This window comes from Sarcophilus harrisii, chromosome 2 (assembly GCF_902635505.1).
Source record: "Sarcophilus harrisii chromosome 2, mSarHar1.11, whole genome shotgun sequence".
In the NCBI taxonomy this organism is placed as follows: domain Eukaryota; kingdom Metazoa; phylum Chordata; class Mammalia; order Dasyuromorphia; family Dasyuridae; genus Sarcophilus; species Sarcophilus harrisii.
In genome coordinates, this window is record NC_045427.1 from 243,328,889 (window position 1) to 243,473,067 (window position 144,179).

The following is a 144,179-nucleotide window of genomic DNA, read 5'->3' on the forward strand; positions in this document are numbered from 1 at the left end:
GCTATATTTCAAAAAAGCTAGAAAAATTTAAAAATGAGAAAATTATACTTCAGTTTGCAGTTCATCAGTTCTTTCTCTAAATATGGATAGCATCCTTTCATCATGAATCCTTTGGAATTATCTTGGATCACTGCAATGATCAGAATAGCTTACTTTTTGCACAATTGATCATTATTACAGTATTGCTGTTATTGTGAACAATCATCTCCCAGTTATTTTCATTTCAGTTTATTTCAGTTCAGATAAGTCTTACTGTATTTTCTGAAAAATCCCCCAATCATTTCTTATAGCACAATAATACTCCATTACAATCATATGCCATATCTTGTTCATCCATTACCCAACTGATTAGCATCCCCTTGATCTCCAATTCTTTGCCACCACAAAAAGAGCATCTATAAATATTTTTATGTGTAAGTCTTTTTCCTTTTTCTTTGATCTCTTTGGGATACTGACCTAGTAGTAGTATTGTTGGGTGAAAGGATATGTACCTTTGGATCTAGTTCCAAATTGATCTTCAGAATAGTTGGATCAGTTCACAACTCCACCAATAATTCATTGGTGTAGTTGTTTTTCCTCATCCCATATAGCATTTGTTATTTGTGAGAGGTTTGAGATGGTACCTCAGAGCTGTTTTAATTTGCCTTTCTCTAATTAACAGTAATTTTTAGAGCATTAAAAAAATATGGCTATAGATAGCTTTGTTTTCTTCTTTTAAAAATTGCCTGTTCTTATCCTTTGACCATTTATCATTTGAGAAATGGCCCTTATTTTTATAATTTTGACTTGGTTCTCTATATATTTGAAAAAATTAGACTTTTATCAGAGAAAAATTACTATAAATTTTTAATATTATTTCACTATCTGTGATACCTTTTTAGCAAAATGTAATTTCCTCAATCACCTCTTTTAATTAGGTTTATTTTTGCTTTTGCTCTAAGTTCATGATTATTACCACTGCCTTTAAATTTTTTTTTTCTTCAGTTGATGCCTAAGAGATTCTGCTCTGCCCTTATGTGTCTTTCTGTTTCAAGGGTGTCTCTTGTAAATAACATATTGTTGAATTATGGTTTCTAATCCATTCTGCAATCTATTTGCAATATGTTTTATGAGTGAGCCCCTCCCATTCCCATTCCCAGTTAAGATTAACTATATATTTCCTTCTATCCCATTGTTTCCATCTCTCTCTCTCTCTCTCTCTCTCTCTCTCTCTCTCTCTCTCTCTCTCGTTCTTCCTCAAAGACTATTTTGTTTCACACCATTGCCTCTCTTATATCATCTCCCCTTTCTCTTTTCCCTTGACCCTCCTATTTCCCTATTGATTTTTTAAATTAATTTCAATGACATTGTGGTTCATGCATTGCCTCTCATCCCCCTATTTTCTCCTCTACTTAAAGGTTTTCCTGCATGCCTCTTTTATGTGAAAAAATTTCTCCATTTTACTTCTCATTTCCCCTTTCTCCCAGTACATCCCTTTTTCTCACATTCACATTCAGTGTGTGTGTGTTGGAGGGGTATCATTTCAATATAATCGACTCACACTCATGTCTTCTATTTAAATAAACTCCTTTTAACTTCCCTGACAACGATAAAGTTCTTAGTTCTTAGGCGTTACATGTGTCATCTTCTCATATAAAAATATAAACAGTTTAACTTTATTGAGTCCTTTATGATTATTCTTTAATGTTTTCCTTTTTATGCTTCTCTTAAGTCTTCTGTTTGAATATCAAATTTTCTATCCAGCTCTGGTCTTTTTATCAGGAATGCTTAAAATCATCTACTTCATTAAATATCCATTTCCACCCAAAGGATTATAATTAGGTAGATTATTCTTGGTTGTAATCCCAATTTGTTTGCTTTCCAGAATGTCATATTCCAAGCCCTTCACGTCCTTTAATATGGAGGCATCTAAGTCTTTTGTGATCCTTACTGTGGCTCCATGACATTTGAATTACTTCTTTCCCATAGCTTGCAGTGTTTTCTCCTTGACCTAGGAGCTCTGGAATTTGGCTATAATATTCCTGGGAGTTTTATTTCTGGATCTTGGTGATTGGTAGATTCTTTCAATTTCTATTTTATGCCCCGGTTCTAAAATATCAGGATAGTTGGATAATTTCTTGAAAGATGATGTCTAAGCTGTTTTTTAAAAAATCATGACTCTCTGGTATTCCAATAGTTCTTAAATTATCTTTCTTCCATATATTTTCTAGGTCACTTGTTTTTCTGATATTTCCCAAATATCTTCTTTTTTCTTTTTCTTCTTTTTAAATTTTTTTGAGTTTGTTTCTTTATATTTCATGGAGTCATTAGCTTTCAATTGACCAATCTAATTTTTAAGGAATCATTTTCTGCCTTGAGCTTTTGTTTTTCCATTGGGCTGATTATGCTTTTTAGAGGAGTTTTTTTCTTTAATGAATTTTTGTACCTCTTTCATCATTAAATTAATTTTATTTTTTAAGGTGTAATTTTCCTCAGTAACTTTTTGTGGCTTTATTAGCAAATTATTAATTCTCTTTCATAATTTTCTTGCATCCATGCTCCAAATAACATTTTTCTTTGAGGCTTTGTTGTAATTGTTTTTACACTATTGTCTTCTTCTGAGTTTATACTTGGTATTCCCTGTCTCCATAGTAGTTTTTTAATGGTCCACTCCTTTTTTGTTGTGGTGGTGGTTTTCTCATTTTCCAGCCTATTTCTTATCTTTCAACCTTACGTTAAAGTTGGATTTTGCTTACCTGGGGGTGGGGAGGTACTGTCCCAAGCTTCAGATTTTTTGGGTTGTGCTAGTTATGGGAATCTACAAGTTTTCAATGCTTCCAATCTAATATGACCCAGGAAGAAATACGGTCATTGCTCTCCTGATTTGCTTTCAGGTCTTTATCCAGAAAGGACCCCTTCTCCCTGTAGGCACAATCACTAATTCTTCTTCTGGCCCTTAAACTGTGACTAGGTCCCCTGCTCTCTTGTATCCACAAACACTCATGCTCCTTGTTCTTTGCACTAGAGTTCTTGCTCCTTTGTGACAAACTACAAGTGTTCCTTTCCTCCCTGGAAATGGGACTCTGATCAAGCTGTCAATCAGCACCAGCCATACCAGTCCCCACAAAGGATTTCCTATAATTTCCTTCTTATCATTTGTTTAAACTCCCTTACTGTCTCTGGCCTGAGAGCTCCTGAAGCTGCTGATGCTGCTGGTATTGCCTGTATGCACTTCAGACAGGCTTCCATCTGGTGTTAAAGACCCTTCTTGCTGACCTTTTAAGCTTTCTTATGCTGGAAAATTGTCTCATACTGATCTTTTCTGGACTCTATCACTCCAAAATTTGATTCAATGTATTATTTTGAAGTTGTTATGAGGGGAATATTGAGAGAGTTCAGGTAGGTTGCTGCCTCTAATATTCCATTTTGCCTCTGTCCAAGTAGCCTTTGTTAAAATATAAAACAACACATAACATTTTAAATATAACAATCATGTCTTCCTCAACCCCCGCCCCCCATTAAATCCTCCTCTGATGAAATGGAGAGATATTCTTGGGTTTTTGAAACTGTTCTAAGGTCTAACACGTATTACCAATCCAAAATATTTGATCATTGCATCTGAAGACAAGCTTAATTAAATTTTAATAACCTAATTATTGTCAGCTGTGGTGTGATGAAATTTTTAGCTAGAATGAGTCTCCAAAACTGGGTTGCAATCCATCCTATCTCCAAGGTCCTTAGATTCAGAGTCTTAGACCATCTGAAAGTCTGAAGAGAGATGAGTGGTTTGACATACCATGTTATTTCCTCTCTCCCCTTGATGTTTCAACCAGGCAACTATTTCAACTATTTTCCTATAGGTATCATGATCTCCATTGGAGAGACAGTACTCACACTGAAGGAATTTCAGATTGGAGGGTCTCTTATCTCTCTTCCCAACCACCACTGTATCACCAATATAACAGTTCTCCCTACAATACTTTCGCCATATTGTTAAGTTCTACATCATTGAAAACATATTTTTTTTTTTGGTGGGAAAAACTAAGCATAGGGAGTGTCTAAAAGATCCCCAAAGGACCTTTCTGGCTTATTTTAATGAACCTCAATAACAAAACACTGAAAGTTTTTCTAAGAAAACAATAATTTTACACGAATGAAAAGTATCATATAATAACCATCTAACAATCACACCAATAATTATGTTTCTCTTTCTTTGCAAAAGGATCTAAGGACATAGGTTCTCATTTTCTTTTTATCCTCCATATTTCCTGATGTATCCAGGTGAATTTTCTCCCCTCCAACTCTGACTCTTTTGATAATTACCACTTTGTAGTATACTTTGAAATATGGTATTGCTTAGGTCTCCTTCCTTTACATTTCCCCCCACCCTGTGCCATTGATTCTCTTGACATTTTTGATTTTTTGTTCCTCTGAATGAATGTTGTTATATTTCTTTCTAGTTCCATAAAGTAATTTTTGATAGTTTGAGTGTTAAGGTGCTGAATAAACAAAATAATTTAGGTAGTATTTGAGATTTGGCAAAATTTACTTATAAATCCATCTAGTCCTAGTTCTGACTCTTTCTACCTTGTGAATGGCCCAAAGGCAGAGAGGAACAAAGATATATATGGTTAATGAATTGAAGGATAATTCTAATATCATTTATTTCTGTGGCATCTGATATGTGCCAATCAGTTCACTGTTAAATGAGTAGAGAATTTCCTAACTAGTACTCATAAATAGATTTGATTGGCCAAATGGATCACTATTCAGATTGGTAACATACATTCTTTTTATTCTGGTGTTGAACTGTTTTTTTTTTTCTTTTGCCATCATTCACAATTCTTGCTAGATCAGAAGATAAGAGGCAGTATCAGAAGTTTTGACTCTTACCAAATAGTGAGCATTGCTTACACGAAATCCATAAAGCAATGCACTTTTAAAACTATATATGGAAATTCTTTTGAAATTCCTCTGTATTCTTGAAGGAAATTAGAGGAAGGGAAGATTGTTTACCTCACCACTGTAGAAACAGCCCAAGAATCTCAGATGAAATTGAATGAATGAAGCATTTCTAAAGCTCTTGGGTGCAAAGAACTGTGCTAAGTTTTGGGGATACAAATGGAAAATAAGCTAATTCTTGCTCTTAAGGAGCTCACATTTCAATGAAGAAAAGAACACATATGGAAGGTTTCAGCTGCAAGACAGATGGAAAGATCCAATGGTCCTTAGGGTGCAATGGCAAAGCAGATGTTAGTGCCTCTTCTTTCTTGTCATTTCTACTGGTTAAATCATACCAAAATTAGAGTCAATAAACATTTATAAAGCATCTTTTATGTGTTAAGTAATGGGGATGAAAAAAAGGGATGATAGTCCCTGTCCTAAAGGAGCAGGAGATGACATTTTTTTTAAGAAGGTGAAAAAGGAGATTATCCAAAGTGGGACAACAATTCCTGTAGTTTAAGAAGGAGAATTATTTGAAGAGAAGAGAGTTTCAGAGTTAATTTCATCTTACAGATTCATGGATGATGAAGTCTAGGAAAGGAATCATATGGGAAATGATGGGAATCTTGTAAGTGCAAAATAGATTTGCAGAGAACTGCAAGAGTTCTAAAAGAAAATTTGCCAAGATGCACCTGCACAAGGAGACATCTTGAGGGTACTGGGTTCCACTCATTGATATCCCCAAACAGCTATCTTCAAAAAGGTCTGAGGGGAGATGGATGGTCTGACTTACCTAGAACATGTTATCTCCTCTTTCTACCTCAAGGTATCTTGCTTCTTCAGGTAGACTAGGTTTCCTGTCCTGTGTGTGATAGTTGGTTGGCATTTGGAATAGTCTCTTCTCCATAGGAGCCATTTGTCTGAATGATAACCATAATCTAGTATGCACAGAGGACCAGTGATGTAGGGCTGCTGCTGCTCCCAGTGTTTCCATAACCATTATCTATTGGTTGGAGGCAGCTTGTCAACAATTGGTGATGGTGGTGATAATAAAGGTGGGTCCTTTCTCTGTAATATATGTTACCTGAGCAATGGCTGTGGGGGCTGGTGGAGGCAGATGTTGCTGGGGGAATTGCTATTCCCAAAGCTCTTGAGTTCAGGATTTTAGGCTATCTCCAACTGAGGGAACATTGTGGTCATGCTGAATCCATGGGAATGGATTCACAAATGAAGGTAATGACTTTCATTCTCTAATGCTGACAACATATAACATGCATTTCATTCTATTTAATCTGAAATTTTTTGTTACACAGGATTGTTCTGGCAGATTGAGATTAGAAGATAGGAATTGGCAAGTGATAAAGTAAATTCTTTTTTTAAAAGAAAGCATCAATAAAACGTTGTTAAAAATTAAAGTACTAATTGATAACATAAAATGAATTGACTAGATTCAGAACATGGTCACATCTTTACCAATCATAGGATTTCCAGCATTAAGTAATGAATAGGATTTTTTGTGCATAGTTGTGATAATCACACATCATTTCTATACCAATAATATGTAGGGCCATAGACTTAAAGTCAGAAAGAAACTTAGCAGATAATTTAGCCAACAACTTCATTTTCCAGGTGATGAAACTGGAGCCCAGAGAAATGAAGCAGAATACCTAAAGTCACACAGGTGTTAAGTGACAGTCTGAATTTGAACTCATGCCCTTCAATAGCAAGTCCAGAACTTTTTCTTGCTTTAAACTTATCACTTTTAAATGTGTAAGATGATTTTCTCATAACAATGTGAAGGAAGCAACATTGTTGTTCCCATTTTACAGAGGAGGAAACTGAGACTCAAAAAATTAAACAACTTGCTCAGTCACACATATTAAGTCAGGTCCAGGATTTATTTATCCAAATATATTACCCTTTCTATTTTAAAATGTTGCCTACGTGATACAAATTTTGCCCATTTATGGAGGCATTGGATATTAGAACTGGAGGAGACTTAGTGACCACCTACTCCATTTGTCTCATTTTACAGAGCAGAAACTAAGTCCATGGAAGGCATATGACACTCAAGGTTGCCCAGTGTTATAAGTTTAGGATCTGAACTCATATCTTCTGACTCCTAATCTTATATTCTTGACTTTTAATCTTTGTCTTCTAGATATCTCAAACTGGATGTCCAGTTGACATCTTAAACTCAGTATATCCAAAACAGAACTTGTTATCTTTCCCTCTAAACATTCCCCACTCCTATTTTATTACAATTAAGGATATCACCATCCTCCCAGTTCCTCAAGCATGCAAATATAGGACTCATTCCGAATTCCTCAGTCTTTTTATCCCCATGCTCTTCTCCATATTCAATGTTGCTAAGACCTGACAATTTCATCTTTGCAATCTCTCTCATTTATGTCCCCTTCTCTCCTCTAACACTATCCCTACTCTAGTGCAGGCCCTTGTGACTTGATTATTGTAATAACAGACTAGTAGATCTGCTTTCCTCTATTCTCTTCCCATTCTAATCAATTCTACATTCAGCCATTAATGTAATTTTTAAAAAAAATTCCAGTCTGATTAAGTCATTCCCCTACTCAAATGCTAGTGGCTTTTTAGTGCCCTCAGGAGTAAATACAAAATGCTCTATTTGGCAATCAAAGCCCTTCATAAACAACTCCCTCCTACCTTTATAGTTTTCTTATGAAGGACTCCCTGAAATATATAATTTAATCCAGTGATACTGCCTTCTTGCCAATTCCACAAACAAGACACTCTATCTGATGCTTCTGGGTATTCTCTCTGGCTATTTTCTATTCCCCCACTGCTGCAACTACTTACCTCCCTGGATTTCTATAAGACCCAACTAAAATTTTACTTTCTATAGAAAGTCTTCTTCAACCCCTCTTAATTCCAATGCCTACCCTTTGTTGATTATTTCTTATATATCCTATATGTAATTTGCTGTGTATGTATTTGTTTACAAATAGTCTCTCCCATTGGATTTTAAGCTCCTTAGGAACATAGGCTGTCCTTTGTTTCTTTTCATATCCTCAGCACAATGCTTGGCACATAGTAGGTGCTTAATAAATGTTGATGGATGGATAGCTTTGCAGTGCTTCCAGGCAGTTTTAAAACTGTAAGCTATAAACAGGTGTTAGTCTGCTTTGGTGGAAGGAATTTTTGCACCAAGAGTTCACTACTTACCAAGAGTGAAATCACACAGCTAAATCCTCCTTAACATAAAGGGGAAACAATAACTGCTTTGGCAATCAAATAAAACGAGTAGGTCCTGTTCATCTGGCTTGTAGAAGTAGACATTGTGACCTTCTTTTCTGTTTAAGGTCACAGTGAATTTTTGCTGAATAGGAGTTGTAATTATTAAGGAGCTATACTAGGCATTTTGTTCAAAACAATTACATGATTATTTGTGCCCCTTATAATCTAAAGTGTTACCATGGGATTGAACGACACAAATTGCCCACTAACCTTTGAGAACTCCAAATAATCATATAATCTGCATAGCACAAATATCCATGTGATCACTGCACATATACAATAATGACCATTTAATTCCATGGTTGATTGTGCCTTGTAACAGTGACTTCGGTGTGGGGATGCCCACAAGGTGGGATCATAAGGTCTTGGAAACTGGGCATGATCTTGGTAGAGTGCTTTATAGCAGTGACAAACATTAATGAAAGGAAGGTCTTGAAAATTGGCTTTTCTGTAAAGGCAGAGAGGAGTATACTAGGCCTCCTATTTCTTTGGGGTGAATGGTAAAAATATCCTTTCTTTCCATAGTAAGTACTTATTGGCCAGGCTATCCATTTTGAAGGAAGGGTTCCTGTTCTGCTGGTGAACCACATTTGGGGAAGGAAGTTAAGCCATGCAAAAGAAACTTATTGGGACAAATAGTGACCCAATTCTTTTTCAAATAAATAGTTCACATGTGAGTGAGGAAGGTGGGGAATGGAGTAACGAGAGGAGCTGGAACAGATGCACCAGAAATTGTATAGGGAACCAGCATAAGACTTTAATCAGTCATTCAATCAAAAAGCATTTATTAGACATCAAGATCTTTACCAGGTGATGGGGATAAAAAGACAAAAAGGAACCATTCCTGGCCCAAGTGGTATTAGAGAAACAAATACAAAACCAATCACTCAATTAACACACATTTCTTAAGTGACTACTATGTGCTAGATGCTGGTTTAAGTCTTAGGGTACAAAGAAAAAGAGAAGTAACCTTTTCCTTGTAAAAGCTTACATTATTATTTTTTTATTATAATAACTTTTTATTGACAGAACCCATGCCAGGGTAATTTTTTACAACATTATCCCTTGCACTCACTTCTGTTCCGATTTTCCCCCCTCTCTCTCCAACCCCTCTTCTAGATGGCAAGCAGTCCTGTATATGTTGAATATGTTTTAGATATAATATATGTGTGCAGAACCAAACAGTTCTCTTGTTGCACAGGGAGAATTGGATTCAGAAGGTAAAAATAACCTGGGAAGAAAAACAAAAATGCAAACAGTTTACATTCATTTCTCAGTGTTCTTTCTTTGGGTGTAGCTGCTTCTGTCTAATATTGATCAATTGAAACCGAATTAGGTCTCTTTGTCAAAGAAATGCACTTCCATCAGAATACATCTTCATACAGTATCGTTGAAGTATATAATGATCTCCTGGTTCTGCTCATTTCACTTAGCATCAGTTCATGTAAGTCTCACCAAGCCTTTCTGTATTCATCCTGCTGGTCATTTCTTACAGAACAATAATATTCCATAACATTCATATACCACAATTTACCCAACCATTCTCTAATTGATGGGCATCCATTCATTTTCCAGTTTCTAGCCACTACAAAAAGGGCTGCCACAAACATTTTGGCACATACAGGGCCCTTTCCTTTCTTTAGTATCTCTTTGGGGTACAAGCCCAGTAGGTTTACATTCTTTTGTGTGACAGAATCAAGGCACCTGAGTTTGAGTCTTGGTCCTATCATAGCTGAGTACTGAGGCTAATTCTTTTCTCTCTTAGTTTTTCATCTTCAAATGAAAGGGTTGCATTAGATGATCCTTAAATTTATTTCTGGTTTTAAAATTCTTCAGTTCTGTGATTCATTCAAGCAACAAACAAAAAACTAAAACAAAATAACATCAAAAAAAGAAAAAAAAACATCAAGGAGTCAAATTTCCTTTCTGTCTCCACGTCTGTCATGTGAGGGAGAGACAGATCTCAATTGATCAGGATGTCTTCAGCTGAAACCAACCCTGCTGGAGAGATGTGTGTAAAATGCCACCACCTTCACTCCATACTTTCAAAGGTACCCATCATGTGCCAATATTCTGACATCTCTCTATTTAGGACAAGAAGCACAGAAAATCTTGAGAGAACCTATGTTAGCCCCTAACCTTCTGGCTATTTATTTTCCTGCTCCTACAAGCCAGATGCCTCCAATTCTGCTGGAAAATTGTCTGCCCCCACTGTTCTGTTTTATTGGAGAGGCAAAGATTTTGAGGAGAGAGAGAGACTTGTGACCCTACCTCATGGTCAGGTAATGGAGGGTTACTCTTTGTCTCCTGATGGGAGTGACCAGTATGTAATTGATAGCTGAGACTTCAGTCAGCACAGGTCCTTCAAAATCAAACTTAAGCAGCATCAGACTTTTCCATCTGATTTGCCACTGAAAACTCCTGTATGTGTTTTTGCTATTCTTGATTCTCAGAATCATAGAAGAATACTGAAAATGAACTTAAGTCTGAGGAATGCTTGGAAGTCTTGCTTTCAGAAGCAAGTTTCAGAAATTCTGATCTGGAACAAGGATAAATAAATGCATGAAAGAGCAATCTTGACTTTCTTGTAGTCCTCCACCTTGTTAGTCTCAAATATTTGACATGGAGGTTAAATGTGCCTATTTTTCACTGAGATAGTTTTCATTAGGAGGTTAGAAAAAACTGCTACTAGGTCTATACCCAAAGGACATCAATCAAAGAGACTCATATGCTTATCAGTTGGCCAGTGGCTGAACAAATTATGGTATATAAATATGACTAAATACTATTGTGGTATAAGAAATGATAAAAGGAATGGCTTCAGAAAAATCTGGGAATATAGTATGAACTGATGCAAAGGAAATTGAATAGAACCAGGAGAATAATGTGCACAGTAACTAGAATAATAACAGTGCCTACAATCAACTATGAAAGACTTACCAACTCTGATCAATAAAATTATCCACCAAAATTTTAAGACTCATAATGAAAAATTCTATCCACCTACAGAGAATTGTTAGATTCAGACTGCATATTGAAACATATTTTTTCTTTGTTTTTTCCTCTCCTCCCCCAAAACATGGCTAATGAAGAAATATGTTTTATATAATTTCATATATATATAATGGGTATCATGTTTCTTGCTCTCTGAATGAGTTGGGGAAGAAGTATTGGGAGAGAGAGAATTTAGAACTGAAAATAATTAAATGTTTTTAAAAAAGAAAATAAAAAAACAGGAAGTTACAGAAGCATATTATCTTCTTGAGAACAAAGTCTGTTTTTTATTTTATTTTGGTTTTTGTATCCTCAGCACCTAGGGTAGCCAGTGCTACCCATTAGTAGCATTGTAAGTTAAGAGCTGTTAGGAATCCTAATACCTATCATCTAGCTTAATCTTATTTTATAGATCTGAAAAGTAAGGCTCAGAAAGGGAGGTATGACTTTCCCAAAGTTATATTGGTGGTAAGTAGCTGAACTGGGACTGAGTTCACATCTGATTCTAAATCTAGCTCTCTATTATGCCATGTGTCTTCCAATAGAGTAGGTGGTGAATAAATGCTTATTGAATTAAATATTCTTTGGATTCTCAGTGATTAATGAATGCTTACCCATTGATTAAGTATGGATGAATCTCTGATAGCCTGTAAATCTTCTTACTTCGAAAATATTTGCAAGATGAGGAAGAGGGGAGGAGAAGAGGAAACTGGAAAGTCCCTAACATATAGTAGTTGTTCATGTTTCTTTGGGGGATATAATTTAATAAATATTAAAGTGCTATGGTAAAATGAACCAAGTCTTATAACCAAACAACAATACCATGTTTAATGGAAGAAGGACTCCACTCTGTGCCTGAGTCAGTCAGGAAATCAATTTTCTAAATCAAAACTGAATGTGCTCCACCTCCAGACAATACCAAAGCACAGGGTTTCCTAGTGAGAAACTGGCAGCTGCTAAGGCCACAATCCTCCCATTTACCCAGATTTTCTAAGCTGAAAGTTTTCTTAGTAGAAAAGAAAGGAAAAGAGGAAAAATGTTAATTATGTGAGTCTCTGTAAGTGTTCTGGAGGATGATTATTAAAAATGGTGGCCTTAAAGTGGTAGGCTTGGATTTGGATGCCATGGAGGGACAGAGGTATATAGTTCCTGAATCTCGATTAGAGAAAGGCTTAAATGGCAGAAGTCAGGGCTAGATTTAGGGAAAGGAAGAAATATTAATTATAATTATAACAATAGCTATAATAATAACACCATTAAAGTAATAATTAATAATTCATGCTAACCTTTCTTCCCTCATTTTGGCAAAATTAACCAGGGTAAGGTGCTTGGGAAAACTTTATGTACTCTGATACCATCACAGTAGGTTAGCACAATGCTTAGTAAGTACTTAATAAATGTTTTCTTGATTTTGTTTGTCAACTACAGTCAACACCTTACATTAGAGTTGGAAATGTTGCCAAACTGGATCCAAGGTAGTGCTGATTCTGTTAGTACATGCTTCGTGTGATGCAATAAATAGTCTGAAGGTTAAGGACTCATAAGGGTAAAAGAAATAAATAGGATATCATAAGTTTGCAAACTAATACTACTTGAAATCTCTGTAATTATTAACTTACTGAGTGAATGCTATTCTCTCATGTTCTAGTTCCACAAGAAAGCAGTATGGACTGGAATGAATTAAAAGAATTATAACATGTCCAGCTATGAATTCTTCTGCCAAAATGGCTCTGATCACCAAAGTGGAAATCTGTGAGTGCGAATGAAATGGACTGGATAAATGAAAATTTTCATTATATATTAGTACAATATCATAATAAAATCAGAAACAACTTTAGCAATAGTACCCTCAACTTCTCACTCAACAACATTTTTTTAGTTTATTTTTAATACACATTGTTTTATGAATTATGTTGGGAGAAAAATCAGAGCAAAAGGAATAAACCATGGGAGAGATAACAAAGCAGAAAAAAGAAGTTAACATAGCATGTGTTGGTTTACATTCAGTCTCCTTAGTTGTTTTTTTATTTGGATGCAGATGGCATTTTCTGTCCAAAATCTATTGGGATTGCTTTGGATCACTGAACTACTGAGAAAAACTAAGCCTTTAATAGTTGATCATTGCACATTCTTGCTATTATTGTGTACAATGTATACTTGGTTCCGCTTGCTTCACTCATCATCAGTTCACATAAATCTTTCCAAACCTTTCTATAATCAGCTTGTTCATAATTTTTTATAGAACAGTAATATTCCATTATCTTCATGTACCACAACTTGTTCAGCCATTCCTTAATTGATCCATTCTTTTTCCAATTCTTTGCTATCATAATTTTTAACAAGAGCTGGCTAATCATAAATAAAAATAAGAGATGAGATTAAGAAATTACTAAAATATGAAGAGGAAACAATTGAAAAATGTGAGGGAATTAAAAACAACTATTTCGTAAAAACTCCAGAAATACTGTTTTAAAACAAAAACAACATCTATATCTTATATGATCTTAAAAAGGAGATGGTTCTACTTAGACTGAGATTTTATAAAGCTCTTTTTAAATTTGACAGCATGAATTCAACTAATAAAGTAATATATAGTCATTCAACTAACATGTTAAAACAGTAATTTTAAAAAGAAAGAATGCTATCACTTTATATTTATATAGATAGATGTTAGATAGAAGAAAATAGGACTTGGATATAATATATGTGGTGGCCATTGACCTCTTGGTAAGACAACTTCTCTGACTTCCTTCAAGTCTCATCTAAAATATTACTTTCTACAAGAAGCCTTTTCTAGTCCCTTTTAATTCTAGTTCCTTCCCTCTGAGATTATTTTCACTTTATCTTGCACATGTGTTTATACATAACTGCTTATATGTTACCTCCTCCACTTGATTGTAAATTCCTTGAAGTCAGGGACTGTTTTTACTTAGATTCTTAATTCGGATATATTGCAAAATTTATAGTAGGCATTTAATAAATGTTGATTTGACTTATTGATAAGAATTATAGGATGAAAGATGGAGCCAAGAATACCCAGAAGGATAAGTGCTAAATAGCATTTTGGCAGAAAGGATTTGAGAGAGCTATTAAAAACCCACAGAATGAAAAGAATAACCTCATACACACACACACACACAGTGCATAATACAATATGGTAAAAACAAGCATGGCTGAAAAGGAAAGATATAATGCTTCACTCTAATCCCTTTGCAGAACTAACAGGTCCACAAATGTTGTGTAAAAAGCTTACCTTCTAAAAACACAAGATGACACATATCTCAGGGCTGGTGCTCTATCCACTGCATCACCTAGCTGCCCCGATGGATCCTTTCTAATAGCAATTATAATTTTTATCTGATTAAGGTTCTAGATCTGTAATGTAACGTTATGGAGAAATGGTAAGAGAGAAAATAGCTTAAATATAAAATGAAGCCTGGATGCTAGCTTTTAGCAAGCTGTAGGAAGCACTCACCATTCAGGACACTGTAGGTCTCTGGGGGTGAGTTTCATAGATTAAAGTTTTAAGTCTCTCAGGACATGGTCTCTGTTTCTGTCTGAGTGGCAGAATGGAAGTGAAGAAGCAAAGAAAATGTTACATATCTACTACCAAAAGGTAGCAAACCCTCCAAATATCAGACAATCCTGTCTTTATATGCTTTACCTAAAGTCTCAAAATTTGAAAAAAATCATAAACACTTTAGAATAAGCAAAAGAGGAGCAAAAAGAGTGTGACACAAAATTCTGGGATTGTCAACAACATTTAAACAAGCTGCCTGAGACCACTTTAAAATTACCCCTATTTATTATTATACCACCTTTGATTCTGTTTTATCCTTGTGTTTTTTTCTTGTACTATAAATATACAAATTAGACCCAAGAGGAGTGAGAATGCTAACGCATTTTATATCAACATGAAAAATTGTTCTTTACTTTAAAACATGGAAATATTTGATAGAGTGGATTGGGAACTAGCTTCAGAGCCAAGAAAACAGAGTTCAGATTGTACTTCTGAAACATATTGACCATGTGATCCTTACTAAGTCACTTAAATGATCTTGGCAACTTTCTAAGATTATAGATAAGCAGAGAAAGCACCAACTTGCGTTTGTAAGTTATCAGTCAATCAAAAAGCATTTATTAAGTGTCTACTATGTGTCAGGTACAGTGCAAAGTATGCAGGATACAAAAAGAGTCAAGATAGTTCCCATCTTCAAGGAACGCACAACCTAATAAGGGAAAAGACAAACAAACAAATATATACAAACAGTTCATATATAGGATAAATAAAAATAATTAATAGAAAAAAGGCATTAGATTAAAAGGGATTGAGAAAGTTCCTGGGAGGAAACTAGGGAAGGTAGGAGGCAGATATAAGGAGGAAGAGCATTTATGAGGCATGAGGGAGAAAAAATCCCAGGAGCCGAAAGATAGAGTGTTTTGCTCATGGAACAGTAAAGAGATCAGTCTCACTCAATTGAAGTATATATGTTAGGAAGTAAGGTATAAGAAGACCGAAAACACTTTGAATGTCAAGTAGAGGATTTTATATTGGATCCTGAAGGTAATAGGGAGCCATTGGGGTTTAAGGAGTTGGGGGATAATATGGTCAGAGCTGTGTTTTAAGAAAATCACATTAGGGGCTAAATTAAGGATAGATTGAAATAAGGAGAGGTTTGGAGTAGGAAAACTCACCACTATGGCAAAAATAAAGGTGTGAGGTGTTGAGGGTCTCTATTAGAGTGGTGGAAGTGTCAGAGGAGAGAAGGGGACCTATTTGAGAGCAGACAAACCTTGGCAATAGCTTAGATATGGGTGGGGGGAGAAAAGGAAGGCAGGAGAGATACTGAGGAGGAGAGGATGTTCTTAAACCTAAGGGATTGAGAGGGATGTTATGCTCTTTCCAATAATAGGGAAGGTACAGTGGCAAAAGGGTTTAAGAGGAAAGATTAGTTCACTTTTGCACATGCTGCGTTTATGACATCAACTAGACATTCAGTTCAGATATGTCTGAAAGAGAATTGAAGATGCAAGATTAGAAGTCAACAGAGAGTTTGGGACAGGAGAGGCGGATCTAAGAATCATCAGCATACAGATGATAAATAATTCCGTGGAAGCTGATAAGATCACCAATGAAATAATATATAGGGATAAGAGAAGAAGAGAATCCTGAGGGACCCCTACAGCTAGAAGATGTGATCTGGAGGAAAATCCAGCAAAAGAGTTAGAGAGGGAGCCATCAGATAGATAGGAGGAAAACCAAGAGACTGTGGTGTCCTGACGAGAATGTCAAGGTGGATGGTATGTTCAACAATGTCAGAGACTACAGAGAGGTGAAGAAGAATGAAGAAAGAGAAATGACATTGGAAATAACAACTAAGATGATTAGTAATTTTGGAAAAAATGCCATTTTGGTGAAATGATAAGATTGAAAGCCAGATTGTAAGGAATTAAGAAAAAAATAAGAGGAGAGAAAGTAGAAGCACATAATATAGAGGGCTTTTTCAGAGAGTTTAGTTACAAATGGCAAAAGAAATATAGGAAGATAGTCAACAGATGAAAGGATCAAATAAGGGTATTTTCAGAATGAAGGTGACTTAGACATGTTTGTAGGTAGTAGGGAAAGAATCAAAGTAATTGATAAAGTGGTGATAACAGAAGGGTCAGTCAGTTAAAGGAGATGGGATGAAATGAAATCATTTGAATAGGTAAAGGGGTTAGTCTTGGTAAGGAGTAAGGATACTTCATCACATGAGAGAGGGGTGAAGAAGGAGAGAGTGGCATAAGGAATCTAAGTGATTTAAGAAGAAGAGGAGAGAAGAGGTAACTTTTGGTAAATGGCCCAAATTTTTTTTCTGTAAAATTATTTCTGTGACAAGGTTCTCAGCTAAGAGAATGTGAACCATGAGAGGTTTGAGGAGGGATTAGAAGGTTTAGAAGAGCCTTTTTGGAGAGTTGGGGGAGTGAGTTGAAAGATTGTTTAGCAAGTGAGGGTTCAGTGGAAGTTGTGTAGCAAATTTGTAGTGGGCTCACTCAGAATGGTCGAGTGATTTTCTCTACTTTCATTTAGCAGTATATGTCTAAGAGTAAAAGTAGAGAATGGTAAGAGGCAGCTAAACCTGCTATATGAGTATAGAGTTGAATTGGTTCAACAAGTAGTCAAGGTAGGAAAAGAGATGAGAATGACTTATGGAGGAGAGAAGAAAAAGAAGAGAGGGTGATGGCTTGGGCAAATTAGAGGGTGATGCCCTGGGAGAATCGAGGAGTGAAAAAATTGGAGATCACTGAGTAGTTATAATTAAAGCAAGTTTTCTTATCCTGGAGTTATCTATATTATTAAAATCACAGATTCAGTACTTATTATTTAAAACATGATGTATTTGATAAAATAATGTCAAAAACAATTTACATTAAACATGATATTTTTTCAGAGACTGTTTAAGCCCATTATGATTATTCCTAACCTTAAAACCACTGTCATCTCTCCTAAAAGACAATATATATTTGTCATATTGTTTTCAAATTAAAAAAGGAATAGAACCAAAAACATCTTATTAATTACTTGATCTACATGAATGATAACAAGCTCTATGCCATGGTTCTATTGAAAAATAAATTAAACATCTTCATCATGTGAAATCTTTTTCCTTTGCTATCAAAATAACGTTCCACAAATGTAAAAGCTTTTAATATATGCCAAGGAAAGTTAGAGGCTTCAAGCTTGAATAGAAGAATAAAAATTAATTAATAGATAAAGGTCAATATAAACCTAGATGATAAATACTTATTTTATAAACACTCAAAATATTTTTCTATCTTTTTCATTCTCTTAATATCACATAAATATAACATTTCTTCTAGCATCTCTGTCCTATATAACTCCTTCTATCCCCATTGAAAATATTAAGCTTTTGAGAGAATGTTTTTCTTCACCCTCTCTCCTTACCCCCAATTAGATTGTAGACAATTCATAATCAGTCTATTCCAAATGACCACATATATTAAGTTTTAAAATTTCTCTTCAATTTTGTTTTTGCCTTTCAAAATACCCATTAATTGCTGTTTTTCCCCATCAGAAATGCTTAAAAGTTTATTATTTCTTTAATAAAAATATACCTAATTTTTCCCAAGTAAATTATTTTTTATTGTTAACCTTTATGTTTTGCCTTTTCTGGAATATAATTTTTCTAATATACACTCTTCTTTAATGTAGTAGCTTCCAAATTTTGTATGATCCTGACTGTGGCTCCATAGTGTTTGAATTCTTTTTTTTTCTTGTCAGTTTACAGGTTTGAGTTTTGTTTTGTTTTTAAATGTAGACTTTTTGAATTTTGTCATGACTTTCTTGGAAGTTTTTATTTTGGAATTTTTTTCAGGAGCTTACTGGAAGATTCCTTTTATTATAACTGTTCCTTTGGTCCAAATGGGTCTGAACAACTTTTATTAATATTTTAAAATGTTATATCAGGTTCCTTATGCATATAGTTTTGGGGCATACTTATTATGCATATATTCTTTTGCCTATGCTCTAGATCAGTTATTTATGATAGGAGATAACTTGGATTTTTTTTCTACTTTTTTGTTGCTTTTGATCTTGTTCTACTATTTCTTGAAGTCATCACTTTTTCTTTGGTACATTTTAAGTTTTAGGTGGTCTGTTATTTACATAAGGTTTTTGTACTAAGCTGTTTATTCTTCTTTAATTTTTTCATTTAGTCCTTACTCTTTTTATATTATTGATTCTCTTGGAGCCTGGAGAAGCCTAGGGATCCTTTCTTAGAATAACATTTTAAAATTCATAAATAAAAAAAGTACAAAGGATATAATCATACTGAAATTCATTTATCAAAATATCTTTTTAAACAATAAGTTACCATTTCCCAGATTAAGAACTCTGATTTAGAGCTCTTATTCCCAGAGCTCTCCTTTTAAATATTTCATCTAGTGTTTTCATTTATTTAAAAAATTAAAACTTACTTTATTTCTTCTAGGAAGTATAGTAAATCTTGAGTCAAAGCTAAGATTCTGTTTGAGTTTTTGCTTGAAATATAGAATGAGACAATATCTGTAAATATCTTGTAAACCTTAAAACTGTATTTAAATGCTAGTGATTATTATTATGTTAGCAATTACAGCTATTTGAAATTTTTCCTTCTGCATTTATGTCTTTGGCATCCTTGGATCCATGATGTTCCTTTATTGTTACTTTTTCTTTTGTTTGTTCATTTTCCAGCCTTAATTCTTCCATTGAAATTTTTGTTGTCAGAGTCAGACTCTTCTGGAAGGAATTGTGACTTTGCTCCCCTCTCCAATAATAGACTCATTTTAAAATCCAGAACCAAAGGGATCAATGTGGCTGCAAATATTGGGATGCCATAAAGTCAGCAACAAACTCTTGCTAGAAAGACAATATCAAGAGTTCATCACACTTTCATCTTAATCTTATTGAGCAATGACATGGAGACACTAGAATTCAGGGCAGATGACATTATTCTCCCAGCTGGGAAGGTGACAGTGGGGCTTGTAATTGTCAACAGGGGAACTAGATAACATTTTTACTTGGCAAGGTGTAAATAGCCATTAACCATTCTGTAAATACATGGCAAACTCTGTGGATATAATTGATTAGTAACTATCATGTAATTGCAGAGTGATCACATGGTTGCTTTTGCTTTGCAAATTAAAGTGCTACTATGAGATTGAACAATTATGCTGGGTAATTATATGCTGATTCACATGCTAACTTTGAGTAAAATCATAAGGTAATCCATAGGATATGTAGTTACTGTACAAATATGGAGTTGTTATTACCATGTAATTATACATTAATGAGAGAGTAGTTGATCTTGTAAATTCATATGTACCAAATGAGAATCTATTCTACCCGTTCCTAACTTACATCTATATACTGCAAGGTTTCTTTCTAACCACTGCAAACCTTCATGAAAATCATACAGGTTTCTAGTATCTTCTTTACTTGTATGATGAAAGTTAATGACTCAAAGGATAAGTAGGGGACCAGAAAATACATTTCCATGAAAATGAAAATATTAGCTGATAATCATGACATCTTAGGTGATACATTAGATAGAGATCTAGATTTAGAGTTAGGAAGACCTAATTTCAAAATTGGACATAGATACTTAGTTACTTAGATAGATAGTTACTTAGCCTCTGCCTCAGTTTCTTCATCTGTAAAAGGATAATAATAGCATCTACCTCTCAGGATTGTTGTGAAGGTAAAATGAAATATTTTAAAAGTGTTTTGCAAATTCTAAAGTGATAATAAATGCTGCTTCGACTGCTGCTACTACTACTATTACCTTCTCTTCTTTTTCCTTTTCCTCTTCTTCCTCCTGTTCCTTCTCTTCCTGTTGCTCCTATTCCTGCTCCTCCTCCTCCTGCTCTTCTTCTTCTTCTTCTTCTTCTTCTTCTTCTTTCTTCTTTCTTCTTCTTCTTCTTCCTCTTCTTCCTCTTCTTCTTCTTCTTCTTCTTCTTCTTCTTCTTCTTCTTCTTTCTTCTTCTTCTTCCTCTTTTCTTCTTCCTTCTTCTTCTTCTTCCTCTTCTTCTTTCTTCTTCTTCTTCTTCTTCTTCTTCTTCTTCTTCTTCTTCCTCTTCCTCTTCCTCCTCCTCCTCCTCCTCCTCCTCCTCCTCCTCCTCCTCCTCCTCCTCCTCCTCCTCTTCCTCCTCCTCTTCTTCTTCTTCTTCTTCTTTTCTTCTTCTTCTTCTTCTTCTTCTTCTTCTTCTTCTTCTTCTTCTTCTTCTTCTTCTTCTTCTTCTTCTTCTTCTCTTCCTCCTCCTTCTTTTCTTTCTGTTCCTCCTCCTATTATTTTTATAGAAATGCTACACTAGTTCTCCAATAACATATGAAACACCATTATATCTATTATTTCATTGACTCTTCATAACAATCTTCTCAAGTAGGTGGAGCAAGTGTGTATTATGATTGAGGCTGTGTGGTACAGTAGAAAAGAGCAGTGGACTGGGAGGCAAGAGAGAGTTGGGTTCTGACTCTGACACTTAGTTGTATGACTTTGGGCAAATCACTTTTTTTCTGAGCGTTAGTCTCCTAAAAATCTATAGTTATTGCAGGGAAGAAAACACTTTGCCACAGGTTATATAGAAATGTAAAGTGTTATTGTGTCAGGTAAACCCTAGAGTTGGGGGTAAGTTGACACCAGGTCAAACTGTAAAGGTTCACTGTGAGCAAGCAATTTTACCTTGGAAATCAGCTTATGCTAAAATTGTTTTGATTATTTTGTTACTTGTCTAGATTTAAGAAAGTGATGGAGAAAATTTGGATAATGCATACATTTTTCCCCCTGGAGAGGTGGTTGTTAAAAAATTATTAGTTCATTGATACCTGGAGTGCATCAAGAGGAGTTTGGTAAGTCCATTCTCTTTCCTACTATCTTCTGATAAGATGGGAATTTCCCATGTTTTGGGTCCTCATTGTCCCACTGATGAAGTTTCCCCCCCAAACACTTATTTAAGTTCTCAGCATCAAATTTGTGGTAGAAATGAGGATTATGTGAGTTGGCACCTCAGGAATCAAAGTTCACAATCTGATATAGACCTTGGGCTTGACCTTTAAAAGAGAAATATTGAGCTCAAGTAGGCTGGAAGTGGAACTTGTGCATTCAGACAACCTGTTTAGAGAACCATATGTACCATCTGGCCACAGATTAATATGTAAAAAAAGACAGTCTTTAAAAATAATATTTTATTTTCCTTCAGTTATATATAAAGACAATTTGTAATGTTCCTTTTAAAAAATTTTTTGAGTTCCAAATTTTCTGTCTCCCTCTCTCCCCTCCCCTTCCTTGAGACAATAAGCAATTAATATAAGGTTATATACATGTTCAATCATGCAAAATGTATTATCATATTAATCCTGTCGTGAAAGAAGACACAAATCCAAAGGGAATAAAACATCAAAAAGTACAGAAAATGAAAAATGCATGTTTAGATCTATATTCAGACTCTATTAGTTCTTTCTCTAGAAGTGGACAACATTTTCATTATGAGTCAGTTGGAATTGTCTTGGATTATTGTATTGCTGAAAACAGCTAAGTTATTCACAATTGAACATCATACAGTGTTGCTGTTATTGTTTACAATGATTTCCTGGTTCTTCTCACTTCACTTGGCAGCATTTCATATAAGTTTTTACAGGGTTTTCTGAAATCTGCCTGGTCATCATTTCTTATAGCACAACAATATTCCATTTCAATAATACACCACAACTTGTTCAGCCATTCTCCAACTGATGGGCATTCCTTCAGTTTATAATTTTTTGTCACTACAAAAAGAGTTACTATAAATACTTTTGTATAAATAGGTTTTTCCCCATTTTTTTATCTCTTTGGGAAATAGACCTAGTAGTGGTATTGCTAGATCAAAGTTACAAATAATTTTGTAACATTTTGATCATAGTTTCAAATTGTTCTCCAGAATGGTTGGATTAGTTCATAGCTCCACCAACAGTTATGTATTAATGAAAAAGGATGGTCTTAAAGGGGGAAATGAGCCTACATATGAGTAAGGAGCAAGGAATTCATCCTCTTTTTTTTTTAAGTTAAAGCTTTTTATTTTTTAAAACATAGATATGGACAAAAGGGACAATAGCCCTTGCAAAACCTTGTATTCCAATTTCTCCCCTTCTCTTATGCCCTCCCCTACATGGCAAGTAGTCCAATATATGTTAAACATGGTAGAAATATATGTTAAATCCAATATATGCATACATATTTATACAATTATCGTGCTGCACAAGAAAAATCAAACAAAACCAGTAAAAAAAGGGAAGCAAAATAAAATGCAAGCAAACAATAACAAAAAGAGTGAAAATTCTATGTTATGAAGCACATTCAGTTCCAACAGTCCTCTCTCTGATGTAGATGGCTCTCTTCATTATTGAACAATTGGAACTGGTTTAAATCATTTCATTGTTAAAGAGAATCATGTCCATCAGAATTAATCATTGTATAATCTTGTTGTTGCTGTGTACAATGATCTCCTGGTTCTACTCATTTAACTTAGTATCAGTTCATGTAAATATCTCCAGGCTTCTTTGAAATCATCCTCCTGAACATTTCTTTTTTTTTTTTTTAATTTAATAGCCTTTTATTTACAGGATATATACATGGGTAACTTTACAGCATTAACAATTGCCAAACCTCTTGTTCCAATTTTTCACCTCTTACCCCCCCCCCCTCCCCTAGATGGCAGGATGACCAGTAGATGTTAAATATATTAAAATATAAATTAGATACACAATAAGTATACATGACCAAAACGTTATTTTGCTGTACAAAAAGAATCAGACTCTGAAATATTGTACAATTAGCTTGTGAAGGAAATCAAAAATGCAAGTGGGCATAAATATAGGGATTGGGAATTCAATGTAATGGTTTTTAGTCATCTCCCAGAGTTCTTTCTCTGGGCATAGCTGGTTTAGTTCATTACTGCTCCATTGGAAATGATTTGGTTGATCTCGTTGCTGAGAATGGCCAGGTCCATCAGAACTGGTCATCATATAATATTGTTGTTGAAGTATATAATGATCTCCTGGTCCTACTCATTTCACTCAGCATCAGTTCGTGTAAGTCTCTCCAGCCTTTCTGAAATCATCCTGTTGGTCATTTCTTACAGAACAGTAATATTCCATAATATTCATATACCACAATTTATTCAGCCATTCTCCAACTGATGGACATCCATTCAGTTTCCAGTTTCTAGCCACTACAAAGAGGGCTGCCACAAACATTCGTGCACATACAGGTCCCTTTCCCTTCTTTGTAATCTCTTTGGGATATAATCCCAGTAGTAACACTGCTGGATCAAGGGTATGCACAGTTTGATAACTTTTGAGCATAGTTCCAAACTACTCTCTCAAAATGGTTGGATTCGTTCACAACTCCACCAACAATGCATCAATGTCCCAGTTTTCCCGCATCCCCTCCAACAATCATCATTATTTTTTCCTGTCATCTTAGCCAATCTGACAGGTGTGTAGTGGTATGTCAGAGTTGTTTTAATTTGCATTTCTCTGATTAATAATGACTTGGAGCATCTTTTCATATGACTAGAAATAGTTTCAATTTCTTCATCTGAGAATTGTCTGTTCATATCCTTTGACCATTTTTCAATTGGAGAATGGCTTGATTTTTTATAAATTAGAGTTAATTCTCTATATATTTTGGAAATGAGGCCTTTATCAGAACCTTTGACTGTAAAAATATTTTCCAGTTTATTGCTTCCCTTCTAATCTTGTCTGCATTAGTTTTGTTTGTACAAAAACTTTTCAGTTTGGTATAATCGAAATTTTCTATTTTGTGATCAGTAATGATCTCTAGTTCTGCTTTGGTCATAAAGACCTTCCCTTCCACAGGTCTGAGAGGTAAACTATCCTGTGTTCCTCTAATTTATTAATAATTTCATTCTTTATGCCTAGGTCATGAACCCATTTTGACCTTATCTTGGTGTGCAGTGTTAAGTATGGATCAATGCCTAGTTTCTGCCATATTAGTTTCCAATTTTCCCAGCAATTTTTATCAAACAGTAAGTTCTTATCCCAAAAGCTGGGATCTTTGGGTTTGTCAAAGACTAGGTTGCTATATTTGTTGACTGTTTTATCCCTTGAACCTAATCTATTCCACTGATCAACTAATCTATTCCTTAGCCAATACCAAATAGTTTTGGTAACTGCTGCTGTATAATATAATTTTAGATCTGGTACAGCTAAGCCACCTTCATTTGATTTTTTTTCATTAATTCCCTTGAAATTCTTGACCTTTTGTTTTTCCATATGAACTTTGTTGTTATTTTTTCTAGGTCATTAAAATAGTTTTTTGGGAGTCTGATTGGTATAGCGCTAAATAAATAGATTAGTTTAGGTAATATTGTCATCTTTAATATATTTGCTCGCCCTATCCAAGAGCATTTAATATTTTTCCAGTTGGTTAGATCAGACTTAATTTGTGTGAAAAGTGGTCTGTAATTTTGCTCATAAAGTTTCTGATTTTCCCTTGGCAGATAGATTCCTAAATATTTTATATTATCAGTAGTTACTTTAAATGGAATTTCTCTTTGTAACTCTGACTGTTGGATTTTGTTAGTGATTATATAAGAATGCTGATGACTTATGTGGGTTTATTTTATAACCAGCAACTTTGCTAAAGTTGTGGATTATTTCTAATAATTTTTTAGCAGAATCTCTGGGGTTCTCTAAGTATACCATCATGTCATCGGCAAAGAGTGATAATTTGGTTTCTTCATTGCCTATTCTTATTCCTTTAATCTCTTTCTCAGCTCTTATTGCTATAGCTAGCGTTTCTAATACAATATTAAATAGTAACGGTGATAGTGGGCAACCTTGTTTCACTCCAGATCTTATTGGGAATGGTTGCAGTTTGTCTCCATTACATATGATGCTTACTGATGGTTTTAAATAGATGCTGCTGATTATTTTAAGGAAAAGTCCATTTATTCCTATATTCTCAAGTGTTTTTAATAGGAATGGATGTTGGATTTTATCAAATGCTTTTCTGCATCTATTGAGATGATCATATGGTTTTTGTTAATTTAGTTATTAACATGGCCAATTATATTGATAGTTTTCCTAATATTGAACCAGCCCTGCATTCCTGGTATAAATCCTACTTGATCATAGTGTATTATCTTGGAGATGATTTTCTGTAGTCTTTTTGCTAATATCTTATTTAAGATTTTAGCATCAATATTCATTAGGGAGACTGGTCTATAATTTTCTTTCTCTGTTTTCAGCCTACCTGGTTTAGGTATCAGTACCATGTCTGTGTCATAGAAGGAATTTGGTAGGACTCCTTCATTCCCTATTTTATCAAATAATTTATATAGCATTGGGGCCAATTGTTCTTTAAATGTTTGGTAAAATTCACATGTAAATCCATCTGGTCCTGGGGATTTTTTCTTAGGGAGTTGTTTAATTGCCTGTTCTATTTCTTTTTCTGAAATGGGACTATTCAACAATTACTTCCTCCTCTGTTAGTCTGGGAAGTCTATATTTTTGGAGGTAGTCATCCATTTCACTTGGGTTATCAAATTTATTGGCATAAAGTTGAGCAAAATAACTCCTTATTATTTCTCTAATTTCCTCTTCATTGGTGGAAAGTTCTCCTTTCATTTTAAGACTACTAATTTCATTTTCCTCCCTCCTTTTTCTAATCAGATTTACCAAAGGCTTATCTATTTTATTGGCTTTTCTTAGAACCAACTCTTAGTTTTATTAATTAGTTCAATAGTTTTTTACTTTCAATATTTTTAATTTCTCCTTTTAATTTTAGAATTTCCAATTTAGTATTTGATTGGGGTTTTTAATTTGGTCTTTTTAAGTTTTTTAGTTGCAAGCCCAATTCATTAATCTTTTCTTTCTCTGTTTTATTCAAGTAAGCCTCTAAGGATATAAAATTCCCCTTATTACCGCTTTGGCTGCATCCCACAAATTTTGGTATGATGTCTCATCATTGTCATTATCTTGAGTGAAATTATTAATTGTATCTATAATTTCCTGCTTCACCCAATCTTTCTTTAAGATGAGATTGCTTAGTTTCCAATTACTTTTTGGTCTATTTCCCCCTAATTTTTTGTTGAATGTAGTTTTTATTGCATCATGATCTGAAAAGAAAGCATTTACTATTTCTGCTTTCTTGCATTTAATTTTGAGGTCTTTATGTCCTAATATATGGTCAGTTTTTGAATAGGTTCCATGAACTGCTGAGAAGAAAGTATATTCCTTTCTATCTCCATTCAATTTTCTCCAAAGATCCAACATACCTAATTTTTCTAATATTCTATTTACTTCTTTAATTTCTTTCTTATTTGTTTTGTGGTTTGATTTGTCTAATTCTGAGAGTGCAAGGTTGAGATCTCCTACTATTACAGTTTTGTTGTCTATTTCTTCTTGCAACTCTCTTAACTTCTCCTTTAGGAAGTTGGATGCCATACCACTTGGTGCATATATGTTTAATATTGATATGGCTTCGTTGTTTATGCTACCCTTTAGCAGGATGTAGTTTCCTTCCTTATCTCTTTTAATTAGATCAGTTTTTACTTTTGCTTGATCTGAGATAAGGATAGCTACCCCTGCTTTTTTGACTTCACCTGAAGCATAATAGATTTTGCTCCAGCCTTTTACCTGTACTCTATATGTATCTCCCTGCTTTAAATGTGTTTCTTGTAAACAACATATTGTAGGGTTCTGACTTTTGATCCAGTCTGCTATCTGCCTCCTCTTTATGGGGGAATTCATCCCATTCACATTTACGGTTAGAATTACTAAATCTGTATTTCCTACCATCCTAATAACCCCAGATTGTGCTTTACTTATTCTTGCCTCCCCCAACCCTCTTTCCCCCTTTTAAACTTATGTACCCCTCTTGTAACACAATGCTTACCCTCTTTATAATCCCTCCCTCCCCTTTGAGTTTTTCCCTTCCTTCCCTTATTACTCTTTTCTTTTCCCTTTTTCTCTCCCCCGTTTTTAATGAGGCGAGAGAGAATTTTCTCTAAAACAAATGTCAATTATTTTTTCTTTGAGCCAACTCTGATGAGAGTAAGATTCACACAATGTTCCTCCCCCTCTCTAAATTCCCTCAGATATGATGTTTCCTTTGCCTCTTTGTGGGATGTGGTTTCCCTCTTTTTATCCCTCCTTCCCACCTTATTCTGCCATCATCCCTTTTCCATATCTACTTCCCTTTTTTATGTTATATCAGTACAATCAAATTATACATGTATTCTTTTTGTATATCCACAACAGAAATACAATTCTCAAGAGTTATTTTTACCTTTTCTGCATCTCTTGAGTTCTATGGTTGGAGATCAAATTTTTTGTTTAGTTCTGGTTTTTTTTCCAGAAACAAATGGAATTCATTTGTTTCATTAAATGTCCATCTTCTTCCCTGGAAGAAAATGCTCAGCTTAGCTGGGTAGTTTATTCTTGGCTGCATCCCAAGTTCTTGTGCCTTTCGGAATATCATATTCCAGGCCCTTCTTTCCTTTAATGTAGAGGCAGCCAGATCTTGGGTGATCCTTATTGTGGCACCTCGGTATTTAAATGGTTTTTTTTGCTGCTTGTAAAATTTTTTCCTTAATCTGATAGTTCTGAAATTTGGCCACAATATTCCTTGGGGTTTTTATTTTAGGGTTTCTTTCAGAAGGTGTTCGATGAATTCTTTCAATGCCTATTTTACCTTCTGATTCTATTACATCTGGGCAGTTCTCTTTGATGATTTCTTGTAAAATAGTATCTAGGCTCTTTTTTTCATCATAGTTTTCGGAAAGTCCAATAATCCTCAGATTATCTCTCCTAGATCTATTTTCCAAGTCTGTTGTTTTTGCAAGTAGATAATTCATGGTTTTTTCCAGTTTGTCAATTTTTTTGGTTTGGTTTTGCTTGACTGATTCTTGCTGTCTCAATGAATCATTAGTTTCTATTTGTTCAGTTCTAATTTTAAAGAATTATTTTCTTCATTAGCTTTTTTTACTTCTTTCTGTATATGTCCAATTGAGTTTTTAAATGTTGTGTTTTGCTCTGTGGAATTTTTTTCCATTTCACTAATTTTTTTTAGTGAATTATTTTCTTTTTCCAATTCACAGATCCTACTTTCTTGTGAGTTCTTTGTCTTTTCCAATTCACAAATCCTACTTTCTAATGAATTCTTTATTTTTCAATTCACAATTCTTACTTTCCTGAGATTTTTTACTTTTCCAATTCGTATTTCAGGAAGTTGTTGCTCTCTTGTAAGGCTTCTCTTTCCTTTCCATTTATCTTCTAACTCTCTTTGAGACTTTTAATGGTCTCTTCTGCTGAGAGCATCATGTAAAGGAGAACAATCTGATGCATTTTTGCTGTTTGAGGGTCTCTTCAGGTTTGCTGACCTGCTCTTTTTCTGCATAGAAGCTGTCGATCGTTCTTTTCATCTTTTATTCATGTTTAAAGCCTTTAGGGTATGTCTCCTAGGCTAGGGGAGTTACCAGCTTCCTCTGCAGAGCAGGGAAGATGTAAACCGATTTCCGAGCTCTGAGGTATGGGAGTGCTCTGGTGAGGTTTTCCTTCCCCAACAGGAAGTGGATTCAGCACTGGCTGAGCTATCAAACTGCTTAGTAGGGCTGAGTGGGTTAGCGATTGCCCTAGGCTAGAGACTAAGGGGTGAAAGTGTCACTGCCCCAGGCCGGAGCCTCTTGTGGGACTGTGAGTATTAGCAGCTGACCGTTGACCACAGACCGCAGACCGCAGACCGCAGACCGCGGACCGCAGACCGCTGACGGCAGACCGCCGCAAACTCTGCCCAGTGTCTCTGCCCAATGCAAATCGGCCCTGGAAAAGCTCTATGGGCCCAAGCCGAGCTCCCCACTGCGCAGATTGGAGGCTAACCCGGGCTGCTTCCTCCTGCTGTGCAGGATCACAACTGCCCCAAGGAGAAGTCCCATACTGCGGGTTGGGGCTGCGCGCTTGTGCTGAGATCTGTGCTTTCACTTTCGGTTTGAGGCTCTCCTCGGGAACCTAATTTCTCTCCCCGTCTGCGCTGATCTCCCCCCTGGCCCCGGAACCAACCTTTTTTGGCGAGACTGCAGATTTTCTTGGCCGGTGAGTTATTCTACTTCTTATCTTTACGAATTGTAGCAGTCAAGACTATTTTTGAGGCTCGATATAATATTGATAAAGAGGGTAAGAGAAGAGCTTAGAAAGTCGCGTGTGTCTTCTCCGCCATCTTGGCTCCGCCCCCCCTCCTGAACATTTCTTATAGAACAATAATATTCCATAACTTATTCAGCCATTCTCCAACTGATGGGCATCCATCCAATTTCCAGTTTCTACCCACTATGAAAAGGGCTGTCACAAACAGTTTTGCACATACAGGTCCCTTTCCCTCCTTTAATCTCTCTTTGGGATATAATCTTAGTAGAAACACTACTGGGTGAAAGAGTATGCATAGTTTGATAACTCTTTGGGAATAGTTCCAAACTGTTTTCCAGAATGGTTGGATCCATTCAGCCATTCAGTTCTACCAACAATTTATTAGTGTCCCAGTTTTCCCACATCCCCTCCAACATTTGTCATTATCGTTTCCTGTCATTTTAGCCAATCTGAGAGGTGTGTAGTCATCCCTGTGTGATGATCGATTTTGATGGATGTGGCTCTTTTCAACAATGAGATGATTCAAACCAGTTCCAATTGTTCAGTGATGAAGAGAACCATTTACACCCAGAGAGAGGACTGTGGGAACTGAATGTGGTTCACGACATAGCATTTTCACTCTTTTTGTTGTTTGCTTGCATTTTATTTTGCTTCTCCTTTTCTATTTGTTTGATTTGATTTTTTTTGTGCAGCATAATAATTGTATAAATATATATGCATATATTGGATTTAACATATATTTCTACCACGTTTAACATACGTTGGACTACTTGCCATCTAGGAGAGGGCATGAGGGAAGGGGGGGAAATTGAAACACAAGGTTTTGCAAGGGCTAATATTGAGGAATTATCCATGTATATGTTTTGAAAAATAAAAAGCTTTAATAAAAAAGAAAATTGTGTGTTCATATCCTTTGACCATTTATCAATTGGAGATGGCTTGAAGGCTTGAAGAATTCAGCCTCTTCAGGAGAAAAGGTAAAGCATTTGACAAAGATGTTTAGCCTCGCTTGACTATGGTGTAATCTATTCAGGATGGACCATCTGGCCAGCCCAAAGGAGAAATATCAGTTCAGCAAGAAAACAACATATCAAAGAGCAACCCAATCCTTCTTTTTGTTATTATTGTGTGTTGTATAGATTGTACAGGTTATGAGAGAGAGTGGGAACTTTAAAAAAAGAAGGATTATTTGACATACTCCAGAAAGGAAGGGAAAGTGGTGTTCAAAGAAGTGTGTGTGTGTGTGTGTGTGTGTGTGTGTGTGTATTTTTTGGATAGAGGAAGTTAAATGAAATTCATTCCTTATTTAGGATAGAAAAGAACCTGTAATATCATATCTTTTTTAATCTGAGCTTATTGAATGGATTTAAGGGAGTAGGAGCAGAGTATAAAATGGACCAGATTTCAATCAACATTGTCAAAATTATTCTGGGTAGAGTCACATACCAAAAGCATTTTTATGATAACCTCTTAAGAGTATATATGATTCTCTTGATTAATGACCTAGGGTCCAATTGTGATTTTCTCTCATTTTGCAGATAAATTTCATAGAAGTTAAATGATTTGTCCAAGGGCAAACGTAATGCACTTGAGTTTTCAATTTCTACCTGAATAAATTCCCACCATTCAAAACCCTCCATGATCTGATTCATGCTTACCTTTACGGCCTTGTTTAAAAGGCCAAATATTCTACACTTTAACTAAAGACCATGCCTCTGTATATAGTTGGGGCTTAATAATTTTTTTTCGAATTTTAGTGAATCAGATTTAACTTAGTTTCTTCATTCTCCTTGGACTGTCTTTACTACATAATTCTGTCTCGTATCCAATGTCATTTCTTGAAGAAAATCTTTGTTGATAAGTTTTATAAAAAATGTTTATCTCCCCGAGCTCTTAGAGCATTTTGGGCTCTGATTTTGCTTATACTTTCTCCTTTCTTTAATTTGACCAAAAGGGCCCATATATTAAGGCCTGAATTGAAGCACTCAAGAAACCCATGTTAAAAGAATGGACAAATGAATTTTCTAGTATTTTGTACTTCATTATATTCATTCAGCCAACATTTATTAAGTGTCTTCTCTATGTACTGACTCATGCTATGACAGCTTGGTATTTCCACATTATGGAAGACAAATGGACCTTCTGCCATAGAAAGGTAAAGGGAGCAACATCACCAAAAGTGTCCACAATCATGAGTTTGACAACTTAGGTATTCCTGGGTTCAAGTCCTTTTCTATTTGGTTCTATAACTTCCAGAGGATGAATGAATAGGCCAATCACATGTTTGGACATATTTTCTAAATCAAAGCTTTTTATTTATTTATTTATTATTTTTATTATTATAGCTTTTTATTTACAAGTTATATGCATGGATAATTTTACAGCATTGACAAGTGCCAAACCTTTTGTTCCAATTTTTCACCTCCTTTCCCAACCCCCTCTCCCAGATGGCAGGTTGACCAATACATGTTAAATATATTACAGTATAAGCTAAGTACAATATATGTATACATGTCCAAACAGTTATTTTGCTGTACAAAAAGAGTCAGACTTTGAAATAGTGTACAATTAGCCTGTGAAGGACATCAAAAATGCAAGCGGACAAAAATAGAAGGATTGGGAATTCTATGTAGTGGTTCATAGTCATCTCCCAGAGTTCTTTCGCTGGGTGTAGCTGGTTCAATTATAAATCAAAGCTTCTTAAACTGTGGGTCATGTATAATAATGTGAGGGTTATGAAAAATTTGGCAACAGTAAAAGGTATCAACTATTCTGCCAAGATTTAATTCTTTATGTAAAAATAAACAAGCCCATGGATCTCATTAGCATGCAAATTAACTTTTGTCCTTATTAAATGGCAAAATTATATGTATAAAAAGAATTATTTTAAAATAAATTTCTTTATGATTTATTATCAATAGATGTTTGATTTGCATACCTATTTTTTATATATTTATACTCAGGGTTGTATAAAAATGTCTCCAGCAAAAAAGGTCATCAATGGATAAAAGTTTAAGAAACCCTGGTCTAAATGACACTGACTAAATTTACAGAAGTAACTATTAGGATTAGGGCTGCATTATTTACTTACCATCCAGGTATTTGTGGGTCAGGGAGTGAGATATATGATGCTTCCACTGCAACCTAGGTCCTCTCTCCCTCCACACACACACACTAGAGGTGGTATGTAGCAACTTCACAGCTGAGTCTTTGTCCTACATTAAGTACAATTAATCTTTGTCCAACTGGCACAGGAAGGAAAATATGATCTGATTTGTCAAGTATCAAGAGAGCACATTTTTTTGAAACCTAGAAATAGCCTTTCTTATTGTAGATTTCCCTTCTGAAGGTGAAGGGAAGAATCTAATGACCATAGGAAAAGGCAATGAATTTTAGAGGATAAAGGTCACCTGAACCTGGCTGATACAAATTGCTAAGTAATTATGAGGAAAATAAGAGTCATGGCACTTTCCATCTATTCACTGCTTTCTACCTTTCAAAACCTTTCACAACCATCACCTTATCCAGAATCACAACTCACATTTCAATAGTGTTTTAAAGTTTACCAGGCATTTTCCTGACAATGAATCTATAAAGTAGTTAGTTTATTTATTATTATCCTCACTTTGCAGATGGAAAAAGCTGAATCTCATAGAGATGAGATAAACTTTTCATGGTTACAGATGGGAAATGTCAAAGCCAAGTCTCCTAATTCTTAAGTTCAGTCATTATCCTGTGATGCTTCCTACCTTTTTTTTTTTTTTTTTAGCATTAGTACCATGGTGAATGAATGAATGAATGAATAAGAAGTATTTATTATATACTTTTTATGTGCCAAGTTGGGCAACTGGGTGTTGTGCTGGATAAAGCACAGGAGTCAAAAGAACTGAGTTCAAATCCAACCTCAGACACTTACTAGCTGTGTGACTCTGGGCAAGTCACATAATCCTGTTTGCTTTAGTTTCCTCGTCTATAAAAGAAACTGAAGAAGTAAATGACAAACCACTACAATTTCTTTACCAAATGGGGTCACAAAGAGTCAGACATGACTAAAATGAACAATGCCAATCAATGTGCCAAGCACTGTGCTTGGGATGCAAATACAACAGTGAGATAGTCTCTACCCTCAAAGAGCTAATATTTAGGAGAGAAAAGCAACACATACAGTTCACTGTTAACCCGGGAAGTTAGGCTGGTCCAAGAAATCAAAGGAATGGTGAGTGAAGCCATAGAGCCAACTATCACACCCTTTCCAGAATGAATGGTAACACAGGAGCAGGTAGCTGGCAGAGTAGATAGAACACCAGCTTTAAAGTCAGGAAGACCTGGCTTCAAGTATAGTTTCAGATATTTCTTAGTTGTGCAATTCGGGGCAAGTCACTTTACCCTGTTTACCTCAATTTCTTCATTTGCAAAATGAGTTGGAAAGGGAAATGGTAAATCATTCCAATATCTTTACCAAAAATACTTCAAATGGGGTCAGGGGTCCTGTACAAAGTTGGACAGGACTGAAAATGATTGAACAACATGGCTAAAAGGGAAGGATGTTGGTGAGGAGAACGGGATGGACAGTTGTGGGGAGTGATCTCACATAAAAGGGCTGTCTAGAAATATTGTATCTTCCATACTACAGTAGCTAGCACTGCAGTTGTTTATTTATATCCTTATGGGACTGCTTCTTTGTTAAAGGATTTAGAGTTGTAAGTAACGTCAGAGATCATCTTCAAGTCCCACATTTTTACAGATGGAGAAACTGAGAAGCAGAAACATTAAATGAATTTTCAAAGGCAGAAAGTGGCTTAGCTGGAGTACTTACTTGATCCTCGGATTTGAAAAGTCTAAAGACTTTTTTGTCCTTGTAACTCAAAGAATAGGACTCTTCTTCCCTACATTTTAGGAGGGGTTAGATTTGATAATATTGTGACGCATGAAGGAAAACTCTGCATACAGGAAATCTGTTTCCTGGTTTCAAGCTTTATCATTGTCTCACTGTGTGACCTTAAGCAAAACACTTCTCTGACATTCAGTAAACTGAGGCTGTTAGACTAGATATCCTTTGAGATCTCTTGTACCTCTAAATCTGTGGTTTTCTTTTAGATGCAGAAATCTATAAGGAGGTGTAAAAGATGTGCAGGCTTTCCCCAAAGGTAGTTCTGCAGTAATGGAGGCAATAGACAATGGAGGACCTTGAAAGCCCTCTTAAATCCCTTCTCTCAAAAAAGGACCCTGGCAGGCAGGGATGGATGACCAGAAAAAAAAGGTAATTCAAATACATCGTTTCCTTATGTCCACGAGCAATGAAAAAGCTCATTAATTAAACTTGAAGACAGAAAGGAAAGGTTGGAAACTGTGCTAAAATAGGGTCACTTGGCACAGTACAGATGAAAGGCGCATTTCAAAAATGTACCCTGCAATTTAGTCAAAACGGAAAGGGCAAGAAGAAAAGGTCAATATTGTTTTAAATTAGACTAACAGTTTCCTTTATGTAATGGACAAACTGCAGCGTGTTTCCAGATGATTGGCAATTTAGCAGTTGAAAAAAAGGTTAAACTTATCAGCGCCCTGGTTGGTAATAAAGGAAGCAGCAATTTTAAGAAATCATACTTGCAGGTTGTCATTTCTGGCTCTCTGATACAAATTAACCTACTTTACGGTATTGCAAGTCTCACCAGCAAGCCCAGGTGTTCTGGGAAGTGAGGGCTCACCCCATCCAGGTGTGCCCAGGGAGAATAAGGCAGGGTGGCCTTGAGGGCAGGGAGTAGGGGAGAGATGCCAGCATCTGGCATGTGGAAGATTGGGGATGGGAGTGAAGCAGAGGACGGAAGCCCGAGTCTTCTTCAGCTACTTTACCTAATCAAAACTCCTCTTCTCAAAAACAAAACTTTAGTATCTCCTATATATCATGCTTTAGAGGCTATACTCGGCTCTAGGGGCAGTGATTTGAAGAGGCCTTTCCTGCTTCCTTGATCATTAGGGCCCTACTCTACACCTGTATTTCGTATTTATTTGTCTGTATATTTGTTGTTTCCTCTCCACCCCCAATACAATATAAATTCCTTTAGGGCAATAATTCTTTTAGCTGGTGTATAAGTAACACAAACTGAGTGAATGACCAAATGAATAATAAGAAGCATTTAATAGCTAGCATTTATATAGTTCTTTAAAGATTTGCAAAGCTTTTCACACACATTATCTCATTTTATTCCCACCACAACATTGGGAGATAGGTGTTATTATTCACAGATGAGGAAACTGTAGAAGACAGAGATTAATTGACTTGCCTAGTCTATAGAGTGTCAGAAACCAGATTTTAAACTTTGGTTCATCCTGATTCCAGGTCCAGCCCTCTATTCACTGAATGAATGAATTGATGGGTGAATTGACTTGAATTGAATTTATGTTATATTATTCAGGCCCTTCTGTGTTTGTCTATACCTTGGAGCTGGGAACTTTCCGAGGCACATAAAGCGGGTCATCTTAAACTTTTGTCAGAGATAAAGAATAAGAAAAAACTTAAAATGTCATCTTAAAAACAAGCTTTGAAAATGTTTACTGGAATCATACCACTTCATTCTAATGTTTTTTTCTTTGATTTTGAACATTTTCAGAGTTTTTCTACTGAACTTTCACTATAACTTTTATGTAAGTAATTGATTATCTTTCTTTTGGTGTTTTAAGTTACTTCTATGTGGTTACTGTAACATGGTATGCTCCATATCCTATAAAGAAGGGGCCGTCAATGGGCTCCTGTGGGATAGGCAGGACAGTCTAACAAAAACAGTTAGATACCCCGAGGGAGAGATAAGAGCCAGCAGGTATCAGGAAAGACAAATCAACACTACCTTGACCATCACTTTCCCTCAGACCCCAATAAGATAGCCCAGGACCCTGAACCCAAGAGAAAGGAATAGCAGCATCCCTCAGGCCACTGGCCTAATTCTAGCCCATGTCCCAAACCCATCATTAAGGAAAACAATCACTATGGAGGGAGAATCTTCCTCACAAGTATCAACACCAACAGCCAACCAACTATTACTGAAAGGCATGGGAATAACAGCATCCACTTGCCTTGTTTCCATCTCAATACACATAGCCATCACTATTCTGGGAAGCCCCTGTGGCGATAGAAACTGAAAACTACCCTAAGAACCCAATGTTACTATTATCCCCACAGGTTTCTTGTGGACCAGTTTAACCTGTGCAAGAAGGGTGGATGGAGACAAGAGAGAGAAAAAGAAAAACAATCATCTTATCCTTTATTACATGGACTGGACGTGGCACATGATTATTATTCTTAAGTCTTATGATGTAGAACTGAGAGTTCAATTTTCTTTTAATATATGAAGAAACTGAGGCTTAGAAAGGAAAATTGGCTTGTCCAAGAACATACAATTAGGACACAGAAATGTAAGGATTTTCAAGTAGACTTTTGGACTCCAAATCTTATATATATCATAATTCCATGTTACTTCTGCACAGCATGAAGCATTCAGATAAAATCAATGTAAGATCTGACCATATGGATGTTTCCAAACAACAAGATATTGATATTTTCCAAAAGGCAAAATGTCTGCATTATTTGGTCACTTTAAAAATCTTCATTTAAATTTTGGCATTGCATAGACATAGAGTAATTTTTTCCCAAACAGACTGAGTTTCTTTTTTTCATTCTAACAGCTGGGGAGATGATTCTCTGAGAAGGGAGAAGCTTTGCCAAGAAAAACCAATCTGATTTCTACCTACATCTCACAAAATTCTTTTAAATATTAATTAGAAAAAGGAAGAATGACAAGTAAGCTTCAAGGAAATATAATAATGGTCATTAATAGGATATTTGGTGAAAAGGCAAGACTATCTATGTAGCTTTGACCCACTAAATAGCTTCACCACCCATTCACTCTAAAAGGAGAAATAAGCCTTTTCGTTCATAATGAAAATTGAAACTTAGAATACAGGTACACAATTCCAATAACGAAATTGGAGGAGAAAAGATCAATGACAGTAACTCAATATATAGAGACATCAGAAAGAAGAAGACCAGAATGTGATATACTGCTGAACTAAATGGACAAAGGTTAATAATAGCTTCTTAGAACTTTCTACCCAGAACATCACTATTTTGCATAGTCCAAAAAAGAAGGGGTAAATTTAAAATTATTCTTAATGCAGTATCTCTTAATCCATTTTCTACTTGTGGAAGTAGAGCCTGAGGAGATTTATCTCAGAATTACTGGTGTAATGAGATCTAAGATATAAATGGATTTTGACTATAATTTATATGACAGTTCAACTGAAGATCCAGGGGATATGATAGAGGATGGAGCAGTTCAGTTAAGAAGGAGAACAACAGTTAACAGAAAAGTTCTAAGAAGAATTAACAGGGTAGATTTTATTTCAGACTAAACCTGACTGAGGAGAAAGAACTTCTTAACCATTGGTTGAGATAGCTGACTCAGAAGACCACAGTGAGCTCCGCGACTACTCATCAAGAATAGTGATTGAAGAGATCTATAACCTTGACTGCAAGGGAAAGACATTAATCATAGCGCCTCTATTAGACGGAAGACTGATCAATGGGTGGCCCTGAGGATTCTTAAGTGAGGTAAAGAACAGGCTGGCAGAGGAAGCGGTGCTTTCTATTGAGTCTCTTCTCCACAGAGTAGAAGCACATTAACTATTCCACTCCTGCCCCCAGTGAATGGTGGAAGTAACTAAAAGAGCTGGGAAAGGAGCTGTAATGATCCTATCTATAATTCATGTTGTATGACCCAGAAAATAGAGTTGATGGTTAGCTGGAGTATAGGGCAGCACCTAGAATGAAGAAATCTCTGGAGAACAGTACATGGTGGGGAATAGATTCAGCTGAAGAGTAGCAGCATATATCAGAAGACTTCAGCAGTTTTGCAGTTTGGAAGGTGTGAGTTGTCTTTATGTGTTTCCTAACCACAACTTTGTGAGGAATATCCATATGTGGATGTCCATGTATTCCAAGTGTGTCAATGTTTTATTCACATTCCTAAAAAGGCAAAATTCCCACCTAGTATGCATGTATTTGTCAGAGTAAATTCAAAGTTTATTCTAGAGAAAGATATATATTTAAAATGATGTAAAATATATATAACATAATACTTGTAAAGATATACAGTGTTGCTACTTAACTGAAATAATTTTTTTTATGAACTAAAGGCATCAGGCTAACAAGTAAAAAGGAAAATACATTTGTAGAGGTTCAAGAAAAAGTTTAGAGATGATTTTAATTCGAAGATACTTGGAACTTGGGGAAAATAACCAGGAGTCTAAAAAGTTGAGAGATGATTTTAACTCTCAAAATATCTAGATCCTGGAACAGCTCATCAGGATAGCTATACAAGCATGACACAAACTCTCAGATCTTTAATTTCCTCATAAATAAAATGAGGAAAAGATGAGGATTATAGGGAAGTGTTTCAAATATTTTAAAGAACTATATATAAGTATGAATTTAAATATATATGATATACACACATGTGGATGCGTTAGTCTATGTAATTGTTTAGGAGAAAGGGATATTTGCTTATTTATTTGTACTTACTGATATTTAAGGTACTTAAGTAAAAGTAAGCTTTGATGGGTGAATATAGAATTAAAGGACATTGGATACCTGGAAGCATAGGATGAGGAGTAGTAGCATTCTAAATGAGGGGGAGAGGGAATATGTTAAGAAAGGAGAGATGAGGCAAGATGGGCAATGACCTTGCCTGGGTATTGTGTTAAAGGCAGTGTTATATTGTATGGAAAGCTTTGGACCTGGTGGGTCAACTGCTCACTGGCTTAGCCAAGTTTTGGAATGGTTTATCAGCAGAGGGTAGACCACCAATTTGTGGCCAATTTGTTGTACATACAGGTCATTTTCCTTTTTGTTTTTTATTATCTCTTTTGGAATATGTACCTAACAGAGGTCAAAGGATATGCATGGTTTTATAACTCTGAGCCTAGTTCAATTAAAACATGGGCATGGTGAAGGGAACATCCACACTGGTGAAGGCACAGATACCTGGAGTGATTTGTTTATTCCCCCAAATCTAAATCCCATTTCACATCTAATATTCTTAATTAGTTATTCACTTTCTAGACTTAACTTTTCCTTCTGAAGATCTTTCTGAAAAAAGAAATGAATTGTAGACTAGTCTAGGCATTTTGAGTTTCAATTAAGAAGAAAATGTGAAAGGTCATACAACAAAAATACCACTATCCTAACATACATTCTGGCAAAGACACCAGAAAGATAATGATTAAGAACATCAAAGGGAAATATCAGTAATTTTCCTCTTCCAGTCCTGGACTGAGTAATAAGATAGTCAAAATCCTACGGACCCTGGAAAAGGAATCATATCAGGGGAGGCAGAAATTGATGTGAGTTATGAGACCTGTAATTTGTAGGAACTGATAAGCTGATATGATTTGTAAAAAACCGAGATTAGGAAAGTTTTTGACATCCAACTGGGTTCTGTCATGAAACAGAACTAATTTCTGGCTGAAGATTATCCAAGGAGAAGGAAAGGAGATGGTCTATAGTTAGTGTTTGCATTAGATCATCACCAGAGGAAGTATAAGCTAAAGATTGCAGGATGGAACCTGGACCCAGCCACTTCATCCAGAACTATAACAGCTGATCAGTATCTAAACTAAAGAAGAGATAGGATAAAACAGAGTCTGCTCATCTCATCAAGAGTGTGGGAGATGGTGGCAACTGGCATTAGCACAAAATTCCAAGTAAATGGTGAGGCTGAAAACAGAAACAAAAGAAAGTTGACAATACAAGGAAAAAATACTATGGATTAAGAGAAGCCCAAAAGGTAAATGTTACAAGTACAATAAGAGGTAAATATTAAAACAAATACAAGCAGAGTCTCAGAGAATAAAAAATAAAAAGGAATGAGGGGGTATTGTTATTGACATAGATCTGCACAGCAGAAAAATAATTTTAATGGCTAAATGGAGAACAGAACTCTGAGATAGGCAGATTAACTAGAAAGCTTCTATAACAATCCTGGCACAAGGTGATGAGGGCTTGTACCAGAAAGGAGGTAGTGTCAAAGGAGAGAAGGATACGTATTCAAGAGCTATTACAAAGGTAAAATAAGTAGGCTTTGGCTATAGATTAGATAGGGGGGAGGTTGTGAAAGATAGTGTGGAATGTAGGATGCCTCTTAGGTTGGGAACCTGAGGGACTGGGAGAATGGTATTGCCCTCTACAGTAATAGGAAAGATAGGAGTAGGGGTGGGTGAAGGATTGGGGGGGAAGGATAATGAGTTCAGTTTTGGATATATTAAGTTAAAGTTGTCTACTAGACATGAAGGTTGAGATGTCTTTAAGTTAAATGGAAATGCAAGATTGAAGGTCTGTAGAAAAGTTAGAGTAGGAAAGATATATTTGAGAATCATCAGCATAGAGATGGGTGATAAGTCATTTCAAAACTTGGCTGGGCTAGCCTGCAGGTCACACACCAAGTCCAGTGCTTTTAAGTCATTGCCCATCTTGCCTCACCTCTCCCTTCTTGTTTAAATTTAAAAATTAAAATTAAAACAACTTTGAGATACCACCTTCCATCTATCAAATTGACAGATGATAAAAAGAGTAAATGACAGTTGGAGGCAAATTGAAAGGGCAGGTACTCTAACGTATTAATGCAATGACCAAACATGAATCCATACAGAAAACTGATGATGAAACATACTTCCCACTTCTTGACTATGGGTATAAAATATGTATTTTCAGACAAATAATATGTGAATTTCTTTTGCTTGATTCTATTTATTTGCTACCAGGGATATAATTGCATACAAGGGATATAAGCATTTATTTATTCTCCCTTAAACCTCCTCTTTGTTCCCATTGAGGGAAAAATAAGGAAAATCTTCCTCCTCCTCTTCCTCCTTTTCTTCTTCTTCTTCTTCTTCTTCTTCTTCTTCTTCTTCTTCTTCTTCTTCTTCTTCTTCTTCTTCTTCTTCTTCTTCTTCTTCTTCTTCTTCTTCTTCGTCTTCTTTTTTCTTCTACTCCATCTTCTAACAATGCTTATTGGTATGGAGTAAATTACTCTTCTTAGTTCTGTTCGCTTTAATTTATATCAGGCCATGTAAATGTTTTTAGATTTCTCTTTAAATTTCATCAGTTTTTATAGCACAGTAATATTACATTACATTCATATAGCATAATTTGTATATATATGGAACTGTTTCCTCTTTTATTCAATTTATTTATTCATCTGTTTCCCAATTGATGGACACATCCTCAATTTCTAAGTCTTAGTCCCCAGGAAAGAACTGCTACAAATATTTGTTGTACATACAGGTCATTTTCCTTTTTGTTTTTTATTATCTCTTTTGGAATATGTACCTAACAGAGGTCAAAGGATATGCATGGTTTTATAACTCTGAGCCTAGTTCCAAGTTGCTCTATAGAACAGTTGAATCAGTTCCCAAATCTATCAATAGTGCATACATGTTTCATTTCTCTTTTTTAAAATCTTAAGGTATGTCCCTAATAGTAGTATTACTTTTTCAAAGGGTATGCTCAGTTGATAACTTTTGGGGCATAGTTCCAAATTTCTTTCCAGAATGACTTAACCAGTTGGGGATCCAGAGTTACTCCATTTAGAGAATCACTCCATTGTGTTCTCACATATATGTCTGTACTCTCTGTACTCTGTACTCTGCTTGCAGTGCAAGTAACCCAAAAAGAAATGTGCCATAATATCCTGTTGTGCAACCTGTTCTTAGACACAACTTATCCCACTGCACCTATTATACAGAAATTCCTAATCCCAAAACTGAATAAAGGGTTGTGCCAGATATATTTAATCTCCAAAAGGAGCTTTTTTGCTCTATTCCTTTCTGTTCTTCACGCCCTAAAATTATACTATTTATTTGGGGAGCCCTTTGCCTCTTTGAGTGTGATTCTGTTGCTGGTGAACTAAATAAACCATAGTTGGTTTAAATTCTGTTTCTTGGACAGTCTATTCCTAGCACCTTTCATGATTCATAGCTTTACCAACAATGCATCCATATTTTCCCTATAACTCTTCCAATAATTTTTGTTTTCCACCTTTTTCCACTTTTCCAATCTGATGGGTAAGAAGTAGGATCTGAGTTGCTTTAATTTGAATTACTCTAATTATTAGTAATTTGAAGTATTTCTTTGAGAAACTATTGGGGTTAAGTGACTTACCCAGGGTCACGCAGGTAGTAAATATTAAGTCTCTGAGGTTGGATTTAAACTCAGGTTCTCTTGACTCCAAGGCTGGTATTTTATCCACTGTGTCATTTAGCTACCTCCTTTTTTTCTTTTTTTTACATTTAAAACTCCCAGTCCCTCAATAAGAAAATGTAATAGAAAAAGAAGAGAAGAGGAAAAAAAAGCATTGTCATGTGCACAGCAGAACATATGAGAGAATGCAAACTATGTAACAGTATTTTTTTTTAATACGGCTATAGGTAGGTTGGATTTCTTGAGAGGGCTTATGTTTTGGGGAAGAAATAGGGTAGTAGTGATTTAAATGCAAGAAAAAAGAAGTATCAATGAGACATTTAAAAATATATTCAGAAGAGCTTCCAGAAGAGAGCAAAAGGAAATTCAAAAGATTATAAAATCAAACAGGACTGTGTTGGTGCTATCATGTTCAAGTATATCTATATCTATATCTATATCTATATCTATATCTATATCTATATCTGTATCTATATATATATATATATATATTTGTAACAAGGGCTTTTCCACATGTATCACAGGAGTTTTCTGTGTGGCTCCAGGGGAGGAAGAAGATTAATATTTCAAACCTCATCTTCTCTCCACCCTTCTCTAAGAGAGACTTTAATTCCTGCTAGAAGTAGAGGTAGGAAGTTGAGTCCAGATGTTTGGCCACTCTACTCTCCTAATAGAGAGGAGGTGGGCTGGGATTATATCCATCTGTTTGTTCCCTTAAATATTATTAGTTTAGAGGATGTGATTTTTATATTGAAGCTAAATTTTTGATCTCTGTTCTTTAGTGGGCAAATGAAAGGAGGATCTAAGCTCTATATTCAAGATTAGACTTCTTTCTCACCAAATGAAATGTTTACACTGAATATATAGCAATTAATAAAGTCATCTATTGATAGCAAAACCAAAATCAGAGAAAAGTATAATAGAACATAAGAATGTGGAGGGGAACTCTCCTATTGGAAGTAAGACAACTCATTTTAACCAAGAAATAGAGTCCTAGAACTCATTCAAGAGGAAGTTCCCTGAATTCTTTAGGATAGCAAGTTAAGGTTAGGGATATGATGGAGACAGCAGATCCTCCCATGTTAGTGCCTTCTCAGAGTAGAGTTCTTCTCTCAACAATTCTACCTCATCTCCACCAATGAGGAAAGAGTCTCATATAATGGTACTATTACTATCCTTATTTTACAATTAAGGAAACTGAGGCAGAGTAACATAGCTAGTAAATGTTTGGGTTGAATTCAGTGATTCTTAAGATCATGTCTAGCTCTAAATTTTAGATCATCTTCATTTCTCACCAATAAGAATACATTTCATGACTAGATTTAAGAAGTGAAAATATGATTGCATTTTAGTTTTGAGTTGGGACAGAGAAAGGATGTTTTGTTTTGTTTTTTACATGCTGGAAGCTTAAATGTGAGTTCCCATCCACCCATCCCCAATACTTACTGCATTATAGAGTAAGGGCAGTACATACAAGGAGACATTCACTTCTCTCTCTCTTTTTTTTTTTAATTTAATAGCCTTTTATTTACAGGTTGTATGCATGGGTAACTTTACAACGTTAACAATTGACAAACCTCTTGTTCCAATTTTTCACCTCTTACCCCCACCCCCTCCCCCAGATGGCAGGATGACCAGTAGATGTTAAATACATTAAAATATAAATTAGATACACAATAAGTATACATGACCAAAACATTATTTTGCTGTACAAAAAGAATCAGACTCTGAAATATTGTACAATTAGCTTGTGAAGGAAATCAAAAATGCAGGTGTGCATAAATATAGGGATTGGGAATTCAATGTAATGGTTTTTAGTCATCTCCCAGAGTTCTTTTTCTGGGTATAGCTAGTTCAGTTCATTACTGCTCCATTAGAAATGATTTGGTTGATCTCGTTGCTGAGGATGGCCTGGTCCATCAGAACTGGTCATCATATAGTATTGTTGTTGAAGTATATAATGATCTCCTGGTCCTGCTCATTTCACTCAGCATCAGTTCGTGTAAGTCTCTCCAGGCCTTTCTGAAATCATCCTGTTGGTCATTTCTTACAGAACAGTAATATTCCATAATTTTCATATACCACAATTTATTCAGCCATTCTCCAACTGATGGACATCCATTCAGTTTCCAGTTTCTAGCCACTACAAAAAGGGCTGCCACAAACATTCGTGCACATACAGGTCCCTTTCCCTTCTTTATAATCTCTTTGGGATATAAGCCCAGTAGTAACACTGCTGGATCAAAGGGTATGCACAGTTTGATAACTTTTTGAGCATAATTCCAAACTACTCTCCAAAATGGTTGGATTCATTCACAACTCCACCAACAATGCATCAATGTCCCAGTTTTCCCACATCCCCTCAACAATCATCATTATTTTTTCCTGTTATCTGAGCCAATCTGACAGGTGTGTAGTGGTATCTTAGAGTTGTCTTAATTTGCATTTCTCTGATTAATAATGACTTGGAGCATCTTTTCATATGACTAGAAATAGTTTCAATTTCTTCATCTGAGAATTGTCTGTTCATATCCTTTGACCATTTCTCAATTGGAGAATGGCTTGATTTTTTATAAATTAGAGTTAATTCTCTATATATTTTGGAAATGAGGCCTTTATGAGACATTCACTTCTCACTAAACTCTGTTCTTTTGAAGTCAACAAGCTCACAACATAAATTTAGGGGAAGAATGATGCTCAAGCTGCATCTTAAAGGAAGAGAGAGATTTGATGAAGTGGAGGCAAAAATAGGAGTGAATTCCAGAGCAAGGAAAGTTGAGGAACTGAGAGAAAGTCAATTTGACTAAAACACAAAATATGGAAGGAGTAGTCATGTCCACAAAGACTGGTAATGTAGTTTGGGGTCTAGTGCCTAAGAAGGCACTAGAATTAGTTGGGTAAGGGAAATTAGATGGAAAAGTCACGCACATATGTACTATATGGTTTGGAGAAATATATCATATTCAAAAGGAACAGATCAGTAGTTGTGTATATTCAGAATATATGCATGCAAATAGCCAGCTAGGTGGAACAATGAATAGTGTGAAATCAGGAACACTCATCTCCCTCAGACACTTAATAATAGATGTGTGACCCTGAGCAAGTTATTTAACTCTGGTTGCCTCAATTCCCTCATCTGTAAAATGAGATGGAGAAGTAAATGACAAAGTATCTCAGTATCTTTTAACAAGAAAACATCAAATGGGGTTACAAAGAGTCTGAGACGACTGAAATGACTGAACAATAACAACATGCATATAGAAGAAACTTAAATTGTGGAATGAGGAATGTGAGCAAAATTTGGATGGGGATCAATCAAGGGAGAAATGCAAATATTATTATGGTGGGTGGAAACTAATACCCATCCAGCTAAAAAGAGGAAGTGGATGAATTCTGAAAATGGATAAAAAATTAAAATAGTAGCTTAAGAATCAATGTGTTAACTGATAGAGAGTTGGCCTAGAAGATGGAAGCAAGGGAAAATAAATAAAAGAATAGCATAAAGATAAAATAGTTCTGTAAGAACAGTGTCAAGAGTATTAAGATCAGAATAAATCATGGTTGATGAAGAATGCTAAGGACTACCAAAAGGACTTTTTAAATTATGTTGGTATAAGGAGATGATCAAAGGAAGGATAGGGCTGTTTCTCAGGATGGATGTGTGGATGATAATGAAAGAGAGAAAGAAACCAGAATCAATTGAATCAAATATTTCTTGAATTTTCTCAGCTCAAGAATAATGATTTTTTAAAACAGAATTAACAAAATAGTTAATAGGAAGTTGAAATACAAATTAAAAGAGGAGCAACAGTAAGGTCAATGAGTTCAAATTACTAGGCCTAGGGCACTGAAAGAACTGACTTGTGAGATTGCTGAGCTGCTATCAGTGCTTTGAAAAATCATGAAAAATAGGAGATTCCAGAAGACTAAAGACAGGCAGATATTGTCCCAATTTTCTAAAGAAGGAAGCCCATATTGTTTAAAATATATATTGGTTAATTTGGCAGAGATTCCTTATAAAATTCTAAAACAAAGTACTAAAAGGGATGTTTTGTGGGCAATTGGAAAGGTAAATGATGATTATTAGGCATCAATATGGGCTCATCAACACATCAAACAAATTTAAATTATTTTCCTTTTTCTTACAGATAATACTATTTTGGGACATTAGGAAATTTCTTTAGACAAAGTGTGCCTGGATTTCAGCAAGACTGTTGACAAAAGTTTCTCAAGTTATACTTGTGAACAAGATAGAGAGATATGTACTAGATAATTAGAGGAGTCAGAAATAGCTAAATGATAGAATTTAAAAATTCAATTAAATTTGTTCTCTGTGTTTCTATTCCTTTTTCCTTCCTATAGAATAAAAATCATTTCTATAAGGAGCTAAATGTGTATGGTTTTCCCTCTTGAAGCCAAATCTAATGAGATTAAGATTCAAACAATGCTCATCCCCCTTCCATCATTTGTTTTACTCTAATAGGTCTTTAATGTCTCATGTGATATAATTTACCCCATTTTACTTCCCCTTCCCTCTTCTCCCAGTACAATCCTTTTCCTACCCCATAATTTATTTTTAATATCAGCACATCAAAGTCAATTTATATGCACATCCTCTGTTTGCGTATAGCCCTCCTAACTGTTCTAATAAAGATACAGTTCTCAAGAGTTTATAAGCTTCAGTCTTCCCATGGAGAGATATAAACAGTTTAACCTTTAAGTAACATTTTTTTCTTTCCTGTTTACCTTTTTATGCTTCTCTTGAGTCTTATATTTGAAGATCCAATTTTCTGATTAGTTCTGGTCTTCTCATCAGAAATGATTGAAAGTCCTCTATTTCATTGAATATCCATCTTTTCCCGTGAAAGATTATGCTCAATTTTGGTTATAGTCTAACATCCTTGGTCTTGTGGAATATCATATTCCAGGCCCTCTGATCCTTTAATGTGGACTAAGGTTCCTCAATATTTGAATCATTTCTTTCTGGATGCTTGCAATATTTTTCTCTTTGACCTGATAATTCTAGAATTTAGCTACAATCAGTGGATTCTTTCAGTGACTATTTTACCCTGTGATTTTAGGATATCAGAGAAGTTTTCTTTCTTTCTTTTTTTTTAAATTACATACTTAATGACCACTCTGGTTCCTTAGAGTTAGGCTTATTTTATTTCATTTATTTTTTAATGAGACTGCTGGGATTAAATGACTTGCTCAGGGTCACACAGATAAGAACTGTTAAGTGTCTCAGACTGGATTTGAACTCAGGTTTTCCTGACTTCAGGATCTGTGCTCTATCCACTGAGCTATCTAGCTGCCCCATTTTTTCTTTTTCTTTGATGAAATACACAATAACAAGAAACAGAATAGAAAAAAGACAGAAAAGGAAAATAAAAAAACAAAACATTTTCATGTGCCCAGAATAATAACATCGAGAAGGATTCAAAATATATAACAATGATTTTCCATTTTAAGAATGAATATATAGTAATAGAAGAAATTATATTTATGAGTGTCCATCTCTTTGCTTCCTTATAGACTATTCTTTTGTTTTCTGCTAAGGGCTTTTTACTTTATTCGTTTTTCCCCTTTATCTCCCCACCTTCCCCATGCAGGCTACAGTTAAGCACAGATAATATTTATACAAACACACACACACACATATATATGCATATACATGCATATACATACACATAATCACAGCCACCCATAGACCCACACACACATACATGTCTATATATACACATACATAGACTTATATGCTATATATATATGCCCAAATATACTCAGACACATATATATGTATATGCATTTACCCATATGGAAATGTGCATCTAAAACAATAATAATATGATTAACATACAATACAGATTTCTCTCCTGATTAAATCTTTAAGTTAGACTTTATCTAAGATCAATGATTGAGAGTCCTACTTTTTTTGTAGTAAATTCTATTCCTAATCCTTGTTGTAGTGTTTCTGTACATTTATTTCCTGATAACTTTTTTACTTTAATTCTGCTTGTTAACTTGCCTTGCTATTACTCAACTTCCCCCCAGCTATGAATTTCTCCCTTATCTTTGCCCCCACCATTTTCTTTTCTCATTTTTCCATTTCCACTAATCTATATGCCTTATCTCACACTATTTAAACATCCTTTTCTAATCCCACCTCATCCTGTACCATCCTTCCCTCCCCCACCTCTACTTTATCCCTTTCTCATTAATCTACATACCTTGTCCCACTATCTTTACTCTAATACCTTTCTGTTCTATACCTTATTTTTTATCCCTTGCCTCTTAATCAACCACCTTGTCTCACAGCCATAAATCTACATATCCTTCTATACCCCACCTTATCCTATTTCTTCCCCTTATTTCTTTATAGATTTTGGAGGGTGTAAAATCTTTACAATACATATGTAGTGTTGTCTATTTAACCCATTCCCCATGTGAATAGGTTTTGAGAATTATGAGTTTTTCTCTCCCTCTTTAATGCTTCTATTTCTATTCTTCCTCTGAACCTCATTTGTATAATATAACCTTTTCCTAGACAGTTTTGCTTTCTAGAGTCAGATCATACTCAACTCTGCCCCAGTCTTTCTTTTGTACTACCCAATTACTGATGTCAATCTTAGACATATGGCATATGTTTCCATGTAAAAAGCATAAACAATTTGTTCATGTTAATCTTTGATATTGCTTCTTATATGTTAACTATTCTATTTAGTTTGGTTTCAGTTGAAAATCTGCAAGTTCATTGAATGCCTTTTTTTCTTTCAATATTATGGATAATTGTGCTGGATGAGATATTTTTTTGACTGCAGGTCTAGTTCTTTTGATTGCTGGTATAAATGATTCCAGGACTAGTGGTCTTTTATTGTGACTCCTGTACAATTCTAATTGTAGCTCCAACATATTTGAATTGTTTTTTCTTATTTCTTGCAAAATTTTCTCTTTGATCTGGATATTTCAAAATCTCCAGATCAAATTTGATAATAATATTCCTATGTGTTTTCCACAAAGAATCTCTTTCAAGTGATGATCAGCGAATGTTTTCTATTTCTACTTTTCCCTCCTGTTATTTCACTCCAGGACATTTTTCTTGGATTTCTTGTATTATTGTGTCAAGGTTCTTTTTTTTAGTCACAGTTTTCAGGTAGTTCAATTATTCTTATATCATCTTTTTCTTGATCTGTTCTTCAGATCTGTTGTTTTTCTTATGGTTCACATTCTGTTCCATTTTATTATTCTTTATATTTTGTTTTATTATTTCTTGATCTCATAGCTTCAATGGCTTCCCCTTGACCAATTCTAATTTTCAAAGAATTATTTTCTTCACCAAAACACTACATCTCCTTTTTCAGTTGGTTAACTTCCCCCCCTCCATAATCTTCTTCTTGCTCTTGGATGGTTTTTATTTTTATTTTTAGTTTTTAGTTTTTCCTCAGTTTCTCATTTGATTTTTAAAATCTTCTTTGAGTTCTTCTACAAATTCTCTCTGGGTAGGGAGCCATTTAATGTTACTCTCTAAGCTAGAAGAACCTTTTTTTTTTACTTCACAGTCCTCTGAAAATGAACTTTTCTCCCCTATTTCCATAGTAAGTTTCTATGATTGAGTTCTTCTTCATTGCTGGTTTATTTAACTTTTTTAAAATGAGAAGCATTAGTGTAAACATTTCTAATCATGGGATAGGGGAATGATATTGTCTTTAGTTTCACTTCAGCTCTCCCCTCTGATCTAGAATCCCAAACCGAGAGCTCCACCCTCCTGCAAATATCCACAGCCAGCAGAATCCCTACCTCACTGCTTCTGTATTCGCTGGCTGTGCTGGTCCTTCTCTCCTAGGGCTACATCTCTGCAACACAGTTGAGCTTAGCATTCTTAATAAGAGGAAGTTTCCTCAGTTCTGAGATTCAGACCCCAAACTTCCTTTTTTTACTAAAGCTTTTTATTTTCAAAATATATGGACAAATAATTTTTCAACATTGACCCTTGCATAGCCTTGTGTTCCAAATTTTCCCCTCCTTCCCCTCCTTGCTCCTAAATGGCAAGCAATCCAATATATGTTATACATATTAAAATATATGTTAAATCCAATATATATAAACATATTTATACAATTATCTTGCTACATAAGAAAAATCAGTTCAAAAAGGAAAGAAAACGAGTAAGAAAACAAAATGCAAGCAAACAACAAAAAGAGTGAGGATGTTATGTTGTGATACACACAGTACCCACAGCCCTCTCTCTGAGTGTAGATGACTCTCTTCATCATAAGATCACTGGAATTGGCCTCAATCCTTTCCTTGTTGGAAAGAGTCACGTCCATCAGAACTGATTGTCATATAACCTTGCTGTTGCTATGTACAATGATCTGGTTCTGTTCATTTCACTTAGCATCAGTTCATGTAAGTATCTCTGGACCTCTCCAAAATCATCCTGCTGATCATTTCATATAGAACAATAATATTCTATAATATTCATATATCATAATGTATTCAGCCATTCTCCAAATGATGCACATTCATTCAGTTTCAAAAAGAGCTGCCACAAACATTTTTGCACAAGAGAGACCCCCAGCTTCCTATGCTGTCTAGAAGGTAAACGTTTCCGTGGTTCCTGCTGACGCTCCAGCCAAATCCAGCTCATCCCAGAAGTCTCTCTTTGCGCTTTCTGTAGATTTAGCCTGGAGGAGTTTGCACTTTACACTGGTTAACTTTGGCCTGGGGTGTTCTAGTCTTCTGGATTGTCCCAGGAGATCCCATTCTGCCCCAAGTCTTTTTTTCATTTCACCAGCCTATGTTCACCCTGAGGTGCAAATTTGTTCTGTTTGTGGGGGAAATCTGGAGAGCTTGAAATTTAACTCACTCTGCTATCTTCCCAGAATCCTCTCCTATCCTAAGCAATTTTTCTTACTGATTTCTCAAAAATGTTGTTCAGGCTCTTATTTTGATCATGGTTTTCAGATGGTTCAATAACACTTAAATTATCTATCCTGGATCTATTTTCCAGGTTTGTTGTTTTAACTTCATTTTCTATTTGACCAATTCTACTTTTAAAGGAGTTTAAAAAATGTTTGGTAGATGTTTTTCCATTTTTCCACTTCTATTTTTTTTAGGAAGTTATTTTCTTCAGTCAATAGTTATTCTTCCTTTTCCAAGCTATTGACTTTTTTTTTCTGTATAGATCTCATTCTTCTGCATAGCCCTCATTTCTTTTCCCAATTTTTCTTCTAACTCTTTTGATTTTTAAAATCATTTTGAGCTCTTCCAAGAGAAACTTTTGAGTTTGAGAGCAATTAATATTCCCTTTTTAGACTTCACATGTAGGCAATTTGCCCTTGCTGTTCTCTGCTGAGTGTGTGTTCTGATCTCTCCTGTTGCCATTGTAGCTTTCTATGGCTAGTGTTCTTTTTGCTTTTTGCCTAATTTTTTTTTAGTTAAGCTCTGATCTTATGGCACAGGACCACTTTCCCAAACTTCTTTTGCAAGGGTACAGGGACTTCATCACTGGCTTTCCACACTGGAACCAGAGGTATTAGTAGCTTTCCCACTGCACTGGATTGGCCTAGCCTTTGGTACTGGGGTTTGAAGGCTCCCAATTTGTCTTCTACGCTGAGACTGGAGGTCTCACAGTTGTCTTTCTGAGCCATTGGCCTGCTGAATCAAAACTCAAGTGCTTCCACTGTTGATAGGTGTTGTGGCTAAGAGCCTCTCTCTAAATTCCCTGCACCATTCTTGCACTAGACTAAACTCTTCCTTTATGCAAGTGAGACAGACCTTTCCTGAAATCCTTCCAAGACATCTTATGCTGGAAAATTATTTCACTCCATCTTTTTGTGGATTCTGTACATTTAGAGGCTTGATTTAATATTGTTTCTGAGGGAAACTAGGGAGAGCTCAGGCAAATTCTTGGATTCTCTCTGCCATCTTGGCTTTGCCCCGCAAGCCAAGTATTTCTGTATTTTTATCAGTGATTTGAGTGAAGACATAACTGGCATGTTCTTAAAATTTTCGGATTGTCCAGGACTAAGTTGCATTCTGAATGATGGAAGAAAGATCAAAAAAAATTTTGCAGGCTAAAATTATGGGAAGTATATATAACATAAAATTTAGTGTGAATAAATATGAATTTGTATAAAGGTTCAAAAAATCAACTAAAAACAGAATGGAAGATAGTGGGGAGGAAGACTAGCTTAGACAATAGTTAAAGGGAAAGGGACCTAGGGAGAAACTCAGGATAAATCAACACTGAGACATGACATCCAAAACAAAAACCAATCCACAATTAAAATTAGATTATATTAAAGGTGTAGAAAAGAAAGGTAGTAGGGTGTAGTAAGTAGAGAAATGACCTTGTAGTGGAGAAGATATGAATTGAAAGCCCATCTCTGATACATAATGGCTAGATGACCCTGAGCAAGTCATTCAGACTTTCAGTACCACTGGCAACTCTATATGGCTACAAATTGCATAACAGTTGCTCACATGCCTTGAGAAGTTTTTGCACTAAATTACCTATACCAATGAAGTCAACAGTGTGAAGCAGAAGCATAATATCCAGAATATGGACATAAAATAGTCCTTCTGTGATCTTCCCTGCACAGACAACATTGAGAATATTTAATATTCAGTTCTGGATACCACATTTTTAAAATGGCCTTAACCAAAAACATCAAAAAGAGGGCAACCCAGGATGAAGAGAGAGTGAGAAAACATCACATATAAGCTTTATTAAAGATATTGGAAATGTTTAGCTTGAGAAAAGAGATTTCAGGAGCAGGGGAAATGAAAGAGATCTTTAAATATTTGAAAGGTTGTATTTTGAAGATTGATGAAAATTTTTTTTCTTGATGGCAGAACTATAAGCAATGGTTGGGGATGGGGGATTGCAGAGATTAAGATTTAGAATGGATATAAGGAAAACTTCCTTATAACTTGAGCTATTTTACAATGAAATGAACTGACTTGAAAGTTAGTTGGGTCACCCATTACTCAACATCTTCAATTAGAAGATGCATAACCACAGATTAGAAAAGTCATAATATACCTGTCTAGGTTCAGGTTGTGCTAGATGACTGATGTATTGAATTTCATTCTAGTTCTCAGCTTTTGTGATACTCCATGCTCTGGTTGACTTTGGTTCTTCCTTTTTAGATTATTAGTAACATTGTACCAATTATTTTGGTATTTAGTCAAATAGAGTTTGCCTTGGTTTATGTCTTCTCTCAGTGAATTTGTACCTGAAGAAAGCATGTCTTTTCCTTTCTGTGTCTTCCCACAGCATAACCTCTTACAAGACTGGGCACACAGGGGTCTTATTAAATGATGGTTGAATTGAATGCCCCTGAACAGCAGTAACAGAGCTCTTTCAGAAATGTTTTGTTTGGAGGCTCAGGAATTAAACTGATGCCATTGGCTCAGATGATTTACTCTACTAGCTAACACAGTATGAAGGACTTTTTCTAAGAGCTGAGTGACGGATTGGCCTGTGGCCAGACCAGGAGCAAAGAATGCCTTTAGTTCAGTCCTCTGCTTTAAATAGCATTCAATCTACCAGCGGGTCTGGATTGAACTTCATACTCTAGTAGATGGAGCAGGCTGAAAGCAGGCATGGTAATGTGTTCCTAGTCACAAGATGAGCTGTTCAGGACAGATGGTTTTTATCCTTTTTGTGTCATGGACCACTCTTGCAGTCTGGTGAAGACAAATCACCAATATAATATTTTCAAATCATTGATCTGAATGTTAAATTCTATTTTAAGGTTAGTAAAAATAAGTGCCATTGCCCCCCATCCAAGTTCACAGACCCTCTGAAATCTATTCACAGATTCTTTTGAGAATCCATGGAATCTGTGGGGGAAGATCATTGTCTTTGGGATATGTTTCTGTCCATTTAATCCTCTTTCATTGCTCTTTCTTACTCTACTTTGCATTCTAGTTAGTTAGAAGACATACATATGTCTTCCTACTAGACTGCAAACTCTTCAAGGGCAGGGACTATGCTCTTCACAATGTCTAGCAAATAAAAGCTCAGAATACTCCCTTTATGATACAAACTTCAAAAGAGCTGTGATTTCACTGATATGGGCATTCTTTTTAACAGTACACAGCTATTCCATATATTACTGGATAATTTCACAAGGTGCTAAGGCCCAATATTTCCTCATCTCGTGGTCATTGTCCTGATATTGAGCCTCTCTGAATTTAGCCCATCTGTCCCTTGCATGGCATACAGGCATACAGTCTATGGCTGGACCTATTGCAAAGCCCTTCTAACTTTGTTGGTCCTGTCAGGGCTTATGCTTTGCAAGTATAGTTTTCAAGAGGCCAGGGTCACCTCCATAGTACAAGGAAATACTGAAACATGGCCTTAGTAAAAATTACATTTAATGAATATCATCTACAAAATGCTTGTTGAATGAATAACTTCATGTTGAGCATACTAAAGGACAGTGAAATCTGAATTTATATATAGACTGTCAGCCCATATAATGTTCAAGAAATTCATTGCATTCCATAAAAATTTCATATTGCCTGGGAATTTTGTCATGTGTCTAAAGAATTCAATATTTTAAAAAAGACTTTTCTCCTATGAGAAATGGCAAGCATTTCAGAAAAACTTAGGAAAGTCATATGAACTTATGCAAAATAAAGTGAACAGAACCAGGAAAACATTGTACATAGTAACAGCAATTTTGAAAGAATGATCATTTGTGAAAGACTTAGCTACTCTGATTAAGACAATGATCTGAACACAATACAAAAGACCCATGCTGAAAAATATGATAAAATCTGTATGCAAATTGAAGCATACTTTTTAAAAAATTACTTTCTCTATAGAGCTTTATTTTGTTTGGGCTTTCTTTTACAATATAGATAATATGGAAATGTGTTTTTCATGACATCACATGAATAATCAAAATCAAATTGCTTGCCTTTTTAAGATGGGAGGAGGATAAAAAAATTTAAAACTCAAAATTAAAAAAATCATGGTATCTTAAAATACAATTGGGATATATTTAATGAAATAAAGATAATTTTGAAAAATTTAAGAAAAAAAGTCTTTTTTATTGGCTTCTAGAATGTTAGAACTGACATCTGTTAAGTTAATAGGTATTTATTAAGCACTTAGGTGGCAAATACTATGCTAAGTTGTAAGGATACAAAGAAAAACCAGAAGAACCAAAAGTGAACAAATAATAGATCCTGCTCTCAATAAGCTCACAGTCTAATGAGGGAAACAACATGCATACAATTGTGTACCAGTAAAATATATACAGGACAAACTGGAGATAATCACAGAGAAAATAGGGGGAATTGGGAAAGGTTTCTTGTAGAAAATGGAATTTTAGATGGGACTTAAAGGAAGCCAGACGATTTCAAGAATGGGGGCAGCCCATGGAAATCTTGGATTTGGGGAATGGAGTGTGTTGTTCAAAGAACTACAAACAGTCATTATCATGGATTGCAGAATATAAGGAGAAGAGTGAGGTATAGAAGATTGGAAAGGGGAGAAAGATTCATGTTATAAAAGGTTTTAAAAAGCCATGCAGAAGGACCATGTCTAGTCAGTCCCCACACTCCCCACCAATATTCCCTTGTTTTGGTGCCTGACTCTCACACTTTCCCTAGGGCAAGAGTTTTCTTGAAAATAAGGCTGCTTCTGACACAACTGCCCTTAGGACTTGCTATTTGTTGACTAGTGGTATTTGCCTAACAGGATCAGAATACAAACGCTGGGAGGTCAGATATTTCCTAACATTCTTCCAATTATTTTAAGCTATACAACTGTTTACTCCAACTTTTAATTATTTCTGCTGCTCTATAATTCTGAGGTGTTTAAGTTATTTGTGGAGAGATTTTGGGAAAGCCAGGTAATTTCTAGCCTTATTCTGACACAATTTTCTCTGTTCTAAAAAAAGATTTTAATGGCCAAAAAACAAGAATTGGAACTAAACTGAATATGTGAGAGTGAGAGTGAGAAGTTGAGGATGATGCTTAGGATGTAAGCCTGAGTGATTGGAAAGATGGTGATCCCTTTTATAGTAATAGGGATGTTAAGAAGAAAGGAGAGTTTGGAAAGAAAGATAATATAGTCTTGAAAATATTCAAGTTAAAATGTTTATGGGCAATTCAATTCAATATGTTTAATAGGTATTTGGATATATCAGACTGCAGGAGCGCAAGAATAAAGTTAGATCTGGATATATAGATGTAAGCATTTACATAGAGATAATTGAACTCATGGGAGCTCATAAGATGATCAAGTAAAATTATATATATATATATATATATATAGAGAAGAGAAGAGAGTCCAGAAAATCACTTTGGAGAAAACAAATAATGAGTAAGTATACCCTGGATGATAGATAGTTTAGCAAAGAAGACTGAGAAGAACCAATCAAATAGGTAGAAGGAGAACTAGAGGAGAGCAGTGCCATGAAAACCTAGAGTGAAAAAACTATTCAAGAGAATAGGGTAATCAACAGTGTCAAAAGTTGCATAAAAATCAATTAGGAAAATAACTGAGAAAAGGTTTATATCTAGTGATTAAAAGATCATTAGGAACTTGAAGAAAGTAGTTACAGTTCGCTGAAAAGGACAGAAGACATACTGATAAGTGAAGAAGAATACAAGGCAAGAAAGTGGAGGCACTGATTGATTTTAGAAAATTTTAATTTTTTTTCAAAATTAAATTGATTTCCTAACAAAAATTAGCCTTTTATCTACCTCCTTCTCTCACTTCTCCCTACCTACATAAAGAAATGAGGGGGAAAATATTTTACAAGCATGTATAGTCATGAAAACAAAATTTCTTTACAATACAGTAGATGGTACTGTAAATGAAGTGCTGGAATCAGGAAGACTTATCTTCCTGAATTCAAATCTCAGTCAAATACTAGCTGTGTGACTCTGATCAAGTCACTTACCCCTTTTTGCCTCTGTTTCCTGATCTGAAAAAAATGAACTTGAGAAGGAAATGGCAAACCACTTCAGTATGTTTGTCAAGAAAATCCAAATGGAGTTGGTAAGAATAAGATACAACTGATCAATAAAGAGTCTAAATAAGGAGTTCAAAAAAGAGTCTAAATCTTCACTTTCAGTCCTTATCTCTCTGTCAAGAGGTGTACAACATGTTTCATCATGACTCTTTAGGATGGTGAAAAATTGATGAGAGTTCTCAAAATTTTTTTTATTATGTATGTGTATATGTATACACACACACACACACACACACACACACACATATATATATATCTGGCTTTCCTTTCCCACCTTCCCCTCTTCTCCCTACCCCACCCCAAATGTTCTCTTTTTCTCTCCATTTTTTTCTTAAGTTCATCAAGCTGTAACAGAATCACTCCTAGGCCTTACCTCATTTAACTCCCTCTATAAATACTGATGATGATAGGGATCAAAGGGGATGCATAGATCATCTCTTTATATATGACTGTAATAAGTTCATCCATGTTTAATCTTTTATCATTAGTTGTTCACGTTTATCTTTTTATGTTTTTAGACACTACTGTGTTTGTTGCCTTGACTCATTTCGATCATGTCTCCTTCTCCATGACTCTATTTGGACTTCAATTAGTTAAAATACTGGAGTGGTTTGCTATTGTCTTCTCCAGTTCATTTTACAGTTGAAGGAACTGAGGCAAACAGGGTCAAGTGACTTGATCAGGGTCACGCAGCTAGTAAATATCTGAAGCCAGATTTGAACTCATAAAGATGAGTCTTCCTGACTGCAGACCCCGCATTCTTTTCCACTGTGCTGCCCCAAACACATGTGTAATATGTTTACACTTTTAAATTGCAATAACAGGTTTGGTCTTTTCATCAGGAATTCTTGAAAATTCTCTATTTCATTAAAGATCTATTTCCTGCCTTGTAGCATTATACTTAGTTTTCTGGTAGATTATTCTTGGTTGTAAGCATAAGCTCTCTCTCTGTAATAGAATATTCCAAGTTTTCTTCCCTTTTATAATGGCAACTGTTAAATCATGCATTATTGTATGTATGACTGTACTGCAGCTCTATGGTGTTTGAATTCTTTTTTTTCTGGCTGCTTGTAGTAATTTTTCTTTGACCTGGAAGCTCTGAGTTTTGACTATGATTTCCTAAGAAATTTGAGTGGTGGATGACAAAACTGCCAATTGGCCTCTGTCCCCATCATAGTACTTTAGTGTGAACCTGAGGATGCCTCAGTATGGATCTGAGATTTTCTCTTTCCTTTGTGTACAGTCATTTGCAGTGTGTTCCTGACCTGAATGGTCTCTACAGTGTGAAGACCTACCTTTCTGTCTCCCTATGCCAAACTAGGCATAGATTCAAAGTAACTGGGGGCAGCTAGTTGATGTAGTAGAAAGAGCACCAGCCCTGAAGTCAGGAGGAGCTGAGTTCAAATGTGACCTCAAACACTTAACATTTCCTGGCTCTGTGATCCTGGGCAAGTCACTTAATCCCAACTGCCTCAGCAAAAAAAAAAAAAAAAAAAAAAAAAAAAGCTCTAGATTCAAAGTAACTTTTAGTGGTTTCCCCCAAAGGAATTTAATCTGTTACATTTTATGCATCTGTTAGAGAAATTTTGTGGAGAAGAGTATTTTCCATCACTACAACCTTGGCTTCATGTACCCTGTAGATAAAATTTTCAAGTAGGTTGACCTCCTCCAAGAGGAGATATATCAGATGATAAAACTCTCACTTGATCCATTCATACATTATGTGGATTGGGGAAAAATATGTGCATGTTTGAAGGCAATAAAGAACTAAGTGCTAGATGGAGAGAAATTGAAGTTGTGAAAGTGGTGTTTACAGATTAGACAATTTACTGGAGCAAAATGGGATAACTTGTGCATGTGGAGGCAAGAAGAAGGATCAGCTCTTCACATGAAATAGGTGAAGTAGTACATAATGGTAGAGGACTTCTAAATGATATAAGATGAGGAGAGGAAGTGAGGGAGCAAATAACCTCATTTTTTTCCCCAGTAAAATATGAAGCCAACTGAGAGGCAGGGGGAGGATGAGCCATGAAAGTGTGAAGAAGAATAAAAAGGAAAAGGTTCCACTCCATCAAGTGGAATGATGAAATGAATTGTGATGTGTCTTAATACTAATAACTATTATTTATATGGTACTTACATGTCCGATACTATGCTAAATTTTTTTTATATTGTTTGATCCTGGAGCCACTAACATTACTTGCATTTTCCAGATAAGGAAATAGAGACAAAAAAGAAAAAAGTGAATAATGTGATCAGGGTCAGACAGCTAATTAATATCTGAGATTGGAGTTGAGCTATGGTCTTTCCTGACTTCAGGCTTGGATCTCTATCCTCTGTGCCACCTAGCTGTCTGGGTGACTGCCTAATAGGATTGCCTTGCTGCAGTGAGTGCCCAGGTGAAACTGGATAACATATATTTGTAATGTATGTAGTCAGCATGGTTTTTCAATTTCTCCAGCTTTATTTCATAACAAAGGACCAGGAGTGAATGCAGTGGATAGGGGGAGAAATCCAAAGATAAGATTTCACAGGACAAGATTGATGATAGAAAAAAAAAAGAAAAGGGGACTCGAGAATAGAATGTTGAGTTGAACTGATTCATTCAGAGATTAGCCAGGACACAGGTGAAGTCCTGGGAAAGAATTGAAGAATGAAGGGATTAGATGACAAGGTGAAGACAAACAACACATTTAGAGATGTACAAAGCTGAGGGAGAGTTGGAATGACACAGATTATGATTAGATGAAGGAATTTCTGAGTTCATGAATATGGACATGAAACCTTGTGGGTAAACAGCAAGATTAAGGATATGCTCAGTCTGTATGTAGCTGAGGTTGGATGGAGTAACGGGTCATAGGAAATAAGTTAAGGATCTAGGAGGTTAGATATTTGAGGATGTATCAATATATTTGTTGAAGCCTACTAGTATGGGAACAAGAGGTGGAGAGGACAGAAATCCTCTCCAGGCATTTAATTCATTGAGGGAAAAAAAGTGTCTTGGAGATCAGAGGATAACAGCTACCAGAATGTTAGAGAGTCTCACCTAATTGAGCTCACTGGATCCACTACAAATTTGTTATCTAATGTCAGCTGGGCCTAGGTTCCTGTATGGAAATATTTTTCTTCTTCCCCAGTTGACCTATTCCAACTCCCTATAGCTGCTGTATCAAACTTTCTTTCTCCTCCTTCCACAACACTTCTTCTTTCTCCCTCCAAGTCAAAGAAGGGAATACTAAACCAGGTTCTTATTTTTTTATGTTGGGAAAAATTAAAATAAATTTCTTTAAAAGTTTTTTTATTAATATGAATTAGATGGACATCAACACACATTAATATTCATATACAAAGAATATAAAAAGATTATATATGATGTCATGAATCATTATGATGTGTAATTAGTTTTTAAAAGTATATATTAAATTTAATATAGTAGTTTCAAAATGGCCCCATTTTTCTCTGTTCCCTTCTTAATTTACTTATTCTAAATAGTTTTAAAATGTTTCATTTTGTTTTCTTAGAAGTAGTATACCCACCCATTAAATTTCCCCTTCCAATAAAAGGCCCACCTTTGTAACTAATAAGAACAGTCAAGTACAACAAGTAGAACATTACCTGTGCTGAAAATGGAAAGTACCATTCTGTACCCACACATCATTACCTTTCTTCCAAGAAGTGCAAAGTATGTTTTATCATCAGTCTTCTGAAGTTATGATTGGTTACTTCATCAATCAGAGTTCTTAAGTTTTTTGCTATTTTCCTTTCAGCATTGTTGTCATTGTATAAATTGTTCTCTTGGTTCTGCTCAATTTGTTTTTTCAGTTTATACAAACCACTCTAAATTTTCCTGAATCTTTTTTTAAATAATGATTTCTTATGGGCAATAGAATACTATTATGCATGTAATTAGTCATTCCTAAATTTATGGTCATCTACTTTAAAAAAATTCTTTGCTACAACAAAGAGTCTATACATTTTTTCTATATGGTTCTTTGTTTTGTTTTTTATGTCTTTAGGAGTATAGACACACACACACACACATATATATATATATATTTATATACACACATACACACCCCAAGTAGTGGTATCATTGGGTCAAAGGATATGCACATTTCAATAATATTTTGGGTAAATTGCTTTCCAGAATGGTCAGACTACTTTGAAGCTCTATAATGTATTAATGTGTCACTTATTCCCCTCCTACAATTGTCATTTTCTACTTTTGTCATCTTTGACACCCTTACAGGTAGGAGGTAGGACATTAGACTTGTTTTGTTTGTGTACTAGAGAGCTGTCTTAAGAGAAAGGAAGACATGTTCAAATTGTACATTTGATGTCTAGTGTCTGTGTGATGAGTAAAGTTGCTTAACTCCCTAGTGCACCAAGCAGTATTCTCATAACTGTAAATTGCAGAGAAGGTCCTGACCTGCATTGATGGAGTGAATTTCTTTATCCAGGAGTTACCTACATGAATTAAGTAATAAGTACAGGACTTTCTATTTTTTCATTAATTCCCTTGAGATCTTTGACCTTTCTTAAAGCTTCCAGATGGATGAGTTTTTCCTAATTCTACAAAGTAACCCTTTGCTAGTTTGATTAATGTGGAAAAGAATTGTGAATTTAGGCAGTTTTAACATTTTTATTATATTGGCATGGTCTGGCTATGAGCAATTACTTGTTCTTCAATTATTTACATAAAGAGCACTTCATATAAAGACACAGTCATGCAATTCCTATGTGCATCTTGGTAAGTAGGCTTTTTAGATACTTTACATTACAGACAGACACTTTATACTTTAGAATTCTCTTTTATTCTATAGCTTCCTATTTGATCAAATGATTTAAAAAGTAAGCAGCCATATGATGTCAAGACTTATGTGTGAGTAGCCATATGTACCTTGAGAATTGGCATGAGGCTTTTCAGACAACCCAGTTTCTAAAAGAAAGAGAAAAAAATCATGAAAAGGGGAAAAAAGATTGCTGGTCATTCCTCTGTTCTCCAAATAGGCAGATTTTGTTCACTTGTGTCTGGAACAGAAATGAGACAGGGACAGGGGAAAAAAATCTGGTCCTCTTGTCTGCCAGGTGGAAGGGAAGAAGAAAAGAGAAAAAGGTCAAGAAGGAACAACTTTAGAAAATCTGTGCCTTAAACTTTTTTCCTACTACTTTATGGGAAAGTAGATTTAGCAATGAAAGGTCAAAATATCTTGTCAAATCCCCTTATTTTACATTTGAAGAAACTGGGACTTGGAGTTAGTCAGTCAACAAACAATTTATGAAGCACTTTCTCTACATCAGGCAGTGCTAAGCTTTAATCAGAGAGATGACTTATCCTCTTGATTCTGATTAGGTCACATAATAAGATCTGTACTTATTTATCTTTGAGGTTTCTTGTTTTGTTTTGGAGAATCAAAATAGCTACTTTCTGCCAGTTCTAAAGGCCTGTGGTTATGTCCTTTTTCAAGGGACAAGTTAGGTTTTAATCCAGGGGATCGTTTCTTGTCAATAAAAAGAAAGTTACCTTCTCAGTGCAGCCACATGACTCACATTGAAGTCCATTTTCCTAATATCTATAATTCTGGCTGAAGTCAAATAAGAGGTCTATGAAGTGATTGTACTCCTTATTCCAGTCTATCAGAAGGGCCTCCGATGGTCAACATTATATTGCCCATGGTCACACAACAACCAGATTCCTGATAAGGCCTTCTTTAAACCCCACTCACATAATTAATGGTTTTATCCTAAGATGAAACTAGTTTTCTTCTCACCCTCAGACAGAGCCATTTTGGGGCCTAGTCTGAGTTTAATTATTTTCAATTCCCTTGGAAGTGCTTTTGATTATTCTCCTAGTGCATCTGATTGCATTTTTGCAAGTTGAATCTCATTGTATGTCTTGCCCATATTTCTATCCTTCTCTCAGTTGTTTTGCATAATTTCTTTGTCCTTATTGGTGTTTGCAACAACTCCCAAATTAGTATCAACTGCAAATTTCATTACCATATTGTTTACTCCCTCTTTTAGTTTCTTAATGAAAATGCTGGATGTGATTAGATCCCCAACTAAACTCTTGGACATCTACAAAAAAATCCCATTGGAACCCTTATATCTGGGCATATTCCTCTTTACATAGCATTTCCTTGTCTTTATCATTCATTGACTGGTTTGTAGCTGGATGTGACATTGTTGATTAATAAAGCAAGTAAGCACATATTAAGCTCTTACTGTGCACTAGTTAATAGTGCTGGGTGACAGAAATTCAGAGGCAAAAATTAAATAGCCCCTTCCTTCAAGGAGCTTACATTCTGTTGAAAATCTATTGGAGGGAAACAACACATATTTATTTACATAAAACAAGATAATTTTGAGAGCAAGGGGAGGGCATTAGCAGCTGAGAGGATTAGAAAAGGCATCTTATAGGGGATGGAATTTCAACTATGCTTGGAAAAAAAACTAGAAATTCAAAGAGGAGGAGACACAGTGGAAATGTACTCATTTGCTGGGCCTCAGAACAGTCTGAGAAAATGTGCAAAACTGGTCAATTCATTGTCATCTGGGAGTAATGGTAAACAGGCCAATTTGGCTGGACCATAGAGGATAAGATGGAGGATCATGTTCAAAAGGTCTGACAAAGCAGACTCAGCTGGGGAAGGGTCAGAAATAAACAAAGAAGTTTATCCAATTGAAAATTAAGTAAATAAACATTAAAAAAAGAAAACAAAGAAAGATATGCTTTGTTACAAGAAAGATACAGCCTGCTTATAGGACTTGATTGCCAGATCAAATAATAAAAACTCTCTCATTTCATTAAGATTTTTTTAGGTTGATAAAGATTTATTTTCTCTCATTCCCACCTGATTCTCCCTCCCATTAAGAAAAAAAGAGAAAATTAGGAGCAGAAATTCTTGAGGGTTTCCTTATCCTCTTCCCAAAACAACTTTACTTCCTGCTCTTCTTCCTCATTTCACTCAAGTTTTGCTTAGAGTTTCTTCAATAACTTCCTCCAGGATAATTTATTCACCATGTTTTGCCCACTTTTTTCATTTGTAATTTGTTTCAGTGACATCATATTTTTATGTCACCTCTATTTCTTCTATCTTTCCTCTTACTCACTCTTAGAGAACCATCCCATATAACAAAAGAGATATTTTAAAAGATAAAAAGAAGAAAAATCACAAAACTTATGAATACATTGAAAATGTCTGAAAATATTTGCTATGTTCCATACCTGAGACTGAGTTCTCTATTCTCCTTTCTCTATATAAGTTTCCATATTTAAAAAAGATCCATTCTTGTGCAGCAAGATAACTGTATAGATATGTGTATATATATACATATATATTATATATTGTATTTAACATATACTTAACATATTTAACATGTATGGGACTACCTGCCATCTAGGGGAGGGGGTGGACAGAAGGAGGGGAAAAGTTTAAACAAAAGTTTTTGCAAGGGTCAATGTTGAAAAATTACCCATGCATATGTTTTGTATATAAAAAGCTATAATAAAAGATAAAATAAAGATCCAGAAATGCTTTTTCCTTAGTATTTCCTTGAACAGTTTGAGACCATATTGACATACATGCAGAATGACATGTGTGTATACACACCCATGCACATACACTAATGAATGCTGATCTTTCAGGAAATATCCTTATAATGAAATTAGTATTTTTCCACTCTAAGAATTTTGTAAATTTCTCTTTATAAATTATTCACCTGTTTTACTTTAATCTCTTGTGGAAGAGTTACAGGACTAGAGGTAGTCAGATAAATTTCAATCATCATCCTATTTGACTGCTTATTGATTTGCAATCACCAGGGCATCTATTTACATTTGATTTCATTTTTTCAATTAATAAAAATCTGTTTTTTCTCTTCACCTCTTTCTTTTCCCCACTGAAAAAGAAAAAAAAAGAGCACATACCAAATATGCATAATCATAATAAAAATAAATTCCATATTGGACATATATTTTAAATATATTCAAATCTACACCCTAAGTCAATCACCTCTCTGTCAAATACATGAGTCACATTTTATCATTCATCTCCTGGAATTGTGGTAGGTTATTATGTTGATCAGAATTCTTAAGTCTTTCAAAGTTGCTTGTCTTTATAATGTCACATAAATTGTGTGCTAACTTATCAGTTCATACAAATTTTCCCAAGTTTTTTTTAAAGCTGTCTTCTTCATTTCCTATAGCATGACAGCATTCCAATACATTCATTTACCTAATTTGTTCAGTCATTCCTTAACCGAGAGCACTCCCTTACTTTCCAGTTCTTCGCCATTTCTAACAAAGCTGTTATAAATATTTTTTGCACATATGGATCTTTTCTCCTTTCTTTTATCTTTTTGGGATTTAGATCTTGTCATGTTATCTCTGAGTTAAGGATAGACATAATATAGTAACTTTGATAACATACTTCCAAGTTGCTTTGCAGAATGACTGAATCAGTTCAGAGCTCCAACAATAAGACAGTAGTTTACTTGTTTTTCCACTGCTCCTCCAGCATTACTAAATTCAGTTATTTTTTTATGCATGTCTAATTTTTTGTGACCCCATTTGGGGTTTCCTTGGCAAAAAAATAGCAAAGTGATTTGCTATTTCCTGTTCCAGTTTATTTTATAGATGAGGAACTGAGGCAAACGGGATTAAGGTGACATGTGTGTCTAGGTCACATAGCAAGTGAATGTTTGAAACCAGATTTGAGCTCAGGAAGATAAGCATTTTTGACTCCAGATCCAGCACTTTATCCACTGTACTATCTAGTTGCCCCGCATTTGTAATTTTCTATTTTTTGTCAACTTTGCCAATACGATAGATGTGAGGTAGAACCTTAGAATTACTTTAATTTACATTTATATAGATTTTTTGATTTGGAGCATTTTTTAAAATTATGGCTATTGTTAGTTTGAATTTCTTCTTCTGAAATTTCCTGTTCATATCCTTTGACCATTTATCATTTGGAGAATGCCTCTTATTCTAATAAATTTGAATCAGTTCTCTATATATCTTGGAAATGAATCCTTTATTCAGAGAAACTTTCTGTAAAGAAATCTTTTTTTTTTTCACTGGGTTGTTTAAAAAGGACACATGATATGGTGAAAATAGCTCTGGACTTGAAAATGGATTCTAGTCCTAACATCATTGCTTATTGGTCATGTGGTCTTGGGCAAATTACTTAATTTCTGAGACTCAGTTTCCTCATTTTATATGTGGGAAAAGTAATCTTGTTCCCAGCATCTCACCATCTTGAACAGTTATTGTGGGAACAAATGATATAATATATAATATATATGTATATATGTGATATAACGCCATTATAAAATAATATAAGATTAATATTAGTGTCACTTTTGACATGACTTACCTTCTTCCCTATCCCTTTTCTCAACACCAACCTCTCTTATTCTGTCCTACCCTCTTCCTTCCCTTTCTTCTCCCTTCCTTTGAACTCCATTATTTCATCATTCCTTTCCCCTTTTGTCCTCTTCTCTTTCCCTCCCTCCTTTATTCTCACTAATCCTTCTTCCTTTAATTGTTTCCTTCTTCCTTTTTGTTTTTCTTTCCTTCTGAAGTCCTTATTTTAAAGTAGATTTTCTATTGAGCACTAAATTTAAAATGAATCTGAAGTTCCAGTCTCTGGGACTTTGAGAAATTAGCTCGTGGCCTAGAAAATGCCCAAGACGCTATAGGGTTGTCACATTCCATTTCCTCCAATAGGGCTTGAAAGGGGAGGGTAAGGTTAAGAATAACATTTGGCAAACAAGGGGCAGGCTATAGAGGAGATAATTATGGAATGGCAAACAGAGAATTTTTCCTTAAAAATATATTGATATATAAATTGGTGAGCAAAGCTGACAAGCAGCGCTTGAGAAAGGAGTAATTGCATCTTTAATAATATTAAACCTGACACCTGCCTAGGTCGATAACATGCAGCCCTGACACTACTTAGCTAACAATTAGGACACATGAAAAGGATGGGAAATAAAAAAAAAGTAAATTGAATCTGCATTTTAAAGAACATGAAAAAAATAAAAAGAACTGTTAATTGTCTAACACTTTGTTAATTCAATCAGGCATGCAATTTAAAAATAGCTTTGCCTTTTACTGAAAGAGAAATTAATTACAATTTTTTACTGAATCTAATGCAGGGAGAAAAAAAAATTTAGGACATCCATGACTCTCTGAGAAAGGCTTCTTAGGAACACGCAATAGCAGACCTTGTGTTTAATTGGTGCCATGAGCACAGCTAAAAGGCTTTTGGCTTCTATTGGAAAAAAGAACATAAAGCCGCGTATTTGTGGTTGTTACCATATGATGATAAAGTGCTTCAAGGTACTACTTGGAAGGGGAATTTCTGCTGAATGGAAAAATACATTATGTAAAATGTGTAAATGTCAGGACCCAGCCCCACCAAAGCCCAATATTACAATTTTATAATCTGTCTCTGTCTCTCTGTCTCTTTCTGTTTCTGTCTCTGTCTCTGCCTCCCTTCCTCCCTTCCTCCTTCCCTTCCCCGCCCCTCTCCTTTTTTCTCTTTCTCTCCTCTCTCTGTGTTTCTTTTTTTCTCTCTCTCCTCATATCTCTTTCTCTTTCTCTCTCTCTTTCCTTTTCTCTTTATCTCTCTCTCCTTCCTTGCCATCTTTATCTCTATTCCCTTCATCTTTCTTCCCCTCCCATAGATTTTACCCAGAGAGAGGTCGCACAGACACAGATCATTTGACCATTATCTTTGCACCTTACCCCTCAATCTATTTTTCTTTTCTGAATGGTTGGGAAGAGCTTATTGTTTAAGAAAAAGAAAGGAGCTAAAGATGAGGCTGTAAGTAAGGTCCTTTGGATGTTCTCTCTATGTAGATCAATTTAGCAGAAAGCAGAAGCTTTGCAAGAGTTCTTCAGCATGGGATTCTATAGCACATTTATCCTTCTAGCTATTTCTATGAAATCCTAAGATTCCAGTGTTTGAAACCAGCATAAATCAATGGAAGGTGCACTAGATCAAGAATCAGGAGACCTCAGTTTTATATTTAGCTCTACCATTAACTCAAATCACTGTGTGACTATGAACACGGTGCTGTTTGGGCTTTGGTCATAGATGTCTTTCCTCTCTTAAATGGGATGGGGATGAGAGGGCAGATTAGACAATCACTAGTCTCTTTTAGCTTTTAGTTTTATAAAATTATGAAAGGAGGACTTTTTTTGAGTTGGAGGTCTCAACTTGATTTTATGACAAGATAGCATAAATGAGAGTTATTATCACGACACAGCCTCTCATTCTGGTGAAGACCTTTGGGAAAGTACTAGGCATGTATATGGTAAGAATGTTGTAAGAGATTTAGGGAAAGAACACCTTTATTAACTATTCTGCAGTCCCATCCTGAGTTCTATCTCTGCAATCACACTTGGGTTTCTTTGGGGAAAAAACCTGCTCCTCAGGGTAGCAACAGCAAATTATTTTTTTCTCAGCTTTTTGCTTTCCTTGGAAGACAGCAAAACATTATCTGATCATCTGCTTCTAACAAAGTCATAACACACCTAAAAAGAGCAGAGTGTTAAAAAAATCACATGAGCAGGCCTGTGTTTTCAGGGAAGCTTAGAATTATAGAATATTAGTAAATAGGAGGGAATTTAGAACCTAGAAGTGGAGAGTTGAAATTGGAAAAGACTTTATGGTCAGAAATCTCCTTTATAATATCCCAGATTACCTCTTAAGAAAGCCCATTCCAGTTTTGGACAACACTAAATCATTTGGAAGTTTTTCTTTATATCTAGCTTCAATCTATCTCTCTGCAACTTCCACTTTTTAATTTCTTGTTTTTCCTTTTGTAGTCAAATAGAACAAATCTAATCCTTCTTCTAACTATGACAGGCAGGCCTGCAAATACTTTAAGATGTCCCTCATATTTTCTAGGTCCTTTGTTCCCTAGGCTGCACATGTCTGACTCCTTCCAATGACTTCAGGATCACTTATTTAAAGCTATAAGGAACCTTAGCAGCCAGTTAGTCTACTTATTCATTTTGCAAATGATGAATTTAGACTGAGAAAAATTAAGTGGCTTGCCGAGACTGACAGTGAATTTACGTCTGAGGCTGGGATGTTATATAGTAAGGGCTAGGAAAACACACAGCACATGTCCTGCTGTCAAGGAGCTCACATTTTAAGGTAATTATCATTAGATACCACATAGATGGAAGAACATAATAAATGGTTTCAGAGCTAGAAGGAACCTTGGAAGCCACTAAGTCCACCCTCACAGGTAAGGAAACTTCAATCTCAGACTAAATAACTTGCCTAAGCTCACATAATTAATGTCTGAGGCAAAATTTGAATTCAGGTCCTCCTGACTCTAAGGCTAGTTCTCTATGCACCAGGTCATGCTATTATAGATGGGAGGAGGGAGGAGTGGGTCAGATCACTGAGAATTCTGTATCCAAGAAGGCTTACATACATGTGTGCATACACACATGCATGTACACACATACACATAGATATATTCATTAATTTTTATATAAATATATACATGCATGCATGTATATTATGTCTCTGTATAGCTACATATGCATGTGAATGTATGTCATAAATAAAGATATTATAATATATGCATATGAGAGACAGCTGGTTTTGAAAAAGAAAAAATAAACTGGGTTGGTCTTTTCTGAAAACTGGAAGTATTAACTATGGATTATATATTTGACCTTGTAGCTCAGCACAAACTAGTGAGAAGCTGGGTCAAGGAATAGATTTGCTAATGGAATGTGGAAGATTTTTTTCTTTGATGCAGGGTACCAACTCAGGTCCAGGTTAAGTCATCTGTGGCCAGAAGTTATGATCAATCCTGAAACAGCTGGCTGATGACCTTATTAGAAATAATGATTTGGTTGTCTGCAAGTTGAAAGTCAGCATGGAGTGAGATGTTATTTGTAGCAACCACAGAGGGGTTGATGGATTGCATAGTTCTGCCTCACCTGCTTCAGGAGGTCTTCCTTGGAAGTAGGAGGGTAAGGGGTCCACTTCATATGCTCACCGTGAGCTTTGGGAAAGGAAGGGGAAACTATGAGTGTATTATGAGGCCCAGCTCTAACAGTAGCTGGCTATTAGACTTTCGATAAGTCTCTTCCTTCATTAGGGTCTCAGCTTCCTCATCTATAAAATGAGATAAGATGGATTATAATTAAAAAGTCCCATTTATTTCTAAGGTCTTTGATGTCATGATCCTTTTGGCTGTAATGTTGCCATTCCTCAAAGACAAGATTTTGTAGGAACTTCTTTTCTACATAGTGGATATACAAGTTCTAGTCATTGGGGGAATATGAAGAAGTTCAACAGAATATCTCTTTGGAGTGATCTAAAAGGTCTGCCTTGTAATTTATGCCCCCAAACTTTTGTCAGGTCCCAATACTGAGTGAATGTCCAAAATTACTAAGTTGTACTTTTAGGACTCAATTCAATAAAATATATTTGGGGCTTTTGTTCTGCTGAAATCCACACAAGATTATGGAATTTTTGAAAGATTGATTTGATTTTTTTCATTTCTTTTTAGCCTAGCATACTGGACAGACATATTTTTTAATTGAATCTGTCTCCTTACATTATTTGAGGGTGAGGATATTCATTTCAGAGTTAGCTTTCAAATATGCAATTTGTTTAACATGGTTGGGTGTTTCTATTTTCTTTCTTGAAGTCTAGGTTTCTGGATTAGATTGATGGTATCCTGCTCAGCTTGGGGGCCCTCCCTCCCAACATGTTCATATCACTCACTGATGGGATCATTCAGTGGCTCCTGATTGTGTTGCCCAGGGCAGGTTTTTAACTGTAGTTTGGCAAGACTGAATAGAAAGCATTTCACCCGCCCAACATACACTGGAGGGTGTGAACCAGGGAGGGATAAATATAGATAGTGGGCAGGAGGCTGAGAAAAAACAGGGCAGAAAAAACGTGGGAGAGAGAGAGAGAGGGGAGATTAGATGTGGGAAGAGAAATGTTGAGATCCAAAGAAAATGAGCTATCTAGTCAGTCAAGCAACACTTATTAAGCACATACTATGATGCTAGGCATTAGGCTACGTATTAGGGATAAAAGGAAAGCAAAAATATAATCCCTGTTCCCAAGGAGCTCATAATATACTGGGGGACCTCAGTATAAAACAAGATAAACACAGGATAGATGGAGATGATCAACAGAGGGAAGGCACTAGCATTAAGGGTAAGGTTTTTGGGAAAAGGTAATATTTTAGCTGGGGGCTTAAAGAAAGCAATGAAGTCAGATGAAGATGAGGAAAGAGTGAGCATTCTAGGTATGAGAGACAGCCAGTGAAAATGCCTATGGGCATCAGGTGTCTTATGAGAAAAACATTAAGAGGCTAATGTCACTGGATTATAGAGTATTGAGGAAAGGAGTATAAGGTGTAAGAAGTCTGAAAAAGATCAATGACTCATTCATCCATCCATTATCTATCTATCTTTCTCCTTCCTTTTTTTCTTCCTTCCTTCCTTCCTTCCTTCCTTCCTTCCTTCCTTCCTTCCTTCCTTCCTTCCTTCCTTCCTTTCTTTTCCTTTCTTTTTCTTTCTTTCTTTCTTCCTTCCTTTCTTTTCCTTTCTTTCTTTCTTTCTTTCTCTTTCTTTCTTTCTTTCTCTTTCTTTCTTTCTTTCTCGACTTCAAAACTGTCTTCAAGCACTTACCAGTTGTGTGATGCTGTGCAAGTAATTTAAGCTTTGTTTGCCTCAGTTTCAAAATCTGTAAAATAAAGTAAATAATAGCACCTATCTCCAGGGTTGTTATGAGAATCAAACAAGGTATCTGTAAAGCACTTAGCACAGTATCTGGCACATAGTATATGTCATACAAATGCTTAGTTCCTTCTTTCCCTCCCACTCTCCATCCCCACCCTTATATTTAACCATTTATTTACTTCTGAATTTTGATAGTTTTCCATTTTAAAAAATTTAATGTAATTTTGGTTACATTTCAGTTCTGAACTATCTCCTTCTCTCCCATGTCATCTCACACAAGAGAATGCCACTCTTTTATAGAGATATATTAATAAAGCCAAAAACATACTATTTGTACTTCTATTTATTAGTTTTTTTCCCCTCTGGAAGTGAATAGCATCTTCATAGTGCTTTTCTAGTTAATTTGAGTATTTATAGTATTCAGATAAAATTGGTTGTACATAACTATTCTTTGGACAATATTGCTGTTGCTGTCTACAGTTATTTTAAATGGAGTATTTCTTACTATCTCTTCTTCCAGGGTTTTGTTGGTGATATATAGAAATGCAAATGATTTATGTGGATTTATTTTATAACCTACTTTACTAAAATTATTGTTTCAACAAACTTATTATTTGAACCTATAGGATTTTCCATGTATATTGTTATGTCATCTCAAAAAGAGATAGTTATATTATCCCACAGAACATTTACTTTGGTTTCTTTTTCTTCTCTTATTGCTATTGTATAATTTATAATGCAATGTTGAATAATTTTGTTGATAACGGGAATCCTTGTTTCATTCTTGATCTTATTGGAAAGGCTTCTACTTATTACCATTACCATTACAAATAATGCTTGCTGATAATTTTAGATAGATGCTTATCATTTTAAAGAAAAAATAACTCCATTTGTATCTATACTTTCATGCATTTTTAAATATTGGAATGAGTATTATATTTTGTCAAAAGCTTTGTCTGCATCTATTAATATAATCATATAGTTTTTTTTTACTTTTGTTATTGATGTAATCAATTATATTAGAGTAGTTAAACTATCTCTGGATTCCTGATATAAATCTTACTTAGTTACCACATATACTCTTTCTGACTAGTATTTTATTTAGAATTTTTGCATCAAGAAAGAGCAGATCAATGAATTGGGAATGTAACTAAAAAGACTGAAATAACAACAAATTAAAAACCTCCAATTAAACACCAAATTAAAAATCCTGGCAATCAAAGGAGAGATTAATAAAATTGAAAATTAAAAAAAAAGTAATAGTATTATTTTTAGTTGAGACTAGAAGGAAATGAGGAAAGCCAGGAAGCAGAGATGAGGAGAAAGAGCATTCTGAGCATGAGGAACAGCCAGGAAAATGCCCAGAATTGAGAAATGGAGCAGAAAAGAGGTCAGGGTTACTGTATTTGAAGTCCCTAGATCAAAAAGGAGCATGGGGTATCATGGATAGAACATTAGAATAAGATTCTCTTCTTTCCTTTCCTTAGCTTTGGTTTTCTTAGGATTGGGTTGGAATCTCTATCTTATCCAGGCAAAAAGAATAGACTTCTCCCAGAGTCCTAATCTGACTACCAATTGGCATGGAAACTTTATCCTGACCTGTTTCTAACCTGAGAACATTTGTTCCTCCTTAAACAATGTGGCATTTTGCCCTAGCCTATCTCTAACCCCAGGGATTCACTGTATTAATGCTAAAGAGTAAAATTTCTGTTTGTCATAGCTCACTGCAGCTAAGAATTCCTGAGCTCAATCAATTTTTCCCAGCCTCAGCTTCTCTAGAAGTTTTGAGAGTTGAGATATCTTCACTTTGTTGAGATAATGAGGGAGTGCACCCAGCAAGCTTCTACAAAAGAGTGGGAGAGGTCATACCCAAACCAGACTTCAGTGTTGGAAAATGAAACTGAACCTTGCACCTATATGTCACCTTTTACTATGCAAGTCACTTTCAATTCAATTTAAGAAATTATATCAAGCATCTCCTAAGAGCAAAATGAGAAGCATCTTGGTTTAGTGAATAGAGTTTTGGAGTTGGAGTTGAAAACACCTGGATTTTAAAAATCCTGCTTCTGACATTAGCTACAGGACCGTGGACAGCTACGTCTCTGAGTCTTGGGCTTCCTAACTCTCTAAGTTTGAGATTTGTTTCAGTAGGAGTTTGCACATGAATGATCTTTGTATATGGTTCTGCAGAAGCCTCTGGAGATACAAAGGTACAACATGGTCTCTGCTCTTTAAGAACAGAGTTTATATTCTCTTGAGTGGATAGAACATTTACATAGATGAGAACAAGACCATTTGAGGAGGGGAGAGCACTAGCAACTAGGGAAGGGGGGTCCAGAAATGCTTCCTATGGGGGTGTCTGTCACCTGCATAGAACATTGAAGGAAGCTAAAGATTCTAAAGAGGAATGTATATGTTCCTGATAGCCTGAGCAAAAATGGAAAAATGAGAAATGAAATACCAACTTTTGGGGAAAGCAAATTAAGACAGATTTTCTAGAACATATAGAGTGTAGAGTGGAATGATGTGTGAAATAAGTTGAAAAAGATAGAGTTTAAAGTGAAAAACTTTAAATGATACATTGAGAACATTGTACTTTACTATAGAGATCCCTGAAGACTTTTGTGTAGAGAAGTGACAGAATTGTGCTTTTAAAAAGTTTATCTCAGCAACTATATGGAGGATGGACTGGAGAGGAGAAAGAGTAGATCAAAGGGACATATAAGAAAGCAACTGTGAGAGTTTGGGATAACTCCCAATAAGAATTTTTGGGATCCCAAAGGAGAATACCGGCTATACAAGGAGAGGGAAGGGGACAGATGCTAGAGGTGTTGTGAAAGTAGAATTGACAAGACTTAGCAACTACTTGGATACTGGGGATATTGTCGAGGTGGAGGCATCAAGAGTGTCTCCAAGGTTGAGAATGTGGATGGCTAGATCTATGGTGACATTAAGAGAAACAAGGAATTTTGGAGGAAGGAAAAATTTAGAAAAGGAAGATTATGACTTCCTGTTGAATTGAAATGTCCACTGGATATTGAATTGGAGATATCCAGAAGATAGTTGATGAAGTTAGATTTGAATTCAGAAGAGAGATGAAGGATATATAGATTTGTGAGTCATCTAGACTCTGAAGTAATTGAAGTTATGGGCATTGGTGAAATCACCAAGAGAGAATGTAGTGAGTGAGAGAAGAGATAAGGGGACAGAACAAAGATTTATAGAATATTCACAGGTAGGGAATAGGAGATGGATGATGGTCCAGGAAAATGAGGAACAGTTTTGAAGGAAGGGCAAGAATTTAAATCTGCAATGGCACAAAAAAGGATTAAAGGAATGTCTAGGAAGAGATAATAATATACAGTGTTAGAAGATGCAGAGAGGTTGAAAAGGGTGAGAAACATAGGCTTAGTGATTAAGGGATCTTTGGTTACCTTGAAGAGAGTAGTTTCAATTAAGTGATGGGGTTGTAAGCCAGACTTCAGAGGAGTAAGAAGTGAAGAAGAGATAAGAAAGTAAAGACAACAAATGTAGATGGCTTCCCTCTCCTCCCCAGGAGTTTAACTGTAACTAGGATGAAAGATTTGAGACAATAGTTTAAATGGGATTCAAGTTCAAGGGAAGCAATTTTTTAAATTATGCAAAAAAATCAAATCATATTTGTAGGAAGTAGGGGGACAGCTAATAGGTAAAGAATATTTGAAGATTAAAGAGAAAGGGGATAATAACAACATGAATAACTACCATTATGGTATTTTAAGCCTTAATAAATATGATCTCATTTCATCCTCACAAGAATGAGAAATCAATGCCATTACTATCCCCATTCTATAGATGTGGCAGAGGAGGCCAAATAAATGTTTGAGGCCAGATTTGAATTTAAGTTTTCCTGATTTCAAGCCGAAAACTTGGTCCTTTGTGCTATCTAATTACCTTTAATAGATTGAAAACATAAATTTAGAGTAAAAGAGAAAGAATGAGATCAACATCACAAGTCGAGGGGTGTGCTTTGGCAAAGAAAATGGTCATGTCTGTATCAGAGATTGGAGCAAGGAAGAAAAGAATGGGGTGGGGTAAAGTGGAAGAAGTTTAGGTGTTGACTAAGGAACAAGAGGGAATTCATGATTAATGACCCGTGTTTCTCAGTAAAGGAGTTAAGATCCCTGGCTGAGAGGGAAGAGAAAGATGTAAGTAAGTAAGTGGCTGGAAGGGAAAAGAGAAAGTTGAGATTAGCTAATGTGAGCAGTGTCAGGGACAATAAATTGGGGGAAGAACAAAGGGATTTCTCACAGCAGGGATAGTTTAGATAAGACAAAGTAACATACATTTATAGTGGACTAGTCAACTTGGTTGTGTGACTTTCTAAGAAAGTATTAAGCAGTGTCATTCACTAGTGGTACATATACATTAATTTCAGACTCCACAGTCAGAAGTCAGACTGTGTTTAGAAGAAATGCCATGCTTGAGGCATACTTCTTCATCCTGATTTTTGCCTTTGCTGCCACATTTTGACTGGTAGAATTTAGGGTTTCTATTGTTTTCATGAAATCCACTGCAAAATGAGAATGCATCTATAAAATTGACTAAAAGGGTCATTTAATTTTCCAAACCCATTCATTTCATAGGAGAATTACTGACTTCCCCTGGGTGCTGCTTTCAACCTCTAACTTTGGCTTCTCTCTCTTAGCTGTGGGAGTGGTATTCTTCTGAGACTCAGGACTATTGGATCATGTTTGTTTGTTTTTCTGGAATGGTCTTAAGAGCCCAGGAGCATTATGTCCTGGGCCAGGGCACTGGGCTGTGCTGGCTGCCCTGGGACAGGACAACAGCTTTAAGAACTCAACAGAAACCCTGACAGGGGACAAATGATCTCTGATGTCAGAAATCCATCCCCCAGCCTTTTTAATCAAGGAGGCAAAAAAGTCAAGCAGAAACCATTGAGATCTTATTTCACAGAGCATTAGCAGCTCTGCCGGGGCTGAGAGTTCCATTTCCCCTATTGATGACTTCTTTTCAACAGAAAAAATCAGAGAACTGATGCTAAATGCATCAGATGCAAAACAGATCTCTCTAAACCCAAGTGGGAAGCAAGCAAAGGAGTTGGTGAAGACTTTGACTCAATAGATTTTGCAAGTTCTCCCCTTCCCCCTTCACCCCCATGAGTCCTTCACTTCAACTGAAGTATTTTTAAAATCTAATGCCTAGCCCACTGCCTGGTTCTGTAACTTTTCTGGCCCTCGAGACAGATTTGTTTCAATAATTAAATTCAACATTTAGTAAGCACTTACAGTATATAGAACTATGGGCTAGACAAAGAGGGGAAAACAACTCTAGAATTTAGGTTAAATTTGAAATCCTTGGGGTTGTATTTTCAGTGTCTATTTTATAATGAGAGAAAGTGGTGATAGATTTCTGGTCTCAGGCCCAGGAAGATCTGTGTTCAAATTTCACCTAATGGGATTGGCCATATGACCCTGGGCAACTTCTAGGTTTTTTTCACTAACTTTTCCCAATCACATTCCCTTTTCACCTGAAAAATGTTTACACAACCTCAGATATATAGACATATATAACAGGTATATAAATTAAATATTTATTGATAATAAATAATGCTTTCACAACCATACATTTAGTTATATGACTCCACATGGGGTCATTAGCCCCAGGTTAAGAAGCTTTGCTCTAGACAACTAAGACTATAGGTTCTACAGAAGGAGCAGACTGACATTGGAAAAGGGAGTTTCCTCACCTGAGAGCTCCTTATGCTAATGAAATCATAGGTTCCATCCCTGTGTGCTTTGCATATAATAGACAGTAATATATTTTTTATTAAATTGAATAAAACACATTCCCTACTCTCTTGGAACTCAAAATCTATCAAAAGGGAGAAGATATTAAAATTAGATAATTACTGTACAATTTTCTGATACCACAAAAATGCTTCTATAAATATTTTGGTGCATGCAGAGCTTTTTTGTCAATGACTTTCTTGGGGAATATGCCCAGCTTTATGGAACCTTTGGTCAAAGGGTAATCACTTTATTTACATAATTCCAAGTTGCTTTTCAAAATAGTTCACAGTTCCACTAAATGTATTAATATGTTCACCGAAGATTTTCCAATAGAGAAGTGACAACCTTCAGAAATTCTGTTTTCTAGGAGAATGTTGATGGCAGAATGGTAAATATTCAGTGATGACTGTCGACTGTCTATACATGGAACCACCTATACCCTTTATACCTACATGTTGACTATGTTTCAGAAAATTTTTATATTGTTGCATGACAGCTTTATTCCATTTTGCAAATTAGGCATTTATTCACACAACCTGGTGCCCATACTATAAGGTGGGAGAGGACAGGATGGGGAGAGGGTAAAAGAAGAAAACATTTTTTGTTGTTTTTCAGTCATTTCACTAATGTCTGACTCTTAGTGACTCTGTTTGGGGTTTTCTTGATAAAGATACAGAACTGATAAGCCATTTCCTTCTCCAGCTCATTTTACACATGAGGAAACTGAGGCAAACAGGATTAAGTGATTAACCAGAGTCACATAGCTAGTAAATGTCTGAGGCCAGATTTGAATTCATGAAAATGAGTCTTCCTGACTTCAGGCCTGGTACTCCATCTATTGCATCACCTACCTGCATTTATCAAGTACCCACTATGTGCCAGGCATTGTACTAAGGGGTTTTACAGTTATTATCTCCTTTGATCCTCATAACAATCCTAGAATTTAGGTGCTATTGTTATTTTTATTTTATATCTGGGGAAACAGACACAGTGATTAAATGATTTGTCCAGAGTCACACAATTACTAAGTATTTGATTTGAACTCAAGAGTTCTTGACTTGGGGTCTAGAGCTCTATCGTTTTCACATTTTATTCACAATTTCTCTCATCCACCAAGCCACCTAGCTTGGAACAAACACACAGTCCCCAAAGGAGAACGCTGTGAAACGAGTCTGGAAATTAAAATAGAAAACAGATTGTGAAAGGCCTTGAATGCCATATTGAGGTATAGATATTTTAACCTAGAGGCAATGGGGAGTTATTGATGATTTCTGTTCATCTCAGTATATCTCTCTCACATTGCCAGGCTCTTCTTCAAGGAACATATGCATTTAGTTTGTCATTAAGTTTCAATTCCCACTGTGCATCTCATTGTACAATGTCATGCCCTTTGAATTGCAATTTGCCTTTGTCTGTCTTTTAACACTTTACAATCCTTCTGAGAGGAGGGAACAGAAGAAATGGAGTTGTGCGAGGTGCCCCACTTGGACCTTGTCTTCCTGAGGCTTGGCAAATGGCTCCCTTGGCATAATCCATTGTGGGTATGACTGCACAACTTCTTTTGCCTCTAAAGAGGATTTTTTCCCTCTAGAAAATCTAAGCAAAAAGAAACAAAGGATAAAAAGATGACAATATTAAATCTCTTTCCCTATATCCTCTCCCATTACAAATATGCTTCCTTGAAGACTCAGTTCAAATGTTACTTCCTTCACAAAGCCAGATACAGTGGAAAGAGACTTGGGTGTCCATTCAGAGTTCCTAAACTCAAATCTCAACACTGAGACCTAATAGCTGAGTATCTGTGGGCTACTTAGTTCATTTCTCTGGGCCTCAGTTTCCTCTTCTGTAAATTGTGGGTTTTGGATTAGACCCTTCTAAGGGCATTTCCAGCTTTGAATCTATAATCTCATGATCTTTTCCTGATCCCCCTACCCCACCCCCCAATAAAACTCTAGTCCTACCCAAGGTCTCAGAAAGCACTTGGTTTAAGTCATCAAGTCATGTTCAGAAGCATTCATCAAGGGCATATTCTGTCAGGAGCTGAGATAAATGTTAGACATACAAAAATGGTGAAAACAGACCCTTGCCCCATAGGTGCTTACAATATAATGGAGGTAACAATACAAGTACAACTCTATGCAAACAAGATGCATGCAACATAACATGGAGGCAATCTTGAAGGGAATTATTTCCTGATCCACCCAGCTGCTAATGATTTCTTGCTCTCTAAATTTCTCAGAATACCTCCTTTGTTGAGACTTCTCAGTTCAACAAATACTTAAGAGCCTTGTTATATATGGGAGCAGGGAATGAAACAATATTTATCCCCAAGAAGTTTATAGTATCCATCATAGATACAATACAGATTAGTAAATACAAAGCACATACAGTACTGAATCTCAAAGTAATACAATAGTAACACAAAGTAATTTCAAGAGGGAACAGGCAAGAGTGTACTAAAGCTGCTGAAGCAGACTACCACAAAAGGTACAAGTCAAGGCTGTATTAACAAAGACTTTTTTAAAGGTGATGGGGAGAATGTTAAATAAGATAGATTAAAGCTTAAAGTATGTCACCCCTGACAGAGCACAATGGATGTTCTAGTTAACACACTCTCCTTTGTATTTATCACATTCTAATTAGCACAACAGTTATTTGTGTGTTTTTCAAATCACACTTATTAGATTGTGTGGTCCTTGAGAGCAAAGCCATTTTCTTTCTATATATTCCCAGTGTCTAAATAGATATCTTCCAGATAGAAAAGAGAAGGGATTCTTCTACATAGAAGAGTATTGCCATAGAATGTCAGAGCTCAAAAGGACCTCAGAAGAGGACAGGTGAGGATTGGTTGAAGAAACTAGGGATATATTACCCAGAGAAGAGTCTTGGGGGGGGGCTGGTGCCATAATTGTCTTAAAGTATTGAGGTTTGTCATGTAGAAAATGGACTAGACCAGTTTTCCAAGAAAACAGAATTTTGAATAGTTTGATTTTGGTTTGAAATGAGGAAAAACTTGTTAATAATGGCGGTAATGTTATCTGCTGTCTTTCATATCTATTGTTTCTAATAGCATAGTAATGTTCTAATTCAATTCATATACCACAATTTATTCAATCCTTACACAACCCATGGCACCACTTTTATCACAAGGAAGTCAAAAGCTCCCTGTATCTGGAGATATTTAAGTAAAGATTTCATGAGTACTTACTAAGGATGTCATGAAGGGGGTTCTCCTGAGCTCCTTTTATATTCTGATTATGAAAGGAATGAGTTGTAAAACATAGAAAGGAAAGCAGGTTATACTAAGATCTTCAAAAATAGGTTGTGCTAAATTATTTTCATTTTTTCTTTCTTCTTCAATGCAGATACTAGACTAATACATAGTAGCCAATTGTATTAAAAAACACTTCAGAATCTTGAAGACTGTCTTGAAGTCCCACCAAACTGGAAGGCTTTGTTTATGTGTCTTGTGGAAAAGTTACCTAGCTACATCTTAAAAGACTATTAAATTTGGTTTTAGGGTATTGAATTTTTTAGATGAAGAAACTCTTGAAGACATACATCAAATGTGTGTCTGTGAAGAGAATATTTTCATTAATGAGGTACTGCAATGAGTGCCAGATTGGTAGATCAGAGTGATATTGTAAACACTGTGTATCTATATTTTATGATATCCTCATGGACTAGCTGGAAAGAAGTAGGCCAGATTACAAAACATTAAAGTGGATTTGGAACAGATAAAATGGCTGCATGCTAAGTTAGTAATTAATGGATTGATGGCAATCTGGCAAAAGGTCTCTAGTGGAGTGTTCCCAGGTGTGTGTCCTGAGAGCTACTCTGTTCAACATTTTTGTAATCAAGTTGAAGGCTAGCATAGATGACATGCTTATCAAATTTTAAAATGATGTGAAGCTGAGAAGAAGAGTGAATGTACTTGACAAGATCCAGAAAGATATTGACAGCCTTAAACAATGGTTCAGATCTAATAGGATAAATGTAAAATGCTATACTTAGGTTCAAAAAATCAATAGCACAATAATAGCTTGGGTAAGAGCTGATATACGAAAAACACTTAGGAATTTTAGGGAACTGCAAGCTCAATAAAAGTTCAATATAAAAGCCCAAAAACCCAAAACAAAACAAAAAACTTAAAAGCAAGTTTAGCCTGCATTAATAGAAGTATAATGATCAGGAAAGGAGCATAAAATTATCACACTATGCTTTGCCCTGACCAGATCACAATGTATGTGTTGTATATTGTATTCAATCTGGATGTCAAGGCCTGGGATAGGTTTTGACATGCTCTTCCACAGTCAGAAGAGAATGGTTGTAATACTGAAGAAAGCTCATATGAGGATTAATTGAAACAGTTCTTTGTGTTTAGCTTGGAGAAGCAAAGATGCTAGGAAAGAGAAGGAATAATAGCTGTGTTTGAATATTTGAAGGGCTCTCTTGTGGAAGAAGGATTAGGTTTGTTCTTGGCCTCCAGGGGTATACCAAAGAACAGTGACTGGAAATTTCTGAGATTGATTTTGGATCAGTATAAAATAAAACTTCTTGGCAATTAGAGACAAGTAAGAGCAAGAATGTGTTCCTTTGAGTGGAAGTAAATTCCCTGGAATTGGTGGTGTTTAAATGGAAGTTAGATTCCCACTTGTTAGGAATGTTGTAGAGGAGATTTCTGGTCAGGTTGAACCACCTCTGATCTGAATCTTTTCCCATTCTAAGGTTTCTGTGAAGTATCTCTTTCATGTAGATTGGGAGCTTTTTGAGAGCTAGGACTGATTCCCCCCATCATTTTTTTTGTACCCCCAGAAATTAGCACAGTGCCTTGTACATAATAGCCTTCCAATAAATGCTTGTTGCTTTACATTTATTTTACTTTCTTCTTGAAATCCTCTTTAGTTGCCCAGATAGAAATAATTTCTCCCTCCTTTTCACTTTGCTTTTGAATCTTTTTATGTGACTAATCCTAAACTTCCTTATATAGAAGATGTTTGTGTCTTAGCTGTCTTGGTAGAGAGTGAACCAGACTCCTGAATATGGGGACTGTCTTGCACGTATTTATAACTCCTTCTACCTCAGCACTCAGCACATGGAAAGTGTTTAACAAATACTTGACTAGTGAATTAAAAGCAAGTCTTCTTTTCTGGTACCAGGTTCATGACAAAGCACCACTGCACACATCTCTAACTCATGCAGCAAATCTTTCTTTTTAAAAAATTTTTGTTGATGCTTTTCATTTTTCACATCACTGTCACTTCTTAATAACCTCCAAACCACAATAATACTTTTCCTTGTAACAAAAAAAAACCAGGTAAGCAAAGAAATGGACATATCAGCTATACAATAATAGCTAAAATTTATATTTCACTATGTGCCAGACATTGTACTAAGCACTTTGTTAATTATTATCTCCTTTGATCCTCACAACCATCCTCAGAAGTAGATGTTATTATTATTATTATTTTTATTATTATCCTCATTTTACAGATAGGGAACTGAGGCAAACAGAAATTAAATAATTTTCCTACGGTCACTCAATAAGTATAAAACCACATTAAACTGAAGTCTTCTTGACTCCAGTATGATATAAATTGCTTTATTCTACCATTAATCTTTTGAGAGACAAAAATGTTTCAATATCAGTCTTCTGAAATAAAAGTTGGTCTATAATTAATCTGAATCCTGATGTCTCAGTGTATTTTTCCCTTTTCATTAATGTGCTCACTCCAACCTTCCTGCCACTGATTCCTTCCCCTTTTCTCTTCCTGGCCATCCACTGACTGCCTGTTGCCTAATATCTTCCTTTCTAAAGATAACCAAGAATCTACTCTCCCCTCCAATAATTATAGGCACTCCAATCCTTCCAAGGGTGGTGAACTACTCATCTGGAACAAACACCTCAGTGTAGCTTAAGGACTCTTGGGTCTTGTCAAATGGCCCACATTTACACCCTTAGGATCTCTGGGCCTTTACAGCATTATTGCAGAGGAATTATCTTACATGTCAATAAAGTCTTCTGATATTTATTAAATACTTCCTATGTCTCAGGTGCTGTGCTAAGAACTGGAAAGTACTACACTAGGTGCTTGTGGAAAAGTGTTTTCCTCAAATAGAGTCTGAGGTTGTTGAAAGCAGAGGTTGTCTTCTTATTCTCTTTGTATATGCAGTGTTGAGCACAATGTTTGGCAGATAATAAGTGCTTAATAAATGCTTTTTCATCTCTCTCTTCCTTTATCTATCCATTCATTAATCCTCAAATTTCTTTGAATGCCTCAAAATTTGTTGTTTCCTATGGTAAAACAATGTATTACTCATATACCCTAAGTTGTTCAGCCTTTCCCTAAATAATGAACACCCCCTTTGTTCCCACTGTTTTTCTGGGGAAAAATCCTTGTTATGAATATATACATATATATGCATATATATACATATTATTTATCTGTGTATACACATAGATATATACACATATTTATATGATTTTTTTGCTCATTTTTGCCTGTTTGGTGTCCCATTATATACCCAATATAGTTACTTTTCTCATCAAGTAGCAATCTTCATACAGTGCTTCCAAATGTGCCCAAAACATCTAATCAAGAAGAAAAAGATTTTTCTTTAACCCTTGAAAATTCTAGGGCCAAAGGGAAAGAATTGATTGTTAATATTGGATAGAAAATGATGAATTATAGTCTGCCTGCAGACAAGCTCTAGTTTCCATCTTGCACAGAAGAAAAGACAGAAATCATTCCCATCTTATGAACACTGGACTGAGCCCAGAGACTTGGAATGGCTCTTTCCCCCTCCCTCATTTTATACATATATTTTAACTGTATTTGTTAAATGTAGCATATTTCAAATGATTAGATTTTAATTTCAGTACACTTTGTTAAAAATAGATTGGAGCTAACCACAGAAAGGGACTGCGGGAAGTAGCTCTAAGCCGCTCATCTTTGGAATATTAATAGAATGGAAAATGTTATTAGAATAATTTTTCATCATGAATAATAAATTAATAGAATAATTTAGTACTACATCCCAGTTTAAAAGTGGGCTTTGTGTTCAAGTCATTGGAAGAATGTGCTTGCAGGAGAAGGGGAGGGCCAGAGCAGGAGATTTGTGCTGAGGGCTGAGGTGAAAAGAGACTGATCACTGCAGAAGAGAACATGTTGGTATGGCATCATCTCTTTGATTTTACTATTTAGATAAATCACTGAAGAACTTTGCACTTTAATATCATTTCTGCTAAAAAATAATGGAACCAGTTATCCAACAGGCTTTTTTTAGGACCCTAAATTCCTTATCAACCCACCTTTAGAGATGTTGCCATTTTGTTTAATCATTTCTTTAGTCGTGCTACTGAAAGGATGTACCAAAATGGGTTAGTAACTTGTTCATGGTCACACGGCTACTAAGAGTCTTAAGGGCAGATTTGACCTCCAGTCTTCCTGCTTTCAGGACCTATGCTTTATTTACCATGTCAACTAGCATTGTCATGAGTAATCCATAAAAAGCATATAATCCCCAAGCCACTTTTTTGAATACACTGTCATATTTTTCTGAGCAAATTTATTATCCTAATAATTTCTTGTTATACAAGTGAATAGAAAAATGACCAACTTGGTTACATTGGGTGGAAAAACACCAAAACACTAGATTTGAGGTCATAAGATCATAGCTGCAGAGCTGAAAGAGACTTTTTGTATTAATTTAAAAAAAAATCCATAAACATACGTAGTTTTGTAAATCAATGTGGTGGCCCACAGGGCTCCTTAAGAAGGGTTTAGTGGCCCCATCTCTATTTTAATTTGACATTACTGAATTATATTGACTGATAAGGTCATTTCTATCTCTACATTCTGACTTTCACTCTGAGAAAAGAATGGCCAATGGAACATAATAATGTGCTCACCAATGAACCAAAAACAATTTTGATTTTTAAATTTCTAATACTTAAGCTGAGGGATGGTAGAGCTAGCTTATATTGACTCACAGTTGTTATTCAATTTTTGGTGTGAGCATTTATACCTTAGAAATTGGCAACACTACAAATTAAGGTTTATTCCCCTCCATACATAGCATTAAGATTTCTATACAATAAAATGTTTTTTTTTTTGAGTCACAGAATCATAATGTAGAGTTGAATAGGCTCCTTTAAAATACATAATGTCTCATCTTTTCTCTCAATTCCTTTTTCATCATCTACATAGCTTTCTTTTTTTAAAATTTTTATTTAATAGCCTTTTATTTACAGGTTATATGCATGGATAACTTTACAGCGTTAACAATTGCCAAACCTCTTGTTCCAATTTTTCACCTCTTACCCCCCCACCCCCTCCCCTAGATGGCAGGATGACCAGTAGGTGTTAAATACATTAAAATATAAATTAGATACACAATAAGTATACATGACCAAAACATTATTTTGCTGTATAAAAAGAATCAGACTCTGAAATATTGTACAATTAGCTTGTGAAGGAAATCAAAAATGCAAGTGGGCATAAATATAGGGATTGGGAATTCAATGTAATGGTTTTTAGTCATCTCCCAGAGTTCTTTCTCTGGGCATAGCTGGTTTAGTTCATTACTGCTCCATTGGAAATGATTTGGTTGATCTCGTTGCTGAGGATGGCCAGGTCCATCAGAACTGGTCATCATATAGTATTGTTGTTGAAGTATATAATGATCTCCTGGTCCTACTCATTTCACTCAGCATCAGTTCGTGTAAGTCTCTCCAGCCTTTCTGAAATCATCCTGTTGGTCATTTCTTACAGAACAGTAACATTCCATAATATTCATATACCACAATTTATTCAGCCATTCTCCAACTGATGGACATCCATTCAGTTTCCAGTTTCTAGCCACTATAAAGAGGGCTGCCACAAACATTCGTGCACATACAGGTCCCTTTTCCTTCTTTATAATCTCTTTGGGATATAAGCCCAGTAGTAACACTGCTGGATCAAAGGGTATGCACAGTTTGATAAATTTTTGAGCATAATTCCAAACTACTCTCCAAAATGGTTGGATTCGTTCACAACTCCACCAACAATGCATCAATGTTCCAGTTTTCCCACATCCCCTCCAACAATCATCATTATTTTTTCCTCTCATCTTAGCCAATCTGACAGGTGTGTAGTGGTATCTTAGAGTTGTCTTAATTTGCATTTCTCTGATTAATATACATAGCTTTCTTTAGCCAATTTTTGTCCTTCCTTTTCCAAACTATTGACTTTCTCTTGAATACCTCTTGTTTTTTTCTCCACTTTTTCTTCTACTTCACTTATTTGACTTTTAAAGTGAGTGCTTCCAAGAAGGCCTTTTGAGCTTGGGACCAATTCACATCATCCTTTGAGGTTTCACATGTGGGCATTTTGTCCTCTTCTAAATTGGTTTTTGGTCTTCTCTGTCATCATAGTAGCTTTCTATGGTTAGGGTTCTTTTCTATTTCATGTTCCTTTCCTTCCTTCCTTCCTTCTTTCCTTCCTTCCTTTCTTCCTCTTTCCCTTCCTCCCTCTCTCTCTTTCTCTTCCTTCCTTCCTTCCTTCCTTTCTTCCTTCCTTCCTTCCTTTCTTTCTTTCATTCTTTCTTTCTTTCTTTCTTTCTTTCTTTCTTTCTCTTTCTTCTTCTTGTTCTTTCTTCTTCTTGTTCTTCTTGTTCTTCCTTCTTGTTCTTCTTGTTCTTGTTCTTGTTCTTCTTGTTCTTGTTCTTGTTGTTCTTGTTCTTGTTGTTCTTGTTCTTGTTCTTGTTCTTGTTCTTCTTCTTCTTCTTCTTCTTCTTCTTCTCTCTCTCTCTCTTTCTCTGTCTATCTGTCCGTCTCTCCCTCTCTGACTTTTGAGGTTGATCTTTGTTCCTGGGCAGCTCTCAGCCTTGGCTTTGAACACAGGACCCCTTTGTTTTTATGCTCAAAAACAGGGTGACCTGGTCCTGCCTGTTGTTCCTGGTTTCCCAGGGTTGGCGATTTGCTTTCTGTGTTGGCACAGGAGGCTGCCCCACTAGTCTGCTCTACTACTGAGCTAAGACTGGGAATCTTGGATACTGATCTGCTGCAATTAAAATTCTCTTACTGGATTTCCTGACCACTGTTTGATCTGAGTTAAGCACCCTTTTTTCACCCTAATAAGACTGACCTTTTGTGAAGTTTTTCCAATTCATCTTGAGCTGGAAAATAGTTTCATTCCATCTCTTTATAGGCTTTGTAATTCCAAACTTCTGAGAAGCTTGGTTTCATGTGGTTTTCAAAGGAAATTGGGAAGGCTTGAATAACTTCCTGGCTTCATTCTACCATCTTGGCTTCACCTGTGAAAGTCTCTACATAACTTTCTTTATATAAATTTGCTTGCCTTTTATCTCCCTCTCTAGATTATGAACTCTTTGAAGGTAGGAATTATCTTTACCCTCTTTTTGTATTCCCAGGGCATATGATAAATGCTTAATAAATGTCTATTGATTGATTGAGATTAAAATGAATTCCTGATTTAGAGAACTACAAATTACCTTTATCTATGTTATTGTATAACTATTTGTTTTCTTAAATATTTCCAAATTACATTTTCCTCTAGTTCTGATTGCATTTGAGAGTTTTGCAGGTGTTTGTAGCCCGAGACTAGGAGATTGACACCTCTGATCAGTTCTTAGTGCTACTTCTGAATTTTATAGATGAGGCAACAGTTTTAAAGAGGATAAAAATACCATATGCCCACAGTCACACAACATTAAGTGGAAGAGAAGAAATTAGAATCTAGTCCCTCAAATTCCAATACTTTTTCTATTGTACTACAACAACTATCAAGGTAATTGTGAATATTAAGGGGTGATACTCTTAATTGCCCTTACTTCTCCGTGAAATGAGAACACCAGCCTCTGTTCTAAGAAAGTAGAGACCAGCCAGAATATTACAATGCCCTTTTCCATATGGAAAATGAATGTGAGACCCTTTAGAGACAGAAAAGTTCAGTTGTCTAGGAGAACAATTTAGCTCAGTTCATCCTCTAGTTCTGGAGTCAATCTCATAAAAGATCCCAGAAGTTAGTTCTCTGAAGAAGTCAGAGAACTTCATGGGATTTTATAGGCCTGGAAGACTTCTTGGAGAATGTGGGAAATTTATGATTAGGCCAGAGAGTAAGAGAAAAGTGAAGGCGTCTTTTCCCTTGAAAATGAGAGTAGTTAGTTTGTGGTTAGTGCATGTTGCATACTGTGAGGACCCCTGCCTTCCTGGAATGGAGATTCCATAGATAGAGGAAAGGAGCGAATGAGATTGAATATAAATTATGTCAGATAAACATTCCTTTTTATTTTTGTTTTTCTAAGTGAAGCATAGTTTATGCACATTAGGGTTACCTGCCAGCATCAGAAGCCCCAGGACCTTCTTGAAAGCTGTAGGGAGAACCGCAAAAGGAGGCTATGATTTAGAACAAAGGGTCTTAATTTTTAAAAATCCTTTGGACAACCTTGTGAAACCTTTGGATTCCTTTGCAGAATAATGTTTTGTTGCCTATGTCCATAATTAAAGAAAATCTCCATTTTCAGTTGGTGAAAATAAAGATATCTACATATATATTTCCCTTATCCAAATTTATAGACTCTTCAAAATCTTTCCACAGACTTTGTGACAAGAATTTTTGATTTAGAGAAGTGTTATTGCCTCAACAATGAAGGACTTAGCTGATGGGGAACAATCATGGACATTTTATTCAAACAGATCCTTTTTCAAAGGTTAAGCTTATGGAAATCACTGCTCCCAGACCGGAAAGTTCATGAATTTTAGAAGGGAATTGTGCTGTGTTTCCTTCCTGCTACCTTTGTCTCTCTGCTCTGGAGGAACAAGCCAATGCTTAATATCTAGATGGCTCAGGAGACAGCTGCACATGTCAGGCTTATGTGGGGCTAACTGGGGCAATGTGGGACAGTTGAGTTGTTGAGACTCTGCTTCCTCAAAGTGAAAGAGCCCAGCTTCTCTAAGTGAAGTGCATTGTAGGAACTTCAAACATGGGAGAGTGGGTGACCCTTCAGTGGGTGCCAAAGAAAAGTCCAGCTTGTGGGACTGCTGGGAAATTAGGATTGTTTTCATTACACTGTCTGGTCCTTTCAAAAACATATTGAAGGGGTGTTACTGGGGTAGTAAGAACCATAGCCTTTCCATTCCTCTTGTCTTGATAGGAAGCTAACTTGTAAGGTTGTGTGTGTGTGTGTGTGTGTGTGTGTGTGTGTGTGTGTAGGATACAGCAGGGTGACAGCTGTTATCTCTCAGAGATTTCAGCTGTCATGTCTACATAATATTCTCTTGGTTTAAAACTTCAGTTCTCCAGAATGAGGAGGGAGGGAATTGAGGGGGGGAGAGGCTGACAATGCATCTTTGTGTAAGCCAAGATTTTTTTTTATTTGCATCTGTGCAATAGACAATCATCCTCCCAAAGACTATTCACACCCAAGCGTCACAATGGCATTATTCTCTCTCTCCCCCCAGCTCCCTTTCTATAGTGTCTTACCCTACAACTGACAATTAATGTTAGAAAGAACATGAAATGGAGGAGAAATTACAGCAATTTATCAACTGAAATTATAGGTGTAGACACATGTCAGCAGTGGAAACAGTTTCTATCAAAATTAAAGTATTTAGAGATTTTCCTCAAATTTCAAATTATGCAAATCCCATTTCCCATGATCCTGCAGGACCTTGATTTTAATTGCAGGATTACCCAGAAAGTGCCACAAAATGCAGTTGTGAGTCTGGATGCCTCCTTCTCTTCCTTTCTCTTCCCTTCCTTTCCTTGGAGCCTCCTCTGCCTGCACTGGACTTATTAATGTAACACAGTCACAGTCTTTGAACAAGTTAAATATGTTCCCACAGAAGAGCAGAGGTTTTCTCAGGCTCAATCTGTCAGGAAGACCCTGCTGTGTGCAGAGGTTAGCAGACAGCTGGAAGAACAGGCAGGATTGAGGCCAAACATGATCCAAATACATATTTATACCCACAACATATTTATATAACACCCATGCTGGAGCACACTCCCCCTTCTCACCTACTCCCTCCCCACTCCCCTTTTCTCTCCTCAACTTCCCTAGCTGAGGCTAGGGACTCAGGAATGAAACCCAACTGAGCATCATTCACAAACTCAAAGAATGACTCTTAAAAGTTGATGTCTCTGACTCTGACAAAGAAAATACAATTTGATAAGTTGGTCACAGAGAATGCCCACAATGGGGTCAAGTCCCATATTGCCCCAGTTTTTTTATATTTGTTGAACCTTGATAGAAAGGAAGGAAAGGCTTAATAGTGCTTGTTTGCTTTGTACTAAGCACCACGCTAAGAACTTTACAAGCATTCTCTCTTTTGATCTTCACAATAATCTGTCACATTAGTTTTATTATCCTCATTTTACAGATGAGAAAATTGAGACAGAGAGAGACTGAAGTGACTTTCCTGGGATCACACAGTCAATGTCTGAGTGAGATTTGAAGTCAGGTCTTTTTGACTGCAGGTTCAGTGTGTTTTATTCATTTCTATCTACACTTGCTGACAAAATAGGGAAGATATTGTGAGACAGTGAGATTCAACTCTCAGCTATGCCCCTGAGTGATTTTGGGCAAATCATATGTTTCTTCTGTGTTTAAACACTCTCCTCTACAAAATAAAGGAGTTGGGGGGTAGCTAGATGTGGATAGAGCACCAGTCCTAGAGTCAGGAGAATCTGAGTTTAAATCCAACCTCAGACACTTAACACTTCCTAGCTGTGTGACCCTGGGCAAGTCACTTAATCCCAATTGCCTAACCCCCTCCCCAAATAATAATAATAATAAAATAAAAGGGTTAGAATAGATCAGTGGTTTCAAACCTGTGAACCATAAGCCCTGAAGTATGTGTTTGCTCAGTGAAGGGATAGAATTATACTTTGGATCACAGATTTACAATTAGATAAGAGCCTTAGATTATTTGCTCCCATGCCTTTATTTTAAAGATGAGGTTGTTATTTTTGTTGCTCAGTCATATCTGACTCTCCTATTTGGAGGTTTTCTTGGCAAAGATATTACAGCAGTCTGAAATTTCCATCTCCAGCTCATTTTTTACAGATGTGGAAACTAAGGCAAATAGTGCCAAGTAATTTGTCTAGAATTACAGAGCTACTAAGTGTCAGAAGCAGGTTCTGAATTCAGGAAGATGAGTCTTTCTGACTCCGGATCCAGCATTCTATCCACTACATCACCTAGCTGCTGACTTGTCCAGGATAGTAGGGAGGAAGTTGTAAAGGTGGGGTTCTAATCCAGATTCCTTCACTTCAAAACCAGGTTTTTTTTCCCACTAGACCATAATTGCTAACTTATAAATAAGCAAATACACCTTCTGGGGAATAATAAATCATATTCCTTGCACATATAATATTTTTAAATGTATGCAAATGTTATTGTAATGAATAAAATATAAATTCATTTAAAAGGACTACTATATTTGCAGTAATTTTTTGTCATCATACATATTTCTCAATCAATGCCAAAAGTGCAATTGCTGGGGACAAAGAACTTTTTTGATATTAAAGGGTAGGCTTTTTATTTTCTTTGTTGATTGTTAGTTCACTTGATTCTACCTTGTCAGTGACTAAGCAATTAGGTTTGGGGGCATCAGTTTTATTCCCTTTTGTATATTTATTTGATCATTTTTTGTAGACAGCTGTTTATGATTTTAAAAAAATTCTTTTGAGTCTGTCCTCATATTCCAAAAGGTTGAAAAACTGCTAAATTAGATGATGCTTAAATCTTCTATGCAGTTGTTTCATTCATAAGTTTGGATCGTGCCAAGGCATTCCCAATCAAAATCACTTTTTTTAAAATTTGGAAGCCTGCAGGGCAGCTGAATGAAGGACCACCTGATAGAAATTTGAGGCTGACCTTGGCACTGGAGCTTCTGTTAGAATTAGTGACCAACTGGGAGTTGAAGGCCTTAGATTTTGGCTTCTCGCCACAAACTCTGGAAGCCAGTTTTCAGTCCCAAAGCCCTGTCCTAATGCCACGGGCCCTGTTGCTTAATTTCAGTGTAATGGATGTTGAATTGGGTATCCAATCCCCAAGTGAAAAACCTAATGAATTCTCTGTGATTAATAGTATTCCAAGCAACACCAGGCCAGCCAGTGACAATGCATCTCTCCTGATGAATGTTAAACGGGTCAGAGGATGAACCAGAAGAATACAATGAAAATAGAGAGAAGAGCTCTTGGGTTGGCACCAGATTCAGAGCCTCCCTTCTCTATTCTTCCCCCTCTCTCCCAACCCCATGGACCATATAATTAAGCTGTGTTTCCGCAGCTTTTCTCTCCCTAGTCTCAGGCCAGGAAGGATTAATTGGCAGGAATGTAATGTTGGAGGAACGAATTTGCAATGAAGGATGCTAAAAGGACCAATAGGAGACAAGCACTCAAGGGGGATTTGGCCAGTCAGAACGGAGAAGTCTTTGAGTACAAGAAGAAAGGTCTCGTCTGGATGGTTTCATGAGACACCTTTATAACAGAGAACTTAAGCATGCCCTTAGAAACAAGGGTTATTCACCTGGGGTTCTTACACTTTTTAAACAATAATTTCACTAATATTTACACATAATTTATTTTCTTTGCAACTCTGTGTATTTTAGTTTATGTATTTAAAAGAGAATGAGTTCTGTAGGCTTTACTAGAATGTTAAAGGGTGCCATGACACAAAAAACATTAAGAACCCCTGCCTTAGAGGAATAAATCTTAACAATTGGGCTCCCTCAAGAGAAATGTGATTTCTCCCATTTGGCAGAAATGGAAAGTGAAGTAAAAAGAGATGGCTTGCCTTGTCTAAGGTCACAAAAGAGATTAACACACTGGATGTAGTAGAAAGAAAAGTATATCAAAAGTTAAAAGATCCAAGGTCAGTTCTGGGTGTAGATTCTTTCTGAATCTCCATTTCAGCCTAATGAAAACAATACTGTTTCATAGGGTGATTTTGAGGATCTAAAGAATAATGTGTAAGAAACTCTTTCTAAACAATTAAATATTTGGAAGGAATTTATTATCATCATCAACAACAATCAAAGCTGAAACAGGTTTCTGAGTTGAATTTTGTTTTCATTTTACTGTACTTCCTCTTTATATAACAACATACAATATATTCATTTGTCTAGAGCACATCGAGCAGAATGAGATGGTAGATGTGAGATTTGAAGGGTAAAGAGTAAAAGTTCTTTCTATTATGAGAGGTCATAGGTTCTTGCCTTTGGGCAGGAGCCAGACTGGTTGAGAGTCCTCTGACCTTTAGATGAACTGAAGCTGACTTAACTGGTTAAGAAGCTCTTTACTAGCATCACTATTAGTTTAGGGATTTCTGTGATCCTTTCTGTATTTGTGGAGGTAGTGTTCCTTGAGGACAATGGAAAGATCACTAGATTCGGAGCCAGACAACCTGGCTTTGAAGCTCCACTCTGCTACTGCCAGGCAGACTTTGCACATGTCAGTTATCCTCTCTGCTATTTAGGGTTCTCATCTATAGAATGAGGGGGTTGGACTAAATGGCCTTTAAGGTCTTTTTACCTCTCAATCAATGATCCTAACAAGAGAAGAGACCCATGCTGACTCCTGCCTTCCTATAGATGTAAGAAACCAAAGTTCAGGAACTTCTCAGAAGGTTACTTGAAATTCTAGCTCAAGGCTAGCTGCTGAGAAAAAATAGAAGCTATAATCTGTCCCTTGACAAAAAGATGTTGCATCCAAGAATGAGTACAAGTGAGCACCCTTTTGAAAAAAAAATATACTGTCTAAGAATTCAAAATTTACAAGTAATAAATAAATAAAAAGATAGAGAGGAGAAGAATTCATATTACAGAAGTTTATTTTTAAAACAAATGATCCTGTGTAGGGTTCCTTTGAATAATATCCCCCCAATATATTGAAAACAAAACTTGATTTAGTATAATTTTGATTTTGTATTCAACTTTTTAGATTTAAATGTGATGTAGAAAAAAAAAGTTGGGAAAATAGAGAAAATTTGGGTAAAGATCAATAAGAATGAAGTTAATTTGCTGAAAGTATCAAGCCAGAATTAGACAAGGTAGAATTTTAAACACAAGTGAATGGGTGGAGGTAGAGAACTAGGCCAACAGTCCTATTTAACCATTTCTCTGGCAGGTCTTACCCCTCACTCTTCACAGACCAAGGAATCCCCAAGTACAAAGTGATACCCAGTAGTCAGGGACTTCTTTTGGAGGACATCCAGTCAATTGAACACAGAGAGGAAAGTGAATCAAACAGAAGTTAAGTGACTTAGTTAACAGAGTTTTTAATCTAGGGTCTTTGAACTTCTTTATAAAAACTTTAACTCTTTCAATGTGACTTACAACCTTAAAAGTTTTATTTAATTCATTTAAAAACATTCTTCTCCTGAATGTGGTTCACAGCACAGTATTTTCATCTTTTTTGTTGTTGTTTGTTTGTTTTTTTCATCATTTTCCCCTTTGAGCTGATTTTTCTTGTGGAGTATAATAAATGTGGAAATATGTTTAGAAGAATAGCACATGTTTAATTTATGTTGGATTAATTGCTGTCCAGGGGAGGGAAAAGTGAGTAGGGAGGGAGAGAAATCTGGAACACAAGATTTTGCAACTATCTTTGCATTTATTTTTAAAAATAAAAAGCTATTATTATTTTATAAAGTAAAAACATTCTTCTGAGAGGGGGCCCAGAGGCTGTACCAGGCTTCTAGAAGGATCTGTGACAAAGAAAAGATTAAGAATTAGTATATTTTAGTAGAATTAGTAGATTTTAAAATTGGTTTTGTAGGAAGGATGAATTATTATTGGTATTCTTAGTAATCTCATCCAATAGAATGTAATCTTCTGGGGGCAGGGACAGAATAGTCTTGTGCTAAGACAGCACTTAAAGAATGTTTTGCCAAAGAATCTTAATTCTTTTTTTAAATTGGCTCTTTTAAATAATATCTTCTTTTGGCTGAGTCCAGATCTATGATTTCAGCACTTCTGGGGACTCCTTTTATGGAAGCAACCTCCCTTGATGCAAATCATAAAGTCTTTGATATTATGTATTTTTTGATACCTGTCAGAGGACAGAGAAGTTAAATGCCTTTCTTAGGGCATGGTATGTCAGACTCAGGCCTTGAATCCAGATTTTCCTGACTGTGGCTGGTCGTCTTGTAATATGTCACACTGCTCTTCACTTTACTTGATTATATAATGAAAGCCTATCCCGATTTGAGATAAAAATCCCTAGGAAATCTCTTTAATAGTAATCAATAATAATAATCAATACCTCTAGGGGCAACTAGTATGGTGTACAAAGCACCAGCCTTGAAGTCAGGAGAATCTAGTTCAAATGTGGTTCCAGACATTTAATACTTATTAGCTGTGTGACTCTAGGCAAGTCACTTAACCCCAATTGCCTCCCCCCCAAAAAAATCAGTACCTTTGGAAATGAATATGATTCATATTAACAACAATTAGATTTGAAAAGCTCCTTTCCTCCAAGAGAATGAGTAATTTCCACATATTACCTAATTTATTGTACTTGGTAACAAGAATTATTAGGCACTTTATAAAAGGAGAAACTGTGACACAGAGAAATCAAGTGGGATACAATCAATCACAAAATAATGTCCACTTCTCATTTATGGCTCTTGTTTCTAGGTACTAAGTGAATCAAGTATTATTACTCCTATAATCATTCCTGAAAAGAGAAGAGCTTACTTAGAGTAGTGTCCAATGAAGAAACAGGATCTCTTGAGCAATTTGAAGAATTTATATATAAAGTTTCTTCTTAGAGACTCAAGAGTGACTGATAGTGCAGAGGAAAAGGAGCTAGCTGAAGTGGGAGCCAGGTGATCAAGGTCTTAAGTCTAAATCTGCTGCAAACTATGTGACTGGAAAAGTCAATGACCATGAGCTTCTCTGTACATCTCTAAATCTTGGTTTCTTTGTCCATAAAATAAGGTGTGGGGGTAGGGGGGAGGGAGAAGTGGAAGAAATCAGATAATTTCTAAAATTCTCAAGGTTTCTATGATTATGACCATCTAAGGTTCTATGATCATGCTGATCTATGGTTTCGACCTAGCATGTGTATGTCTTACTAGTTATATGAAGATAAGAAATTCACCTCTCTTTTATGAACCTCAGGTTTCTTATCCTCATGAGGCAATTAGGTGGCAGAGTGGACAGAGAGATTTGAACTTGGAGTTAGGAAAACATGAGCTCTAGCTTCAAAAACTTAGCTAGATATGTGACCCTGACCAATTACCTCATCCTCTCAATTTCATTTTCCTCATCTGCAAAATGGGAATTAAAAGCCTACCTCACATTTTGTTCTAAGGAGCAAATGATATATTTGTGAGATGACATGATAATCTTAAACCTTGATATGATAATCTAAAAGTCATGCACAAACACATACACATGTGCACATACATATTTGTGTATGCATGTGTGCTTATGGGGATATTTCTTCGAGTATGTCACTACCTTGTGAGGAAAAGTGCTTAAAAGAAGGCATTGGATTAGTTCATAATTCCACATGACTAGGAGGTTTGGCAGAGTAGGCAAAACACTGAACTAGAAGGCCGGAGGCAAGGGAGAATATCGAATTGCCCACTTGTCAATTGTAAGTTCCAAGATATCAGTTATGTCTCTTGGTTTCCTCTCTTTTAGAGGAAGGGGATGACCTGATATTCTTTTCAGCAGAAACACTGCATGAATCTAGGATTCTTATGCTGGGAGAATGCCATTAGAACTGTCCTGTGTGAGAGGGGTAAGCTGCCTGACAGAGTGAAAAGATTTCTTTTGGGAGAGTTTTATGGAAGATGTGATTAGAGCTTCGTATGCAGGCCTGATTCCTCCTTCAAGGAAGATCTGGGGGAGGGGGAAAAGAGTAGTTTAGTAGATAAAGGGGAGGAAAGCAATTTTAAATTCAATTCTCTCTATCTCTATTTCTCTTGGTCTCTCTGTCTCTGTCTCTGTCTCTTTTTCCCTCCCTCCCTCCCTCCCTCTTTCCCCCTCCTTCTTTCCCTCCCCCCCCTTATTCCAGGATTCTCATTTTCCTTAAAGACCAAAGAGGCTATATGATAAGCATATTTTCCAAATTAGGTAGCGATTTATCCTGCCTTTGTTTTAATGATTGAAATGAATGAAGTCGTGCGGCTAGCGGCTGCCACTGCATTCAGCGCCCGCTGTTCCTGGGAGCTGAGACACTAAGAATTAGCATACTTAATGCCTGGAACTGGCACAGCCCTAAGTAGCTCCCTTACTCTACTTTGTGTTTGTTAGCTAGGGGAGAGAGCTTTGCTTCATCAAAGCCTTCTTGGAGCAATCCTCCCCGGATTCACCCGTCCTAGCCCAGCTGACAGTGTGGACCAAGCTAGGTATTTATTAGATTCTTGTCTAAGACTGCAAGTAAAGGCATAAGTCTGCATATTTCTGCAGACGTTACTGATCCCTAAAAATTTCTCCTCATCATCAAGATTCTGGGTTTTGTTTTTTGTTTTTGTTTTTCATTTCCATTCATTTCCTTTTTGTTTCTCTGGCTTCCGCTCTAAACTGGAGCAGTTGCAGCATTACCTTATCAATAGCTTGTCCCTTTATCTTAGATTCCTAAACAATGAAAGGAGAGACCTGAACCAGATGATGTCTATGGGAGCTTCCAGTTCTAAATTGTGATTTGTGATTGGACCACACTTATTTTCCAATATAAAAGAAGCATCACTTCTTTTCCCTTCTCCACCTACCTTTGCCTAAGCTCTCTTGAATTAAATTTGCCCAAGAATCTTTTTTAGATTCAAGTAGAATAAACACTCAATGAATAGCCTCCTGGCTCAGAGGTAGAAGCCAGAGCCAGAGTCAGATGCACTAATGTATACTTTGGCTTTGTTTACCATTGAATAGGATTCTAGGACTTCTTATCCATGGAGTAAAGGAAGTGTGTGTGTGGAGAGAGAGGAAGAAACAGATTCTATCAGACCATGCCTCTTCATCTCTATGCAAAAGAAAGAGCATTTTAAAGGCAATCTATCTGAAAAAGTTGGGTTTCATAATCTCTTAAATGCTTGATCTAATGCTTTTTTTTTCAGTCCTCATCCTTCTTAACCTCTCTGCAACTTTTGATTTTGTCAATCATTTGATTCTCTTGAAAAATTTTATTATCAACGTTTTGGTCATGTATACTTATTGTGTGTCTAATTTATATTTTAATATATTTAACATCTACTGGTCATCCTGCCATCTAGGGGAGGGGGTGGGGGGGTAAGAGGTGAAAAATTGGAACAAGAGGTTTGGCAATTGTTAATGCTGTAAAGTTACCCATGCATATATCCTGTAAATAAAAGGCTATTAAATAAAAAAAAGAAAAATTTTATTATCTGGGTTTTCATGCCAACTGGGCCTCCTGCTAGCAATCTGACTGCTCTTCCTCACATTCCTTTGATGCATCTTCATCCAGGTAATACTTTGATTATCCCCCAGGGATCAGATTTATCCTTCCTATATACTATTTTCTTAGTGACCTCACAGGCACTTATCTCGATGCAGATGATTTTCAGATTTCTTTATTCAATTCATCAACGTCCTCTCCTAACTTCTTATCTCACATTGCCAACTCCCTATTAAACACCTCTAGCTAGATATCTGGTAGACATTTTAAATTCACCATGTCCAAAATAGAACTCATTACTTTTCTTCTTTTTGGAATCTCCTTATTACTATAACCACCATCCTCTAAGGCACCTAGGTTGCAACCTTGATATCATCCTCAATTTCTCATTCTTATGTCACATATGCAATTTCTTGCCAAATATTATTTCTATCTTGACAACATCTCTCATATATGCTCCCTTCTCTCCTTTGACACTATCACCACACTGATTATCTTATCCTATATTACCTTATTATCTTATATCTGCATTATTACAGTGGCCTGCTGGGTGATCTCCTTCTCTCAAGTCCCTCTCTACCACAGTCCATTTTCCACTCATCTGCCAAAATGATATTCCAAAGACCTAGATCTGACCACTCCATTTTTTGTCTTCTTACATTTCATGTTCTCAGTGTACTTTCTGATCCATCAACACTGGTCTTCTGATGATTCTTTCCACATGACACCCAATATTGTAGTTCTGTATCTTATTTTACTGGTTGTAATTTATTATACCTTGAACACTTTTCCTTCTCACCATAATTTTCTGGCTTCCCCAACTCCCTTCAAGGTTTAAATTCAAATCTCTTCTACAGGATGCCTTTGTCTCTCCTCTCGCTTCTAGTGCCGTCTATCTGATATTATCTTCCATTTTCACTGTCTATGTCTTGTATATATCTGGTTAATTGCATGTTATCTCCATATTAAAATGTAAAGTCCTTGAAGGTAGAGACTGTTTTTGCCTTTCTTTGTATCCCCAGTGTCTGTCACAATGCTTGCCACATGGTAAGTGCTTAATAAGCACTTGTTATTGTTGTAGATGAGAAGGAGGAGAAGGAAGAAGAGAAGGCAGAAGAAAACTTTTTTTCTTCATAGGGAGATTGCATAGTGAAATGGGAAGAACAATGAATCTGGTAGTCGGGATCCCTAGGTTGGAGTTTCCTTTCTCTGGGTTTGTTTCCTTTTCTTTAAGATAAGGATGCATCAGATGAATCAAAAAAGTAGGAGTTGGGCAAATAAAAAAGAAAACACAAAAAAGGATAAACAAGGAAAACACCTGCTGAAACATTAGACAACAAATCAATAGCAATATTAAACTTATATGATCAGATTGGTATAGCATCTAAATTCATAAAAGGAAAATTAATTGAAATATAGGAAAAGCGAAAGAATAATATGGGAAATTTTAATATTTATCTCTCAGTTTGGGGATATTTTTGTTTTGTTTTAACTTTCAGCTTTAGGTAGTAAAGTACCATCCAAAATATTTATTTTGAAAATATCTTGTCAGTCTTGTATACAAGAAGCAGAGATGAACCCATACCAATTCCCACTTCCAGTCCCAGAAAAGCTGTTGACTTTAAGAGATGGGAGGGACCTCAGAAAGCATCCTGTCTGGCCCATACCTATATCTTCTTGTCAGCACTCCTAATAAGTCCTCCAAATTTCTGATTATAGATCTTCAATGATATAGACTTCATTACCTCCCATTCCACTTTTAGATGGATTGGATAACTAAGAAATTTTTATTTTAAATTAAATAGAGATCATTTTCTCTAATTTCTACTTGCTACTAGCTCTGGCTGAGATGTAGGATATGTTCAGGAAAATCTAGTACCTCTGGTATGAGGGTTGCCAAGGCCTTTTCTGACCTGTTTTCCATTTTTAATGGCCTACCTGATCCACCTAATTCTAATTTATGACTCCAGAAAGCTTCATCATGCACAAAAGCCAAAACCTGGTACACTGTTTCCCAAATGGGCTAAATTAGATTGAGGGGACTCAAACCCACTGGTAAGGTAGGGGAGTGTCTCCCCAAGTATGTGAAGACTTCTGCTGTTGAAATGGGCAGATGGAACAATTTATTTCAGAAGTCATGAAGGTAACTGATGCAAGCACTGTGAAATCCTTAGAGCTTGGTTAGATCAAACACACCAAGGTTATCCACTGCATCTTGAACCAAAACTATTCATCTTGACTTTGTCCTGCCACTAGCCTGTGATGACTCTACAAGAGGAGTGAAACCAATGACTTTGTGCAACTTTGTCTCACTTAAATCCAATTTATGCACAAATAAATAAATTTATGCACCCTTACCATTTTACCATTTTTACCTATCGCCAAGTCGTTTGGCTACAGACCAGTGATAAAGCAATAGGTGCAGATATACCTGGAACTATAGTCACAACCCTGTACACAAGTGTTTCAGGACATAGGATCACCTCACTGAAAGCAGGAGTGAGATTCGGTAACCCCCTCAGGTCTGAGCAGCCTTTGAAGGCTTTCATCATTCACTTCTTGGTATGAGGAAGGGACTAGAAAAATTGTCTCCTTATCTCAACCTGGCCTGTTGACCAAGGCAGGTGGGGATCCCATCCTGTGACTGAAACTCAAAAAAAAATGTACAAAAACTTTTGCAAAGAGGATTCTGGTCAAGATGATGCCCCTTCATCAGAGAAGTTGCTGTGCTCTATGAGTAAAGCAGAATTGAAGTAGCTCAAAAGAAACACAAGATATGCACATTTAGAAAAAGTCTAATTATTTATATGGACTGTTTATGCCTACTCTGTGGTAAAGCATCATGAGCTTTTATTGGTCTGATCACTCACAGTCAGATACACTGTAACTTGACTTTTAGCGTAATGATGTCATTTTGGTTCTCTTCAAGAATAAGGATAACTATCAACCAACCAACTACTATCTCTGGTTCTAGATGTAAGAATAATCAATCAATTGATCAACAAGCATCTAATAAGCACATACTATATTTCAGACACTGAGGATACAAGTATAAAGAAAGAAAAAATTCCAACTTGCAAAAAGCTTACCTAGGGCAGACAAAATGTAATTCTACATAATAGCTCTTTAGATACCCAAAGACAGTTATATCCCTGTTAAGTCTTCACTTTCTACAATTCCTTCAACCTATTCTTGTACAATGTGTTTTTAAGTCCCTTCATCATTCTGGCCTCCTTTGGATATGGTCCAGCTTATCAATGGTCTTCCCAAAATATGGTACCCAGAACTAAAAATAATTCACTACATGTGGTCTGACCAGGGCAGAGAATTTTGGGACTAGAAAAGAGGATCAAAAAAACCATAAAATGATAGAACATAAAAGCACAGACAATCAGAGAGGCAGATGAATATAAAAAAACTCTTCATTTCTCAGCTATTCTTAACCTTTTTTTCTAAACGAAAGTGTCATTTTTTTTAAAAGGCAAAGAGACATGGTAGAAAAAAATTGTTGGATTTAGAGTCAGAGGATTTGAATTTGGATCAATAATTTGACATTTATTGTTTGGGCAAATCACTTAATTAGGCCTCAGTTTCCTCACCTATAAAGTGAGGGAGGGAATTTGGGCTAATTGGTTTTTGAGGGTCCTTCTGGTTTGAATTCTTTAATTCTATGGATAGCTCCTATTACTGATAGTAGTGGGACAGTAGTGGTTTAGAAAGTTCAAAGGATCATGATCTACAAGATGGTTCAACTACATTATTCTATCCACTATTTTGTAGCTTACTCTCTTATCTAGGTGGAGACTGCTAAATGCCATTTCTTGGAATCATGTTCCCTGTAAATTGTCTTATAGAAATGTTATGTAGCAGAGAAAAGACCTCAGATTAAGAAAGGGGAAGATGGGGAAAATCCAAAGGGCCTTGGTATTCTACAAACTGGATCATATAATTATGAGTTGAGAGGATTATTGAAATATTGTTGTTTTTGCTAATGAAGTACTCCACTGAATAAGCTTTTTGTTTCAAAACTTTGATATCTCTATTCTTTGGCTATAGCTTTTTAAAAGGCTTTTCTTTTGTTCTGAACTTTTTCCCTTCTTGCAAACCACCAAGTCTCCTTGCTCTTCAAATCCCACCTTTCAAAAAAAAAAGCAAACAATTTCTTTTTGTTTTTAGAATATAATTGATTCTATGTCTACTGGCCTTTTCCCTCCCTTGTTATTGGTCCTTCCATAGGTTGCCTGCAACCAACCTGCGGGAATTCATTCTTTCATCTCTAATCCTTTTAACTCGGCATGGACACAAGTTGACCATTTCATACCCCTCACCTTGCCCCTGAAATCTCCCTGTGCTGTATATGCTTTGGCAGCCTGGTGGGGACTTTGTAGCCACCTCTCTGAACATCAGGCCCCAGAGAAAGCAGGCAGAGATTGTCAATCCACAGGAGTTTTCTGACATACAAGCATTTTCTGGCATTCACATAAGTACTTGGTTAAAGTTTCTTTTTTTTTTTTCACAGAAAAAGCAAACTTGAGAAGATTACTGATCTCTTGCTCTTTGTAAATAGGAACAGAGCTAGAATTTGTTTCATGTTATCCTTGAATTATAGATTTAGAATTGAAAGACAATTTTTGGATGGGAATGGAAATTCCTTAAAGGTAGATATTATTTTGGTTTTGTCTGTGTATTCCCAGCACTTAGCACAATACCTTCCAACATAGACATCAATAAATCTTTGATTAATTAAAATTAATCACTTTTTAATTTAATTAAACTTAATTAAATTAAAATTTAAAAATTATTTAAAAATTTAAAATTAAACACAAAATTAGCTTCACTTACAGATAAGGAAACTGAGACTCAGTGACTTGCTCAAACTAGAATTTGAATTTTTTACTCCAAATCTAGTATTTTTCGCAAATGCAAAAACATCGGTGAGCAAAATGGAGCCTGAATCAAACATACATTTCTTTTTTTCCTTCCATTAGCCTCCCCCTTTTCCTTTTCCCTTGACTCTCCTGTTTCCCTATAAGGTGAAACAAGTTTCTTTGTGAAATCAAATATGAGTAATATTTTCTCTTTGAGCCATATCTGATGAAAGTAAAATTCACACAATGTTCATCACTCTCAATTATAATAGGTTTTCTTTGCCTCTTTGTGAGATGTAATTTCCTTCATTTTACCTCCATTTCCCCTCTTTTTCCAGTACAGTATTCCCTTTTCACCTCTACTTTCTTTTTATACTATGACAGTAAAATCAAATTATATCTCCACTCTCTCTATATATACCCATAACAGAGATATAGTTCTTTTTTTTAAATTTTAATAGCCTTTTATTTACAGGTTATATGTATGGGTAACTTTACAGCATTGACAACTGCCAAACCTCTTGTTCCAATTTTTCCCCTCCTTCCCCCCACCCCCTCCCCCAGATGGCAGGATGACCAGTAGATGTTAAATATATTAAAATATAAATTAGATACACAATAAGTATACATGACCAAACTGTTATTTTGCTGTACAAAAAGAATTGGACTCTGAAATATTGTACAATTAGCCTGTGAAGGAAATCAAAAATGCAAAAATATAGGGATTGGGAATTCAATGTAATGGTTTTTAGTCATCTCCCAGAGTTCTTTCACTGGGTGTAGCTAGTTCAGTTCATTACTGCTCTATTGGAACTGATTTGGCTCAAGAGATATAGTTCTTGAGTTCTTTCCTTTTTACCTTTTTATGCTTCTCTTGTTTTATATTTGGAGGTCAAATTTTTTGTTCAGCTCTGGTCTTTTCATCAGAAATAAATCAAATTCACCTGTATCACTGAATGTCCATCTTCTTTCCTGAAAGAAAATGCTCAATTTAGCTAAGTAGTTTATTCTTTGCTGCATTCCAAGTTCCTTTGCCTTTCAGAATATCAGATTCCAGGTCCTTTGATCTTTTAAGGTGGAAGCAGGTAGGTCCTGGGTAATTCTGATTATGGCTCCTCAGTATTTGATTTTTTTTTTTCTAGCTCCTTGCAATAATTTTTCTTTGGTCTGATAGTTTTGAAATTTAGCCACGATATTCCTTGGAATTTTCATTTTGGGGTCTTTTTCAGGAAGTGATTCGTGAATTCTTTCAATAGCTATTTTGCCTTCTGATTTTAGGATAGTAGGGCAGTTTTCTTTGATGATTTCCTGAAAGATAATGTCTAGGGTCTTTTTTCATCCTAGTTTCTTATGATAATAATCCTTAGATTGTCTCTCTTAGATCTATTTTCCAGGTCGGTTGTTTTTCCAAGTAGGTAGTTTACATTTTCTTCTATTTCTTCTTCTTCTTCTTCTTCTTCTTCTTCTTCTTCTTCTTCTTCTTCTTCTTCTTCTTCTTCTTCTTCTTCTTCTTCTTTTTTTGGTTTTGCTTGACTGATTCTTGATGTCTCATTCAGTCATTCATTTCCTTTTGATTAGTTCTGATTTTTAATGAATAATTTTCTTCAGTTTCTTCTTTACTTCTTTTTGTATTTAGCCAATTGAATTTTTAAATGTTTTATTCTATGGATTTTTTCCTATTTCACAAATTTTGTTTTTAAGGAGTTATTTTCTTTTTTCATTTCACAAATTCTGTTTTTCAGGGAGTTGTTTTCTTTTTCCATTTCACTAAATCTATTTTGTAAGTTTTCTTCAGATAATTTCTGTGTTTCCTTTTCCAAACCCTCTTTCAAAGTTCTCCTTTCCTTTCTCTATATTTCCTTTATCTCTCTTTTATCTTTTTAATTTCTTCCAAGAGAGAGCCTTGTGAGATGGAGACCAATTTATATCACCTTTTGGGGCTTCATCTGCACATGATCTGCTTTTAGTGACCTCAGGGTTTGAAATCTGTTCTTCTTTTTCACCATAAAAATTATCTATGATCAGAGTTCTTTTTGCTGTTTTGCTCATTTTTTAAAAACTTGAGGTCTGCTTTTAGGGCAAGGGGGAGACTATCCAAGCTTCCTCTACAAGTGGCAGTGGCTGCAGTGGGTCAGTGCTGACTAGTCGACTTCTGGTGCTGGATGGGCATGGCTAGGTCCCATGAAATTTTAGGGTTCACTATTTGCCTTTTATATTTATATTAGTATAACTAGTCTGCTGATCTACTGGCTTGCAATCAGGACAGAGTAGCCAACATTGCTGTAGATTTCTCTCTATAGATTCTCCAGCTCACAGAGCCCACACCTACCTGGGACTGTGCTGCCTGCACTCAGGGTCTGTGGTCAGCCTGTTTGTACTTAGCCCACTTTCCTTCATGCCCGATTAAAACAGACCTTTTATGGAGATCTTTGAAATTATCTTTTGCTGGTAATTTGTTTCACTCCCAATATTTGTGGGTTCTGTCATTCCAAATCCAGTTCATAAGCTGGATTTGCTATTAGTGTGAGGATCATGGGGCTCAGAAAAAGACATGTCTTCTCTCTACCACCTTAGCTCTGCCCCAAACATGCATTTCTTTATAGCAATGTGACAAGTTTTTGCTGATGCACAGCACTGGAGTTTCAGACAATCATCTCTTCCTACCCTCATTTGACATAGGACTAAATCCTGCAGTTTATAGAAACTACTCACAGGATAAGGTAGAGTTGCCTGCTAGGCATCCTCTCAATATAAGGAACGTAAAGACTGGAAGTTGAGAGAAGGAATCTAGAAGTCCAGTTGCCTTTCTTCTAGATGTGTAGGCTGATGTTTCAGTGATGATAGAGGGAAAAGAAAATGTGCCTTTTGGAATACTGGCATTTAGGACAGAGAGAAATTATCTTATGATAATTTTGACTTTGGTGGAGGATCATTGGTAGGCAATATGTTGCCACTTCTTTTAAATTTCTTTTTATTTTTAACATTTTGAGTTATAAATTTTTTCATCTCCCAACCATTGAGACATGGCAATGCTCATTTTACATATGAAATCATGCATAATGTATTTATGTATTATCCATGTTTCAAAATAAAGAAAAATTTAAAAATTAAAATTAAAATAAGTGCTTAGAGTTAATCATTTCTTTCAAGGCAGATAGCATTTTTGATCATGAGTCCTTTGTCATGGATTGTCATGATTCATTTTAATGATGTTTCACCACTAATCATATAATATTTTAATTACCGTATACTATATTCTCTTGGTTTTATTCATTTCACTTTGCATCAGATGATAAAAATTTTCTCAGATTTTTCCTGAAACCATCCACTTTAACATTTTGTAACATAGTATTAAAAACATAATTTCATCATAATCATATAATAAAACTTGTCCAGCCATCCCCCAATTGATGGGTACTTGGGTTGCCACTTCTAATATTCTTATACAGAGCAATGATCTCAGCATCTCAGCATTGAGTCTAGAACTTATCTGATTTCTTCTAGGTTCCCCAAAGTTTTGGTCTCATCATATCACTCAATCTTGGTTGAGGGGACATGTTTAATTATAGTGAAGCAGAATCAGTGTGATAAAAAGAAAATATATTTCACTCTGAGGTGAGAGGAGCCTTAGTTCAAAATCCTCCAAGACCAACACTCTGTATACTCTTTAAGGTCCAAAAATGTTAATTGACATTTTAGTTTCCTCCTCTGGAAAGTAATATAGTCAGATTAGATGACCTCTCAAATTCTATGATCTTCTGTTGCATGATACAATGCTTGTTAAAGGTAGGAAAACTGTTTAAAATCTGCTAATGCTTTGGTGTCTTATCTCAGGAGCTTCCTGGTTTCAGGTGTAAGTGCTGCCTTTCTCTTATTTTTTTCACAAGCCATTTCTCTTATTAAGAATAACTTTTCCATAACTATGTGGCAATCCATATTTAATCTTTTTGGCTAATTAACTAATTTTGGCTTTTTAGCTCCAGATTGATCTGTTACTAGAGCATCCTATCATATTGTGGAATATTGGGTATAAAACACTTTGTACATTTTAAAGTCTTTAAAAAATCAATTAATATTATTAATAGTGTTATTTATTTTGTGCTTTTGATATTGAATGTGATCTTTGGGGCCCAGAGCCAAAAATGATCATGGTACACTTATAGTACGTTATAGGAAGGAAACTTGAGTTTGGATCCCAGCTCTAATACCTACTGGTTGTGTGACCCTGGACAAATCCTTTTCTTCCTGTACTTTAGTTTTCTCAATTAAATTAAGATAATACTAGTATCTACCTATCTCACTAGCTTGTTGCAAAGAAAGTGTTTCCTAAATTTCAATGTGCTATAGAAACAGGAGCTATTTTATTAGTAGTCCAAACTTCATTTACAGATAAGAAAACCAAGGCCCAGAGAAATGGAATATTTTATCCAATGTCACACAGGAAGTTAGTGACAGAACAGTGATTCAAGTACAGATCTAGTAGGCCAATGGTGCTCCTATTACACAAATGCTCAAAAATTATATCTGTGTATGTGTATGTGTGTATATATGTGTTTCTAGGCATTCAAAAGAATTCGTTTGTTCCTTGAAGGTAAAGATTGTCTTCTCCTCCTCCCTCTGCATCCTCCTAGAGTGTCCAGCCCAGGGCTTTGCTCACATTTGAGTTTTAAAATCAGTGGGGTCACAAACACAGGGCTGTGGGCAACACCATCAGCCTTTGGTCCCATCTCTGTGGGGATTCTAATTTCAAGGGAGTCCAAGTTACTACTGATTGGGAGTAGGGTGAGAAAAGGGAGGGGGAAAAGAACTCAGAGAAGCCAATAGGGACTTTATTAGCTGTGAATTATCCTCAGATGGGTTAGAAGCAGAAATATCTAGCAAAGTCAATTAAGAGGGGTTCTGCATGAGTGAAGCCTTCTCAGAGCAGAGATGGGGGTTTAATGATGCCTTGAATGGGAAAGGGGGACATCTCCCCTAGAGGAGTCTAATTCAGTCCATTCCATCTTTTTGATTCAAACCCCATTTTGATCCTTCTTGGCAAAAAAAAGAAAGAAAGAAAGCTTCTTTTAGAAAGTAGTCCTGCATTTGAACCCAATCATTTCTAATTTTAGAAGCTTATTTTTGTTAGTATTGTTTTTAATTACCCATGACAAAAAATATCCTCCAACTTTTCAGGTGCCTTCATTTGTGGCTGTTAATAATTAGATTCCCCCCTATCCAGGAATGGATGTATGAATGAATGAATGACAAAACATTTATTAAGCTCTTACTGTGTGGCAGGAACTGTGCTAAATACTAAGGATTCAATTACAAAAAAGCAAAAGTGGATGCTGTTTGATGAGTGGAGAGTCATTAACTCTTTGGGGCTAAAAGAGCTTGGTAATAAGATATGATATCTTTATCTTGCTTTAGGGTTTATCACACACTTGACATTCATCTTTTCATTTTAGCCTCACAACAATTATGTAAGATAGTATGGAATTACTCTCATTTTACAGGAGGGGACATGGAAGGCAAAGGGATTTGTTCAGTTTCACACAGCTCTCAAATGATGAAGATGGTACTTGAACCCTTGGCTCTCAATTCAAATTCTTTCCATTATCCTACTTAGAAGCTGTAAGATTGAGTAAATTCTTTCTTAACTGACAATATTTTTAAAAAGTTATCAAAAACTGGTCCCAAAAGAATGCATGAATGATAGTCACTAAAAAAATTCATCTAAGTTGCCAGTAAAAACCAAAAACCAAACCAAACCAAAACAAAACAAAAAATGGGGCAGCTAGGTGATACAATGGATTAGAGCACCAGTCCTGAAGTAAGAAGGACCTAAGTTCAAATCTAATCTTAGACACTTAACACTTTCAAGCTGTGTGACCCTGAGGAAATCACTGCAAGTCTAGCCAGGTCTTGGGACTAGTGAGAAAAGAAAACCTTAGAAGCCAAGTAATTCCATATCTTGGTATAGGCCTTTTAAACTTGCAAATCATTTCCATATAAGTTGCCTTATTTTATAATCAACAATTATGCAAAATAGGTAGGATAGATGACTTGGAAAATGAAGAAGCTGTGAGACCAAGCAAGGTTAAGATTATTCCTCAAGGAAATTATCAGCAGCCAAATCTAGAGCCCAGACAAAGCAGCAACCAGCCATATCTGGAGTTTTCTGTAGAGGAGAACCATCAGAATGGGGAGATCCGTTCAAAGAATTCCAAATAATTAGCTTGGAAATTAAAAGACTTGAGGGAGGAGATGTATTTTAAGTTTATTCAGGCATTCCATTTGTTAGGTAGAAAAAGGACGAAATATAGACTGGTCCTAGATTTTGGAAATAGGATCCAAAGATTAAAGCTATCAAGTGGCAGATTTCAGATCCATAAAAGGAAACAGACAGTTTTTTAATCGTCAGAGCTCTTTGTCAGTGGAATGGGACACCAAAAATAGTGAGTGCTGCCATCCTTTAGACATCTTCAAGTAGAAAAATAGGTGATCCCTTTTGGAGGTAGTAGACAGGAATCTTACATAGGTGAGGTTGAGAATAGTTGTCCTTTGAGGTTCCTCACACTTTTAAAGTTTAGTGATTCAATTATAATCCATTGTCTCCATTACAGAAGTGCAACTCCAAAAATGGCATTAGGGAAACCAAGCTCTGTCATCTTATGAACTCTTTGTTTGTGAATCCAGGCTTGAAATGACTTTCTGCATTCAATTTTGAGGCTGCTTGCTCTCATATCTGACTCCAGGCTGAATCAGTAGCAGAGAGTGGGAAGATCCTTTCTTCGGCTCCTTGTCACCCAATGCTAAAGACCGAGGGAGAACAGGTAGGTATTTTCAATGGAATGGTAACTCCAGTCTTCTCTCTTTTTATTTTTGCCAGAGGGAGAAGATAGAAAATTCATAGAGTGTTCCCTTAAGTTTCTTTGGGCTTGGTTGCAGATGTCCTCCAGGGCCAGAAGAATGGAGCTGCTAGTAGAAATTGAAAGTGCAGGGAATGAAGGGTATGTAGGTTTTGTTCTGTTCTCTCTTGCTTCAAATACTCTTCTGGCCTTGGCTCTGCTTATGCTGACATCAGAGGCTTTGCATAGAAGAATGCAATTACCTTAGTATTAGGATTTATCACAAGTGACAAATTAAGGCATAGTGTTGATCCAGAGAGAGCTCTAGAGTGACTTTGATGCCTGAAGAACCACTTTTGTATTACTGTGTTAGTATGTATAGCACTGAATTCTGCAGAGCTTCAGGGGAATCAAAATGTGTATATATACTCTCTTTTCCCTAGGTTTTCATGTTGCAGTTCCCTGCCTCCTCCATTCTCCTGACTGCCTAATTGTTCATTCTCAGTCCCCTTTGCTGCATTTCATCTAGGTCTTCCCCCAAGGCTCTATTTTTGGCCAATTTCTCTTTTCCCTCTAAACTATCTCATTTGGTGACATTAGCTACCATAGATTCAATTACCTCTTTGCTGATGGTTCTCAGATCTATTTATTCACCTCTAGACTTTTTCTTAACCTCCAATTTTGCATCTTCAACTCTTAATTAGACATTTGGAACTAGATGTCCTATAGACAACTAAATTTAACCTGTCTGAGACTGAATCCATCATCTTCTCTCTAAAACTCTTTCCTCTTTCAAACTTTCCTGTTATTGTTAACAGCACTATCATTTTCCTAGTCACCCAGGCTTATCATCTAAGGAGTCACACACATGACTCCTTGCTCTCTCTTTCTAATCTGTTGTCAACTCATGTATCCTATACCTTCCCAATATCTCTCATATATGTTCCTTTTTCTTCTCTTTAGTTGTCATCACTCTCAAGCATACTCCCCTTTCCTCATGCCTAAACTATTGAAGTAACCTTCTGGTTGGTCTCATTGACTCAAACCTCTCTCTAATCTAGTTAATTCTCCACATAGCTGCCAAAATGATCTTCCTTAAATGCAAGTCTAACCATGCCCCATCCCTCTCAATAAACTTCAATGGTTCCCTATTCTTCTGTTATTTGACTTTTTTAAAATAAAATTTTATTGATCACTTGTATTTTTTGTATCATCATAATTATCCTTGGTATTCCTTCTTCTCCCCCTCCTAGAGAGCATGCCATATAACAAATAGCATTTTTAAAGACAATGAAAAGGAAAGGAAAAAAGGGTAAAGCCAACGTAACTGATCAGTACATTGAAAAAGTTTTTTTCTTGATTTGCAACAAATAATACTTGTAGACTTCCTACCTTCAAGAAGTGGTGGATTGGGAGTATCCTTTTATATCTCTTCTTTTGAGTCACATTGATCTTATTTCCTTGTCTTCACTTAATTCACTAAGCATCAGTTAATGTAAATCTTTCCATGCTTTTCTGTATTCATCACACACATAATTTCTGACAGTACAATCATATTCTATTACATTCATGTAACACAATTTGGTTAGCTACTTACAATTGATGGACATCTGTCTTGGCAATTTTTTGCTATAGCAAAAAGTATATCTATAAAAATTCTGGAGTATATATAGATTTGATTTTTATCAATGGCTTCTTTGGGGGGCATAAACCCAGTAATGGAGTCTCTGGTTCAAAGTGTATGAGCATTTTTGGTCATTTTATTTGCATAAATCCAAATTTGTTTTCCCAATGATTGTGTTAATTCAAAGCTCCTATGACAATATATTAGGGTTCCTATTATTAAATTCCTCTAATACTGATTACTGCCATATTTTTTTAAATGTCTTTGCCAGTTTTTAGGGTATGAAATCTCAGATTTGTTTTGATTTGCATTTTATCTGATTATTAATAATTTGGAGCATTCTTCCCTCCTAGAGACCATTCTATTTCCACACACATATACACATATCTTTGAGGTTTTTTTTAATGTATTGTCTTCCCACATTAGAATGAAATCTCCTTGAGAGTAGGGATGACTTTTCTTTCTGTTTGTATTTGCATTCCCAGTGTTTAGCACAATGCCAGGCACATAATAAGCACTTATTAAATTGTTTGACTGATTGACTGACAAATTGGGTTGTGAAACTGTCAGTGCCTAAAACCTCCATGGAAAATAGATGATCACAGAATCTGCAATGAATTGTTTTGACCATAGGAACTCACAAAGACTCCTTAGTAAAGGAGATTCAATCAATGCCAACAATCACTTATCCTTAAAATACAGAAATACTGCTATATTTATACCACTGTTACAATAATGTCTTTACAGCACTGTCTCCATAACTATTTGCAGGATTGTTTACACTACAATTTTTATAGGATTTTTCATAATCATCCCACAGTAAATCCAAATCATATTCTATTTTTCCTCTCAAAGGGGAGGGGAATGCTGCTTCAAGCATAGGGCTGGAGTTTTTAGAGTCTATGTAGTTTGAAGAATCCTGCTTGTGACAGTGAGAAAGTACACTGATTATTGTAAGAAGTTCTTCTGAAATCTTAGAAACTTATTTTGGAGCTTTTGTTATTATTCATTTTTTTTCAGCCATGTTCAATTCTTCATGACCCTATTTGAGTTTTCTTGGCAAAGATATTGGAATGGTTTGCCAGTTCTTTCTTCACCTTATTTTACAGATGAAGAAACTGAGGCAAACAGGGTTAAATGACTTGCCCAAGGTCACACAACTAGTAAGTGTCTGAGGACAGATTTGAACTTAGGAAGATGAGTTTTCCTGTTTTCAAGCCTCAAGCTCTAGCTACTGTTTCACATTGGTGCTTACAGGTGAATATATCCTTCACTTAGAATCATAGGATTTTAGAGCTAGAAGGGGCTATATTAATCATTGTGGTTAAGTGACTTTAGAACCTGATAAAAGAATCTCAATCTAGCTGTAGTTTGGAAGATAAGTAGAGAGGTTCAGAAGATTCAGGAAGCCTATTATATAGGAGACTTTTAGAATTTGCTTTCATCAAGTACCCCTATTGAAATTGTCTTTGTGAATTGTCCTTCCCTGTATACCTGGAATTGTTTTAGAATTGAAAAGTACTTTATAAGTCATCTTAGCCCAAATCTTCCCTAAATTCTGAATCTTATATACAACAGCCATAACAATCATATATTTGATCTCCACTTGATGACCTCCAATGAAAGGGAAACCACTATCTCCCTAGGTCACCCTTTTCTTTTTTTTTTTTTTTGGTGGGGGGACAATTCTCTTTTTTAGGAGGTTTTTTTCTTATTAAAATGCATTCTGCCTGATTTTTACATATGTACTTACCTGACTTGATACTTAGTGGTCCAATACTGTGATCACCTAATATAATCTACTGAGCTTCCATTTACTGGTAAATTTTTTCCTATCCAATATAAAATTTATGTTTAGTCATGTGCCTAGTTATAGTTAAATCTAAATTTATTCAGAACAGGAAGACACATAGTGCATCACATTTGAGAGGCAATCCTTCAATTCAGTAGTAAAAATATGTCAAGTTTTCAACTTCAGAGAGAGGAATGAGACACTTCCTATAGATCTAGAGCTCAGAGTGGTGCTGTACACTAACCTCATAGATTGAAATATCATTAGATTTAGAATTAGAAGGAACTTTAGAAATTACTTGGTCCAACCTTCACATTTTACAAATAAACATGCTGTCCCAGAATAGTGAGGTGACTCACCCAGTGTCATTTAGGCAGTATTAAAAAAAAAGAGTAAAAATTCAAAGACAATCCTCTGTGTATGTGCAATTTAAATGTTCATAATTCAGCCCAATTTCCCAGTCATAATAAACAATAACTAATAAGATATAATAATAATAAATAAATAAGAATCAAAACCTTGATTTTTACCCATGACTGATCACACATCATACTGCAGGGTTTAATACTCTGAATCATTTTTGGATATAGGATTTGCGCTAATATATGTACTTATATTGGTCTGATCTCTTTTAATTGTCAGAACTGAGCCAAGAAAAATACCACTATGTTGGCCGTTAATAATTCAAACCAAACAGTTTATTAGGCAATTTATTACTGATTTATATAAAAGCTCCCATCTGAAGACACTTATGTTACCTCAGTCAAGAAGTGTTGACCCTGAATGGTTCTTGGCCATTTATAGTTAGAAAATGTTCTGGTGCCATCTGGTCCCAGAGTTTAGAAATCTTAAAATGAGATTTAGAACTGGAAGAGACCTCTAAATAGCTTGAGTCAGCTCAAATCAGCTCATAAGAAATAATAATTTTTTGTGTAAATATACCTTAGAAATTGGTAAATACTATAAATTAGGGCTTGATTTATTGTTTTGTTGATTGTCAAGACTTAAGAAAATGATAGAGAAAAATTTTAATAGTGCCGATTAAACTAAAAAATGTGCCATATACACATTTTCTCCCAGAGAATTGTTTATTACAAGTTGACCAGCATATCACAGCCTCTAACTTATCTAATCTATCTTCCTCATTTTATAGATGAGGACATGAAGATCTGAGAAATTAATTGACTTCACCAAGGCCACAGAGATTGCATGCCAGAACTGAAAATCCTTTAACTTAAAAGGACTTTGTCATTGGTTTTGTGTTCGTTCCACAGTGTCAGAAGCTATCTCTTCTCAGAACTGGTGGTGATAGTAGAGAAATGGAACAAAAGCTCCCACTCTGCATGCTTTGCCTAATAAACTAGTTTGAATTACTAATGGCCAACATAGTTGTATTTTTCTTGGCTCAATTCTGACAATTAAGAATGATAAGATGGACCAACATAGGTATCATATCAGCACATGCTGAATGTCTAAAATAAATCAATAATACCGTCAGTGTTGATCAATAGGATGAACTTCATTCATCCAGGGAATCAAAAGATTTTAGCTGTGCCTCTAATTAGTTATATGATTTTGGGTCAGTCACTTAAGCTTTCTAAACTTCATTTTCCTCATCTATAGAATGGGGATAACTGTCTCTGCCTGACCTTCCTTAATAAAGCTACTATGAGTACCAACTCAAATATTGGATGATAAGACAAAAGTTTTAAAATCAATGCTCAAGTTCTATGATGTGAAAGTACTTTGAAAAGTATAAAGGCCTCTAATCAACTAATTCTCCCTACAATATACTGTTATAATTTATATTTGAATGATATTTTATGGTTTACAAAGTATTTTCTCATAAATTAAGTACTTAGAATATCAAAATTCAAAGTTAAAATTTAAAAATTCAAAAGTTTCAAATTATTCAAAAATTCAGTATTCAAAAATTCAGTGATCATCATGAATTCAATGGTATTTCTAAAATACTTCAAAGATCTATGATTTCATCAGGGTGGACAATGCAGATAGCATCTTTTCTACAATAGTATGGCATTCTTCCATAGGTGAGGTGGCTAGTAGATCACCATCGTGTGGTTAACCTAGAGATGAGCCTCTTTGAATTCAGTCAGGTTGCCTCTTGGACAACAAATAGCTGGTGAGGCCTTCCAAAGCTTATGATCAATAGATCAGGCATAGTCTTTGAAAACTCAAAATGAAATATTAAATGATTTGAAGATGGGACATTAATAAGAGAGACAATGACATACAGCAATAGTTTTAGAATCAGAAAAACCTGTGCTCAAGTCTAACTTCTGATATTCACACCAAATATGAGACTCTACTTAAAGCATATAACCTCTAAGCAATATGCTATCCTGCTTTGATAGTGGTTTTCTTCATCAAAGAATTCTTATCTCCAAAAAAAAGTGGGGGGAGAGAAGAATTCCTATTTCATGAAAATCACAGGTCCAGTCCTATTTTCTTAGTACTATTAAGAAAATAATGACTCATGATTGTTGGAGGGGATGCAGGAAAACTGGGACATTGATGCATTGTTGGTGGAGTTGTGAACGAATCCAATCATTTTGGAGAGTAGTTTGGAACTATGCTCAAAAAGTTATCAAGCTGTGCATACCCTTTGATCCAGCAGTGTTACTACTGGGATTATATCCCAAAGAGATTATAAAGAAGGGAAAGGGACCTGTGTGCAAGAATGTTTGTGGCAGCCCTTTTTGTAGTGGCTAAAAACTGGAAACTGAATGGATGTCCATCAGTTGGAGAATGGCTGAATAAATTGTGGTATATGAAAATTATGGAATATTACTGTTCTGTAAGAAATGACCAACAGGATAATTTCAATGGCCTGGAGAGACTTACACGAACTGATGCTGAGTGAAATGAGCAGGACCAGGAGATCATTATATACTTCAACAACAATACTAGATGATGACCAGTTCTGATGGATCAGGCCATCCTCAGCAACGAGATCAACCAAATCATTTCTAATGGAGCAGTAATGAACTGAACTAGCTATGCCCAGAAAAAGAACTCTGGGAGATGACTAAAAACCATTACATTGAATTCCCAATCCCTATATTTATGCACACCTGCATTTTTGATTTCCTTCACAAGCTAATTGTACAATAATTCAGAGTCTGATTCTTTTTGTACAGCAAAATAATGTTTTGGTCAGGTATACTTATTGTGTATCTAATTTATATTTTAATATATTTAACATCTACTGGTCATCCTGCCATCTAGGGGAGGGGGTGGGGGGGATAAGAGGTGAAAAATTGGAACAAGAGGTTTGGCAATTGTTAATGCTGTAAAGTTACCCATGTATATATCCTGTAAATAAAAGGCTATTAAATTAAAAAAAAAAAAGAAAATAATGACTCATTTATGACTTAGTTGGTAAATGTAGAGAATGAAATCCATGTTTTCCCGAACCCGAATCTAGGCTCATAGATCTAAAGTAGAAGGATTTCAGAGACTACCTGGCTTATCTTTTCATTTTACAGACAGTCAAGCTGAAGCACAGTTATGTTAAGTGACTCAGGATCATCCAGGGGTCCTCAAACTACTGCCTGTGGGCCAGCTGCGGCAGCTGAGAACGATTATCCCCCTCACCCAGGACTATGAAGTTTCTTTATTTAAAGGCCCACAAAACAAAGTTTTTGTTTTTACTATAGTCCAGCCCTCCAACAGTCTGAGGGACAGTGAACTGGCCCCCTGTTTAAAAAGTTTGAGGACCCCTGAGTCATAGGCAGTAAACATCAGGGTTGAGGCCTGAACTCACACCATTGAACTACTATTCCATGCTCCTTTGATCATGCCATGTTACTTCTATAAAATAAGGCAGGAGTGATCTCTTCCAGTATAGCTAGATAGCTTAATGGATAGAACACTGGACCTACATCCAAGAAAACTCATTCTTCCTGAGTTCAAATATCTCTTCAGACATTTATTAGCTATGTAACCCTGGGTTAGTCATTTAACTCTGTTTGCCTCAATTTCCACATCTGTAAAATGAGCAGAAGAAGGAAATGGCAAACTATTCCAGTAATTCTGTCAGGAAAACACCAAATGAAGTCATGTAGAGGCAAACATGACTGAAAGAACTGGACAGAAATATCTCCTATCTTTTTTACATAGAGAAGGCATTGTAGATTCAAAAGAGAAGCCATTGTAGAATCAAAATATATCCTTTTATCCACTCATTTGTAGTCTACCCCAGGGCTTCAGGGGAATTTTAGAGGCAATACAATCCAGCACCTCTCCCATCCCCCATATTTCAGAGAGGGCCTCACTCAAACTATCTGTAAAGAAGGTAGATTCTCCCCACAGGGCCATAAATCTGTGTTCCTCTGGGAAAAGACATTCAGGAGAATAGGAAATGTGTATACTAGCTTCTGGTCGATACTTATTCTGGCCTTTAATCTGCCCGGATCTTGGTCTTTTGTCAGTTGCCAAAATAATATACGCACTAGTGGGTGAAAAGCAATTTCAGTGCTGCAGCAGGAACTGCCAGGTAGAAAGACGGGACGAAAAGCCTTGGAACACTAGCAATAAAGAGATGGGCAATGGTGTTCTGGGCATGCTTTGCATTAGAAAGGATGGCAGACCCTGGATTGTTGCTTGACTTCCTCCATTTTGAGAAATTAAATGGTCAAAATAAACTTCCTAAAACAATCCCTGAAACTCAGATGGAATTCCTTTTGGCTTTCTATAGAAGCTGATGAACCTCTCTCCTAAGCCTTACTAGCTCCATCTGCAAAATGTCTGATTGGTTCTGGTCTGTAAAGTTTACCTTATTCTTCAATACTTCAAAGGTCAAAAATTTCATTGATGTGACTATCACAATGATTGCAAATTCTTTTTTTCAAGGCAGAGAACTATGAGTAGCTAGGGCTCCAAAATTTGTCACCCAGTGACTAACCTGACAAGTAATCTTGATAAACTTATGAAGGCTGGTCCTCAGATGATAGATACATCTTAGGTTAATGGATTCAGAGCTGAAAGGAACCTAAAAGAACAATTGGTCCAACTGCATCATTTTATAGATGAAGAAATTGAGATCCAGAGAAGTTAAATGACTGACTCAAGATCATCCATAGTACTGAGGCAAAGGTGTATTCAAATCCCTGCCCCCTAATTCCAAAACAACATGTTCTCCACTATCCCACATTGCTCCCTACAATCATGGTGTCATAGATCTAGAATTAGAAGAAAACTTTGAGCTCTTCTAGTTCAACTTTCTCATCTTTTTAATAAGAAATGAGATTGAGAGAATCTAATAAAGCTAATAAAATCCTTATACATTCAGTATTCAATGTAATTCATTATGTGCCTACTGTGTGTAAGCACTGTTTTAAATGCTAAAGGTTGAAAAGAAATTTACAAAGTTTAGAAATGACATTGATATCTGCCTTCATGGATTTTGGACCTATCAATGAATAGATAAGGATGTTATTAAATTAAAACATGAACTATATGTAATCAAAAGCTTCTAAAGTGTTTTAGCACATCAGTTGTATGTAATTAGAAGCTTCTAATGTGCTTAAAATAGATGGTTCTGTTTGGGAGGTTAGAGGTTAAGATATGGCCTTTATAATCTCTTCACTGTTCATTTGCATAGGATGCCACTTGATTTAAGCCTAGATGGTGAGAAGGCAAATTGGATCGACTATTGTCTGAATCAATTTCAAATGCACAGCATCTGATGTAATGTGATTTTGTGGACTTTTCCCAAGAAGAACAAGGAATAATGGATAGAGATCCGACTTCTCCATCCAAAATATCTGGGTTTACTTTCTACCTTGGATACATATACAGATTGTGTGACCCTGGGCACTTACTTAGCCTTTTAAGTTGCTTGCACAAGTCTCTAATATCAGAGCAGGTGCCCATCTTCCTTGGTAGGAGTTTCCTCATTGGCATTCTTTCTATTAACTTATAGGCCTAATTAAAAAATAAAGATTAGAAAAATTAAAAAGAAAAGAGTAAATACTCCAGAAGTCTGTAGTTAGAAACATTTTCCTAGACAGATATGTTAGAGAAAGATGAGAAGTGACATTCAAACAGTGGCAGATCTAAGAATTTATGAACCATTGATTACCTTGAGATAGACATGGAAACACCACAAGAATGAGAAAGGAAAGTTATGAATTTTGATTAGGAAATTAGGAATTTAGTGCATGAAACAGTTGAGAAGATCTCCAGACAAGCTTTAGGCAGCTTCCTAGATTCTGTTGAGGCAAAAAAGAATGCTATCATTACAGTAGAGTTTCATGACTGCCATCTGCTATGCAGTATACAGCTCTGCAAGACATGTCAGCAATTAAGAGAGAAGGTGGACTCCAGTCTCCCAATGTTCAAAGTGATAGGATGCTATAGTAATATCTGACAACCCCAAGATCACTTCTTAAAATCCTTCATATCCTGTTCCTTCCCCAGAAGAGATATCACTTACTAACTATGCTGCTGAGCAAACTTAGATAAATCACTTCCCTTCTCTGGGCCTCAGTTTCACATCTGTAAAGATGAATAATCCTTTTGGTCCCCCCTTCCCTCATTAACAGAGCTATATACAGTATATTTGGCACCCAGCACAAGCAGCACTAAATATTCCCTTCTAATCAACCATGAGATACTATTCCTGAGACGTATACTGCTGTCTGTGTATATACAACTTAGTATATCACTAAGAAGCATGATGCATCTGGGCTGAAGAGAAGCCCACAGGTAGTAAGAATGGAGTGAAAAGAAAGTATTCTATCTGACAGCTTCCTAGTTTGATGATTTCCTTATTTTTATTTCAGTCATTTCCATATATAGCTTAAATTTTTTTTTGTCACAAAGAAAAACCTTTTAATGATTTACTCTATCTAGAATCTATGACTTTGATGTAATAAAAGTTAAAAATTATCAAAATATAAAGGTAGCAAAATTTTAAAATGTATTATCTTTTATCATCATTATTTTCAAATTTTATGATCTCAAAATTTTGGTGCCTTAATAAAGGCAGATATAGGATGAGAACATCTATTAAGAGTTTATTTTGTGCCAAGCACTATGCTAAATTGGGAGTACAATACAAATACAGACTAAAAGAAAAATAATCCTTGTCTTCAAAGAATTTATTGCATTCTAATGGTGAAAGATAATATCATAAAAGGAGTAGAAAAGCCAGTAGTACCTTCATGGGATCTTGGTGACAAAGTCCCAAGAGCCAGAAGCAGAGGTTAGGGGGGGATGAAACTTGGTCTTCCTGGGCCTCTGCCCAAAACATAGCTATAAGGGAAGAGCAAATGGAAAGAGAGCTAAAGAGGTTCCTGGTGAGAAGATCCCAAGTGACAAGAGAAATTTTGGAGTGAGAAAACAGCAGAGGCATGGTGACAAAAGCTTTCTTTTTTAGACCTCAAAGAATCGAGGCAGGATTTGAAACCAGATTTTCTGACTGCAGAACTATTCCTTTCCCCTCTTTACCATGGTTCATTAAAAACTTACTGTTAAGATTCTTCTAATTAATTTCAGCTATAAAACTGTAAATAGAAAGAGTAATAAAATGAAACTGAACACTGTATAATTATGAGAACCAAAATTGGTATTAGAGAAAAGTTGAAAAAATATATCCTTCTCCCTTCGATGCAAAGGTGGGGAACTGGGTATGTAATGTTACCTATTCTGTCAGACATGGTCGATGTGTTGGTTGTCTTTGATAAGCTAATTTTATCTTTTTCTTTTAAAATATTTTGTAACAGTAAACATTTGCCTCGTAGAAGATGGAGGGATAAATTTGGAAATGATATAAAAAGAAAAAAAAATCAATAAAAACATCAGGTAAGGTATTCCTTTTTTAAAGAAGTCCTCTAGGGATGCTTGAGGTTTGCTTATTATGTCCTCCTCAGAGCCCTCTTGCCTTCAGACATACAGTCCTGTTTTGTTGTCCAGTATCTAACAGAATCCTGACTCAAATAATACTTAAATCAGATATGGTTTTTTCTAGCACCCCTGGAAAGTTACAAGGGAATAAGGGATGGGCTCATATCTCAATTGAACCTTTTCTCAATTAACTATATTAATGATGACTTGAACTAACTTTCTGTCTTTGAAGTTCTCTGAAATCAATGACCAGCCACCTGTTGGGGATGTTGTAGTGAGGGTGCTTAACCAGATAGGCCAGATGACCCCCAAAGTCCCCTTTGTTTTTGAGATGTGGCAGGATACCCGCCACAGGATAATCTCTTAAGACTCCTTTCTCCATGACATTCAATGAGCTGACAAGTTCACAGCAGCAAAACTGAGAAGCAGAGGCTCCTGAATCCCAGACCATAGCACTGGGCTGCCTCCTAAGTGGTATGGATATATTCCCTATACTTTGGCCACCAAATTTTTAGAAGAGATTCATTCACATTAAGAATATGAGAACATTTCACAGCCTATGATACAATCAAGTTTTTTTCAGTATCTGGGCTGAGGGTTGTTTTCTAGCCTGTATTTAATTCCATTCCTTTTTGTGGCACTAAGTTATCTCCAAAAACTTCCCCCACTTAGGAGGACTTTTTAAAGCACCTCATGACTGTGGCCATAAATTAGAGAGACTCTATTTCAACCTCTAAGCTTCTCTTAAAGTCTAACACCTTTTTTTGCCTCCATATTTCAACCACAGTGCCTTGCTGGTAATTGCCTCTGGAATCAACCACAGAGATCATAGGAACATAAGATTTAAAGCAGGGCAGTCACCTCAGAGGTCATCAAAACTTGTATTTTACAGATCAGGAAACTCAAGCTTGGAAAAAGGAGTTCATGGATAGTAAATAGCAGATCTGGGGTGTGTAAGCCACACACTGGATTCAATGCTCTTGGGAAAGTTTGGAGGAAGAATAAGATGGCAGTATTTTTTTTAAGCATCTTTATATCTCATGGATTTTTAGTAATTTGGCCATGACCACTGAACAATAGTGATGGTTTAATATTGACATTACTATTGACAATGATAGCAACAATGTTACTCATTTACATAACACTTTAAAATTTTGAAATTATTTTTCCTATTAACAATCTCTTGAAGCAGGTGAAAGTGAAATAATTTTTTTAATAGATGGAGAAATTGAAGCCTAGAAAGTTACATTGTCCAAGATGACATAGCCAGAATGTGGCAGAAAGAGGGTTCAGACCAGGGCTCCCAAATCCATATCCAGTATCAAAAGTCCTCAATTGAAATCTTGGCAAATAAATAAAAAATAACACTTATGTTTTGATTATGGGCAAATGTTTGTCATGTAGTTGAAGCCTTCTTTAAGAAGCTTTTTGTGAGCATTGTTGTACTTAACCATGCTTTACTTTTTTGCTCTTTTTCCCTTATCTCCTCTAAGACTTATCTCTGGTTTTCCCACACTGCCATCTCAGTCAGATTCTGGAACCTTCCTCTTCTCTTTTTCCTCTATTTTCTCAAAATGTACCTTCAATAGAGGCAAATAGTGCAGTGAAAAGAACACCACCTTTGAAGTCAGGGGGACCCGAGTTCAAAATCTACTTCAGACACTTAACACTTACTGTGTAACCTCGGGCAAGTTACTCAACCCCAATTACCACAGTAGGGGGGAGAAAAAAAAGAAAATGTACTCTTAGGAAAGAATAGGATCTTGATCCATTATGATGATCAGTTTGTGAGACTGGTCTACGGTGAAGCTTATGGGATAATTTAGCACTTTATTTTTTTTTTAAATTGATATTATTCTTAGTGAAGTTTTTATATCACAATGTATTCAAATATATCCCTTTCCCTCTTCTTTCTGTTGCAGTAGTTGTTCAGTTGTTTCAGCCATGTCAGACACTATATCAGGGTCTTCAAACTTTTTAAATAAGGGGCCAGTTCACTGTCCCTCAGACTGTTGGAGGGCCGGACTATAGTAAAAACAAAAACTTTGTTTTGTGGGCCTTTAAATAAAGAAACTTCATAGCCCTGGGTGAGGGGGATAATCGTCCTCAGCTGTTGCATCTGGCCCACAGGCCGTAGTTTGAGAACCCCTGCAACTATATGATCCCATTTGGGTTTCTCTTAATAAAGACATTGGAGTGAGTTATCATTTCTTTGTTCACCTCATTTTATATATGAGGAAATGGAGACAAACTGGATTAAGTGACCCTCTTACAGGTCACACAGCTGGTAAATGTCTGAGGCCAGATTTGAAAATAGGAAGATAAATCTTTCTCAACATCCAGTATTCTAGTCATTATGCCACTGCCCATCATTTCCCTCTTTTTAGTCATCAAAAAATTCCTTTAAAAAATAAAACATTAAAATAGTAGTTCAGTAAGCCCAAATGATATATCAACTTTACCTAACTGTATATAACATGCAATCATTCCCTGCTTCTGATATGATAGGAGGCATATCTTTCTCAACTTTTTTTTCTGGGGATAAGCTGAGTCATTTTTAGGGATAATATATTTTCTTTGTAGTCAGAAAGGAAACCTCAGGGAGACACAGAAGCCTCTAGCCTTATGGTACTACCCAAAGAATTTGGACTCTCCTCAGAAGGGAAATAACCTTGGGATTTCTGGGGAAATTATTTTTCCTTATCATTTGACCTGCATCTTCAGAAGATCTCATAGTATAGTGGTGGGAAGCATCCAGATGGTTATTCCTCCACATTATCATTCAATTTTTTATGTGTCGAACTATATGGAAGCTTTTGGACTCGATAATCTTTGAGGTCTCTCAGCTCCAAATCTCCAGTCCTAAGATTCTAGAAATGAAGGCCCCTATCACCTTGATCTAAACTATTATAATAGCTTTCTACTTCTTTTCTGCTTGAAGTCTCTCTCTACTCTATCCTATCTTCCACTCAACTGTCAAAGAGATCTTCCTAAAAAATACCTCTGACCTGACTCTACTGGTCAAATAGAGTGGCTCCCCCACTACTTTTCCAGAATAACATATAAAATCATCTGTTTAATTTTTAAAGCCTGTCATAACCTAACTCCTTCTTACCTATACAGTCTTCTCACATGTTACTCCTCTTCTTACCTCTTTCTTTGACTGAGTGACACTGGCCTCCTCCTTGCTCCTTGTTTCACAAGACACTATCTTTTGGCCCTGTACATTTTCATTGATTGTTTCCCTGGAGCAGTCTCTGAAGTTCTCTGTCTTCCCTAGATTTCTTCAAATCACAACTAAAATTTCATTTCTTATAAGAAACTTTTCCCAGTCCCCCTTAATGCTTGCATCATTATTTCTTTAAGACTAAATCCAGTTTATCCTATTTGTATTATATATGCATATAGTTGCATTTGAATGTTGTTTCCTCCATTAGACTGTGAGTTCCTTGAGTACAAATACTATTTTTACCTATCTTTGTATTCCCAGTGCTTTTTACAGTGCTTCAATACACACAGAAGGCACTTAATAAATGCTTGTTGCCTGCCTGTCTGACTTACTATGATGTAATTATTCATCCTTAGTGATTTATGAATGATTTGCAGGCCCAGAAGAAATTCCTCTATTTTCTTAAAGGAACCAAAGGTATACTCATATCCTACATCAGAAGACACATTCAAAGTCCCAGAGACTCTCCTTTCTGTAAATTCACCAATTTAATCAAATCTCCTCAATTTCTTTCCCTACCCTCTGTCATTTACTCTCTTTTATAAAACCATTATCAGTAAACTCATGTAATATGCTGACTGCACTTTTCTCTTAAATGTTGATAATTCCAGTCTCACTTCAGTAATATCCCCTATTTCTACTGACAGTGGGTTGAGAGGAACATATTCCCATCAAGCATGAATACAGTCATATTTTGGAAGAAAATAATTCCTCTTGACAAAAAAATTCTGACAGGCTCTGAGGGCATTCAATTTGTCTTCAAGATATAGAACTGAAGAAAGAAAATGGCTCAAGTAGTCCTATACTTATGTGTTAGTATACAATAAAACCCTGTATCCCAAACAAGGCCCAAAGTAGCCAGTAGTAAGTAGAAATGTGTTTGAACTTCTATTGGTCTGAAATTCAAAACTTTTTTTGAATGTTTGTTGATTGCGTTCTGGTATTAAATATACACAATAGCTTAACAACTGATTTGTATTTCCCAATAAAAATGCAAATAACATTGTAATTCATGGATCTGATCATGTTTTTTCTTTGCTATGGATTTGAGCTAATGTTTGGGCTTCAGTTGTAACACATACATACATACATACATATACATTCATAGAAATGTTTACATATTTTGTGTACACCACAGAATTTATTTAATTCACCCTCAGGATGGCCTCTTTAATTTCTAAAATTCTGTGAGTCTATGTGAATAAATAGAAATGTCTAACCATTTACCTCCAATAAAAGTCCAGGAGTTTCCCCAAATTAATATGCTTCATAGTTTATTCTAATATTTCTGGTCACTTTTTTGAACAGCCATTACACTTTTCTATCTTATCTGCTAAGGTCTGCCATTCAATGGACATTTAAAGATCTACCAGTTCCTCTGAATGATATCACATGCCCAACTCCTAGCCATATCCAAGAATATGCTGAACCCAGCTTTAATCAGTTCTAGAAAGCTAATTGTTAAATTTCATATGAGTTTTTACAACTCAGAAATAGGTAAACAGTACAAATCAGGGTTAGACTGATGGCTTAGTTAATTTCTTAGAGTTAAGAAAGTGATGGAGAAAAATATTAATATATAAGTTAAATTTAAAAATGTGTCATTAGTAAATTTTACCCCAACTTCCATCCCTGGAGACCTGTTCTTAAAACACTTATCAATGCAGTCCTAAATGTACTGCACTTTCCCTGTTATAAAATAGTTGGAGGATTTAAAGCTAGAAGGGAATTGGATCTAGTCAATTTACAGATGGAAAAAGTGAGGTACAGAGGAAAAGTAACATGTCTAAAGTCATACAGGAAATAAACTGTAGTTACAACTTGAATCTCATGTGTCTCTGCCTGTTAAGTCCTTCAGTATTTCTATATTATGTGATGCTACCTTTCTTATTGTTGCTCCCAAAAGACTGTGGGCTCCTTGAGAACAGGGATTATCTTTTGACTTTCTTTGCATCTTCAGAACTTACTGGCATGTAGGAGGTAATGAATAAATGTTTCTTGATTGATTGATTGACTGCTTTTATTATATTACAAATATTCTTACCACAAAAATCTCTATAAAACCAAAGTTGTCTAACCTTTAGCCAAGGGCTCAGGTCCTTTAGTCCATTGTTGAAACTATATTTTAAAATGTCAACATTGCAACCTGACAAAAGATCTTAAATAGTCCCTTTGGAGCTCATCATAATTTATCTGATTTGATGAAAGCTTGATGAAAGGTGGAATCTATCATATGGGAGCCAGGCCAGGGACTAGCCAGAGAAGACTTAAACTAGGTATGGGCTGAATCTGTCAACAACTATTAGTCATGAAGAGTTGAACATGAATGAAATAAGTAAACAAGACTTTCACCATGGACATAAAGTAACATAGAATGAAAAAGGATAAATGAAAGATCCAAACAAACTGCTCAAGGAATTCTGAGTGAGGAGATTTTGTTTTTAACTAGGTAGGAAATCGGGAAGGCAGATGGGGGTGATTCCATAAAGAAAAGAGAACCCCAGGTCTTGAAGAAAGGGGTTGATTTCAAGAAGAAGAGGTACAAGTAAGGAAGGAATGAAGACTGTATTTCAGGCATAAGTGTATTTGCAAATATTTAACAACCAGATCTGAAGGGTGGAAAGGAAGATGTACACAGAATACAGCTATTCCAGTGGTCATTCCTTTCTATCCTGATGTTTTTCTAAACCAATTATCTAACAGACTCAGTTTCTCTGGGAGAAGAGAATCATCTGTATTCCCCAAAGTACTTTTGATAGCCACGTTTGGCCTTACTTGACAGTCCATATCTATCTCTTCTTGGCCTGAGTCTAAGATTCTGACACCTGGGCCTCAGTTTCTAGGACTGAAGATTATTTTTCCTTTTTTTTCTGTATAATGTAGCTTACAGGGAGGTTGAGAGATTTATCTTTAAAATTAATAGAAAAGACACAAACTTAAAAATTGTTTTGATTTCCAAAGAATCAGGTATTTTTGCCAGCATAAGTATTATTAGAAAGTTTCTTGGATCATTTTTCTGTCTTTTTATTATATAGCTTAAAGTAGATACATATTGATAAACATTACTGTCTTTTGCTGACAGAATAACTATATGTATTTTTTTAAACATGGAAATTTATTAATAATATTGGATGAAGGACTAAGTGACTATTATGTTATGGGGATAACAGTAAGAAGATAACACAAATACTGGCTGAGCACATGGAAAGTGGCAACTTCCTCTTGTTGGGATGATAGGACCATAGAATGTCTGTGTTGGAAAGTACCTTAGAGATCATCTACTCTAATCTCCTCATTGTCCATAAGGAGAAACTGAGACCTAGATGAGGGAAGAGATTAACTTGTAGTCATAGAATGAGCAAGGGACAGAGGAGAGAGAGCTAGTCCACATTCTTCCACCTCTCACTCTTGATCAATGCTTTTTCATGTACTAGGTGCAATGATGAATTTCCTTTCAAATGAATGGGATGGTGAAGATTTGTAAATTCCTAGAATGTCAGAGTTGGAGGGCATTAGGACTAACCCTCTTTTTCAATGGCAAGAAAATCAAGATTCCAGATTTCTTGACTCTTTATTCAGTTTGTTTTTTGTTGCATTATATAGTGTCAATGAGTTTGGAGGAGAGAGGGGCGTTCTTAGGGTAAAGAAATGAAGAGAAGGAATGTAACTATCACAGATGCAGCGTCACTGTTTGGTTCTAGGGGTAGGGATCCCTGAAGAAAATAAAAAGGGAATCATCACTGAGGAAGGCATGAAAAGAGAGTATTTGGTCAGAGGATAAGAGAAAGTATAATGAATTTGGAGTTAGGTGGTCTGTGTTTGCATTTTGTCTCTGATACTATGTGACCCTTGGTAAATTATTGTACCTCTCTAGTTTCAGAGTTCTTATCAGACAAGAGAGTTTTATGAAATAATCTCTAATGCCCATTTCAACATAAACAGTCTATGATTGTACAATTGTAACTCATATTGTCAAAAGTAATTCCTTCAGAATGTAGTCCCACAGAAAGGCAGGAAAACCAGGAGATAGCAATGTCATGAAAGTCTACAGAGGAAAGCATATCCATGAACAGCATCAACAAAGACTGCAGAGAGATTAAAAAAGATGAAGACTGACAAAGGGCCAGCAGCTCTGGTAACATGACTGATTCTACAAAAGATGGTTTTAATTGAGGAAAAGCCTCAAGTGTTAATTGGGAAAATGTTGACACAGGTTCATAATCCAGAAGTTATTTGCAAATGATGGTTGAAAGAGCACTGTTTAGGGAGGGATGACTAAATAAATTGTGGTATGTGTTTGTGATGGAATATTATTGTTTTATGGGAAATAATGAGGAGAATGCTCTCAGAAAAAACCTGAAAAGTCCTCCATGAATTCAAGCAAAGTGAAATATACTGTATATAAAGTAATGGCAATGTTTTAGGATGATCAGCCATAAATGACTCTGCTATTCTCAGCAATGCAAATACTTGCAAATACTGCAAGAACTTATGATGAAAAATCCTATCCAAATCCAGAGAAAGAACTGATTGTGTCTGTATACAGATTGAAATCTCTCTCTCTCTCTCTCTATCTCTATCTCTCTCTCTGTATCTCTGTGTCTGTCTCTATACATATTCCCACAATTATAATGCTGCACAAGAAAAATCAGATCAAAAGGGAAAAAATGAGAAAGAAAACAAAATACAAGCAAACAACAACAAAAAAAGAGTGAAAATACTATGCTGTGACCCATACTTAGTTCCCACAGTCCTCTCTCTGGAAGCAGATAGCTCTTTTCATAAGACAATTGGAACTGGCCTGAATCATTTCATTGATGAAAAGAGCCATGTCCATCAGAATTGATCATCATATAATTTTGCTGTTGACATGTACTATGATCTTCTGGTTCTGCTCACTTCATTTAGTATCAGTTCATGTTAAGTCTTTACAGACCTCTCTGAAATCATCCTGCTGAAGATCTATGTTTTCTTTCACAACATGACTTTTATGAAAATGTTTTGCATAACTTCATGTGCAGTTTCTTAGTTGGGGATGGGAATAAGGGAGAGAATTTAGAACTCAAAAAAATTTTTATTAAAGCTTTTTATTTACAAAACATATTCATGGGTAATTTTTCAACACTGACCCTTGCAAAACCTTTTGTTCCAAATTTTCCCCCCTTTAGAACTCAAAAATTTTTTAAATGTCAAAAAAGGTAACTGGGGAAAATATAATTTTTTTAAAAAACAAAGAGCACCATTTTTAAAGATTAAGCACTGGGTTTAAGGTTTAGGCCCTGCTCCTTACTAGTGTGTGTGACACTGGGGAAGAAGTACTTCATCAATTTATAAGGCATCTTCAAGGTCATTTGATTCAACTTTATTATTAGAGATTATTTATTATATCTTACTATTATTAGAAATAATTTAGTCTAATCCTCTTATTATTAATTATTATTATCATGAAAAATAATTTATTGTAGGAATTTTTGCCCAATAATCTTACAGACAAAGAAATAAATGTCTCAGGAGATAACAAGGCTTATCCACAGTCACAGTTAAGTGGCAGAGATGGAATTCAGATCATTCCCTTCTGATGTGAAATCTAGCACTTGGGATTAATCCACTTCACAGGGTTTCTGGAAAGAAAGGGCTTTGTAAATATTAAAGTTCCATATCAATGTCAGTTATTATTCTTAAAATTTGAGTCATACTTGTCCATCTCCTTTCCAACCATACATGGACCTTGGTTCCAAAAAGAGTGGAAAGGCCCACTCTGGAAGTGATCAACATTGGAATGGCTTTTAGCAAGAGCTAGTAACTTAGCTGGGTGCTCTTTCTTGAAAACTTTTTTCAGAGGGGGCTGCGAGGTAGTATAATGGATAAAGCGAGGGTTGGAATTAGGAAGACTTGAATTCAAATCCAGCCTCATATATTTATTAGTTGTGTGACCCTGGGTGAGCCAATAACTTCTCTCTGCCTCAGTTTCCTCAGCTATAAAATGATAGCAATAGCACCTATTTCCTAGGATTGTGGTGAGGAGAAAATGAAATACTATTTACAATCCACTTAGTATAGTGATTGACACATTGTAGGAATTTAATGTTTATTTTTTTCTTCCTATAGATAAAACTAGGTAGCCTATGAAACTTGCATTTATTGCTTTAAAATAGCCCCTCATGAATTAATGAAAAAAAATCAAATGAAGGTGGCTTAGCTGTACCAGATCTAAAATTATATTATAGAGCAGCAGTTACCAAAACCATTTGGTATTGGCTAAGGAACAGATTAGTTGATCAGTGGAATAGGTTAGGTTCAAGGGACAAAACAGTCAACAACTATAGCAACCTAGTCTTTGACAAAACCCAAAGACCCCAGCTTTTGGGATAAGAACTTACTGTTTGACAAAAATTGCTGGGAAAATTGGAAACTAATATGGCAGAAACTAGGCATTGATCCACACTTAACACCGTACACCAAGATAAGGTCAAAATGGGTTCATGACCTAGGCATAAAGAATGAAATTATAAATAAATTAGAGGAACACAGGATAGTTTACCTCTCAGACCTGTGGAAGGGGAAGGCATTTATGACCAAAGAAGAACTAAAGATCATTACTGATCACAAAATAGAAAATTTCGATTATACCAAACTGAAAAGTTTTTGTACAAACAAAACTAATGCAGACAAGATTAGAAGGGAAGCAATAAACTGGGAAAATATTTTTACAGTCAAAGGTTCTGATAAAGGCCTCATTTCCAAAATATATAGAGAATTAACTCTAATTTATAAAAAATCAAGCCATTCTCCAATTGAAAAATGGTCAAAGGATATGAACAGAAAATTCTCAGATGAAGAAATTGAAACTATTTCTAGTCATATGAAAAGATGCTCCAAGTCATTATTAATCAGAGAAATGCAAATTAAGACAACTCTTAGATATCACTACACACCTGTCAGATTGGCTAAGATGAGAGGAAAAAATAATGATGATTGTTGGAGGGGATGTGGGAAAACTGGGATGCTGATACATTGTTGGTGGAGTTGTGAATGAATCCAACCATTCTGGAGAGCAGTTTGGAACTATGCTCAAAAAGTTATCAAACTGTGCATACCCTTTGATCCAGCAGTGTTACTACTGGGCTTATATCCCAAAGAGATCATAAAGAAGGGAAAGGGACCTGTATGTGCACGAATGTTTGTGGCAGCCCTCTTTGTAGTGGCTAGAACCTGGAAACTGAGTGGATGCCCATCAGTTGGAGAATGGCCGAATAAATTGTGGTATATGAATATTATGGAATATTATTGTTCTGTAAGAAATGACCAACAGGATGATTTCAGAAAGGCCTGGAGAGACTTACACGAACTGATGCTGAGTGAAATGAGCAGGACCAGGAGATCATTATATACTTCAACAACAATACTATATGATGACCAGTTCTGATGGACCTGGCCATCCTCAGCAGCGAGATCAACCAAATCATTTCCAATGGAGTAGTAATGAACTGAACCAGCTGTGCCCAGAGAAAGAACTCTGGGAGATGACTAAAAACCATACCATTGAATTCCCAATCCCTATATTTTTGCTCACCTGCATTTTTGATTTCCTTCATAAGCTAATTGTACAATATTTTAGAGTCTGATTCTTTTTGTACAGCAAAATAACAGTTTGGTCATGTATACTTATTGTGTATCTAATTTATATTTTAATATATTTAACATCTACTGGTCATCCTGCCATCTGGGGGAGGGGGTGGGGAGTAAGAGGTGAAAAATTGGAACAAGAGGTTTGGCAATTGTTAATGCTGTAAAGTTACCTATACATATAACCTGTAAATAAAAGGCTATTAAATAAAAAATTTTTTAAAAATTAAAAATAAATTATATTAAAGAGATTTATCTTAAAAAAATAAAAAAATAGCCCCTCATATATCTGGCCATGCATATTTTCACTTCACATCCTCAAATCACATTTAATGCTCATTTTTGTCATCTCCCCTTGGGGAAAAGTGGATTCAGAGAATGTTGGAGGTAGAGGCATATCTTGAAAGTCACTTGGTGTCAAGTCCCCTCATAGAGCATGACAGAGCCAAAATTAAATCCAGCTTTCCTGATTCCCCTTCTGGGTCTTTTTTACCCTTTGTCCAGGACTAACATCTATTCTTATAGGTGTTTTTATTAAAGCTGTTCTTTATTAGTATTCAATTGGGTGACACCAATAGAAACCATTTCCTGCAATCCTTAGTTGTGTTTATAATGTCCTTAAAACCAAAAAGTTGATGAAAATTCCACACCATACAGTTCTATGGTTTTATGATTCTATTCTGATGGCTATACTCTCACAGTGGAAATGTTGTAACAGAAATTATATTGTCCTTTAATTACATCTGAACAATTCTGTGAGGGAGTGTTATCTAGGACTATCTGGATTTGCTTTAAAAAAAGAAAAGAAAAGAAACCAGCACTGAATACTTCAGGTCCTTGCCAGTACCACCCATTCTCTGGTTTTATGTGGCCTTAAACATGCTATGGTGGGAGAAAATCTTACCACGATACTCCTCCTTGCTGGCATTTTTCCCAGACCACTCAGACCAAAATGGAAATTGCTCCCCAGAGAAATTTTGATGCCCATAAAAAGTCAAGTTTAATTTCTGTTTAAAGAGGACTTGTAAGTTCAGGATCTTTTCATTACAACTTGTGTGACCCAGGGTTTTTCAGGGATGAGTGTTGAAAGCTATCTTTGCATGTATTTTGAAAAATAAAAAGCTTTTATTATTTAAAAAAAATAAAACTTATATGACCTTGAGCAAATCTCTTCCCTGGGTATCTCAGTTTCCCCATATGTAAAATGAAGAGATTATTCGTTTCTTAGGTCTATTCCAACTCAGACATTCATTTTTATATTTAAAATATGCCTTTAGCATTGAGATTTATTTTCTAATGTCCTTTCTAGCTCTTACATTCTGTATCCTAATGTCCCTTTTGGCTATAGTATTCTATGATTTTATGATGCTAATCTAATTAAATTTGTCTAAGTTGTAACCATTTTCTCAAATGATGTTAAATAGTTTCAATTTAATTCAAAAAACAATTCACCAAAGAACTGAATACCACATGATCAATTGGTCAGTGATTGTGCTGCTGTCCCTCCTTCAGTTTTGAAGAAGACCAATGCCATCAAGATATTGGGATTAAATGTGTTTGGCTATGGCTCATCAGGTCAATATATGAGTTTAGAAGTGTCTATTGCAGGCCAGGTGCAAGTACCCCATTAGAATATTTGGGATGGAGATAATCTCTGGATTTGCCCACCTCATGTTTTCTTTATGCTTCTGTGATTCTGCTTGCTTGTGGGAGGGCACACTATGCTGAGTGGTCTTGTCCAGTTTCTTCCTTGTCTCATAATTAACCATGTGACATGGAGAACAATCATTATTCTAAGTTCAGAGTAGCAGGTCATTCAACAGTCAAAACATTAAAATTTTGATAGCCCACTTATTTGGGTATTGTTCGTATCAAGGGAAGTTGACTGTTTAACCATCAGATTCAGCGATTTCTTCCAAACCAGCTCATAGTGAATGGGATTGCAAGCAATTGCTTGAACTGTTTATTAAGGGGGTGAGTACACAATAAGTTTCTTATGCTCTAGATGAAGACTTCCCTGATTGTACACCTACTAGTCAGTGGTCAACAAGTTTTGCCAGATCTTGTCAAAGTTTCTGGGCCTGAAGTTAGAAAAACCTGAGTTCAAGTCCATCTGTAGAAGGCGAGTCACTTTCTCATCTGTAGTAGGAAATGGCAAACCAGTCCAATATCTTTGCCAAGAAAACCCCAAATGGTGTCACAAAGAGTCAAACAAGAGAGTTGGACATGCCTGAAATAACACAACATTATTAGCTATTATCATTATTCAAATCCTAACTTTATTTCAGGATCCAGTTCAATCCACTCTAAGAAGTCTTTTCAACAGGCCCAGTAATATTGATCTTATTTTGGCTTGCTTTATAACTCATAAAAAACTGATGGTAGTTTCTTCCCCAATTTTATCACTTGATCTCAGAGGCAAATGCAGAAATATCTGTGATTTTATCAAAATAACCATCTCCCTGTGTGGTAATTCCATCAACACAAATTAAATCCTTCTATGATAGTAGATAAATTTTAGCATGTTACCTAAAACATTTAAAAATTAAGTGATTTGTCCACTGTCACATCACTAGGGTCAGAGGGAGGATTTGAACTCAAGATTTGAAATTAATAGCCTTAAATCTGATAATCTATCCATTATTTCGTACAATATCTTTTCCTAATGATACATTTCCTTATATTTACATATAACTATTTCATATGTGTGTTTGTGTCTCGAGGACAGATTCTTATGGTGGTATTATATATTATGACTACCACATGTCTTAGATTTATTAAAACAGTCTCAATTTCAAATACTCAAATACTCAAATTTTGGGGGGTAAATTATTCTTAGTTTTTAAGCCTAGACCTTTTGCCTTATGGAATACTGTATTCCAAGATCTCCTTTAATTTGTAAGTGAAGTTGACTAGTCTTGGGTGATCTTGATAGTTCTTTGATACTTGAACTACTTTCTGGATGTTTATAGTATATGTCCTTTGATGTGAAAACTCTGGATTTTCATCATGCCATTTTGGGAACTTTTTCCTTTAAAAGTGCACTATGTATAACAGAAGAAAATTCAGAAGGAAGCACATGCAAGCAGTATAGCTTTGAAGTCTGCATATATAATTATGCACCTTTTAAAAAGGAGAAAGTGATATGAAATAGAGACTTGTAGTTCCATATGAATCCTTTTTATGTGTTTTGTTACGTAAATAGAAATACATTGGCAGAGTGTGTGTTTAAATTCAAAATAAAAATACACAAACCAACATGATTAGACTTGACCTGTAAAATCCCCTTTTCATTCTAATACTATGGCTCTATGGCCCTGTGTGAAAATGGATTTCTGATACACACAGCTTATTTTGCTTTAAAGTATATAACAAACCACAAATCAGTAACAAAATTGTTCCACTTATCTTTGTTCCCTTTTGAATTTCCTTCTGTGCTTTTCTAGTTATCTTTTTTAAGGAACCATATTTTCTAAATGAAAAAAGTGACCTCATGGTCTGATAAAGAAACTTTGGTCATTTAGTTCAAGTAGACAATAAGACTACAAAGCAAGGATGGAAATTCATTGATTTCCATCCATTCTTCCCCCCGTTCTATACCAGTGTATTCTTTTCCCTCTCTTAAACCATCAGAACAGAAGTGATCCATCTCTGAATTTTGGCTACGATATTTCTGAGATATTAGTAATAGTTTCAATTCACAAGGATTCTAAAAATCATATGCAAGAATGAGTTTAAACTTGTTAAATGTAAAGATTGATCTTCAAGTCACTATAGGTATTTTAATTGCTTATTGTATTAGCTTAGATACTATGCCTGTGTGTGTTATTCATACTCTGAGTTTTTAAAAAGTTAACTCACAAAAAAGAGCTGTAATCCAACTGCAGAAATCGGTAATATTATTTCCTTTTATAAAGTATTATGGTACTTTCAAAAGGATGGTAACAAACTTCATAAAAAAGCTATCGTAGAAATTGTGCAGCAGCAAGGAACAAAATAATAGCTACAAGAACTCAGGATAGCTTTTAAGTATTCATGATAATGTTGAATTCCGACCATACTAAGAATTAAAAACAAAGAGTTCCTGCTAAAAGGAATTCTTTTCAATGTGATTCAATGTGATTCAGTCAAACTGTGTATATAGTCCAATGTTGCTTTTGTTTTATTTTGCTTTATTTTAGTAAAAAAAAAAAAAAAAGACTGGCCAAAAAAGGAAACAAAATTTAGTAAGGTCATACTTTATTGACTAAAAAAAAGAAACTTTAAAAATTTACTAGGTGGGGTTTGACCCTATAGTTTTCTGATTACTCTGGATAGTTTTTTTCAGGAAGCCTTCTATTCTTGCTATCTTCAAGCAGAGATCCCATAGTCCAGTCCATGATGAGGTCTCAATGAGAAACTGCTGGCTTTAATTCTGGGGGTGTTGGCTTTGTTTGTGGCCTTGTTTCCTACTGCCCTGGAGCTTTTGCTCAATTTTGTGTGGACTCCTGGTGTGAAAGAAAGGATTTACTATGGTTTCTTATTGGATTTCTGGGTCATTATTCAGTCAGGTGTGACTGTCATGTTTTTGATGGAATAGGTATAAGGCATTTGAGTTTATTGCCTTCTTGCTTTGTTTTCCTGTTGAGAGAAGAAAGAAAGTCTCAGAAATATCAAATTAGTTTGTCTAGTATACCATAGCCAATAAATTTCTGAACTGCGATTTGAACCCAGGTTTTCCTGACTTCAGGTATAAATGCATTTCAATATATATATATATATATATATATATATATATATATATATGGTAAATCAAAATGTTCACATTCGTTGTGGTTTTTAAATTCAAATTTAAAAAAATTAATGATAAAATAAAGTCATTGTATTTATAATATCTTCCATTCCCATAGCATTTTAATCCCTAAAGCATTTCTATGTTTTCAGTCTCATTGATGAGATAGATAATATACATATTTCTATCTCCATTTTATAAATGAAAAAAGTGTGGCTCAAGAAAAGTTGAATGACAAGGCAATTCCAATAGACTTGAGATGGAAAATGCCATCCACATCCAAAGAGAGAATTATGGAGACTGAATATGGATTGAAGCATTACAGTATTTTCACCTCTTTTTTGTTTTATTCCTTCCCATGGTTTTTTCCCTTTTGATTTGATTTTTCTTGCACAAAATAACAAATATGAAAATATGTTTAAAAAATAAAATGGAAGTATATTTAAAAGGGTTGCACATATCTAACCTATATTAAATTGCTTGCTGTCTTGGAGAGGGGGAAAGATAGGGGAGGAAGAAAAATTTGAAACACAAAGTCTTATAAAAATGAATGTCGAAAACTATCTTTACATGTGTTTGGGAAAATAAAAGACCATTGAGAAGAAAAAAAAAAGAAAAGTTGAATGATTTGGCCAAGACCACATGGCCAGTAAGTATGGGGCTGCAATTCCAAATCAATTCTTCTCATCTTATCCAAAAGACTAGTCTCTGTCTCTCTGTCTCTGTCTCTGTCTCTGTCTCTCTCTCTCCCTCAGGCAATGCTTTGAGTGGTGAACATACCACACTTCAATATTCTAAAGGTTCCAAGTTTTGTTGTTGTAGGTATTCCTTCCACTGATATAGATTGCAGGTTCTTCCATACACTCCACACCTCCCATTCATCTGGTATTGAATCTTTCTGCTCTTACCTAGGGCTAGTTGTTGAATGATGGGCAATTGACTGTCCTACACTTGAACTCTTTCCAATTTGATAAGCAATCAGCATCACCGATCAGCTCCAATGAGAAATCAGAGCAGGAATGTGGTGGTCAAAATGTATCAATAAATATTTTGATTTTACTGAATGATGATGACTGAGGCTTGATACTCCCCTCTCCCCTCAAAAGACATTCATTGATCACTCCTATAAAGCTCAGAAAGTTTTTTTCCTAGGCCTTGGCTAGTGATTGTCACTGACTCAGCAGCCCCACCCCCACCCCCACAATACACCTCATTATTGATGAGACACAGGAAGGGGCTTTTATAGACCAGATGAAAAATGCTGGGTGGAGAGGGGCAGCATTTAAGCAAAGGAGGCTGTGAGGCAGCTCCAGAACAGCTTCTGCCTTTGAAATGGCTGGCAAGTTGAAGGCTGAGATCTGGCTTTATTCCTGTATTTTCCAGTCTATAGCATTTGGCTAGCGATGAAGACAATTGAAATGGAGGCCCCAGAGCGATGTTAGGAGGCCTCTTGTCCCCGCTCTCTAGCTGAAGTAGTCCGATTCTATTTCAGTCCTGACTCCTCAAGGGGACCTCAGCCCGAGCTCGGATCTCAGCAGCACACAGCAGGATGCAGAGTTCAGGACGCCTCCCATCATTGAAAGAGGACATTGTGCTGATCACCTTCAAAGAAGCAGAGAAATAGCCCAATAGGGGTGTCCTATTTTTTTTAAACGAGACAGAGTTTTTGGCCTGACATCTCAAACAATTGGCTAATGCAATGAGAGAGGATAATAAATTGTATCCCTTGTTTCCTTGTATCACAGAAGCCCTTGAGGGACCATTCAGATGGCTAAGCTCCTATCTGCCTCTTGGTGATCTTGTTATCAAACCAACGTTTGGCTCCCCAGTGGGAAAGAAGCCCTGTAACATCCGATAACCTCTACTTATGAAACACTCGCTGCAGGCAGCTCTGATCACAGGCCAGCTCAAATGGAAGCCAAAGTAATCACTAGGTGGGTCTTTTTATATATATTCATCACAGAGGATAAAATGTGCACAAAGAGGGAGCAGAAGGATCTAACATTCCAGAGCACAGCCAGGATGGCTTTGTTCCTTAATGCCACATGCTTTCTGCTGCAATGGCTGGGGCAATGTACCAAGCCAGGCAGCCACATATTTGGGGTCATACAGAGCACACTTGGGCTGACGGACTGAGAGTTTGTAATCTTTCACTCTAGTGCTTGTGGGTCACACAGACACAAAGTCTAAGACTGGAAAGAGAGGCTGAGTCCATGCCTATTAAACAAGAAAAGGAACAGTCTGTTCTCTTTGTGTTGCTGACATGGCTGACTAGCTGCAGAAAAAGGTAAAGCCTGAAACAGGATGTGTCTCCTTCCCCACCTGCCATGCTGGGCCTTCCTCTCAGCTAGGTGATCATTGTATGTATTTATGGAATAAATATTTATTCCATATTTGTGGAAGGGAATGGAAGGCATTGGTAGGGAGCATTCTCTCAACTATTGCCCACGATGCTTATTCATTTGATCATTCATTTGATTTTTAAAAAAAATTCGAACCTGTGATTTTATAAGTATGAAAAACTTCTGGTGTAGAAGGCCCTATACACAGGTGTAGACTGACAACTCAAATATAAGGAAGCCAGATAGTACAGTGGGTAGAGTTCTTGAGCTGGAGTCAAGAAGACTTGAATTCAAATTCTGCTTCATTCATTTATTGGCTGTATGATCCTAAGCAAGTCTGTTAACCTCTCAGCCTCAGTTTCCTCATTTGCAAGATGTAAATAATAATAACACCTCTTAGGATTCTTGTGAAGATAAAATCTGCTATATGTCTTGCAAATCTTAAAGCACTATGGAAGAGCTAGTTACTATTATTATTAGCTTAAGAGATTTATTTAGGATCACAGAGTTATTATCATTTAGAAGTAAAATTTGACCCCAGATATTGCTGATTTCAAGGTTGGCTTTTCATCATCTGGCTTTTCATTTATTCATATATCCATTTTGCCATTCATATAATCACATCCACTCACTCATTCATTCAATTACTCAATCTATTTGTTGTCAATATTTATTAACTGAATACCCACTGTGTGTACAGCACTACTCAAGGTGTTCTGCATACTTCTTTGGCTTCTTTTATTTCTTCTCCATTTTTCTCCTTTTTCTTTCTTTTCCCATACCCTTCTCCTAGATGGTGCAATGAATGGGGTCAGGCCTGAACAGGAAGACTCTTTATCATCCTGAGTTCAAATCTGGCCCCAGAAAATAACTGTGTAACTCTGGGCAAGCTGAAGCTGGAGGAGAAGACAGCCAGACACTTCAGTATCTTTGCCGAGAAAACCCCAAATGGGGTCATGAAGAGTTGGAAATAACTGAACAACAATAACAAATATAGTATTTATTTTGGTGTCATAGATTTAGGGTTATAAGAGACCTCAGAGGCACTTGAATCCAAGCCCCTCATTTTACAGATTAAGAAATTGAAGCCCCCAAAGTGTCAGCAACAATATTCTAACTCAGGTCTCCCTGACTCCAAGACTACTCTACCTCTAATCATTCTACCATCCAGAAGCTCTTTAATTTGAACATGTACTTGTTTATCTCTTTGGTTTTATCTTTGAATACCTTTTATAGTGCATTATATAAAAATAAACATTTATAAATTCTTATTAAATTGGAGGGACTGGGTAGAAAGTAATGTAATCACTAGTGAAAATACCCTATACATGTTCTGCTCTTACCTTTGGCCAACTACCAATATGGTGGGAAGTTTCAGCTGGAGCAGGGGTCTATCAATGGCACCATCATTTTTCCCCCTGTGATTAATAGGTCAATGTCAGGTGAAGGTCTCTAATATAGTGTCCCAGTAATCTGTCTTTGACCTATCATAGTTTAACTTTTTTTTTATTCACTGATTTAACTGAAGACATTGATGACCTGTTTATCAAATTTGCAGATGACATAAAACTAGGAGAAATGTCTACCATGATATATACATATATATGTACACACATATATGTATATATCAATATTATAATAAAGACATTATTATATGTGCAAGGATATTTCAAAATTAGGAAAACAATCTAATGATAATAAAATCAAAACATCAAAAACCACACAATCCTCTCTAAAAATGCAGGAAAAGCTTTTGATAAAGTATGATACTATTTTATTTTATAAACCCTATAAAAATAAACAAGGAAGGGCTTTTTAAAACTATCACTTTAAAAAAATCTAACTGAAACCAAAAGAGAATTAAATGAAAAAGGATACATTAGCACTTTTCCCAATAAATAGAAGAGTTAAATAAGGCTGTCTTCTCTCTTAATTATTATTTGACATCATTCTGGAAATGCTAACAACTTCAATAAGACAAGAAAAAGAAATAAAAGACATAATGTAAAATTGAGATAAAACTATCCCATTTCCTGATGATATGATAGTTTGCTCAGAAAATCCTAGGGAATTATCAGAAATTCTAATGGAAATTGAAATAGCTCAGGCAATAAAATTCAGGACAGCCAAGGTGTTTGTAATTTAGAAATCATTTATTGTTTATTTACTGGCCCAGACAGACTCTCAGTAGAGTACCATCCCGAACCCAAATAGAGACAGGCTTATAAGCAATTCTTGTTCTGCCTTGCAGTTACAACAGTGATTTGAATTCTCGTTTGAGAAGGGGGATGTTGGGGAACTTACAGGATGTCTGACATCATTAGGCAAGCATTCTGTCTGAACATAACACTTCCCTTCATTTAGTTTTAAGCAACATTTCCTATAAGCCTGGGGCTCTTGACCCAGGAACGAGGGACCAGTCTTTTGTCCATTTCAGAAATAATTATTAACTTTAGCAAAAAATTTTATTGTTTAGTAGTTTCAATTTGTATCCAATTTTTTGTGACCCTATTTACAGTTTTCTGGTCAAAGATACTGAAATGATTTGCTATTTTCTTCTTCAGCTTATTTTACAGATGAAGAACTGAGGCAAACAGGATAAAGTGACTCTGCCCAGAGTCATATACCTACAAAGAGACTGAGGCTAGATTTGAACTCAGGAAGATGAGTCTTTTTTTTATTTTAGAATCTGCATTCTGTCCACTGGATCACCCAGCTTCCTTTAGGAAAAATTGCAGACTACAAAATAAATCTTCAAAAATTCACATAATTTCTAATAACAAGAAAACAAAAAAAGCAATAATAGGGAAATCCCATTCCAAATAGATACAAAATGCATAAAATATCTGGGGATCATCCTACCAAAGCAAACAAAAGACTGGTATTCAATTATAATAGGTTTTTTAAAGAAAGAGTCATTTAAATTGCTGGAAGAATATTCAATGCTCATGGTTAGGCCATGCCAGTATAATAAAAATGGCAATATTATCAAAACTAATTTATACTTAAAATACTATATGAATCAAGTTACCAAAGGGATACTGAGAAAATATGACCATTTAAAAATATTTCTAGACTGTCAAGGGAAATGGTGAAGTGGGAATGGAAAATAACATTTCCAGTCTTCACACCATATTATAAAGCAATAGTAATCAAAATTATCATTCATTGGCTAAAAATAGAGATATATCAA

At 35.8% G+C, this 144,179-nt stretch overlaps 1 long non-coding RNA gene across 2 annotated transcripts; it reads left to right on the plus strand.

The window, feature by feature from the left end:
* The first annotated feature begins 6,028 nt into the window (after positions 1-6,028).
* On the plus strand, positions 6,029-116,915 carry LOC116421528. 2 transcript variants are annotated; one of them, XR_004231917.1, is made up of 6 exons: positions 6,029-6,156; positions 12,839-12,942; positions 21,464-21,577; positions 37,047-38,787; positions 111,579-111,715; positions 116,300-116,915. It is a non-coding gene; the product is annotated as an uncharacterized LOC116421528 (long non-coding RNA). The 2 variants fall into 2 exon arrangements; XR_004231916.1 differs by having other exon boundaries at positions 37,047-38,474.
* The last annotated feature ends 27,264 nt before the right edge of the window (positions 116,916-144,179 follow it).